Genomic DNA, 142079 nt, shown 5'->3' with positions numbered 1-142079 from the left:
CTGACACATGCAGTGCCAGGGGAAAGCTCTGTGATTCTGCCCTGAGACAGCTGTCTGTCATAACAAACAGCACCTCCTTCCCTTGCTCTGCCTGTCCTTCCAAATTAAATAGGAAGTGAATTACCTCACTCCCTCCCTTAAAAAAAGGCTTGGTCTTGTTCAAATAGAAACATGGGTTGCCTGGGCTGGGTTCAACACTAAATCGAATTAACAGAAGAACAGAGGTGAAATAAACACAGGAGAAGTTGTTTATTTTCTAAATAAGTCTAAATTTATTCATTACCCTAGTAAAAACAAAGTTTGGATTACAAGTGTCTGAACAGTATAAAAGTACAAAACAGGTTCCATAGATTTCTAATACATTAATACAAAGTGCATGACTACTCATTTTGCATTACTACCAGGAATGGAAGAGGTGGGAGGGAATAGGGGAAGCAGTTGGTGGTTGAAATCTAGCAATAAATAAATAAATACAGAAGAGATGATCCGTATCAGAGCACATCCTACCACCAACACTGCAGCCTTCTTAGGTGTACAGAATTACTGATGCTGAAAACACAAATTCACATGAAATAGGTGTCTGCAAACACAGCGAGGACTCTTGCTCAAGCCCTTATTAGACATGACCAACCTAGTTATGCCTTTATACAATCAAGTATCCATTATATCTACGACTGGACTCATTGGGCTTAGGTCTTTTCCAACCTGAAAGATTCTATTTGGTTGAGAATAAAAGCAAGGTAAGCAGCTTCGTCCTCCCTTAAGAACCTCAGAGTTTAGGAAAAGCAAAATGAGTCCAAGGAAAACTCTAAGCTGTAAGGCTGTGATAGGTCAAAGCCCTGTTTCCCCTGATTTTCTTTCTCTCCAGAGGTTGGCTGACCCAACAGGAGAGGAAAAAAGAAAGAAAAAAAAAGCTTTGAGGGTAGAGGCTCCTCTTAAAACTGCATATCTTTCCCTATCTATATTTTCATTTGCTAAGTATTCCCATTTCAGGAACTGAGACAATATGGAAATCCAGTCCTAAACCCTACCCACCACAGTATTATGCCAATGACTCTCACAAAAAAGGAAGGCTTAGAATCATAGAATACGCTGAGTTGAAGGCCCTACATAGGACACCCCAAGAATCACATCGTGTAGAAATCCATTGTAGGATATCCCAAAAGAGCAATAGTTTAAAAAAAAAAAAGTCCTCCCTCCCCCTAAAACCAGGAAAAAAACCCCAAAAACCAACCAAACAAAAAGCAGAATTCCCAACTCACACAAGTTAAACCTTCATAAAAGGAACATGAAGCAACTGGGAGCTAAAACTGCAGCACAATCTTCCAGGAAGCTGCTTCCACCCTACAGGCAAAGCAGGGTTTGAAGGAAGGTCACAATGATTTGCACATGAGTTTGCCTGGGAATCTGTGGAGAAAGTATTATCTTTTGATCACATATGCAAACAGAGCTGCTGCCTTGATTCAGCACAGCACCATTCTTAGTAGAACTTTTCAGATTCAGTATTCACAAAAGTGTTGATCTGGCAGTTGCTTAAACAAACAAATGAAAAAAAGAAAAAAACCAACAAAACCCAAACACTGAGAAGCAGTGCAGGGGAAGCGTTTCAAAACAGTTATTGTGAATCCAGACCCCAGGCTGCAACCAGATTATATCCCTGGACCAGAGCCTGATTTGCTTAGCAAGGGGTTTGGTTCTTTGTCAGGTCCAGAATCAGGAGTCGTCTTGTTTATGGTCACATTTCAGCTGCACTGGGCCAACAGAGAGCAGTGACTCAGTTCTGGCTGTCATCTACACCTGACTTGGGCATCAAGATGTTTCTTGGTCCATCTCTAACCACCAGGGGTTACTACACCAAGCCCAGGGTGCCTGCTGCTGGCTTAAAACAAAGTAACCTCCCATTTTGCTATGTTCAGTTCTTAGGTAAATCTTAGTCCTGAGCTAAGGTGGAGAGCTCTCCCACCCCTTCTCAAGAGCACTTTTATCCTGGAGGCCTTCTCAGATAGCTACCACTTGATGCAGAGATGTCTGCAGATTATCAGTCTGTGTCACATGGGAGAGATGAAATATTTGTCTTTTTTATGTCAGTAGTATAGGGTGAAATTGCCACACCTTTAAAAATATATATTTATATAACTAGAGAGGTGATCTGTAACATTTCTATGTATTAGTTAATCTTCATTCATTAGTTCATTTCATACATGTCTAAGAATGAAATATCTTCTTGGGAATTTAGGAAGTTTACCAACCAACTTTTAAAGAAAAAAAAAAAAAAAGAACAAAAGCCTTACAACCACTGCTTCTTTCAGTACAGAAACATGAACTACATATACTTTAATATACAAACCCCATCCTCATATTCACTTGGGAAGTGAGTGTGGGCAAAAATTAGACAACCTTGCAGCAGCATTCAGCTTTGCCAAGTGTTCCATAGCATCTTAAATATTATGTACAGTCTTTCTGAAAGGATACAAACTGGCTTCAGAGTTTGTGGAATTGTAGCAGTAAAACCCAAAACAGTTCTAGGGAATAGTCTTTTGGCAGCATAGCAGGTGTCCAAAGTGAACAGTCACTTTTCTAGTATTTTTCCAGAGAATAAGAGGATCTGTATAACCTTCTTCAGCTATCCAAGGAAGTCACCACTCCTCTTGGGTGGAGATTGCTGGAGACTGGGGTCCTTCTTGTTCTGGCTTTTCAGTGGCAGACTTTTTATTGCTACAACAAGGTTTGAAGAGATGAGTGTCTATGAGGACTTCTCCAAAACGCCCTTTGTAAATAATTCCACAGCAGACCTTTTGCCTGGAAGAAATGGCAGGGAGACGGATACTTTGTTTAGAATATACAGGATCTACAAACATGCAAAAAGTAAGTCTGACCCCAGACACTACTTTACTGAGCCTCCAGCCCACAGGACAGGGGCAAAAAGACTGCTCACAAACAGAAAACAAGTCTGTCAAAATCCACAACAGGTCTTTGGGGAAAAAAAATCCCAACCAACCAAACGAAAAAAAGACAAGAAAAACCCCAAACATGTCTATACAAAACCAAGTCTCCCACTTTGCTTCCCAGAGAAGTTTCAGACACAACCATCTGGGCTGAACTAACCTTGGCTACAATGCACTTGCAAACATTATTTGAGAGGAGGCAGCAAAGTCACAACAATTTCAATTGAGCAATTAGCTAAACAAGGGATTACTGTGTCACAACACGCAATAAAAGATAACAAGCTCGTCAGCTCCCAGAAAACCTTGTGGTTTTCCTCCCACTGCAGGAATTTATTTTTTTTTCCAAATGACTACCATCACAGGTCAACCAAATCAAATGCGTGTTTTGCTGGCAAGCTGAGAGCACTCTTGTATGCAGCAACACATCATATCTACAGGGCATAGTTTTAAGAAGAGATAATGACAGACAGCAATATAATCTGCTATTCCCCAAACCAGCAAAAATATTTCCCAGCAGCTGCCTTAGTATTTAGGGAACTGCATGGAGATAGGGGAAAACATCTTAAATACAAGGCATTTCTTTCCAAGCTTGGACAGACAGGTGTTGTATAATGCCCTGTGACTTAAATGATATCCTTATACCAAACAAAGATGAAGAGGCAGAATCGAGCAGCATGTATGCAAAGTGAGCTTGCTGCCTGCACAGAGCTCTGTTACTCTTTACCTTTTCCAGTATGTGAGATCTAGGAAGGAGAACACTGGTGTCCTGCTGGCCCCAGCGCTGAGCTCTGTGTCAGAGCCATCATCAGACTGGTTACTGTAACAGGGCGACTGAGCTGGGGAGGCACTCGAGGTCGTGCTGTGGGCATCAGAATCTGCACGGCAAAGAAGATATGCAAGGATCAGGACATGCATCCAGCAACTTACCCTCCTCCTGACTTGTGTAGAGGGGACAGACACAGATGTGTTTTAATTAACAAGAAAAACCTAACAATGACGACCCGTTTATTTCACTTGTTCCTGCCTGTTTCAATATAGAGTGTCAAGATTTATGAAACAGACTTCAGAAGTGGATGGAATTGTTGTACACGAGGGATTGGAAAGAAGTTCAGGATCTGGCTCTTAAACCCACAGAGCGTGAAATTTCATGCTCTGAAATCACTGGGAGATCCTTCAAGACAGAGGAAATCTGTGCTCCAGGCTTTCTCTCTCACTGTATATTTTCTTTCTCACCCTTTCAGGTAAAGTGCTGCAAAGTTCTTCCCAATAGTGCATTATATACATATACATATACATACATATATATATATATTTTTTTTTCCTCACTATGTGTTAGGTAGTATTGAGCTTTTGCTGGATCAAGACTAGGAACTACAGACTCAGTGCAGACACACACTTTAACGGTGTCTACTCTCCCACCTCTCAGCTGCCATCTCTAGCAGCTACAGTAACACAATTAGATTAACTACAGTGCCTTGAATGAGGAGATAAAAGCTCATAGGGTCAGGGCCTTTACTGATTCTTTGGAGAATTCTCCTCCTGACTAGGTAGGATAATTGAGAGAGACCAAGTCAGCAACACTTAAGAAGCTGGAAGGTTTGCTTTAGAAGAAAAGCCTTAAGTGCTGACACACATTTAGAGCATAACTGGCAGAAGGTTTTGTTGGAAAGCTATGAATCCAGATTTATTTGGAGAGTCCATGTACTACTACTGGAAAGAAATGACTGAGACTGGCAGAGGGAGGTATAAGGAAACATGGCAGGAATTTAAGGGAGGGGTGTAAATCTACGTTAAAAAAGTATGTATGGAAGAAAAAGACTGTCATGCTTTTTGGGAAAAGAGAGGTGAAAATGGCCATAGCACATTACTGAAAGCAGGAAGAAGCCCCTTCCATCTTTAGGTTCACTGAGATCTTTGCCCAAGATATTCTTTCTAGGGATATGTCATTTAAGTGTGGGACACAAGCTACAACTGCCTGCACCTTCCAGCCGGACTCCCCACGCCCCCTTGCCACTTCCCTACCTCTGTCTTGCAGCCCACGCTGCACACAAGCTCTTCCTTCTCATTCCAAACCTTCCCCAAGCTCTCAGAGGATGAGAGGTTGTGAAAACAGGGAGAGCCCAAATGTGTGAGTGCACAACCAAATCTAGAGGGTGATTCAGCTTGGCCAGTTAACAGTGAGCTGTGCTAGGGGAGGCTGAAGTTTATCTCCAAAATCTCTTTGGATCCACTTACTGTGCCGCTTAAATTCCTTTTGCAGTTTGCTGATTTGATTGCTCTTTATTCTGCTTCCAGACAGAGTTTTCATTTTCTTTGGTTTCAATGTTGTTTTAAGGCTGGGTCCAGCCCTGGCATCTACCACCTAGAACAGAGAAAATGCATGTCTGAATACTTGCGCATCATGACCTGATACTGCCCCAGTCAAGACACAGGTACTGACTCAGCTGAAGGGTGTTCAAAACCCCCTTAGTTAATCCAAGGCAGTTATGTGCACTCACACTCTTATATTTTATTTAAATCTGACTAAATCTTCCCATTTTTGATACATTCAGTTTAGAACCAAATAATTGTTTAAGCTAACAATACAGGTCCAGTTAAGAGTGTCTGCCAAACATTTGCCCTGGAGGGTTTTTTTTTGTTCTTTTTTAATCATAAATGTAACTTTTGAGTAAAGCTAGTGGTAGTAATAACCACAGTTCTGGCTCCCATTACTATCAAGGCATCCTGGATAAAGATTATTATATACACAAGGAATCCTGATCATCCTCCCAGCCCTAGGCCTGAATTGAATTAGACCTATCAAAACAGAATATATGAGTGAAAATAGCTGCAAGATATTAGTCATTGTAATTATCTGATTGAATGAGATTGATTTATGTATTGCTTGAGCAAATCACTTTGCTTGGGAAAAAAAAAGTAACCAATTTTGGATAAAGGCCAAACTTGAATTTTTTTTTTTTTTTGAATGTCATAAGAGACTTTTGGACAAAGTTATGAGCTTGTGAAAACAAGGAATTACAAGGTAAATCAGTCTGTGACTGCATCTCAGGCTTGCATAATCACCATTTGCACATAAGCAGGTAGGAGTCACATAGTAGTAAATACTCCAGGAAGGATTTAAAGGTGCTGAGTGTGGAAAGGGAGAGTGTGGGTGAAAGAGCAAACCCCAAACCCCTGCCAGCACCTCCGCTCTCTAGAAAGAGTTAGTTTTGGGGTGGAAGAGAAATGAATTACTAACGTGATTCCAGTTTTTTTTGGAACCTGCTGGTAATTTTTTCCATCTTTTCACCAGAAGAACACAGGCATTGCAAATATCTCCTGAGCGAGCCTCATGGAGCCTGGCAAAAACAAAAGCAAAGGTCACTTAACAGCAGCTAATAAAAGCACACCCCTACTTGTTAACAGCAAGAAGTGTAAAAATTGATAAGTAAGAAGGGTTCTGAAATTCTGCCTTTCTGGAATTACAATTCATCTGGGATGCTCAAACAGAGCCATTTAAAGACCAGGTCTCACTTTCAAAAAGCATTCTAACACACAGAAATAAAAGGTGTCGCACAATCTGCCTCCAGAGGGGCACTGAAAACAAAAGTCCCATCACCTGCAGGTGTTGGAAATTTTTTCCCTCAAAACCAAGACAATTGCAGTGGATTGGATAGTTTGGAGCAGGAGAAATAATCACGTTATTCAAACATACGCTTGGGAACAAACATCAAAAGCTTACTCAGGTCTTAACTTTCTCACAGAGCTTCAAGGATGAGTAACAAACATCACCTAACACACTCCCACACGAGCCCAGGATAAGGTTTCAGAAACAGCAGGCACTGGAATGACAGCACTACTTGCTCCCCCTAACAAGCTTTCTTCAGGAATCATCTCTACTGCTAATCCATGCTAAAAGAAATATAACAGGGAAACATTCTAGAATTTTTCTGCTATTTAAATAGGAAGACTTTGGATCATTTAAAGATGAATGAGGCAGGCTCAGGAAACCATTATTTGCCCAGTGTTTAGTCTGCATTTTTACCTTGGCAAACATATTTCAGACAGCGCAATAACAACAGTCCTGGTAAACTGCAAGCTGCTTTATTGCAGTTAAAAACAACCACCAAAAAAAAGGCAATGGATCTGCACACAGCCTTTGGCTGCCAAGGACAGTAGTCAAGAAATATGATAAGGAAAACTGTCACCACCAGACTTGTGTACAAAAAATCCAAGGTAAATACAAAGCACTCTAAAGTTCACTACATGAAAAGAGTGTTTCTGGAAAAAGTGGGGAAAATTTGTGAATTTTATACAAAATTTCAAAGCTCTTCAAAAGTATTCAAAAAATTGAAATATCACAAGAAATCTCTAGTATTTACAGTTTTATTTATCAATGCTTTTAAGTAATGCTACCTAACCGGAAAGCTAATCACTTTCCAAGAGAGTGGTTTTCTAATGAGAAATTTTAATAACATATTGCTATGTCCTATTTGAACAAAGACACCAATATTTTTAATAGGGTACTCTGCATGAAACCTGTGGAAACTGCTAAATATTTACTCATCAAGTTTTATCTAACATTCTGAAATCTTTAGAGCCACTGAAAGCACCCATGAATCTGTGGAGTTCATTATTTTATGTAGGTGTTTACACCTCTATGGAACCAGCAAAAAACGCACAGTCTGAGAGAAGTCTAAAATCCCTGCTCCTTTTTTTGTTACGAATTACCAGCTCTCCCCTGGCAGTGACAGCAGATTGAAAATCAAATGATACCACACACAGCAGCAGAGGCTCCAGTCCCTCCTGGTCTGCCCAGGAAAGCTTTGAGGAAGCTGAAGCATTTTCCCACCACTCCCCTCTGCTAACCTAATCTTTCAGGCTTTCAGAGCAAGCAGGACAGTACATCAGGTTTGCAGCTTAGAGATCAATGCAAGAACTGCTGACTAAAGTGGGAATCTTACCCAAAACAATTCTGGAAATCCTTTTCATAACGTTTGCTGTCAGTGAAACGAGAACTGGAAGATTTAGCTCTGCAAATACAGCAGCCCTCTATACTCCGGTACATCTTCGGTTTGTGAAAGCCAAACATCTTTTCCTCCCAGCTGTACCCTGTGAAAACAAACAGAAACTGGTGTTAATTATCACTGCTAGATAATGAAAGAAAAAACTGCTAGATTAGGGCATCGTTGTTTTATCCCACATTGCCTCAGAAGAACAAATGCACCTAGAATGCAGTTGTTAAAAATTATATAATAAATAGCTGGAATATTAAGCAATACCCAGCAGGTCACATAACAAGCTCATTTACTGCACAAATCTACTCCAAGGGCACATCTACAACAGCACAACCCAGATGTGTGAATGCAGCCAACCTGGCCAATGGAAGCCCTGTGCATGTGGCAAAACAGGCTGCAGGACAGGCCATGTGAACCTGCCCAAGCCCATGGATAAGGAGTTGGCAGCTGAACTCTGGGTCACTGAATTACTTCATCATCACCACCACCAGTGCTGGTTGGGAACACCCCTGGCAAACTTTGCTGAGAGTGAGTAGGAGTCATTTTAAATGAGCTGCAGTCATACCCTCAGGCTGTAGGGCAGACATACCTGAAAAGCTGCTCTAAAAACAGCAAGGTAGGGGAGTCCCACCCAGCCCTCAATGGCCCTGTCTGCACTGCAGGACCTGGGAGCACTTCTCTGTTCTCAGGGCCTGGGTGAGCATCCCAGCCTCATGTCAGCACATGCTCTGTTCTTGCCCTCCTGCCTTCCCCACCCTGCTTTCCATGGGAAGGAAACCTAGGCAGGAAAGAAAGGGCCAGGGAGCAGGACCCTGGGGCACAACTCAGCATGTGTCTACCACACACCCTCGCCGGTAAGGATGGAACTCCACTCACAGGGAAGTCGCTGCTTTGTAACCACCAGCTCTGCAAACCTGGCACCAGCCCACAAAGCCAATAACACCCTCCTGCTCTCAGAGATCTGCCTGTTCTCTTCAGTACACCAAGGCTGGGATTTGCTATCAGAGCAGGTATCATACAGCGGAGCCGTTTTCCAGGCAGAAACTTTCGAGTTAGTTACTGCAGCCACCATGACAAAGAGCCTTTCACCACACGCTGACCCCCCACCAAACCAGTTCTCCCCTAAGCTGGTTGTTCCCCAGTGCAGACTCCTGTTAGGCACAGTCTGAGACGCTGTCAGAGCAAACAGGGTTCCCACAGCACTTCAAAAACCCAAACCAACAACCGGGCAAAGCTGCTGCTGCTCTCCTGGCGCCGGGCCTGGACACACAGCAAGTCCTCACAGGCCACACAGCATCTAATAACACAGGCAGGGCTGTTCCAAGACGTTCTCTTTTGAACAGCCCCTGGTGCAAGGTTTGCCTCAACCACCTGCTGCAAGGAGCGAGCAGCCACCTCTGCTGCTCACCACACACCACGGGCTCAGAGAGGGGACAGACCTCTGGCTGCAGGAAGCTCCAGGAGAAGAGGGTCCCACTGCTTTAAAAAAAACCCTAAAATTGGATGGAGCCATGCAAATAACACAGCGTTTCCCTCTCCTTCCTTAACAAAGGCCAAGCTGCTGAATTCTGTAAGAAGTTAACAAAAAACTACTGAATGACCCAGCAGCTCAGGAAGGACTTTCAACAGAGGAGCAACTCCATCCCTTGTGGGGTAAGTGTGGTGAGGGGGAACTCTCAGTCGCTTCTCAGTCCCAAGTATTACCAGGTCTCAGTAATCCACCTCAGGTTACTGGTTAACGTTTGTGGCATTAGGTCCCCAGATCTTCCACCTTCAGAAAGGTAAGGGCTATAATCCTTTTACCCTCCAGTGGTACAGAGAAAAAAAAAATCTGAAATCTTTCATCTACACTGCCAGGACTTGCCACATCATTATGGCAATAAAATATTTTGAAAGGCAGGTTCAGGTGAGGTCAGAAACATGCTTCCACAAAACGACCATACCCAGAGTCACACTCACCTGACCGACAGGGAGATGATGTGCAACAGGAAAAGATCCCGCGCATTTCTGCGGGACCACAGCAAATGCTAGGGAACCATCCAAGTCCTGCCACAGTCCTACACAGAGGGGAAAATACATCCCCCCCACCCCAGGGGGGAAGATCAAGAGTACAGGAACATGGCAAAATAAACATGCAGTTTCCCAGGTTCCTGAGAACAAGAGAAAAGTAAAAAATTGTATCAAATACTGTTGGCTAAGACTCTGACACAAATTCCATCGAGGAACCAGTTTCCAGCTGAAAGTGTACATGTTTGCATTTCAGTCTAGCATATAGGAGACCACTTGGTGCCCACTGAGGTTGTGGCTCTTTGCAATTACTACTGAACCAACATTTAGGAAGACTCAACTCTCCATAAAGCTTGTCTTGACCTTGTAGAGCCTGTTGATGGCAAGGGATTGCTTAAGCTGAATCCTAAGGAGATCCTCCAGGCCCAGGAGAGAGATGGAGGGGATAAGTCTTTCCTTCCCACCAGTCCCAGCTCATACTGTGTTCCATAGTCTGGAAGTGCTGAATTCCTTTCTTCACATTTACAGCACAAGGAGGTCACCTAGGGCTATGTTCTCCCACGGCTAACTTGTGCAAATATCCAGCAAAGTCACCCCAAATGGTGCCAGGCTTTTTAGGAGACACACTGCTCCCTGTATTAGTACAGCATTGGCCTGAAGGCCAGGAGCAGATCTAGTAAGTAAAAAAAGGTATCCAAGCAGTGACCTGCTGAACAGGCTCATTGAGGGATGGTTACTCTGAACTACTCTCAGCCTCTGCTGGAGGTGTAGCAAATGAATGCACACCCAAAACAGGTAAATATTCCCGACCTGTCAAGAAAATAAACAACAGAGTATCTAGGCAAACACTCCGAGTATTTAGTTTCTTAGCACCCGATGTGCTCCTTCAAGAGATGCTCTTGGGGATATTGCTGGACAAGCCTCTGGAGATGCAACAGTGTGCTCACCTGGGAATTTTCAACTTCCAAGCAGCAATTTTAGATATTGTTTGACTACTCCAACGTTAAATCTGTGGTCTGGCACTTTTCTTAAAAAGTCTTTTCTCTAATTTCTTTAGAGATTCGAAGACTAATTGCAGACACAAAGTTCATCAGTGCTGCCAAACTTAAGCAGCAAGAAAATCTCGACTGCTATGTGGCAAGAAAGAACTATCAACAATGTAGTTTACTTTATAATATTTCTTCCAGCAATACAGACAATGATAAGATGATCTCTGTCACCAGCTGTTATTTGTACCACAGCAGAATAAGATGCATGTTTTACAATCGATGTTCTGGCAAAGACTGGAAAACACACATATTCTGAAAATATTTTGGCTTGCATCATGGCTGCCATTCTCACAGGAGCAGCTTTTCAACACCACCCTACAACAGAAGGGAAACTAGTGCCATCTGTTTCCCACTTGATGAATGGTCAGCAATGGTATTACCACACATCATGCCTGAATGGGGAAGAGTTAGTAGCAAAACCACAAGTTAAACAGATTTCTCTGACAACTGCATCCACGTGCAGTTATAAATGGAAGGCATCAGTCCAGTTACACATTTAATCCCAAACAGTTGTCATTTGACCATTATACACTAAATATTCTGTCAGCTGGAGGGCTTAATAGCTAATATGCACGTAGAAGTAAATATCACTGTGCCCTTTAAAAGGTTTAACTTGAAAGCTTTGCAATTTAGATCTCGAATTAGAACCAGGATGCCGGCTGCCCTAACACCTGAATCGTAGCTGTGGAACTTTAACCATGTGAAATTTGGGACAGAATAAAAAAGATGGGAAGTAGAAACTAAGTAACTTGTCTAAAAGTTAAAAAGCGTTACACAACATAACTCTGCCAAATCTAAGCGCGTTGTTAATGCTATTTAACTTTGTTATTATTTGCCAAATTTAAGCATGTTTTTAAAATGTATCAGCAGTTGCGATACATTTTCACAGAAGTGAAAGGGACAGATCTCCAAAAATAAAGAACCAGGAACCTTAGCAGAGTGTTATTTGTCGTTCTGCAGAAATGAAGATTTATCTGCACTAGTTAGAAAGCAGTATTCACCCAAGCCTGGGGAAAAGTGATCCTCCTCGCTCCCTGGTGCCCCTCTCCACAGCTTCTCCCTGCAGAAGTTGCTATTCCCTCAAGTTCTGCTTTATACAACTGCTTTAGCAACTTAAATGTACTCAGAAAAGTCTCCAGGAAAATGCTCTCGCCATTCTTCTGCCCTTTCACTTTTGAAAAAGCAGCATCAAAAACAGAAACTTGTCTTGCAAAAGAGAATGGTTAAGTCAGGAAGAGTCAGGAAGACAAAAGTAGTGAAAAAAAAAATCCCCACACCCTGCTTATTACCTTTGTGGAAGGCTGGTACAAAGAAGCATGTGTGTGAAAATGGTTTCATGTTTTTGTTACCTGCCAGGACTAGAATTTGGTGCTTAGTTTTCTTTGCAAAATTTAATTTGATGATCTAAATGAAAAGGAAGCACTGCTTCAGACGCTCATTAAGTTTTCAAGTTAGGGAAGACCTTCTGAACTCTTTCAGATCTTAAAGTAAGCTAAGCCACTTTCATTTGCTTTGCCAGATTCCTTTTGCATTCTTTCTGATCACCCAAGAAGAATGAAAACCTTTTATATTAGAAAGGGCAGAATTCCTAGAAGACAGGCATGTCTCCTTTGTAACACAATTACCAGGCCACTGGGAAGGAACATGCTCACCTGCTTCTTGCAAAGCTGAAAGAGAAACATTCCCTGGAGTTATGGGAGAGCAGAGGCATGCCAGTCCAAATACTCAGTATCCTCCTCTCCTCGCTCTGACTTGGGATCATTCACCCTTTGGGCAACCCAGAACTCCCAGTACCTTTGTCAGAGAGAACAACGATTTGATTCTCCTTTCTCTGTACACAACAGTCTTGGCACAGCCTCCCTGAAGCTGGGCTAAAGAAAAATACCATCTACCTACATATGTTGATGCAGCCGGTTCCTGTCAGTGAAAATCTCACAATTGTCATCCCTACAGCATTTCATTGGAACTTAGAAACACAGCCGAAATTTCCCCCCCCCCCCCCCCTTTTAAAGGGAAGAAAATGGATGCCTTAACATAGAAAGAACATAGGTGCTGTAGGCTTTTGCATCTGCAAGAGTATACACCCAGGCACATGCACACACATGAAAACTGCTTCCAGTGCCATCTACAGTGCCAGAAGCAGAGTTGCTTGTCTCACAATAAATTCTTGGGCCAATCCCCCTGCTGAAATAAACTGCAATAGCTCTACTGAAAATCAACTGTGAGACAGAGAATTGTACATCAACAGAGAGACTGATCTGTATCAGAGACTCAACATAAACATACCTCCCCTGAGTTTACAGGCTGTTGCAAAAAACCCTTGGAAGAGAAGTTAAAACTGGATTCCTCAAAAAGAGAACATTTGAACATGCACAGAGCCAGAATACTCCAAGGATGTTAAGAGACCAATCTAATTGGAGTTGTCTGAAAATGCAACTTCAGTATCTGCAAAATTATTTTTTTACCCTCATCTCTCCCTATAGTTTAAAACAGAGGTACTAATAACTAACCATAACCTTGCAATTGTGCATATTGTACACTGTACACTTCTGGTCCCCTGGATCCTCAGATTTTCCTTCCACTTTCCTTCCTCTCACCACCCAAAACAATTTTACTTGGAGGAAAGCTGTATTTGGCTATTACAGCCCAGGAACATCCGAATGTCACAGCATGCTGTGGAGCTGTCACTTGAGGAGTTGAGCTAAACAGAAAAAGGTGAAAACTACATCTTCAGGAATCTTTCCTCTGAGAAAATAAGTAACTCACTCTTTTGCTGAAGATGTCCACAGCTACTGTTGTGTGCTCAGTGCTCAAGTGAAATCTCAGCACAGCCAGTGCACCTAGCAGCAACTACTAAGCACTTATCAAAGATCAAACTGGACATTTCTTTCCCATGTTTGAGTCTCCATGGCATCCTGGCTGGAACAAGCTGCTCCTAGTTACATTTTCAGAAGCAGTCAAGTCATAAAGGAGCCCACTCACCTGTTGGATGTTCCCTGGGAAGGGAGTTCCTATCTCATTTAAGCTAGAGCTAAAAGGCTGTGCCACGTGGGTGTTCCTCTGAACTGCCATGTGGTTAGTGCTCCAGAAGGGATAGGCCAAAGCATGAAAACAATAATCAGTAAGATTTGCATAAGGGGAAAAAAAGTTCCAAACCTGTCCCACCTGCAGACATTCCATCTTGAAAGATGACTTCCCTGTGCCTGAAACTCTTATTGCATAACTAACACCACGCTCAGCCTGAGAATGAGCCCAGCAAGGAAAACTGAGATGTTCTCAAACATGTGCTCGAGTACAGTCTGCAATGCTTATCTGAGTGCAGTCACTACAGCTGTTGTGATGCTGTCTGCAAGTACCTGCTACTGAAAAAGCATCACAGCCACTTGAGACCGTGAGACACTGAAGTTTTGGGTTGTGTTTTCTCGCTGGGTTCTTTTATGTTGTTTTTAAAGAGGGTAACATACCTGGATGGGGACTCGAACAGGAGGAGCAGTAATTATTTGGCAGAACAGCCCAAGTGACTTCTTTAAAAAGGATACATTTCCATGTCCTTAGCCAGCATTACTGGTCATTTCACTTGGACTTTGGACCGAGCACATTCTACAGAAATGCAAAGGCTTAAGTTGTGAAATGGAGTCCTGCCCGGGCAATTTTCAAGTCCCAGCTCACCGGCTCCTTTGTGTTACAAAGCAAGTGCTACAGGGGGTGTAAGAATGAAGCTGATTGTCAAGTAAGACCCTGTGGATGTTGTTCATGTCATTATGAAAGAGGTACAAGGCATCAGGTGTTAAGAATCAATGCAGAGTTAGCTAACACAGAAAGAGTTGTTCAGCACAAGTGAGACAACAAACCGTCAGTTTTAACTTTATTTTTAGCCTCTGTGAATTTATCAGCTGTTTTAACATCTACAAAGAAGTCAGTGATATTTTCTTCTTAAAGGAAGACTGAATACATAGGCAATTAGCTCCTTTTAGAGAATGAAGTGAGAAGGAATTTTTCCCAGAGGCTCTGGCACTCAATTCCACCTACTTTCAGTGGGAGTTGGATGTTGCATGCCTGTGGGTGTGTTTGAAAATCCCGACTTGTTACTTGCTGCTTCTCTACCAGGAACCAGAGATCCCAAAAGAACAAAAGTTCACCTGTGTACCAAAGGAGCTGAGTGTCCAGTGGTACCAGCAGAAAGGTTTCCAGTTCACTGTCTGTCCCTATGATGCAGAATTTGTGCAATCCTTTACTTTAAAAAGCTGTAAACTACACAGCGGATCTGACTGCGTGCAGACTGCTAACAAGGGGGTGCACACGCCCTACACAGGGCTGCCAAAAACAGTCTCAGCTTTGGAAGCAAGCACACAACAGTAAAGGAGTTTGCTGAGGAACCATCACCCTCAGCGACTGCCTTGTCCGAAGAGTGCAACACTTGCGTGCACGGCTGTCAGCCTGCCACCTTCCTAAGCACAAAACCGAAACTCAAAGTAAAAAAGAGCACCGCAGGCTGTGCTCAGGCACAACCGCTGCTGTTGCAGTTGTGGGCTCAATGCAGGACGCTGGGCTTTCTCCAGCCACGAGGGGAGGATGGCAGGGCCCGGCCTCCAGCCCAGACACGTGTTCAGGGCACAGCGGCGGGCAGCATCCTGCATCAGCCGCCTGCATCGGCTGCCTGCACAGCCACAGCGCCGGGGGGCAGCTCCCGAGTTTTTTGCAACTGTAATATTCATTGAATAATTTAGGTCCGAAGGACGGGTCATCAGTCGGGGACAAGGCTCTCTGCAGGATGAACCGGGGCCGTTCCCGCCAGGAAAGCGCCGCTGGGGGGGCTCCGGGGCAGGCGGGATTCAGCCCTGCTCGCTGCGTGCGGGCCCGAATAAACAACAGGTTAGGCAGGTCCCTTTAAATCCCTTCGGCTACACGCATCCGGACAGGGGGGTACGGGAGGAGACGGCAACTTTTATCTCTCCAAAGTGAGAGCGCAACGGGGAGCACTTCCCTGGCTCAAGACTGCGACTTCAACACAAAACAAAAACCCTCCAAACCCTAAACAGCAGCGCTAACAAACGCCCAAAAAGGCAGAGCTCGGTCGCGCCGGTCCCGCCGGGCACCGCGTGGCCCCGGGCACGGCCCCGCTCCCCCCGTTACCGCCGGCGGCCGGGCGGGCGGCGGCGCCGGGAACAAAGACCCCCCCGGGGCACACGACCTACTTTCGCGGGCGGCCCCGCCGGTCAGGTGGAGCCGCGGGAGCGCACACGCGGGTGGCCGCAGCCCCCCCGCCCCGCGCGGGGCTGCCAAGCGCTCAACTCGCCGAAAGACGAGTAAAATTAAAAATAAATTACAAGAGCACAGGAAGGGGAAGGCGGCGCGCCAGGGAGGAAAGCCCCGAGCGCGGAGGTGGGCGCTGCGAGGCGGCCCCCGCGCTGCAAACGCCGCCCCACCACGCGGTCGCGGAGCAGCCGCCCCATCCGGCGCGGGGGGAAGCGGGGATGGAGCCGCGGCCGCACCGCCGAGGACCCGGACCCCCGTTCCGGCACGGTGACGGCCGTGCCCCGCCGTCCCCCTGATCTCCCCCCCCCGCCCCGCGCCGGTTCCTCATGGCTCGGCCCTGACGTAATTCAAACATGGCAACAGTTTCACTTCAAAGGGCTGTCGCAGACCTCCCGGCAACGCGGGCACGCGGCGGCGGGGGCGACCAGGGCCCCCAGACCCCGGGGCAGCCCCGGGGCGGCCGGCGGGGCCTGTCCCCCCGCCCGCCCCAGCGCCGTGCGCGCAGCGCGGTGCCGTGCGGAGCGCGCGTGCATCCAAAGTTTCACCACCCCTCCAAACTCCTCCAAAACCGGCAGGCAGCCCCTAAAAAACACCGTCCCGTGCACGACAAGTGTCACCCCACCGACACCCGCCACCCCGGGCCGAGCCCCCGCCGGACGCGGACGAGAGCTTTCCCCCGGCGCGCCGGGGAGCCGCGCCGCCCGCAGCACATGCGAGCCCTTTGTTTTCCCTGCAGCCGGGCGCTGCCTACGTGCCGCGCCAGGGGCACGCCGGCCGCCCCGCGCCGCACAGCCCTGCAGAGCCCCGAGTTAAAACTTGCTGGAGCCGGGCGCGGGCACACGCCAGCAGCAGGAACGGGAGATGCCCGCACTGGCGCCGAGCTACGGGAGCGGCAGGACGCCATCGCCGCCCGCCGCACCGTCCCCACGCCGGCAACGCCGCGCACCGGGCCGGGGGCAGGACGGGGAAGGCCCCACGCCGCGACCTGTGCGACCGAGGGCACGTGTCCGCCAGCCCACGGCCGCACGTTGTGTCCCTCTCCAGCGTGCGCGGCCTCGGACCCCCCCGCAATTACTGATGATAACTGGAAACAATAAGAACTGCCCTCACTCTCCCCACGTGAAACACGGGGAGCGAGAGATGGCGGGCACTAGCGGGTCCCCCCTTCCGTCCGCCACGCCGCTGGCACCAACTTGTGCGCGGGCGCTACAGGTGTGCGCAGCGGGGCGCGCCGGGGCCGCACCTGCGGCACCCGCTCCGCACCGGCGGGGCCACGCCGCCCGCGTGGCGAGCCAGGGCAGCCGCGGCCCGGGAAAGGCGCCCTGCAGCCCGTCATCGCCAAGCAGCCCAGTTTTCCAAACCCGCTCCGCACCTTGGGACTGCTCTCGGAGTTAAATTATCGGGAACTAGCTACTCTTTCCTCCTACAGAGTTGGAGATTTAACCGTACTTTGCAATGAGGGAGCAGAAGTCAGAGTTCTAGGGATGGGTCCGCAACAATGCGGGAGGCGTTCCTCTCCGCTCGCACATCCTTTAAAACTCTACCAATTGAAGAAAAAACCGGGGGGAACGCCGCTCACAGAAGCCACGCGCTTGTCAAAGTGTTTCAAGGCGGCAAAGTCTTTTTGCCGCTGCAAAACTGCGGACAAACTCCGGGGAGTAACTTGTGAACAGAAACCACCGGCTGCTGGCGAGGAAAAAAAAGTAAATCCCAGCACAACCAAAAAAAGGAAACCCGCCAAGAGCAAACAAAACAAAAACCAACCAAACAAACAAACCCCCCGAACAACAAGAAACAAGCAGCCACAAAACTCAGTGTGAGCCCGCCGCTCCCTCTCGCCTGTCCCTTCGCTCCCTCCCGCCCGGAGAAAGGGAAGGCATCACTCACCGCCGCTGCGCCCACCAACACCCGTGCGGTGCGCGGCGCTCCCGCCGCTGCGCGCGCTCCCCGGCTCCCCGCGCTCTGCCGCCGGCGCGGGCGGGCGCGCGAGCCCGCGGCCCCCCCCCAACGCCCCGCCCAGCCCCGCCCCTCGGCCGCTCTGCGCACGCGCCGTTCCCACGGCTCCGTTCTCTTCAATCGAGCCCGGCCGGCGGCGCGCGCCCCATTGTCCTTTTAAGGCAGAAAGGGCCGCGCGGGAAGCGCGGGAGGGGGCGGCGCCCGCCCCGCCGGCGGAGGTGACTTCACGCACGCGGCGCGCGCCCCCGCCCCGGCCCCCCGCACCTGCCTCGCGCCGCCCCGCCCCGCCCGGCGCCGGAACAGCCCCCGCGGGACCGCCCCGCAAACAGCGCCGCAAGCACCGCGACAGCCCCCGAACACCGCCACAAACACAGCAACAGCCCCCGAACACGACCCTAAACATCACCGCAAACACAGCAACAGCCCCCGAACACGACCCTAAACATCACCGCAAACACAGCAACAGCCCCCGAACACAGCACAGCCCCCAAACATCACCACGAACACAGCAACAGCCCCCGAACACGACCCTAAACATCACCGCAAACACAGCAACAGCCCCCGAACACAGCACAGCCCCCAAACATCGCTGCAAACACAGCCCCTAAACATCACCGCAAACACAGCAACAGCCCCCAAACACAGCAACAGCCCCCAAACATCGCTGCAAACACAGCCCCTAAACATCACCACGAACACAGCAACAGCCCCCAAACATCACCGCAAACACAGCCCCCAAACAAACACAGCCCAGCCCCGCAGCATCACTGCAAACTCAGCCCCGAAACACAGCCCAGCCCCGCAATCTCGCCGCAACACAGCCCCGCCACACGATCCTACAGCCCCCGGTGACACACCGTGACTCGCTGTCCCCCCTCCCAGCGCGGCGCGTCCCGTCCCCACCGCGTGTGACGGCGCTTGTGGCCATCGCCGACTCTCCGCACAGAACCCCGCGGGTGGAGCATCGCGGCCCCCGCGAGTAACAGGGAAAGGTTTTTTTTTCCGCTCCGGGTTAATTTTAAAGCTCGTTTTCTAAAACGCTTTAAAAGTCATCAGTGGCTTATGTAATTTTTCCTGCAGCGTCACAATGAATGAATTAAAAAGTCGCGTCATTGCAACCTTTGGGTTCACGCTCTTTTGTGCAATTTTGGAAGAGCTGCTTCACCGGCTGGCAGGTTATGTTGAAATATATTTCCTTTGAAAACTGTGTCAGACGGATTAGCATGTGATATACAAGGTAACACCTAAGGAGTTATGACTTAGCACCATTGCAGCTTGTGACTGCAATAAAGCTGCGAGGTACTCCCTCCCGGGCTGGCATTTAAAGTAAGTCCAAATATGGATTGCCTTCTTTTGAACTACTTAAAAGTTTAAAAGTTTCCCACAGAATCAACTGCAGCTCAAGCACCACATGCAGGTATTGTTGAATACTCTAAAACACTGAAATAATGCCAATGAATATTTCTCTAACATTTTTTTCCCCTTACAATGACCTTTTCAGTCTAATCCTGATTCAGGCACAGAATTAACAACGCACCAAGACTTTTGCTGAAATGGTCCTTTTGCTTCCATCAACAGCACTAGCTCAGCTCTGGGAATTTTCAGAGAGCAGGACAAGCTACTTTTCCTTACCTTAGTCTAAGAATCTTACATCTTCTCTACTAGCTTGTAAATCCCTGGTGATTCTACTCCATCTCCTTACGCAGTGCTGCCAAACCAGTCAGTTTGGGCACAAAGCACAGGAGAACACCTCCCAAGGAACCCTCCAGGTCATCATTGGAGTTTTGAGGGGTTCCTTTTGAATGATCATTGAGTGCTGCCTTTGCTACCTGGGCTTCCTTCCAGACATAGACAAACCAAATCACATTCAACCTGTGAGCCACAGGTGTATCAAATGCTGAATAATTTCTCAAAATATTTTTTATAACTTTACCGCTTTTAACTGGTCTAGGGAACTCTATCAGCACTTTTGGTAACTTTTGTTTCCATATAATGTGTCTGATTTCATCTGCCTCTTTCTTTTTGCTTGGAGGGAGTGGTTCTCCCGGATTTTCTCCCATTATTTCCCCATTTCTTTATTCTAGCACACTTCTCAAGGCCCCTTGGTGACATTCCTTTTAGTCCAGCACCACCTAGTATAGCATTTAAATCCCCAAGTGACAGTGAAATGGCATTTCCAAGGAGAATTCCCTTAGCTGTCAAGCAGAACCTAGTGGGAAAAAATGGATTTCTCGGTGCCCAGCAGTTGCTGCCCTCATCACCACCATGCTGAATGTTTACAGCCCATCTCAGGGTGGGTTTGACGGCAAACAAACCAGGGCCAGGACAACGTCTCTGGTATTTATGTCACAGCTTTGGGCCCTTCCACTCCAAATCTCATGAGGACAGGTGTTGCTGTAACCTGGGGAGGATTTGAGTTTCCAAATTCTGTGCTGCTCCAGCCTGTGAACAGCTCAGTCATTCCTGTCCTCTCAGAGGAAAAAAACTCTTCTATCCATTGAATTCCAAATGACAACACAGAAATGCAGAGCATGGTCAAACCTGCAACCTTCATTTCTGAAACATCTCTGGTTCCCTTGAAGCGTTTGCTGATGACCTTTCAGGGCTATGCTGAAACTCGATAGTGGTTTTTCATTTTTGGCTGATAGCCAGCTTGCAAATAAATAAAAGGCACTTAAACACCTAATGAGCTTTTATCAAGGTTCCCCTAGCCCATTCCCCTCGAGCAAGCCACATGTGCTCTCCACAGCATCAGAGGGACACCTTGTCTGGCCTCACTGTTTGGAAAGAGGGTGATAAAAAATAGCCCCCAACTTGGGACAAACCTGGGGAGTTTAATTTGGAAAATGCAGATATCTGAAGAAATGCATCCATCTTTACACGACAGGTAAAGCCTCATTTCACGAGGTTCTGTTTTAAAAAAATGAGCATCTTCCTTTCCACTCAGAGCTTGGTATAAAGGAGGAATATGGGATTTCACAGAGATCCCAGGTGACCTGGAATATGAGCTTTAGACCAGAGGATTTATCCTCATCCAGATCAGTTCTAAAAAACATTTACTTTAAGAATGTGTGTGGAAAACTAATTGGACTCTTGCTGTGTTCCAGTTAAACTATCTGTACTCTTGATTATTTTATCTGGGAAGCTAAATCATGTCAATGGTGTAAAAATAAAGTGAACCATGAGGGCTTTTTAAACATAAAATATGCATGTATCATCAGTGCTGAGGCAGAGGTGCTAACATAGAAGAAAAGTAGGGCATTTGCCAGCCAAGACATCTGATCCTATTGCGTTTTTTTTCAATATTAATGAATAAGTAAACACAAATAGGCTACTTGTTTTTAGGTGAAGAGCAGCTGTCAGGACAAAACCCAGGCAGCTGTTCCTGCTTTGAGACTTTACTATAAAATGCTTTTTTGTAACTTGAGTAATTTGAAAATTTACTTTCTTGGCTTAATGCTTGGCCAAAAGATTTTGAAAATATAACCAGGACTTCTTTCAGGAGAAAAAAAAAAAAAAAAAAAAAAAAAGAAAAAAAAAAAAAAGTGTTGATTGACTTAAACTGTAAATAAGGTTTTGCAAGGAGTACAATTTCAGAGTGAGATACCATCAACAAATCAGTTCTTTAGCTTCTGCTTGTACCAGTGGCTCATGTAAGTAGCAGCACGTTAATTTTTTGAAGGTGCAAATGCTCTGAAAACTGGTAGTTCTAAGCAAGGAGGCTAATAAAGAAATGTGATTTTCACCATTTTATGTTTTAGGCCAAATAACAGATGGCTACAAAAAATTACAGCAAAGTTTAATGATAATCAAAATCGACATTATGATATTCATGCTTCCAGAATGAAGTACTCAAGCTATGAGGCTCAGAGAGACTGGCTTACTCCTAGGAACAAGGCAGATCATTTATAGCCCAGCCTAAGAAATCCATTAGGGCTTAACAGAGAATAATAACCTTTCTGAAGCATTTTTAATTGACATTTCAAATTCCTTGAAAGGAAGTTAATTCTCTTAAATTCTTAAGATTTCTCAAATTCAATAGGAAAATGACCATTTTCTATAACTGGTTAAACACCTTTAATGCAGCTTCTCAAGCACTGCTAGTTTCTTTGCAGTGCTATTGCTTTCATACCTATTAAAGCCAGTAAGACTATTCTATGGGGATTTATATTAAGGCGATTTGAAGACACCATTAAGAAGATCAGCCCTCTCTGCCTGCCAGACTGTTTCCTGTCAATAAAGTTATCCCCCCTCACCCTGTCGTTTGGGGCAGTTCTGAAAACGGAGACCAAAAGAGATTTCTCCTCTGAACTGAGAGCCCCATCTTTCCCAAGAGCATGGGGAGCAGTTCCAGATTTTATAGTGGTGATTTCACAGTAATCTTTAGGGAAGAGGAAGTTGATAACTCCTTTGGAGAGTGTTGTGTAGGCTTGGTCTCAGGTGGGATCACTTAAGGGACAGAATTTGCTCTTTGAAATTTCTTACTGAACCTAAGACTTCTGACCAGGTACATCCATCTCCTTAATCCCATTTTCTACTGCGTGGCCCTCAACACAGACACAGCTGGCTGTGAGACAATGAAAAGCAAGGCTAGGTAGTTGGGAGAGCATCCATTGTGTCTAGGAAGCAATGCTTCAGTGTGACAGACTTTTAATCTTGACCTCCTTCTCAACAGGATCCAAGAAGGTAAATAGGAATGCCTGGGAATGGAAACACCTAGGGAAGCAAATTGGTTTTTGTCTGAAATGTCTGATGCCTGAAATCCTCTGCTGGGAGCAGCCAGCATGGGGGCAACAGGACCTGCCAGGAAGGGTTTTCTTACAGGTGTAAGGTACTCTGCTAAATAAAAACAAGAAACCTGAGGCAGTTTTTTCCCAGGTTAAAGCATCACCCATTCTTTCTTCAGAAAGGTTTGTCCTCAGCGACACTGCTTCTTAATCTACAGTACCAGTAGGCAGAATGAAAGGAAAATAGGCGCTTTGAGGAGGTGACAGAATTTCAGATTTCAGACTTTGACTGCAGAAAGCCAAAGCTATGGAAAAAATACGTCTCTGTGGGCAGTTTTCACTCAGCCAAAGCAGAGGATGGTGATACCTCTCCAGGTTCAGGTACAAATGACAAGTCTCATGAGGAGATAAAGCATTGCTGACCTTCTTGCCAAGCTGTCAAAGGCAGACGCCGTAATTGCAAGTCTTCTGGTGAGGAGGAAGAGCTGTGGGCAGACTTGGCTAACCAAGGAAAGGAGGCAGCAGGAGGAGCTGGTCCTTGCAGGAAATCTGCAGAATCTGCAGTCCGGATCACAAGCTTTGATGAAGCAGCCAAGAACCAAGTGGAAATCTACCGCCAAAATCTGGAGGGAGGAGCTGGAGGCAAAAATTTTTGCAAGGGTAGGAGGGAATGGAGTTGACTAATAAAGCCACCACATTACAGAGATAACTTCAGATAGCTTAATTGGATTGAATCAGTTAATAGGACTGCAACAAATCAACCAGATTTGACACTCAACATCCTCTGAAAAACAAGCCAAGGGCAGGTGGAGGAAAAGAGCGGGCAGGGAGAATGCAGCACAAAGGGAGGAGGCAGCCGGATACATCCCCCTTCCTCAGGGCAGAGGTAGTCCATTTGAAAATGAAAAGAAGATAAGAAAAGGTGAAAAGCTTTCCAGGAGGAAGTATTCACTCACAAAGCTACCTAGATAAGGGGAGGGCAGAAGCAGGATGGGCAAGCTTCAGGCAAAATCTGAGCAAAATTTGATCACGGGGATCCCCAAAAGCAAGTCGGGTCCCATAATGGATGTTCACAGTCAGAAGTGAACTCCACAGGGTGATGAAAGAGAAATAAACCCAAACCAGGATACACATGTGACCTTAGTGACGTCCCTCAGGTCTGACAGCCTGTTCATATTGCAATTTACGGCATGCAGAGAAGTCAAGGGACCCAGATGTTGCCTCCAGGGCAGCGGTGGCAGAGCCTGAGCCACAGAGCCTGTGTGCAGCGTGACCCCTGTGCTCCACAGGCACAGAGTGATCTGATAGACATCTCAGGGCCAGCGGGAAACTTCCTCTGTCTTCACTGCCCCCGTGACGCAGAGATCACCAAGGACACGAGGACCAGTGCTGTGTGGGTGTAGGAGAGACGGGATGCAAGAGGGTACTGCCCTGCAGGGACAGAGAGAGTATTTTGCAACATATTTCCACCTGCAGGAAAAATGTAAGAAGCCTCTCAGAAAGGAGAGGGCAGGTTTTGAATCAGGAGAGCTGAGGACTTCTATACTACATACCTTTTACCTGCCGAAGAAGTTTCTTTGGTTAAAGCTACAGCTGGAGTTTTCTGTCTCTTTCTCAGCCACTGGGTTTGCCTGGGAGGGTGATGGCTGATTAGGAGCTGTGGGAGAGGAAACACTCCAGCTTGAACTGAGCTCACCTGGGCACTGGGGGCTCAGGAAGCAGTGCCCTGAGGCACGGGAGGGTGGCTCCTTGAGCGGTGCATCCCCAGGACTGGCTGAGTAAGAGGAGCCTGCAGGGAGGACCAGGCTGTGAGGAGGTGCCCTGGGATGGCATTGTCCTCCGGCATGTTTAAGAGCAGCTAAACAAAGTGATTGCTGTTTACAGAGTAACAAACTGGCTCCTCAGAAACATTTCAAAAACTGGCCTTTCTAAAACCACCTAGCAGCGTGGTTTCTGAGATGCTATTTTCAGCATGCTGTCAAAACAAATCTCTATCCATAGCTGAACTGACTGACTCTTCTTGTCAGGATGACTACCCTTAGCAGTGGTTGAACCAGTCCTAACTCAAGATTTCAAAAGCAAGAGCAATATTTACTGGTTGATTTGCATTATCTGTAGGAGGAAAGTGGGAAAACTGGATAGCTTTGGAAGTGACCTCTTGTGCTTATCCTTCTTTGTCCTGCATATGTCAGGGCTCAGTACTCACACTCAGAGTAGATTGGGGAATCACAAACATCCAATTCACACCATGTAGAAAAAAAAAAAAAAAAAAAGAAAAGAAAAAAGAAAAGATTTGAACAGGGGCTAAAATCCCTCCTGCTTGGACCAACTGCTTCATGGTGAGCAAAACAGTTTCAGTTTGAGGTCCCAGGTAATTTCCTCTGTGCCATCTTGTATCAGCCACAGTCCCAGACAGACCCCAGGCTGCAGGTTTGGCCAGCGGGGTGTTCCCTCTACTTCTAGACCCTCAAGCTGTTCCAGAATAGAGAGACCTGACAATTCAGCCACACAAAAAAGGCAAGGAGGGACTCAGCTGCCACCCTCTGGAGCATGGGTGTCGGTGCCCATCCAACAGATGGGTGTGAGGTGGGAATGTCCAGATCCTTCCCACTTGTTCAAGTGTTCAGATGCTTCTCACTTACACACTTGGGCCAAACTTACCCTCTTATAAAACACATCCTGTGGTAAATCAGAATAAGCAGCCATTCATAGAAGGTCTGCAAAACAGGAGGAGTTTTGTTTGTGCCATTCTTTGAGGCAGCAGCAGCCCTTTAAAGCCTCTTTTATAAGCTGTGGTAAATGAGCTCCCAGCATGCTCCTTACACTGAGTCAGCGTGTAGATACTGACTGGGGCACTGGAAACAACATCTTTTAGGGTGTTCTGGGTGGCCTGGAGACAGATACCAATAGCTAAACTCTGAAGTCCTTTTCAAATCACTGCCACCTATTTGTCTATCCCTAGACAGACTAGGATGTCAGGGTGTGAACCTGGTGCAGGCAGAGTGTGCCAGACTCAGCTTCTCGGGGCCTGAGTGAAAGAGGTCAGTGCCACAGGCCCCTTTCCTTCAAACCCTCCTCACAGGTGTCCCTGTCCATAGCAACAGACCCCTGAGCTCTGCTGGTAAACACTGTGTGGGTTTGCAATCTCTGTGCTGTGACGGTCCCCTCCATGCCCCAGACTCCCAGTGCTCCTTGCCTTAAGGCTGGGATGCTCCTGTGCTGGCTTCTACATCCATCCCACCTTCTGGGGCACAGCAGGACGCAGTGATGCCTGCACAGCTGTTTCCTTCCAAGCACTTTGGTGTGCCTTCATGCTGGCCAGCTTCTGCTCTGCAACAGCACCCCTCCCTGCTAGCTTCATATAGTCTACCATCATCACTGCTTCCTGCTCCACTGTTTTTAATGCTTTAAATGCACAGAGGAAGACTCAGACTCCCCCCAACAGGTAGTTATGGTCATGTTTCAGGCAAGTTATTCTCTAAACGACCCAGGACCATTTAGAAGCAGCAGTTATGATAGCAGCTATTCATTTTCCATTCACCAAGTCTGTAATGGGTGGTAGACCATCTGCCTGTGTGAAATTCACATACAGCCCTTGCAAAAGCACCAAGAGTAGCTGGCTGTAGAATCTTAACTACATTTCTCAGAGAAATTTAGGCTGAGTTGCTGGAGTGCAATCTGTTGCTATCAATGGGGGAAGCCCTGCTAAGGAATTAGTCTGATATGGTGGGGTGACAGCAGCTTTAGACTTGAAAACATCCAAAAACCTCTTGAAGAAGCATGACATTCCCTTCAGTGCTAGTTCTCTGCTGGCACTAAGGGCTTATAAAACTCACCTGTTCTATGTGTAGTCCTGGCATTTCCCTCTACTTAAATAGGAAATGAGAGTAACTAATTTCTTGGAAGTAGTCAATGACCTGTTGCTGGAAAACTTGTGTTTCCCTCAGATAGGATCAATAATGCCCCTAACACCAGTCACAGGAAATTAGAAAGAGTACTCAGCATTAACCAGCTGCACAGTACATGTAGCATAAAATGATTTTACAACAAAGGACCATCCAAAGAGTTCATCAAGAGACATCATTCCACACAGCTTTCTCAAAAGAGACACAGGGCCACACATGGTGTGTGAAGCAGAGAGGAGTCTTCTATCCTGGGAAAATAAACTGCAGCAGCTAAGAAGTCAATCTAGTCTCTTACCAGAAAGCTGGGGCTGGCACAGAGACCATCCCTTGTTCTCAGGTTGTGAGGTGTCTCTGACCAGCATGACCACATCTAGAGGGCTAAAGGCAACAGAGATTAGCTTTTGGAAGGCAGAAGGGAGCAGTACCTGGGTGTGCAGACTGCTTCTTGTGCAGAGCCAGCCAAGCATACTCCAGTTATTCTCTGTGCAGGAATAGGAGACTGCTCTGACTGGATAAAAACCACCTGATCTAGATTGTATCAGAAGAACCTTAGAAAGAATGTCATAAAAAACTTGTCAGTTTTCATGTCTCATATCATTCACCAACACAGGATGCCCAGGGTGTGACATAAAGTGAGAGTGATAGAAAGAATAAGTCAAACTGGTAACTAGTACCTGATAATTTCTTCCAGTCTGTGCAGCTTGTAGGTTAAAGAGCAGCTTACTCTGTATGGACCCATGTAAGTTGTACAAACTCTGGGTTCTAGAAAAGGCTGGATTCTGACGTAAACCAACATCTCGGAACAAAGTTTTTCACTAGACACAGAGACAGGATCTTCTCCCAAAACTGAAACAAGAGAGGAACCCTGGTTTTTGATTTGACCAAAGCATACAATGATGTTTTTGATCCTAGTCTGCTTGCAAGATGGCAAAGTGACTCAGTGGGATATTTGTGCCTGTGGATCTGATTCTTTGAGACAAATAACTTAAACTGAGATTATAGAATGAGATGAACTCCTTGGCAATGCAAAGAAAATATGTTTTAAAGCATCTGTTCTCATCTGGAACTTTTACAAACCCTTGATGAATTGTTTCCAAAGCCCTGCCAACCATACTGTAACAGTGGTGGCAGGACCTTTCAGTGAATGGGAAAGGTTTTGTTTCTGCATTAAAGCAGAATCTCTTCTCCAAATATCTCCATATTTCAAGAAACAGGTATTTAGGATGGCTCATGTTGTCTGCTTCACAAGGCTACAATATGCACTTGGCTTTATGTTGCAATCCCAGAGTTCTTCATGTTGTTCTCTTTCGAGGTTTTATATATTCAGATTAGGGTTCTCAAAAGTTGGATCAAATTCTTTCAAGCTAGTCTGGCACTGCCACAGATGAAGAATTAAATCAGACCCATTCCATAGCATCTTTATCAGGTGCAACGAACAAGGAAGGAGTTTCACTCACTTTTGCACCAAGGGTTCCTTCTGTTGATATAAATGTGAATACACAGGAACTGTGTCCTAATATTTGACTTGACTTTATTCCTGGCTTCCCATTCATGGGTCTTTTACATTACATTCCCTTTATTTTACAATACAGCAGATCTGCTGTTGGACAGGCATTGTGCATTTAGCCAGAGATTCAAGAACACTCTACTGTCTCATCAAAACTTTTTTCTCCTGCTTTGATGTGTTTTATTTATTACCTTGCTACTTGTGCTAAGAACACAATGCCCTCAGAGAAATCTTGTTTCATTGCATATTCCACAGCCAGTATATCTGTGCTAACTCCAGAGATGGGCAAAGCACAATGCAAAGGTGTTCAGAGTGCTTTGGCCCCTGCCAGCTGCTTGCCCTTTGCATTTCAGGTATTTTTAGTTCTACACATTTTTGTTTGTCCCCAGCTTAATGCTTTCATGAAGAAAGCCTGGTATTCACTTGATTTGCAGCTTCTTCACAAGAAAAGTCCTGTTTCATAACAGCCCTTCTGTAACTTGGGTGCTGGTTATACCACAGAACAATGTTTTAATAAATGTTATTTACATTTTTCAGGGTAGCTAGAGGGGTTTTGGTTTTAATTAGGTGAGTAAGAGAGTCATGAGTTATTATACAGACACTAAAAGAGCTGCTACCATCATCTCCTTACCCATGGCTCCTGTGCCAACACAGGAAAAAACAGTACAGGTCCTTGCAGGCAAGTATTTTTTTGGAAAAAGGGGAAAGGAGAAATTGATTAAGGTGTTACAGTGTGTATTGAGCCTGGAGTCCTCAGGAGTTTTTCCTTACCTGATGAATTGCCTAAGCCAGAGGTAGAAAGTCACTTCAGCATTGGGAAGAGCAAAGGGAGTGCAAGCCCTCCTGCCATCCTCCCCCAAGCAGTGTTTTGCTGGGGGAAGTCAGAGAGGTGCAAACACTGCCTGCTGAGAACCACTTCAAATGAATTATGGACTCCCTCCTTCCCCCTCTTGCTGCTGCTTCCTTCTCCTTCCCTTCCTAACCCTTATCCTCAGCACAAAAGTCTCTCAGAACCCCCCTGCTTATGAAACCTGGAAGGAGCAAGGGACAGAGGGGCATCCCAGGAAGCTCTGTGAGGAGGACCTTGCTCAGCAGCTCAGCTTATGGTATTTCCAGGAACATGGCTAGCTTGGATGATGAACCAGACAAGGCATGAAGCTGGAGGCACTTGGGAAAATGCACTGGTAGCCCTGCATCAATTTTTGCATGAAAAGTTCCCAACACTTTGGGTGCTCACAGGAGCTGGTCCCATTGCAAACAGATTTAACTTAAAATGTCAAAGGAAAACTTACTTTGGTTACAAGCAAGGTGCAAGTGAAAGACGGATGTGTGCATCCTGCTGAAAAATGCTTCTGATAACGAGAGTCTGCAGTGGCTGTGGAGGGGACAAAAGGGACATGCCTGTACTGCTGTCCTCTGCTACCAGCTCCTGCTCTGCCTCGGGGAATGGGGGCTCAGATTTGCCCTCACTGGCTGAGGTGTGTCTACCCAGAACGTCCTGCACTTCCTGATAAGACAAACCATGCTGCTCACAGCTCTACCCAGAGACAACACCGGCAGCCTTCACAGTCAGTGTCCTGCTTGTCACACCCTGTGTCCTGCCACTTCTCTCTCCCAGGCTATCTTAACTGAAGAGATTAACACAAGGCTGTACAATATCTTCCCTAGCGCAAGCCTGGCCCTTCAGAGAGATAACTGTTTGTACTGAAAATGCTGAGATCGTCCAGAAGCCAACTCTCATGTGGAAGACTGGGACTGTCCTAATAAACATTGTGTGTTGAAAGCAGCAGCAACAACAGTTACTTCATTATTTTCCCAAAAGAGGGTCGCTTCTCTTCTGTGCACAAACTAACAGGTTTTGCAGACTACATTGTTCATGAATGCCTGTCTAAACTCATTAGTTTTAGGGACTTTCACTGACTTCAGCAAGCCATGGTGGATCAACTTGTATTTGCACTTCCCAGGACACACATTTGAGTTGAAGATCAGATCGTTCATTCCTCAGTTTTTGGCATTGTGCCAGTTAAACACAAATGACTAAGCTCAGAGCAGCTATCCCGTTTCTCACTGAACACAGCTACCCACACTACCCCTGTCTAGCACAAATTCCTGCTGATATCTGAAATTCTCTTCTAACAAAGTCCATGCCGAGGATGAATGAAATAGCTTCTCTGGTCTGCATGTTCTTTTCCTAGTTCTCCTGTGTTCCTGTTACCATGAATGGAAACTTTTTCCACAGCTTTAGGAACATGAAAGCTGGGCAGAGTCATAGGGTGATGTTTCCACTTACATTCCCTGAATGCAGTTTTTCTTTAAGTCATTTTATGGGCTGGGGGAGAATATCCTGTGCACCACACCCACTTCTAGCCAGCTTCACGCTATTTATAGAGGCAGGAACCACAAGCCATCCACAAGAAGTTCAGATCTCAGGCAAGCCAGTAGCCAAACTGATTCAGAGCTGGAGAGTTCGTATTGCACGGTCCAACTTACAGCACATTCTATTTATCTCATGGGGTAATGGCAGCTCAAAAGCTGCAGGTGAACTTAGGTGAGAGCTCGGTGCAGGAGAAACAGCCTAAGGAGACTTCATGGAAGAGTTTGCACTATGTCAAGTACAGAAGCACAGATCTGACTTCCCAGATCATTTGAAATTGAATCCATGCCTTTAAAAAAAACCCCACAACCAAACAACAGCACCGCAAAGATGGTTCTCAGTTGTACTGACCATTTCTGATTCCTACTGGAAATCTCCTGCTAGCACCTCACAGGCCTTCCACCATACATTTTCTGGTATGTGTGTGGTGGATCTGGTATGATCTATTCAGGCTTGCAATGAGCAGGGACAGGCTGTGGGGCAGAGAGAGGACAAGATTAACGAGATGTTAATGAATGTCTGTACCGCCTAGAAGAGCTATGGACTCAAGACGAAAAGCTGTGGAAAGGTGCTTTTGCAAAATACCTGCTTCCTCTTCCTCCCTTTTGGTGGGGAATCACTGCCATCCTCACACAATGGCCAAGAAAGGATTTTTATGCATTTCTGCAGAGCTCAATCACATGGCAGATAGTAGCCATAATTCCTGTATTGTAGCTAAGAGGAACTGCTCTTCTGTCTGGACAATTACAAAACTTTCCAACCACACACAGCTTGACAGACTTGCAAGCCCAGAACACCACAAATCAACAGGTTTCACCAATGCTTTTAAACTAGATTTAACCACAGATGAGACCTCAGGGCACTTCTGTCACAGCAGCACTGAAAAGCAGCTCTCAGTCACACACCAGTGGGTGCTGGAGGGGCAGTTGCTGACCCCAAGGCTAAACAATCTTCCTTGGTGGGGCAGAACTGGCTGCAGCAAAGTCCCCCCACTCTGTACATCAGCTCCCTACCTGCAAGATGGGATATGACAAAAGCAAATTGCTTAAAGCTCTTGGGGGAAGCCAGGGAGACTTAAATAGAGCCACATTTTCTAGTCTTTATTGCATGCCTCCGTAAGAAAAATAAGGAATTTGTCTTCATAACTAAATTATCAATATATTGTAAAAAAAATGACTGCCTGAGTCCATCACCTTGAGATTTTACTCTTGTAAACTGTTTATTTTTTTGATGTGTAAATATATCACAATATATCACTTGGGGGCCTTTGAAGGAATCGACTGTATGGGAGGACAGGGCTGGTGGAAATATTCATAAAGATCAATGCTTGCTTAGCCTCCAAGGACAAGCTGCTTCTGTTGGACTTCTTTAGGCATAATTAAAAGCAGCCAAGTGATCTTTCTCCTTGCAAGGGCTACTGAAGGAGCCCATCTCTTCCCAGTAGCTGCAGGGGCAGGGGAAGGGAAACAGCTTTCCTAGGCTAACACTAGCCTTTGTGGAAACCTCTTGTTGAAAGCAGGAGAATCCAAGGACTGCAAAGCACCAAATGCAACATCTGGCTGCCATTGAGTTTAATTCCATTTCAGTTTAGACTTGTGTAAGCTGGCCGAGGGAGCAGGGGAAAACCTGCCACTGAATGTCCTGTGTGAAGATGGGGACATCTCTTCCAGATTAGCCTATTACACTGAGACTGGTAGTGAACACCTGAGTCTCTCTTAAGCACACCACAACTATCTCACATTTATGGACCCCACTGAATCCATTACTGAATGGTAACAAGGATCTTGCACTCCTTTTCAGCACGAAAAATACGCTGTGGTTAAGGATCAGGGGCATTGGCTGTGTTTCCTCCTATGGCCTTTCCCTCCCTTCCCTCAGGACAAAGGTGGGCTTGGTTCAAGGTGAAAATAATTTGCCTGGTCACATTCTGACTGAGGAAGTTCTTTCAAAGGATCTGAGATGCCCTGTGAGGTCTGCAGGGAATGCAGATGGGCCCTGTGAAATGTCAAGCCTTGCTGCAGAATCACAGCTCCCCACCGACAAATCAGCTCTGCAGTGGCTTCAGCAGAGTTTACCATAACCAGCCACCAGATAGCAGACCCGTACAGGAATTTTCCCATTCCCTTCACACCCTGTGCTGGGCTCAAAACAGCTTATGATACACAGCTGATGGAATAGCAGGAGAGAAATTAGGAATGTCAGCAATGAAAGGCTCCCTGACTGCAGAGACAGGAGCCTCTGCCTCTGAGCTGACGGAGTGACAGCCAGGCAAGCAGTTTCACTCACCATTTCACTGAACACTTTTTTTTGTTTTTAAATGAATGAGCTTACCTGAAATGCTGGAAAAGAACAAACTAGATTGATGAGTTATTTCAACTCCTACCCATGCCAGTTTTCTCAGACAGTTTTCTTCTATTCCTCCTTTCCAGAAAACACTGCAGTGCTCTCAGACTGCATAAACAACAGCACAGTGGAGAGGAAGTTATTTGCACTTGCTCACCTGGACTAGAGCTTAGTTCTGCCCTACTCCAAGTACTGACTGCCTTTAAGATGTCAGACCTCACTACCTCTAATTTACACACATTTAGTAAGGAGGTGTAAAGGTACGGCCACTCCACCCACTGACATTTGACAATAAGCAGCTTCATGGATTTTATTCACATCTATAATGTTGATAAGCACCAGTATCATCACACAATGTATTTCAGGATTCCCACATACATGGTCCCAAGCTCTGAGACTTTCAGTCCTCGCCTGAGATTCTCTGCCTCTTCAAAACAGACAGTAAAAATGAATGAACTGACATGCCACACCTCACATACGCCATGCACACATATGTGCAGGGCTCTGCATTTCAAACTGTTAAAGTTTCCAAAAATTCTCCTATTTTTGCCAATTTCAGCAATATCTGAAGCTGGGAGGGGACATGGGGGAAATTTCTGAAAATCCAGTCCAACTTAGAAACGCGGGCATTTCACTATCTTTCCTTTCTTTTCTTTGCACCTTTTTTGTTGCAGGTGTCCACCTGTCTCTTGTCCATCAACCTTCCTTCTTCCACAACATGCTACCTGACAGACTGGAGAGCATGAGCTTCATTCCAGCATTTTAACCCTGACTTCAAATATCAGAGCAACTAATGTCACCAGAGGAAAGAGACCCTTTGCTCCAAGTTAATCCCATCCTCCTTCTCCCCACTCCTCCAGATCCTAAGGCAAAGCAATCCTGGTAGCCTAGTGAATGCCACCCTGGTAAGAGCTTCACTGTGATCCCATTTCTTCCCTGTAATCAGCCACGTTTCTCACCCAAGCTTTGGAATAAAGAGCTGCTTGGGCTCAGCACGGTCTCTGCCTCCCCTTTGTGTCAGGGGAGGCAGAAGAGCTGCTTTTGGGAACAGTCTCTCACACCCACTTCTCCCCCAGCTTTGCTCCAGCAACTTCCCAGTACCAGAGTCACCACCAACTGGACCATTTCTGTTCAGTTTGTTCCCTCCAGGCTCAGATCAGCTCCTCAGCTTGAGACCTGAATCTCTTGGTTCCTGTGCAAGGAGAAAGTGACACCAACCATTATTGTCACAGTTTTATTTGTAAAGGACATAGCATGAAAAGCTGTATTTCAATGTACTTCAAAACCTGAAAAAACCATGTCGGTTTGTGGTGTGTATGTTAAAGTGCTTGATATAACGATACTTTTACTAATGTTGTCTTGAAAATAATCCAGTTCTTATTCCGTTAGTAATAATGTAAGGACAAAATATACTTAATGGAGACATTTAGGGATCGTTTTAAGCTATACAGGGGACATTTGTACATTTCAAGTGTAACACACAATATTTCCCCTCACGACGCGCACCTTCATTTGATTGAAAGAAGGAATTTTCTCAAATATGCTGCCGCGCAACTACCCTAAAAACACATTTTTGAACAATGATAGCTAATCACACAAACCAACTTGGAATAAACATGAGCAGGTTTTTCACTAAACAGTACAATTTCATTTATTTCAGAGAATTATAAATACACATTTTGTACATAGTGAGGCATTTGATTCTCTGACTCCCTCAAGTTACCATGCTGGCTGTTAGTACAACTGGACTATGCAAACTCAGACATCTGCAGACAGGCATTGGATAGGAATTTTTTTGTTTTTTTAAAAAGCAGATACCAAAGAGCTTTGGTCTTTTCCAAGATTCCCTTTCTCAACCAAAGAAGGTGCTTTAACAGTGAAGTAAAAACTGTGTTAGAAGAATCCTGATGGGTTTCTCACCATTTTAGTGGGTAGAATGATTTCTGTAAACCTTACAGAAAAAACCTCACAGTTCCCAATCAACAAAAGTAGTCCACTAAAAAAAAAAAAACAAAACAACAAAACAAAACAAACCCCCCAAATCATACATGGTAGAATAAAAATTCACTATGAAGAACCGTTCTCCCAAGGTTGTCAAATGACTAGTCTAGGAATCTGAGGCACTCATCTGTGCCCTTTTCAACATATCTTGGGGTGGTTTATTGCCTACAAGGAAACATGAGACATACATAATTTTTACTGTATTATTATTAATATGATGTGAAATCTGACAAAACCAAACAAGTCAACACTTGCTGAAAAAGCTGAGGTGAAGTTGTGTTAAGTGCTAAAGGTTTCTTAATGTAATCTGAAATGGGGAAAGGCCCTGATTTGAATTTTAAAAATTCCCAGGTTTTGACTTCTTTTAACTTAAGAAAGACTTCATGCAATTATTGCCTTTTTTCTCTGTGTGTGGTTTATTCATTTAAATGAATGACCTTTAGGGTGCCTACACTTCTCCTTTATCCTGCGTGCACTTAACCCTCGTCATGTCAGATGAATGCTCCGACTGCTCCAGTCATACGTAGCCTTTGGAGAAGTCTGCAGCAGTGTACTTTGGGAAGCATCCAGCCCGCAAATGCAGATGATGCTGTGAAGAAATCCAAGGACTAAAGAAGCGGTTATTTCAGTAAAATGAAAGTCACTTAGACTGGGCTGGGCGTGAAAAAAAATCCTGTATAGCAGTCATTAGACGTGAAAGGCCTGAGTTGTAAGAGAAATCAAAACATCCTAAGCAGTCATTACCAAATAATGCTGCCACATGGTTTCTGGTGCTAAATGTATAATTCATTGATAGAGCTAAGTACAGGGACACATTTTCAATTGCGGCTGGAGGGTTGTCATGCATCGTCTGCTGACTTTAAGCAGACGTGCCCGGCCACACAGAAAATCCTAACACCCCAAATTTCACATTTCTGGAAATGTAAGAGAGATGTCACACAGCTGTGGGCTCTGGCTATTAACTCGAGACCATTCACAGCCTTTACATTAGCTATTCACACCCACAGCAGTGACATGGCAGTGCTGCCTGCAGTATTTGGGATGAGTTCAGTTAGTTTAAGGAAGCACAAGCTCAGGAGCAAAGAATGGTTATTGAAAGCTGGAACCCTCATTAAAGTGGAAGGCTCCTTGACAGTGTTATTTTACTTCTTTCTTATAAACAAAAAAACCTTCTGTAACATAAAACTCTCCAATGAAACAAAGTTACACTAAGAGTTTTCTTCTGGTTGGGAGTCTGACTGGAAACTTTGACACTGAAGTGAGTGCTGTTCTAAGAATGGGGCAGTCGAAGGACCACAGGAAAGTACAGAAGCTTGACAAAAGGCAGGTGAGAAAGAAAACCCTTATTTTCATCCTCTTTCCTTCTCCTTATCTCCCATCCCTCTTTCCACCATGTGCACACTATGCCAAGACCTGCCACTGTCCACTGTTGCCAAGCCCTTCCTAATGCCACTTGAGAGCATAGTGCAAGGCAACACACTGACAGTACCAGTCAGGGGGCCTTCCCAAGCCTCAGCTGACAGTCAGACATCCAAAGAATCCACTGACCAAATGCCCAAGATTGTAGGGAATAAACAAGTGAAAACAAAAACCTATATTTAAACTAAGTTTCAAAAATTAAAACCAGGTGAATCTGTGTTCTCAGACTCTTCCAACTCCCATCCACAAGAATGGAAAATATACTCTGTATTTGCTGCATGGTATTTACAAGGTGATTTTGATATAATCTCTTGTTCAATTTGTATCATAGAGCTGCTCCCAGTTCCTCATCAAGAGCCGTATCTCCATATATGCACTGTATTAGTAACACATTAACTGGAAAGAATGTTGGAGAGAAGCCTCAAAATACCAACGTGAGATTATTTTTTCCCCCCTTCTGCTTAATTACTTTTATTTTTGTAGCTGGCTAATTAAAAAAAAAAAAAAAAAAAAAAAAAAAAAGAAGAAAAAAAAAAAAAGGTAATCCAAGATCCTGTACTCCCCTAGGAACACTCATTCTGCAGGATAAAGGAAGACTCATAACCTGTCAGCATTTCAAAGCCAGCTGATACGGTTCGGTAGCACAGCAACAGCAGTGTTTGTGGCTCTACAGCAATGATTCTTCTCAAGTACAGCAAGAATTTGGTAAAAACCAAATTCCTCATCATGGGGAAAAAAAAAATGGTCATCCACAACACAAACTGGCTGAGGGTGAATCATGGGAACATTTAGACAGGGAAGGGACACACTGGCTGAGTCAAACAAGCCACCATTCCCCATCTCAGGCTGCAGCAGCAAGGCTTCAACAGGTACCTCAGGCTCTGAGGCTGACAGCAGTCCTTCTCTCCAGTGTTTAAGCATTCCAACACTTATTTCCCCTTTTGGAGATCAACAGGAGTGACACAAAAGACCTTACAGAAAAAAAAATGACGACTCACTACTTCCATGCGTGGGAAGGTGAGTCTCCGAACAAACAACAAACTAAGAGAGACCATGTACAGTAGGGTAAACCAGCATATGCTTACAGCATTTCCAAGAGTGACACGATCACAATGGCTACATAAGGATATTTGCTGTATTAATTTGCAATACCTGAAAAAAGCCCTGCTGAGTTTGCACTGTATTTACACGGTGATTGGCTTCTTCCTCACAAGCAAGTAGCGGCATCCCTTCCCTCCTTGGTCCTTCCCTCCCTCCCCCAAGTCCTTCCCCTGGGTTTTAAGCTACTCATAGTCAGAACAAGAACATTCAGTCTAAGAAAAATTTCTTAGAGTAATATAATTTCTTAAAGAAGATAGCATATTTACACACATCTAACACATGAAAATACTCTATTTTTTTGTACTAAATTTCTGTTTCAAATAAACTACAATACTGCATCTTAGCTTTCTGCAGCTTTAGAGGCCAGTCCCTATCGGGCACAAACTGGGCTTCCCAATCCTGCTTCCACCAGCAGCTTTGCCTTACAGTGGTGCACTACCATGGCATTCAAGTCCTGACAGGTCTCCAATTGTGGTTTGCTTGTTTGGGAAAGGAGTAATGAAGTTCTCAGCAAAGCCATGCTAAACATCCACTCCTTTAATGAGTGATCCTTCCAGGATGATGTTGAAATCTTGCAATGTCTGTAGGACTCGGATAAGGGAGTTGACAGTCATGCGGTCCCGGAGGAGAGCGTTCTCCTCGTACATCCTTGTGATGGGCGGGCACTCCGCCAGCAGCGGGATCCACTGAGGCAGCAGGTGGTCCCTGAAAAGGGCAGGACAGGAATTGGTTTAGCACCAAGTACAGCAGGTCTCACACTGCAATTTTCCTCCAAGAGCACAACCCTAAACATGCAGCCCCTTTTGGTGAGAGGTGGGCGTTGTTTGCACGTACAAGTTTGCCGTGTAATCGCAACCCTTGATTTGGTTAGTAAAATACTATTTACTGTAGAAATGAAAATTGAAAGGTGTTAGCAGAATTGGACATTTGTAAGAATTCAGGAACATCTTCAGATCAGGAACAGGGAAAGTAAAACTCAAGGAAAATCTGGCAGACTGTCCGCCAACCAGTTTTCCAAGTATCCAGACAGATAAGACAAAAATGGTACTTATTTCTAGGCATACCAACTTCTACCCTCCAAAATACAACTAAGTCCCATCTTCCTGCCCCTGCCCAAGTGCAAGACAGAAAGTGCCCTATTAGGAAAGAAAGGTTCACCTAGAACATTTCTGTCAAAGGTATAACAGGCATCTCATTTTCACAAGGAATTGAATGAAGATTTAGAAATTCACCAGCTCCTGAAAAGGAACTCTGCATTCCTGAAGTCAGTACTTCATCAAAAATAGCATTGAAAGACAGATTTCATACACATGATTGTCAAGCTAACAGTTATAAAAAAGCTCAAAACATTTTTAGCAGTTTAGACACTAGCCATGTATTATTAGTGAGTGCTTCTTTGCTCCAATTTTTGACGTAGTACTAAAGCTGCCTAAAATAGACACCGGATAATAGATAGGTGTGAGATGTCTTGAAATGGAAAACTAAAAGGTAACAACAAAGGTGGAAAAACATTCTTCTAGTCTAATGCCAGAGGACACATGTGAAGAGCAGTTCGGTACCTTGTCCCCAGGCAAACCAGGATTTGGAATTTGCCATCCTTTCCAATGTTCCTTGGAGCTGTATTGATGGCATTGACATAATGACAGAAGCTTTTGCATGAAGATCTCTGAAGCAAAAGGGCCTCCTCATTGTCTCCAATCTGATCACTGGTTTCAAAGTAAGCAACGGCTTTCTCTGTGGTAAAGAGAACATCAGAACCCAGTGAGAAGAAGCACTTCATTGTAACACAGAACACACAAGGGAATCCTTTAAAAGCCAACCTGCTGAGAGCTATTCCACAGTTTATCTGTGAATTCCTGACCCTGAAGACCATAGGTAGGTGGTCACCTCCACCTTTGCCATGGCATAGCACTGGTCAGTCTGGTTAATGCCTAACACCAAGGAGCAGCACCAGAGTACCCCTCAATGGTTTCACTGTAAGTGATGCCATCAGCATTGATTTTTCACTTTTTCTGAGTAACCACTTACCCTCAGGCCTGCAAGCCTGTCCTAAGGGAGGAAGTTAATCTTAAATTACCCCTACATAAGCCTACAGGTAAAGATCACCAGAAGACCAGTGCAATGATTAGGAGAGTTCTCATAAACCAGGAATCCAAACCTTTCACTCCCTGCCCTTTCCCAGCTCTCCCCCTAACACTGATTGCTGCTCTACCCCAAACTCCAGCCCACCTTCTTTCTCTCAGAAAAGCAGCTGTTTGAACTAGGAGCTCTTAAATTTCTGCACAGACTCACACTTTTCCCTTACACAGAGTTTAGTATTTCTCATCTGCCATTGGGTTTCTCATGGACTTTAAGCAACCAGGAGCAGGTGCCTGGCAGGAGAAATGGCACCCTAGCTGATGAGAATCCAAGGTCTGCGTGTGAGGAGTCATTCTGCCCTAAACCTTCTCCTCCAAGTCATACACCAGCCTACCTATGAAATCCCAGATGAAGACATTCTTATGAAAAATGCGAGCTGATTTGAATCCATGGTGAAAGACCTGCTCCAGTGCTGCAACCAGACCGTTTTCTCCACACAACAGAATGGTAAGGCTCCCTCTCTGTGGAAAAGGGAGAGTAGGTAAGTACAACTTGCCTTGCCTGGATGCCAGAAACTTCAGATCTAAAGGTAGTACATTTTCTGGCACTTCAGCATCATATCAGTGCCAGTGATTATAAAAATTTGCAGGCACGTAATGAAAAGTAGGAATTACCTCTTTCTCTGGCTTGTGGAAGTGTTTTACAATATTGTTCACGGCTTCCCCGATTCCCTCTTGGATCTGCCCTGCATTAGGCTCTGTGAAATGATGAAGAGCAGACTAGCTGAAGGTTAATTTTTTCTTGCTTGAGATTTCAGCACTCATGTCTTCGAATTTTACAGGAGCTGGACAGATGTACAAACAGGATCTACAGTGTCCCATCTCTGTGCTTTAGCAGAGAATGCCTCGTGTGACCCTCACAGTCCCGTGTCCCTCATAAAAGCTAATTTTAGGGATGTGAGGTTGATGTGCCCTAGGTCCCTGCAGAGATAAGCTCTGCCTGAAGGCAGCTCACAGCAGCCACGTCAAGCTCTGAGCTGCCCTCAGAGAGGCCTGTCTTCCCACAGACTGCAAAGGGAGCTGGGAGGCTGAACAGCATCAGCTCCTGCAAATTCTGCTGCCTCCTCCTCCCTCATCACATATCCCCGTGCTCCAAAGAAAGAGATTGTTATCTCTCAACAGTCAAAAGAGGACATTGAAAGAGGCAATGTGTACGTCACAGAGCAAACACCAACCAGGGAAGGCAGGAAAAGCTCCTCAGCTTGCAGCTGCTGCTCTGCACCAAGCCTTGCCTCAGGATGAACCCTCCTGTTCACAGAAGCTTTTTTTATCCCCAGCAGTTGGCAGCTGACCCTTTCTCCACGACCCAGGGGAGGAAGGCAAGGACTTACTGGTGTTCCTCCCTGTGAGGGAAGTGATGCTCAGCCGCCGAGTGACGGTGGGAGATTTCTGCTGGGGTGGGGTGCGGCACTGCTTTCCCAGCTCCTCGTCAGACGTGGAGGACACCAGCTCTCCGATGAGGATTCGCTCCAGACTGCCATCGTCAACGCCTTTTCCCAGCCACCGCCCACAGGGGAACCTGCAGCACGCCCAGCACAAGCACAGCTCAGCCACGCACACAGCACAGCCTGATCTCACAGCTGGGGCACAGCTGGCACCCAAACACTGCTAACAGGCAGGGAATGCTTTGCTCCCAGAAAATTATCACAAAGCAGAGAGAGCTCTGCAGGAGCAGTCCCTGCACCACAACTGATCATCCTTAGAAACAGGGAAATATGCAAAGCTTGGGTCACACACATATTTTATGGTCCACATCTTGTTTTCTGATAAACTATTCTGCACTTGCAGCCAGAATTGATATGCAACCTTTAAGAGTGTTGTGACGATTAACAACCAAATCCCCACAGAATTTCCACCCAGCTGAGGCTGTGACATCTCCTCATACTAAGACCTCATGTCACATTTTACTGCTGTACCTTTGCATCCCATACACAGCCCTAATGCATACCCCCAGTTATTTTATCCCATATCCTCCTACTTTCCCTATACACTGCGGCCAACTCAGAGATCTGGAGCTCACCCCTCTGAATTGCAGTTTTCCAAGTTCACATTATTTAAAAAATTGAGTCTGTTTAGCCACACTTTGTAAAACCAATGATGAATTAGGAGACCATTTTGACACAGAGGTATGTGCTCAATATAAGATTAAGAAATCATCAAAACCTTTTATTTTCTTAATATTTCCCCCAGAGTGTCTTTTCAGCTCTTGGGGTTTAAAGAGTTAATTTGCCCACAATTTTACCACACTGCTTTAACTCAAGAGATCTAAGTATTAGACACAAACTTAGGAATCACTTCAAAAGTATCCATACTGTCTGTCCTGTCTCAGAAAGAGGCAAAGAAAATCCTGCACTCAAATCCCATTTAATATTTATCAGATTATCTGACTTCAACTAGGGCTTCTGAAATAAGAGAACCAGGGGTGGGGGAGACCAACCCAACCCTATCAGGGACCCAAATCAGCCCAAATCAGAGTCAAGGAGAAGGTGAACGCCTTTTTGCTTTCTCTAAATTCAACAAGGATTTCAGACAAGGAAAATTACAACTTGTTGCTTACTTGTACGTGTGTCCTGTTATTTCATTCCTGACCATGACACAATCAACCAGCCACTTGGCCAGTAGCCCTGAGTTGTCATGGCCAATCTGAACGGTCGTCAGCTTCCCCAAGTTCTGGCACTGAAATGAGTAACAGTTTTTGCTTTATTTAAAAAACGAACAGACAACACACACCCCCACCACATGCAGGCATATGGTCTCAAGTGTAGGCTTTTATTCAGTTTTCTAGCTTTCTTTGATTTATAGAACAAGTATTTTCAACCAAACACACAGAGCATTTTCAAAAGCTGCATAATTATTTTAAGACAGGAGAAAAGAAATAAAACTGTTTAAAGCTTGTGGAGAGATTACATTCTTTGTTGGGAGCACTCACTCTGAATATTTCTGAGAAGTATTAATTACATATTTCTGAGTAAGGTGATAAAAAGGTGTGCTTTTGCAAAAGAAGTAGATCTTCAACACAAGCAGCTTTTCAAAAATCCATTTGGAGCATACTGACCTTCAGCTGACTCACTCCACACTATGCAGCAGTCTCTAGATCCTTTATTATTTTCAAAGATTGATTTGCTTATTGTTGGGCCAAACAAAAATCACTAACATGAGACTCAGCCTCACAAAGACACAGAAGGAAAACAGGCACTGTGAATTCCAGTGCAAGATGTAATTGTAGGTGAGGCTGGCAACAACATCTGTTAACGTCACCTAAACACTTCCCTTGAAAGACCTTGGTTTTCACTGCTTCTGATGCTGCCAAGCAAGCAGCTCGGGCTGACATTTTCTGTAAGTGGGTGGCTACCCAAGTTGATATTTTAGGAAAGTTTCAGCCAGAGGAATAATCCAGAACAGCATCAATATGATCCTTAGAAATATCTAAATATGTCATTTTGCCTATTAGAAGCCTGGAGATCTTTTCTACAAAATAGTAATATCTGAATGAGACGTGGGCAATTTATCTCAAAAATATCTTCTCTGTCAAAATCGACCTATATTTGGCAAGAGGCTTTTTTGCTATTGTTGCTGAAGATCAGTCTGCATATGCTCAGTGGATGCAACCTCAATTTCAGTAGCAGATTTTCCTGCAAAATCACTCTTTAATGGATATGGTACAGCCTGGAGCTAGAGGAGCTTGATGGGGCTTTCCCTGCAATTCCCGCTACCAGCTGCTTTGGCATGGCACCAGGCCAACCTGTAATTTCTGGGTGGGAAAGCAGAGGGGAAAGCAAAGAGAAAGCCCCAGCAAGCCTAGGGGAGAGAGCTCACTGGGGATGGCAGCACCCAGTGTGCCACAGACAGCACGTCTTAGGCTGGGATGTTGAAGAGCAATGCCAGACAAGGGGCTGAGAAGAAATTTGGGACTGGCCAGAGGTCGGAAGGGACCTGGGTGGTAGTTAGTGGAAGGACAGAGTGAAAGAAAAGAAACTTTGAAGGGAGAGAAGGACTTGGAAATGAGCACTGAAAGGGAAAAATCAGGCAAGGAGGTGTGGAAGGGAATGTGATGTGGAAATAGGTAGGCAAGGTGAGGAATTCTGGGATGGACTGGGGCAGCAGCAAGGCCTGTGGTTAAAAATGGTGTGTGCTCACAGGAAACCTTCATCTCACACAAGAGGGACAGGCTATTTTCCTGTACATATTTGAACCCACAGTGATGATGAGAATCAGGACAGAATCTGAAATGTCGTGCCCTTAAAAACGTCTTAACAAATTAATATTTCTTTGGAAGCATGTTTCAAATTGAAAGGAAACCGTGAAGAGCACATACTCACCTCAAACGTCATTTCTAGGTGGTTTTTAGGAATCTGCATGACACCACTATCTCCCAGTTCTCCTGACACACATATCCACGGGTTTGATGTGGTTATTGCATTGCTTAATTTTTTGATGGGAATTATCACTGACCTGTAAGGGATCACTGAGAACAGGCAGAGGGGGAAGTACGTTAGTCTTGATCTGTTGGGTTTGGGTTTTTTTTTCTCCTTACAATAAACACAATTTCTGGGGCAAACCCCGCCTTTCCCTTGAAGACAAGCTCTCGCTGCCTGTCTCGGAAGCGGAGCAGGAGACCCCTCCCGCTGCCGGCGGGGGTGCAGGGCAGCGGAGCCGCACGGTGGAGCTGCAGCCCCGCGGCACAGCCGGGACAGCGCAGCGGCGGCCCGGGGGCCGGGACGGACCCGCCCGCGGGAGGACGGCGCACACGGCAGCTCACCGGGGACAGGGGTGTCACAGCCATCAACAGTCTGCTTTGGAAGGGACCTTTAAGAGCCATGTAGTCCAACCCCCTGCAGTGAGCAGGGCCATCTTCAACCAGACCAGAATGCTCACAGCCCTGTCCAACCTGACCTTGAACGCTCCCAGGGATGGGGCGTCCACAACTTCTCTAGGCAACCTGTGCCAGGGTCTCACCAGCCAAAAGGTCAAAAACTTCTTCCTTATATCTATCCTAAATTGACCATCTTTAGTTTAAAACCATCACGGCTGCTCGCACCACAGCCAGACTCTCAGGTCTGGTGTGTCTCTGTGGACATCCCCCTTCTTATTCTTATTCTTATTCTTATTCTTATTCTTATTCTTATTCTTATTCTTATTCTTATTCTTATTCTTATTCTTATTCTTATTCTTATTCTTATTCTTATTCTTATTCTTATTCTTATTCTTATTCTTATTCTTATTCTTATTCTTTTACTCCTCTGCTATTAAATCTGTACCACTCATACATGCTTAAGACAAGGACTGCCACCCACCCCGATTTGGATTTGACCCTGACACTGCATCTCTAGCACTGCAAGACTCACTCTCCCCTTATGTTTCACAAGCTGTCTTTTTGACTGGGGAAGCTAAGCCAGCCCCTTTTACTTTTGTGTGCCAGCCAATCATACTGCACTCAAAAAAAAAATACCCTCAAATCCCAAGCACCTGTCCTACAGGAGAAAGCTGTGAAGCTGGATGCCCCACAGAAATAAGGTTATCAAGGATGAATAAATCTTTGTGCTGCGCTAGTTCTGATGGGATTTATTGCTTTAAGAGGAGGAAAAGTATAATGAGTGCCTGTTCTGACAGCCAAGTAAAACTTGCTTCACTTCACTCTGAACAGGCAGGAAAATTTAAAATAATGGCTGCCCAGGTGAATCCAAATAATTAGGTCATCTAATGGGATCTTGCTTTTTCTCCATTGTCCAGTTCTGGAGAGACAAAGATTAATTTCCAGATATCAATCCAATCTCTGCTCTCTTCTTTATGAGAGAGTGAGAAAGGGAATCTTTCTGGCATTTAAGAAGAGACAAAAAGAGATTTAAAATGTACAGAGGAGCACAAAGTATTTAATGCTCCCATCTTCCATGTTCCTCCTCAGTCTGGGGAGGGTGGACTGCTAGGATGTACACTTAATGAAGGCCAGAAAGAAGCATTAGGAGGTAGAGGGAGGGTCTGGGAGGGAAGCTGAAAGAAAACTATAACAGAGAGCAGCAGTCTCTGCTGATTACTCTCCTTTGTGCAATGCTCTTATCCAGAGCACTCCCACACAACCTTGGCTCTCCAGCTGGTTTCCCAGAGCAACGCCCAGCACCCAGGAGCCCCGCAGCAACAACCAAGGCTTCCAGGTAAGGGCTCAGCTACTCTGGCACCAGCAACATCATCTCTTACAAACCATGACAGCAACTAATTTTTAGTCAGGGGGAAAAAAATCGATTCTCCAACTCACTGATTGTAGTGAAGACGCTTGTGAAGCAGAAGTAATCCACAGCATTGAGTGAGAGCAGGTGATACAGAAACTGTTCCCGTTCCTCTTCACAGCGCAGGAAAGCGTAACGCTTGTAAAGTTTCCTGGGAGGAACAAGCACATGGCATTTTTGTTGTTGCTGTTGATAAAGCACCATGTACCTTAAAAGGTGTTTGAATCTCTAAACACCGAATGAAGAGTGGCTCTTAATGGAAGGTATGACTCCCCGATAATAGAAGCTGCTAGAAACCCACAGAGGGCATGTAAATGTGCTTCACGTGTTTTACAGAGCACTCTTGGCTCCACACTCCCACAGCAAGGCTACTGAGTTCATCTCTGTATGGAGTTTGCTGTAAAACACAGGTAAAAACTAACACAGCAGCAGATCTGAACCAACATACAGCAACCTCATTTCTTCCCCATATCTTCCCACTGTGGAATGGTCTCATCTAATAAGCTCATCTTCCTTCTCCTCCCTACTGCGACACAAAACTCTGCAGAATGCACCAGCAGCAGCTGGGGTCCTCCCACCACTCTGACAGTTCAAGGATCTGTAGGGCTGCGGCGTGGCTTGGATCAGTGCATGGATCTGACCAAGAACTAATGCCTCCTTCCTGAAATCTCTGATGTGGTTTCCATGCAGATGAGCAGACTTCTGCCCTGCTGGGTGGGCAGTACCAGCTCTCCCAGCTCCCCCTCTGCCCTTCAATCACTTCTAGCTGGAAACCACAGTATCCAAACAGGGTGCCTGGCTGTACCCCAAGCAGCAGCACCTTGAGACACCACTTTCACAACACGCAAGTGAAGGTTTGAGGAAATGAGCTCGCTTACTTTGCAAGTGCCTGGTTGGAAAGCAGCTGCTTCAGGTGCTGAGACAAAAGCTTCTTCTCCAGAGAAAGTCTAATCCAGGCACGGGCTCGCCCCACATCAGTCTTTATCTCACTCATGTTCTGAACGTGCCTGAAACGTGTGGGGAAGAAAATAAATAGATGAATCATAAAAATTCTGCATGCTTCAAATGGCAACATCCCGTGTGATGTTGCAGCAGGTGAACTGGAAAATGTCTTCTGACATAATTTCTGGAGAAATCTCCAGCAGGGTCCCCCAGAACTCTGCATGGTGGCAATGAGATCCCTGGCAGCCCCAGGCTGGCACGAGGACATGTGGCAGCTTTTCCTGGGCATGGCAGCCTGTAGGAGCTGCTCAGTGGGGTTGCCTGGCCAAGGTGAGGAGTGGTAAACCAGTCTACCGATGGTAGATGTTTACATGGACACTGCTAACACTTAAAGAAAGCAGGCACCTTGTGAGACCCAGTTATATCTCAGCTGCCACCTCCAGCTGCTGACTCAAGCAGGTGTGTCTGGGAGGGCAGAGGACAAACACATGTCCTGAGAGTTTCTCCAAACCACAGTTGCTCTGAAGGTTCTAACAAACCCCTTGAGGGGAGCAGCAGCAATGGCACATCTGAGAAAAGGAGGACTGCTGAGGCAAAAACAGCAACAGGAAGCTGCAAGCAGAATCACATTTTTAGGGATATAAGAGGCCTTCCTGTAAGTGATAATTTGAACAGCTCTCCATATGTTTCATCCGTAGGAAAGCAGAACTATTCCACAGGGGCTTTCTTCTATGGCTATGCTTTTCTTTTTTCATTTTAAACTTCTCACATTTCAGTTTGGAGAATGCCAGAAACCCTAGTTCTAGAGCACAGGGAGTTTTAGAAGAGGAAGAGAACTGCCATGGCAGGATAAAGTTGCTTACAAAAACTCCCCACTTGGCTAAAGAAAAAAGAAGAAAAATGAGTAACAGTTTTCAGCAGGGGAAAGAAAAGGCTGCAATTTCTTAATTTTCATGCAGTCTGCCTGTTAAGTGCACAGGCCCTTCAGCCTTCCAAATCTTCATGGCAGGCTCCAAGTACCATCAGCTGAAGTCTGAACAATTTACTGTCTAACAATTTACCCAGTTGCAATTTACTGTCTAACTCCTGCAACTTCCCTGACAGCCCTCCACGCATTGCTGAGTGTTGGGGAATGTGGCAATATTTACTCCAAAGGAAATCCAACAATGTGACTGATGCGTTTTACATTGACTACTGTAGTCTCACTGTCTCGTGCTTTCCCCCATCTGTTACACCCAAGTGTGTGCTTTGTGTTTGTCTTAGGTTGCCATGCAAGATGTAACCAGAAGTATGCATTCTAGACCCATTCTCCCTCAGGGGTATATCTTCTGTCATTGAGTCTCACTGGGTGACTGATAAAATTACATCATCCCATTGTGAGATGCTCCACTCAGGAGGAGGAGCCAAGCATTCCTATCTGGATAAAAACTGAGATTTGGAACACCACAGTCAACCTTTTCCCACTGGATTCCCAGAGGAAGACTAGACGCTTCTATATCACCACTGGACCTTCAGAGGAAAACTACACCCTTCTACAGGATCACTGCTTCAACAGAACTACATCTGTCACTCCTGGAAGTCTGCAGCCACGATTTAATCAGACTGCTACCAACACCTTTCCAACAGAGTGTCAGGTTGTATTCTGACTCTGTCAGTGTTTCTGTACTGCTGCATTTTATTTTAAATTTTCCTATTAAGTTGTAGTTCTTTTAAACTTGTTTTTATTTATACATACTAGTAAAAGAACTGTTATTCCCATTCTCACATCTTTGCCTGAGAGCCCCTTAATTTCGAAATTATAATAATTTGGAGGGAGGGGGTTTACATTTCCCATTCCAAGAGAAGCTCCTGCCTTCCTTAACAGACACCTGTCTTTCAAAACAGTGTTCTATTTAGTCCCTGCATTATTTGAGAACACGACTCTCTTGTTTATAGAGCCTCTAATGGAGCAGGCTCAGGACCTTTAGGGCAAATTTACAAAGAACAACTTGGAGCTGTCCAGAAATACGAGTTCTCCCTGCACAGATGAAGAGGATACACAGCCCAGCAGCACTGCTCTGTGCCAGGCTCACCTGCAAGGCTGAACTCTTGCTCCTGGCATGGGAAAACCCTTCCTGGCTCAGAGCATGGCAGCCAGCATTAGACCTTCCAGCAGAGAGCTGGACACGTGACCCGTAATCCTTGAGAAACAGGATGCGTGCTACACTCAGCTATATCATGTTGAGACACCCTCCTCAGACATTTCAAGCCTTTTGAGATGGGAAGATCAAAGCACAGACTATCATCTCCCTCCCCTTCCCTCCGAGTGCTCAGCTTGAATTACATCTAATATGAAACACTGAGCAGAATATGTTATTTCACTGCGAGAAGATTCAAATGCAGATGGACTCAACCTTATTCCATGCACGCCCTGCGCCTCTTCATTACCTGTGTCTGGTTCAGACTAGATTAGCATTAATTGTGCATTTGGGAAAAATAAATATCTGCAAGCATGCAGCTTGCCAGAGATATTAAAAAGATTCAGTAATCAGTCTTGGTGTCAGCAAAAGCAGAGTGTAACAGAACAGAGCATGCAGGAACCCAAATTTATTTCACTGTCAGTTGTGAGAGTCAGAACAGCTCTATTTTTATGGGTGACCTAAGTGTAAGCACCACATGCTCACCACTGCACCGCAAATTCTTCTTGTCAGAGCACTGAACAGCCATTTCAATGCAGCTCCCCTGGTTTGGACTTGCTTTTAATCCCATTAGTAATAAAGAAAAATCTATTTGCCCTGTCAAATGTAAGCCTGGGGTATGGGGAGACAAACCCTCTGCAAACAGCTGTTCTGACAGCAGAGGTTACAGCTGCTCAGCACTGCCATGCCCTGGGGATGCTGTGCACACTCCTATGCCAGCACAGTCAGGAAGGAGCCTATAGCTCATCCCAGGTAGGCAGCAGGTCTTTGCTCAGCCTTCTTTTTAAACACAGCAGGTTAAGCATCACTGCTGTGTGCCCAGTGGCCAGCTCACATCCTCCAGTGCAAGCTCCCTGTGGGAGGGAGGCATGACATGGGCATGAGAGCAAGTGCTGATAGCAAGGGAGAGCTTGCCCAAAGGGGAAGGATCAGAAACTTGACTCCAGCTGGATCAAAGGTTTTGGGGAGGCCTTGATGTTTATTGGTTCAGTTGGATGCTTAGCAATGCCTGAAGGGTAAGGCCATGCTGGAAGCAGGCTGTGGCTGGAACACGACTTGGAGAGATGAGACAGATCCGTGCCAGGGGAAAGGCTGGAGAGAGTAGCCCCGGGCTGGCTTGTGCCACTGAGATTCCATAAGCACCCTGAGCATCTTCCTGACCACATCTGTGCTGCCTGGCTTTAAGGGGGGGCAGAGGACACATTACAGTACCTGTAGCACATGGCACATTCAGAGCATGGCTGTGACTCAGCCGTGCTTTTAAATTGTTTACATAACCTTGCATGAGCCATCAGAAACAAGCCCTGCTTAAGGCAATGCTTAATCCTCCAGCCATTAGCTCAGTCAGCAGCACAAGCCCTGCAATTTAACAATTATCCATCCTTCAACTTCAGCCTGGGCCTGTGGGTGCAAACAAATATTAGGCAGCATTCCTTCCAAGCAGGAGAAGTATGTCTCGAGATTACAGATGACAAATTCAGCTCACCATCTGCCCAGCATTTTCTATGACCAAACATATTCGTGGACAATCACGAATACCCAAGACATTACAAAAGGTAATGTTTTGCTTCTGTACTTTTTCTCTGAAGAGCAGTAAGAAAGATTTTTGTGATTCAAACAAGAGAGCTCAGATCCATGCTGGATTTTCATTACTCCAGTGGAAGCTCGTGGAAGACAGAACCCGTGCACGCTGCAGTGAGCACACACAGCCTCCTCTGTCAGCAAACCCCTCCCAGCACAGGAGTTTCCGCTCCAGATCCTCCTTCATCCTCCCCTCACACTGACCCTCTACATGCCTGTCAGATTCCCAGGACTGAATTCAGGAGAGAGCTGCCACATCCCATGAGAGGGATGCTAAAATGGCAGACACATGTTCAAAATGACCTCTTGGCACTACACCCCTAATTACACTGTATGTATTCTCTCTCCCTCTTTTACAGGTTGTTTTAGCTGTGCGTAGCATGTCATGCTCTTAGAAATCAGAACAAAAGACTCAAACTACAAAGCATCAAGCTAAAAGGTTGCACACTGCAGGTGGGGAGTACAGTCATTTTTTTTTCATGAATAATCTGACTCCTCTATCAACATACATAGTAAAAAACGCATCACTGTGATCAGGGTTTTGTGAACTAACTACAATAAATCTTATTTTTACCCTAAGGTTCTTTTGCCATATTTTTAGGTGTCAGAAGGACGTGATGTTGCAAGAAACTGTACTCATGTTGTCTCACATATTAAATTACCAGCAATTGCTCTCAGCTCTTTACAGATGAGCATTATTGCATTACTCCTCCTCACTTTTCATGCCACGTTTAGCCCACTGAAATCCTTAGCCCTGGCAAGACAAGTGTCAAAACAGCGGTCTGACGTGGCAGTGGCTTGACCAAGCAGATGCCCTGAAGAACTTCTGCCTGCTGCTGTCACACCAGCCTTCACCTCTTCTGACTCTCTAATCCTTTTGGTTCCAAACAAACACTGCTTGAAAAGGTCTCCAGAGCCAGGCTGTGGTCCACTGGAAAGAACCTGCCTTAACTTCACATCCCAGCTTTAAACTCACCCAAATTCTAGGTCCGACTGAACTTCTAAACTTGTACATTTGTTACTATCTGCCATGAAATGCTAGTCAAAAAGAAAATATTTCTCAGGGATTGTGAGCAGGTTTTTACATCCCTTTGCTTTGCCTATCAACTGTACTTGCTGGGTCAGTAATTAAAAAATGAAGAAAAAGAAACAAACTGAAAATACCAAGGAATTGAAGATATCTGCTGTTATTTGTAGAAGCTGGCTTTATTACTGGAAGAACTCCCCAGGGAAAACAGAAATTGCAGTAATATATATGTGGTTTTCATTTTCTGTTTGCTAGAATAGATCAAGTAAACACACAAAGAAGTTTTTCAAAACAGAAAGGCAACACATGTGTACATGTGAAGGTGGGCTGAAGAGAAGGTTTAATTCTCCTTAGCCTTTGTAGACCCAAAGCCAGTGAGGATCTTTACCTTATGCTACACAATTAAACCCACAATTAATGCTTTAGGAACCAAATTGCATACCTCATATCTTGTATCAGGGAAACCCTCAATGTAGGCAGTGTAAGTCCTGTATCAGACTTTCGTCTTTCTGTTCCACCACCAACTACAGTGGAGAAAATACACACAGTTAATACAACACTACAGCAACAGTCTGCAATGCATCTGTTCTGCATACAACTGAAAACAAGTGGCTGTTAACTGCACTGTTTCTATGCATTGTCACTAAATCTACTCTGGAAATGTAGAAGTCGACCAAAAGAAAATTCTGAACATATTACTCATTTCTTCCTTAACCAGCACTGAACTTGGGAGATCTAGCTTCTTTTTGCTGTATGTGAAGTACCCTAACTTAAATATGTACAGCAATGAGTTTTATTAGTAAGAAGTTTCTATGGAAAGCTCACAACTGAGAACAACTCAAAATTAAGCTACAGTAACATATTCAAAGCAAAGAATGCCATACATTTCTGTGCTCTGCTCTGATCAAACCACTTTGTGGTGACACATTTTGCTCTCAGGAATTTGTGCCTGCCAGCCAGATTGTTTAGTGCATTACTCATTGAAGCTTATTAAAAAGTCCTTTCATGAGAGAGACTACTTTGTCCATAAATGCCTCTTTAGGACTGATCATACAAGTTCCCATCTGCAGGATCTGAATCGGAGAGTCCTTGCAAGATGATTCACTTGTGTAAGTTCAGAGACTTTTACTACAGTACCCCAGCCACTGGGCAGGGACGACACAAGGTTATCAGAAAACCTCTCTTTAAACACAGAGTAATTTAGTGATTGTAAGGGATCAAGCAAAAACATAAATTGAGCACCCAGACTGATGAACAGAGATTAATTACGCAATTTCTGAACTGCACCACCCACCAGTATAAAGATTTACTGAACATGGAGTTATTCATATTGGGATTTGAGAGACAGATTATGCTCACTGAAAGAAAAATGTCAGTTGTCTTATTCCCAGCTCCACACTTTCAGCTTCTTCAGAAATTATCTCTTGGATAAGGAGAATTAACTGCTTCTCACACCTCACTCAATGCTCATTAAAAGGGAATGAAGGCAGTGCACATAAATCAAGTAATTTTCCAGACAAGGATGGAAACTATGCTCCTTTGCCTCCAATGATTTCAATCCATTTTGTCCAGACATCAAGACATCCCCACAATGGTTATGAGAGGTCTCAAAATGTAAATGTGGTATTAGCAAGCAAATACACTGAAAATCCTGCACGGGTTTCATGTGGTTGCACTGTTCCTCCCATGGCTGAGTTCATTTTGCTGTGATGGACTTCTCATGGAGTCAACCTGCCAAGTACTCACCTGGAGACTCTGCACTGTGCTCTTGCTTCTCTTCTCTCTCCTGGTACTGAAGCAAATGGGACCACAATGCAGATTTCCCCTGAAAATGGAATAGGTATTATGTTGCTTTAAATAAACCAGGCAAAAAAAAAACCAAACCAATAATGGCCAGTAAGATGGCAGAAGAATGGAATGGCATTTGAATGGGTAAAACGTTCAGTAATGAAAACCAATCCTTCTCTCTCGACCATGAAATCTCAGGAAGAGAGGACCATCCCAGTGATCCAGCAGTCTCACCACCCACCTTGTTTCTTTATCCTCCCTCTGGGTCTCCTTTGTGAAGGTTGAAAGGGAATAAACCAAACACGTACTTGAAAACATCACCGCAAATTCCAGAGTGGAAAACCCCCAAAAAACCAAACACCCAAAACTCCTTGAACTTTTGCAAAATATGAACCAGGGACACTGATCCCAAAGACACCTCCTGCTTTATCCTGGAGTTACACCATTGAGTAGCAGCTTAGAAAGCAGAGATGACTGCTTTTTTTAAAATGCTCAGTATTTACCAACCTGCTTGACCTGCAGACCGTGGCTCCAGATTCTTTCTAGCAGATCACAGAGACTGGCAATCAGTGTATTTTCCTCCAGACCTGTTATGTTGGCTTCTCCATGTCCCAGCTCAACTGCTTCATGGCCCATCTTCTCTACCAACATGCGTTTAGTCTGTTAAAAAAAAAATCCCAAGAGTTTCTAAGCATGTTATCCAACAAGGGATAGAATTTACAGATGAGTTTACTTACACATGCTTAATCTAGAGACCATTGCTAACAGAGAGAAACTTCAAATCTATTTGCAGGGATTGTAAATTAACAAAAATAATTATATAAAAAAAGTTTGCTTGATTACTTCAAATCAGAGAGTACTCTGATTTGGAAAGGATCCAGAAAGATCAAGTCCAGCTCCTGCGGCTGCACAGGACAACCCAAGAGTCCCACCACACGTCTGAGAGCATTGTCCAAACATTTCTGGAACTCTGGCAGACTTGGTGCTGTGACCACTTCCCTGGGGAGCCTGCTCCAGCTGTCCTATTTCTATACCATTTATCTCTTGTCCTATTTCTATGATGGTGATTTATTACCAAGCAGAGCACAGAATACATGTTCAGCCTTACTTAGCTTCTGTTTTAATTCTTGTTACAGCCAATAAAGTTTAACACTCAGGTAAAGCAGTATACCACCAACAGACACAAAGAAGCTGTATGTCCATGGCTATAAAAAGCTTCTTTCATATCAGGAATTGTTATACTTCATTTGCTCTGCATAAATGATATGCACAAACCACATGAACTGAATTCTTCCCTTCTGACCTAGGGTCTCCAGGCTATTCTGTTTAGGCTACATGTCAATATGAACAATTAAAGGAAATCCTCCAGAAGATGTCTGGACATGCTGATTCTCCTTCCTGTCCTTTCTACTTCTTCCATCAACTTCAACAGCATAAACAGAAGAGCAACAACACGTTTCTTTCTCTGCTAGCTGTTGAAAAACCATCCTGCAATAACCAGGTATTCCAACAGAACAAAGCCATTCCAGCTGTGAGCCAGGAGAACATCTGCAGGTGCTATATGAGCTCACTGTAATCTGGGGAGAGCACACAAGGGGATGACCTACCTTCATGCGACATTCCTTCAGCAACCCTTCCACAAATTTCCAGTTGGTCTGTGCAATCACAGCTGGAGAGAGGTCTGACAGTTTGGGCTGCCTTAAATTTTTACCTAAACTCCTTGCCTCCTGCATGTATTTCTAAAAATAAAGAGAATAATTTTAGATATTACAGGTCAGAGGGACTCTCTTCATCCTAGGCAAGCAAGGTGGTGAAAACAAATGAGCTCATGTTAATCTAGAAACATAATCTTGATTTGTCTGGTGTTTAGGTGTCAGGCTGGAGAAGTGGAATGATCCCTTTTGACAACAGAAAAAGCAAGGTATTTTCCTGAGTGCTACAGAATCAGTCAGTATTAGCCAGTGAACTGTGCTGTTAGTCACTAGCATGAAGTTAGGCACAACAAGTGCACAAAGTGCAATTCAGCAATAAAGTCAAAACACTGAGAAAAGTTTCTTTCCACAGGTATTTCTCACTTAAATTTTTTTTTAAGAGTTGCCTAATATGTGACCAGACTATACATGAATAGAAAAAAATCCCTTAAAAATAAATTATAAGAAGCAGAAGTACACTAAGCAAATGAGAAAGATTTCATCCATTACTTTTCATCTAGATAGTTTATGCAGAAAAAATGAGACTTGATCTTATTCTCAATTAACTTCTTGATTACAAGAGAATCTCATTTTAAACAGAATTGACACTTGGGATCATTCATGTTCTTACTATGGTAATTGTTAAGCATGGACAAAAATCAGCATACTCTTTAAAAAAAGATCCAAGCTATAATTGAAAACTTCCAAACTTTCCTGCTTCACTGCCTTGTCATCAAGGGTAGGGTATTTTTTGCTTTGGTCTGTTTATTTGGGGTTTTTCTGTTAAGTCAAAATCCACAAACCAATCAGCAAGCGACCTCTGACCCCAGCATCAGTGAGAGAGCTACATGCTGAGCAAGGCTGAGAAGTTGGGCACAACTATCAAAATATTGTTCAAGCATTATTCATAACTTTTCCTTAAAAAGGGCAAGATAATAGAATGTTGCCAAATAAAAGTCTTGAGAAACAGTGCTCAAAGCCTGGTGCAGGAATGCTCTATTTCCCTAATGGGTTTTTGCCCAGTTAATGATGCCTCTCTGGGGGATGGTATGTGACAATGTCCAGTCCTTCCTGGAAGGAGCAGATCACATCCCTCCAGGGAATTCTTGTTGCTGCTTACTGAGTTTTCTGGGGAACTGAGAGGTCACTATGGCTTCTGCATCCTTGGAGCTTTCTGCCTGGGCAGAAAACTTGTTCCATAGAATCGTTTGGGTTGGAAGGGAACTTAAAGATCACATAGTTCCAAACTTTCTGCCGTGGACACCTTCCAGTAGATCAGGAAAAGCAAAAACAAAATCTGAACACACTGAAGTTAATTGACATAGCTCCCTCCCTTCCTTTTTTTTTAATGGGAGTGTAGTTTTTCTGATGGATTTTCTCAACACAAAAATTTGGACAAGAACCACTTAGCATCACCCTAACAGGTCAGACAAGAAGGTAGGGCTCTGCCGTGAAAAAGCTGTGTTCCACTGAAATTTTCATTTAGATAACTACAGTACTGTAAGGATTTTAAAATAGTACAAAAACTACAGGCAGGAATAAAAGAAAAAAGTTATAGACAGTGAAAATGTGTTGTTCAGCAAGCAACCTCACAGGTGACTTCCATCTCAGTGCAAAAATTAACAGTAAAACCAGTGAAAAAGTAATACAGGGAATATACAACTAGAAAAACTAATATTTCTTTTTAAATGGGAAGGGATAAAAAGTGTGGTTATAGTCTGAAGAGTACAAAACATAGCTAACCTTACTTTATGGACTGCATATCTTCTTATTAGATTAAAATTAAAAAAGCTCTAAGGTTCCAGAGAAGAATAAGGGTGGACTGAGAGAATGAGCTGATTAGCCTTTGCCTGTTCATCAGCATCCGTACACCACCAGCCTCTTGCACACTGGGATGCAATGAACCAGCAGCCAGAAAGTAATGCTTTTGGGATTTGACACCCTAAACTGAATTGCCAGGTGAGCAACATGGGGAAAAAAAATCCCAAAGCGAAACAAAATTCTTGTCTTTTAGCCTTGGAGCCACTGTGTTTTCCAGGGAGCTGGTGTGGAAGCTCCTTTCCAGGTACTTTTCTGATTATAACCACACTTCCAAGTGCTACAGGGACGTGCTCATACTCTACAAGAAAGGGGCAGGTTTGAGATGCAGCAAAGACAGAGGTTCCTCATGCTAACAACATCTCAAAAGCAGCTTTCAACAAGAAAAACTAAAACATACCAGGCAGCATTCAGAGAAGGATTTTTTAGGAGGCCGTGCAGGAGGGGGTGGTCCCTGATCCCACTCCCAGAAGGCCATTGAGTTCTGACGAAGCAAAAGCTCCTCCGATGGCTAAGAGGAGGCAGATGCCCCAATGGCAGAACAGCCAGAAAGAAAGAGGAGACAAAGCAAAAGAAGCATGCATATGATCCACAGCCAAAAAAAGAAGAAAGTAAATACATGACAAAGTACTGAAAAGGCTCTGCTGTGATACACACGCACGGGGCATCGTTCAAAATACACTTGCAAAGCCATGTTAGCAAAAATAGCAACAAACGTGTTCAAGAGCTGTTTTGCTGTGTTTCCATGAAACATTGTTCACAGCTATGGTTGAAGAATCCTCTCATCCACTCAGGTTCTTTTGGAGGGGAAACTCCAACACTGACCAACATTATTCAGTGAGTTTTACCACAAAACAGCATGAGTGTTATATTTTTGCTAGTGACATACAATAGAAGCATATGGACATCAATGGAAAAATGTGGCAGAAATTATTTAATGAAGGATGAGGAACTGAAAAGAGGGGAAAGAAACACATGTACGTGACTGACATTTACAAGATGCATGGGAGTTTCCAGGCTTTAGGTATAAAAAGGCCCCGAAGTCTTAACCTGTCATATAATTATACTCATGTCAGAAATCTATGTAAGAGAAAGGAAAAAAGTTCCTTTAAAAAAAAAAAAAAAAAGGTGGAATCCTGCCTCATTCGCTTCTACAGGGCTGACATTTATTCAAGAACTTCACTTTTCCAGAGACTTCCACCCTGGCCAGAGTTTAGCAGCTGCACTGCCAGGGCTCTGCTGTCTGCGTGCAGTAACATGGCCAGGGTCTAAATCAGCAAACAAGCCATTTTCCTGATGACAATGGGGCTGTCTTGTTCCAAAACAATAAAAGCACTTTATTTATGTTGTGTGCTTTGAAGTTGTACAGCATCTACGACAAGTGGAGCAGCATCCAAATGGCTACAGAGACCCAACCACACCACACAGTAGCCACAAAACTGCCCCAAGTAATAGGCACATTGTTGTCCAAACCTCCACCTCCTGGATCACAGCTCGCGCTGCCCTCAGATGAGGCCACCCACCTCCCTCATGTCGTTGTCCAGCCCGATGTGCTCCGAGTGCTGCCGCAGGCGGTCCTTCCTGCGCTGCGTGGTGCTGCTGCGGCTGGCCCAGCGGCTGGGAAAACACAGACACAACACACGTGTGAGCACAGGAAAAGCAGGAGGGAAAGCCTGGGTCAGGAGCTGAAGGACTTCCAATGGGTCTGCAGTAAAAGAAGGGAAAGCCCAAGCTTGGACCTTGCAGTAAACACGGGTATGAGCTGGTACCTGACCTCCCCATGGGAAACCACCAGCAAGGTGACAGACCAGCACTCACCCAAGGGACAAAAATCCTGGTGGAAACGTGCTCAGTTGCCTGCCAGGCTCTCCAGTGAGAGCCCCTGGTACCTGAAATACAGCTCCTGCCACAGCATTGATGCCATCACTAGGTAAGTCACTGAACTTCATTACCCTACACCCCTGCTGCATTTGATGAGGTTTGACAAGAACAGTGTCTTTAGCAAAAAACAAAACACAATGATTTGAGTAGCCACTCCTATGATTTTGCTCTTTTGTGAGAAGTGCTACTTTTACTTTGTCCATTTTCTGCGGTACCTCTAGGAATTATTTGAGATAAACGTCTCATTGCAGTTTTAACAACTGTTACCGGGTGCACCTGTGTCTAAAGGTTATAAACAATACTGATGTTCCTGGGATTAGTCATGTTGCTATTTTCACCTTATCTTTTTATTTTGCATTTGGTTTCTAAGTACCACAGAAAGCCCGGGGTTTTTTTCACCTGTTCATGTACATCCAGTTGAATTTTTCCTCTCTACACAGGTGGTATTGGTAAGGACAGGAGCCTCCAGATCCCAAACTCACGCATTTCTGTGTGCACCCCAAACAGAAGCATATACAAATAAAATTTGGGATCTAACTGTTCAGGCAAGAAGTTTCAGCTGGTGACAGAGGCAGATGAATGCCTGGGGAGGAAACACTTGCACAGAGCTAGACTTGGGTTCTGACATGTTGGGCAAAACACTGGGGATGTGCAGAGAGGGGAATCTGACCCAAGATTAGTGTAGGAATGTGACCCCTGGTGACCAAGAAAGGCCTCTGTTTCCAGAGAGGAGGACTTTGCAAACATGTACATAACTATCTTCATCAGTTCCATCAGAGAGTCAACCAAAATCTGAATTTTGGCTCACCACACAGATACAAAGAGAAAAAAAGCCACAGGAACTGTTGTTTTAAAAGTCAAACTGAAGTCCCATCATACCTCACAAATAACATCAAGAAAACAAGTACAAAGGAAGAAATCTAGGTCTGTATGTAATTATGGTTCATCAGCTCAGTATCCCATATGACAACACATTTATTTTTAAAGCAATTTTTTTTTTGGTGGCCTCAGGTCTCTGCTAACAAAATGAAACAGCTCAATAGGTGTCTGCACAGCAAATACTGATACCTTCTCAGAGGAACACATCACTGACGTAAGTGTCTTTGCACGTCCACGGAAGTCTTAAAAATGTACAGCCCCTGAGTTTAATAAGTCACCATTTAAAGTTTTTTTTTTCAGAAGCAACAGCCAAAGCCTCATTAGATGACTAAGAGGGGTAAAATAAACCCCTACATTTTAATAATCTCAACAAACAGAAACGTCACAGAAAAACACTTTGTTGAACAGAGGATAGCAGATATAATGTGCCTTTAGCCACTTGGCTCTGGAGACCTTCCATTTATTGCAAGCCAGGACCATGTTTATGTTTCACACAACAGAATGCCAATAACACATTGGAAATTTAAGTTACAGATCAAATATTACCCCGTATCATAGTTTTTCTGCTCCAATTTATATGGTTATTTTCTGAATTCTAGACAGAGCTTGGATCTATCTCCACCTGCATTTCTCCATTTACTGGAAGATGAAAGAATTGCTTTAAGTGTCCTTTGAGGGCAAACATCTCACCAAAGGTGAAAGCAGAACGAAAGCCACAGAATAATTACAAAATAATACACCACCATTAAGGCGTCTTCAGTTCATTCCAGAGCTGTACTTAATCTGGGAGATGGCACAGACCATTTTCCAGATTATTAGTCAGAACTATTTGAATGTTTTAATCATACAAAGGTGAAGATGGTAGGATGTTTATTAAAAAAAAGACTGCTGCTCATTAGCAGGAGCAATTACACACAGTGAGCTGCACATTCCCTCTTTTCCAAACTCTAAGTTAGGGAAGAGGAGTTAAGTCACTGGGTGAGGTCTGTGCATTCAGATGCTGCTCTGAATCTCTCTGGGAGGTTTTGTGAAGATCTAACAGCAGATAAACAGGATTAAGCAGCTAAATCTTTTAAAGCCTTTTCTTTTCTGGGCCACATAGAATTTTCCCAAAACAATGCTTCAGTATTACAATAACCACTCCCTCTCATCAGCAGTGACTGCATTTTAAATTGTTCTTCCTCTCCCTGTGATCACTTGAAGTGATTTTAAGGGGGATAAAAGCCCCAGTGGTTGCACCACCTCCCCATGGCTGCTGAAATCCCATGTGGGTATCTCTGCTGGCCCTGTCATCAGCTGCTGCTCTATTCACACCTCAGCCCAGGTGCTGCCAAAGCAGCAAGGAAAGCTGTTCTCCCTCCAGTAACCCTTGTGAGCCCTTAGACTTGGGTTTTTCAGATAACCACAGCTGCCTGTGTCCTTCCTCTCCTTATCCTGAGGCGATGAAGCCCTCCTGCTGCTCAGCCTGGATGCTGCCCAAGGACTCTCTGACCCCCAAAATGCCTTCTCCTCTTAAGTTTTTTGCTGGCAAGGCTGTGAGCACGGACTACTGGCATGTTTCATTTATTCCTCACAGTGGAGGCATTGCTACAAGCTTCAGGTCTCTGGGGATGGAGCAGGCACAGCTTGGGTGCAGTGTTGCAGGGAGCCCAGGGACAAGTGAGGAAAGGCTCATTTCAGTGTGTCTGTCTGTATCTAACTCCCATGTCCACAGATGAATGCTCCTCACCTCCAGGGACTGCAGAAAAGCAGTGATATTTCAGAGGAGGGACAAGGGAAGACTGTGCTCAGTTCAACATATGGAAACAAAGTAAGGCACCTCCAACTAAGACCTTTGCAACATAAAGGCAGTCAAGTCAGTATTGTTTAATATCAAATGAGACCCAACAAGCATGGGAATAAGTTTGCAGAGGTTGGAGGGAACGTAATGGTGACATTTCAAACACCCCATGTTAAGTATCATCTTTTACATTTCTATAATAGAAGAGGTAAGGTAGTCAGCAGCAAAGCTGCACTGTCAGAAGCAATCTAGCAAAACAGTACCTCACACTAGGGACTGGCCATGCTGTACCACAACCATGTGTTCATATCTTTTTCTTCCCCTACCTTCTCCCCATCCCCCTTTTTAAAGCTCTCTGGAGAAATGAAGAAACTATGTCTTCCCAAATCAGACATCGGTGTAGCAGGCAAGATTTATACTGCAAAACATGGACATGCTGCTAGAGAACTTTCTTTCTCAGATGGATTTAACCACTATTGCCATCACCATGAAAATTACTGTTGTAATTTACAGTCCCCTTATAATGATAATGGAGAGAAGAAAGGAGACAAATACACTTGTTTACAGGACAGAATCTAAATCTCCCCATATACACCATCCTGTGAGGCAGGCTGCTCTTTAGGTCTGCAAACCATGACAATACTCATTCTACCTATATATGTCCATCAAAGGAGTTATCTGAGCTTCTGCATTCACAAATTAGCACATAGCTGTACTGCAGCCTCCACCAAGCCCCCCTAAAGCATGCCCACACTAAACACACACAGACTGCACAAGCAAACTCCTTGAGCTCAGATGTAGTTTGTGTGGGACTACACAGAGATTCCAAGTCAAACACATGTCAGGCCAAACAAGAAAAGGAATGTTGAAACTGAGCTTCGCCTGGTCATGGATGGGCTGGCAGGGGAGGGGATCCACGGTGTGAATCTGCTCCACAAACACTGCTCCATGGTAAAGGGGATAAAGGCTTAGATGGACTTAGGCACCTTTTCCATCTCTGCTGTAGGGTGGAATAGGAAAGCTCTGAAACTGCTCATTGGGTGCACAAAATTAGTAAAATGCCTTAAGGCGAGTAGCCTTGCACTGACAGGCTCTTTCATCAGTTTATAGGGAAAAAAGTGATATTAAAGGGTGGCACACACAGCTGTCATCCTCTGCAAGGAAGAGCTGCAGTGAATTGCCAGCATCACCTCTGAAGCCCTGAGGAACCTCTGTCCTACGAGGTATTTAATTTGCAAGTCCCTTGAGACACTAGTACTGTTCAGGGGAGAGCAAATGGAATAGTGGATGCAAGGATTCTATGCCATTTTCCCCTGTCAGCTTTAATTCTGCACAGCTAGGTTAAAATGATATATTAACTCAAAGAAATTAATGGCACTTTTCCTGCCTTGCACCAGTTGGGCAGAGGACCAGCAGGCTCAGGAGAGTCACCCATCAGCTTCCAAGTCACCATAGCATGTATTTCCTATCTCAGAAACCATCTTTAAGTACAGATTGTCAGTCACACTTTATTCTTGAAAATGAATGTATTTGAGTACAACTGGTTCATATTTTTGTTGCACACATCAGTGGTTTGCTACATTAGGGTACCTGAAGTATATAGTAACTGTTAATTTCAGATTTTCTTACATAAAAGGTGAGCTTTTACTACTCACAAAATTTAAATAACCTCAGGGCTGTGTATGGATGGCTCACTGCTGACTCATTTCATGTTCACCTACATGCGCTGCAGAGATGCCACTCTATATTACTTGCAATTGTTTGGCTAGATTAAAAAAGAAGATATCTTCATTTAACACAGCCTTAAAACAGTACCCAACAGACAGGGGGGTAGTAAATGGCCATATAATCTAAAGCACTCATTGAAAGAGAAAGACCATTAGGCATACAAAAAATAATTTAGTTAAAACCAGAACAAATTCTGTCATCACACAGAGATACATCAACCCCTTTGCGTTATATATAGATCACATTTCCTTTAAAATCATGACCTGATGTTAAACGCTAGCAACAAACAAACAAGGGTCCTGTTTAGAAATAAGGAGAACCATAGTCCCAGGCAGATAAACCTTGTGCACTGCCCAACTTGAAGGAGGGAGCTACAGATGAAGGCCTCAGGACAGTGCCCGCACAAGTCATGTCATAAAATGGAGCACAAAAATGAACCAATTCCATACACTCCTAGTGCATGGGTTTTGTAAATGAATACTGACACAGTGGTAAGATCAGCAGAACACAGCTCGGGAACAAATGCCTGGAGAAAGCAAACAAATAACTTCTGAATTCTGCTTCATGGGTAAGAGCGACACATCACTCGGCAAAAGCCTGAGGTTAGAGGCCAGGAACAGTGGGATCTGTGCTTGAAGACTGGGACTGTGCCCTCCTTTGGGGACTGGGCAGGAAAGGTAGGACACAGAGGACAGACAAAAACACAAGGCTCCCAGGAAGCTTGGATACAAGTGAGAGGGCTCAGGTGATAGAAGTGGCCAGGGCAGGAAAGGGGAAACAGGCTGGGCAGGAAAGTAAGCAAGGAGAAAAGCAGGGCTCCGATGAAGAAGTGAGGGGAAAAGCAGGCCTAAACAGAGACGAAGGCAAAAAAAGGGTAATTAAAGCCATTTTGTAAATGTGTAACAAAGCAAACCGTTTAAAAACCAAAAGAAACAAGAAAAAAATCCATTCAGTTGTTCTTTGAAGGCATTCAATACAAATTGCCAGAATGCAAATATATTCCCATGCTTGGGAATCACTGTTTTCCTCCGCAATATTTAATCTCATTTATCAAGCTTCTTAGTACAAATTAAGTTACTAGGTAATCAATTAGATTGAAAACACAGCTTGTTTCATTGTTTTAATTTTGCACTGTAAGCATATTCCCCCTAATTTAACAATTAGCTAATCAAAAACCATGAAGTGTTTATGTAGCTTGGCTTTTTGTCATTCAAATTCCACTCCTGCAAACGCATCAGCCAGTGGAGTCCCAGCCACAATTTAAAAGCTTGGCAGAAAATGCACACAGGGAAGAAGGGAACACACAGAAACCACGGTATGGTGCTGGGGTTTGAGAAAGGAAATGAGGGCTCTGGAAACCTCAGCTCTTTTCCAGAATAACAGACAAATAACCTGAGGGACTGCTGCCTGTTTCCTCCTGGGATGCTTTCTAGGAGGACTTCTGCAGAAGCCACTGCTTTACATGGTCAGAGCAGCGTGGAGGGGATGCTTTTGTACCCAGAGGAAGCCTGCAGCTGCTCCCTGTAGATTGAGAAGGTTTTTCCCGTGATGTGGGGGGTGTATCAAAGGCAAGGAGCACAGAGGGAGTCCCTCAAGTGGGACACTGCTGCCTGATGGGAAGGAGAACAGAACTGGGTAGGGTGTTTTGGTTTGGGTTTAGTTTAAATTGTTTAAATCACATATGGGATCTAGAACTGAAATTTGAAGTGTTTGTTGTCTGCATTATATTTGTGATGTAGGTGTAACACATTAGACATGTACCAGCCCAGTAACTGACAGAGGTATCTTCAGTGCTCCTCCTGCTTACAGGAAGGGAATAGTTAGATAACATTATGACTCGGGTTGTATACTTGTTAGTTTATCAGCCCAGAAAGGGAAGCAATAAATCCCTGATTGCTGGCCACTGAGGACATGTTTTCATTAAAACAGCATTGAATTGGTTTATTTGCTACTGTCCAGAAACAATTGACCACAACATGGGAATAATTCCCCATTTCCCACAAATACACTTCCATACAAAATCAGGGCAATTTGCTATGTAAAACTGAAGCCTGCAAAAATAATTCTTATCTACACAGCAATATTCTTTGCATTAATTTTATAATATAAACACACAATAGCTACACCTGAAGAGTCTGGAAATGTAGCTAGAATGTTCTCTTACCCTATACCCATATGCAAAGCTCCAGTCCTGTAAGTAAAACATCTTCAAGAATCATACACTGGGAAATTCAAATTAATGGAAGGCTCTACTTCAATTGATTTTGTGGTCAGAGGAGTCACGCTGTATTTGCAGAAAGCATGGAAAAGCTGTTCTATACATGGGTGTAAAATCAGCAGAATTACATGTCCTAAATGGGAGAGAAAGAGTCTTCTCAGCTGCTCTCATGAAAACCAGGAAGGAGGAAGATAAAAACAGATGGTCTTGAGATTTTCCAATTACAAGCCTTTTTGGCAACATACAACTGGAGGAATTCCAAACATTTGTCACTTTGACATCGTTTTGTGGTAAGTAATGGGATTTTGGTACTTACAAATTCTGAAACATGCTGCAATCTAAATCAAAATTATTACTCAAGGAGTTAAAGTCATTTTAGAACAAGTACCAATCTAACAGAAGCAAATCTTAAAGGGCATAAGGAAAACTATTTTTAAGTGATGCTTAATCATAGATTCACTAAGATTTTGCAATAGAGACAGAAGATTTAAGCAATTTTAAGCAGGCTGGGCACACACACTGTTGCTGACACTGTGAAACTGAAATGCACCCATAAGAATAAGAGGCAGACTGCTAAATACAGCATCTCACAAGATGAAGAAATCCTCCATTCCTCAAAGGACCATTACCCATACAATTCTGTCTCCATTTGCAGGAAGACTGAAAGCAAAGGAACTTTGAAATATGTGTTCCTCCTTTTTGGTTGGTCCCGGAGATTTTAAATTTTTTTAAAGAACTCAATTTCTTTAAACAGTCAGTGCTGAAGGATATCTTATCATTTGCAATTCTTATTCCTAGCAGGTTATTAAAAAGGGCTTAGCTAGCACTGGTATGCACAAAAGGTGTATAAATAGAACTGAGTGGGCACCTCATGCAGAAACTCAGAGCAGCGTGTGTACATGCACATGTCTAAAACAAGAGGTAGCTTTAACATTTGGACAATTGTAGCCCTTGAAGCTCTTGGATTTACATGTGCTCCCACATTTTGCCGTCCAGAAACTGAAATTGAGGGCTTCAGCTGATAATTAGTTTGTAATCAACTATGCACAAATATTTCATTTTTGAAGAGGGAGAAACCCCTCGTTCATGGGTTTTGAAGGAAGAAAGATTAAAAATAAAGGAACTTACAGCACTTACTTTGTATTACAACTATACAGATGTAAAGTGTATCAGTGCTCCAGGTTCCCATTTTACATCAGGTAAATGAACCATGTAATGGTGTGCTCAATTCCACAGCTATAGGTACCCCTACCCTCTTATCAAGGTAAACCACAGAGCCTTATCAGACTCAAAAAAGAAACCCAGGTACAGAATCACATACTTTCCACCCCCACCAAGTTATTCTTCCAGGGAACGCCAGTGTGGCAACTGTAAGAGAGCTATAAAAATCTCTGGGTCATGTAATAACAGCTGAAGAAAAGAAAGGAAGAGAGTGGACATTAATTTCATTCCATATGATGGTGTGAAGGTTTCAACACCAAAATTTCTTTCAGAATCTGAATTTTGGCTCAAGTTCCTAAATTACTGTATTCAATGCAAAACAGGCAAACAATTCATTTGAAACTCATAAGACCAGTTACAAAACAAAAACTATGTATGAGAAGACAGAGTAGTTACTCAACAGAAAACAGCAGTGAGGAATCTTCCTCAAAACAGAGTTAACGCTTCCTGACATAACCCAAACTATGCTTATATTTTCAAAAGTTGTAGCCCAGGCAAACCAGAAATGGAAACCACTGTTGGGTTCATGAGACTGCCTATATGCCATCCAAAATTAGGACTTCTGTTCAATGATGTGAATTATTTGCACGAGAAACCTGCTTTTAAATCCAGAAAATAAAAACTGTGCTTACTTGTTATTGGTGGGTCCCGTTGCCAAGACATCTGACTGCAGCTTTGGGAAAAATCCTTGCTCATATTTCCCCTGGCCAATCTTCATATCGAGCAGGTGAGGGTGGATGGCCGTGTGGTCAATCTTCATCAGGCGCTGCTCGATGGACTGGGCTGCAGGTGACAGTCACAGGTGAACAACTGTGCCACCACCCACCTCCGGGCATGCGCTGTCCCCATGGCAGTGGTCATGCTCAGACCCGTGAAAACCCACCAGGAAGTTAAACAGTGACCTCAGACAGAGAAATCTGCCACTCAAGAGGTGAGGAGACATTTGTGCTGTAGGTTTTTCAATTTTGTCTTTAGTTTCTTTACCCAACACAACGAGCACTGGTGCAAGCAAGTTAGCTGTTAAGCAAGCAGGTATTTACAGGAGCCTACGAGATGCATTAGAAACTGGCAGGAGCAGTGCAAATTTCCCCTGAAATTCCTTGTTTGATTTTAATGTTTCTTCAGCAGAACAGAGACCTCCAAGGCCAGCTGCAACCCCTGTGGGACTGGACACCTTACTTAGCCCCAGACAATTCCCTGGGCAGATGCACGGCAGGGAGACACCTGAGTTTTGCAAACATCTGGGACTACAATGATCCTCCTCCTGAAATTAGATCTGCCTTTACTGGATGACATGCCTTCAAAAAGCATAGCTAACTGTAGCAAGACTTGAGCAGCATCAAGAGGATGAGCAGATTCTAGGAAACAGGAAAGGCCATGATAAGGTGGGAGAGGACTCCCCGGGAATCTCAACTCCACTGAGACTAAAGCAGTTCAATCCTCTGCTTCAAGGACTTGAGGGTTTCAATCTCAAACCTCGAGCAGAATGAAAATAAAACCTGTCACCCTCTTAACTTGTGAAGAACTTGGGAAAGGAGGTGTTTGGGCAAATTCAGCATTTAATTAGCAACTTTAATATTCAACTCTTTCTAGCCCATCCATTAACGGGCAGGCCTGTTCTTTCAGCGTATCACAGCTAGTGAATATATTTTCAAAATGTGGAAGCTAAATCTGCTTTCCATTTGTTAAGAACAACATAGAACTCATTTCCTATTTTATAAAACTGTGATGGGAAAGAAGCTGTCACAAGACTTACATACATTATCATTAGAAACTCAGCAAGTTTTTTTTTTCCCCTCTAAAAAAAATCACTTTGTATGGCTCCATTTTGGAGAAAAGGAGTGGGTGGTGTGGGGTCAGAGGATTTGAAGGGTTCCAAAAATAGTTAAACAAACAGGTGCTGGATCAGTGCTGGGGTCACATATACTGTGAATGGTAAATATGAAGGAAAATCGGTATTACTATCAGTTTGCTGCTTTTCACAAGACAGAAAATGAGGTTCTGGTGCCACAATATCTGCCAAAACTAGACGCTGAATAGACAGCTGACCTGCAAATTAGAATTGGGTTTAGACATAAAAAGTTAACAGACACAGATTTCTATTTCTGACATGTTTATAACAAGTAAAACACTGAAGGAGTTAAACAAAAAAAAAAAACCCATGAGAACTGTGTTTGCCCTAGCTTACTCATACGTGTCCCAACAAATTTAGGAGTATAATTTCCCTGTATTACTTAGAAATTAAATACATACTTGCACAAGCATTAAGTAAGAAATTCAAGTATTATTTGAAAAGGCATCCTGTGACAGTAATGGAAAAAAATTCCAAGCCTTCACTACGGAGTATTTTTCATTAACACTGAACATCTATTGCTGGAGGTACTAAATATGCCACACAGGATTACGTCCCCGGCATCCCCTGCTGCTCTAACCAAATGGTGTGAGGCAAAACAACGCCTTTTTATGGGAAGGGGGAGACAAGGCCAGTGGAGCAGACACCAGGGCTCAACTCCTCAGTGTGGCTGGCACTGGTCCCACCACCAGCGTGAAGGAAAGCTCTCCTGGCAAGGGAACAGGAGCTGCCTGAAATGAGAAACTGTGAGCCAGTTCCATTTGGGTTTGGCTTGATATTATTAAAGGCACCAGCCCAGGAGAGCTCAAAGGGAAGGTAAAGGCTCCTGCCGTTCCTGCTGTTTAACAGCACGCTAAAGTTTTTGCTTAGATGAGATGAGGAGACTGCTGAATCCTCCTCAGGTAGCTCTAGGACTTTCTCATCAACTGCAACACTCAGATGACTGAGGACTTATATTTCTTGGTGGCTGACATTGTACTTTTGAATATTTTACCAGGCTGTCTGAACATACCTGCTTCTTTCAAAGTGCTGCATTTCTGGTAGTTGGATGTCCGCAGTGCAGGGGCCCTGACATTATATAGCCTTATTTTCTCGATTCGGGAGTCAAAAACTCTTAGAAAAGGGTCCTTCTCTTCCCACTGGGACATTATCTTATTGTCTATGAAGGTTGCAAACATCTGTGTTTCGATGAAGTGTGAAAGGAATGGGAGGTAAGGTTCGGGTTGGTCCGAAAGGAAGGAAGCCTGAAATACAGAACAGCTCATTAGTGCCATGTTCCCGCCCAGCACTGAGGTGCCCAGCCATCCCTCAGCAGAGAATTGAACCAGCAGCCAGCAAGAAGGCTTGGACAAGGCTTCCCCCACCGTGAAAATACCTCTCAGAGAGCTGTGAATCCATCTACAAAGGGCTTTGGTTCACAACTGTAAGAAATAAGCAGTCAGGGAGGCTTTGTGACAGCTGGAACAAAGGGAACGTGGAGCTACTGAAGTAGTGCTCATGCTGCCTGCTTTCTCAAAGTAACCCAGCAGCTATCACCTCCAGGAATAAACCCTGTGAAATGTATGGCAGACCATCACAAGTGCCCCCTTGGGACCTCTGCTCTGGGCCTGGTTGCCTGGGACCATATCACTTATTAAGGCGCCACACATATCAAGGGTCGTACAGTGCTCTTCAGCTGATGCTCTTCTGCGATGTCACACAGGGCAATTAGACATGAATTTCCAATTAGAATGGACTGTGTCTAAGTCTCTAACTGAGCTTTGAAAACCCTAAACTTAACAGCCCATTTTATTGCAGAAGCACTAGCAGAGATTGCCTAAACAACCCCATCCTTTTGAATGGTGCACTGTTTAATGCCAGAAAACAAACAAACAAACCATTAAAAGGCATGGCAGCAATTCTTTTAAATCAAAAACTGACTCAGATCAGTATTTAGTCTGTTCCTCACTGTTCATCCTTTTAACCTTTTCTTTAGTGAAGGACTTGTATCTAGAAAAGACAATGGCTATGAACATGATGTTTTCGTATGGTCACACAGCAGCTATGCAAGCTTCCCAACATTTCCCGTTCCTTTGCTATCCTCCCATCTCTTCACATCCCCATTTCTAATCTCAAGGGATTCCTTTTCCCTCTTGTGCATACACTGCAATGGAATCACAACAATACTCTTCAAGTGATAACCTTCTTCAAAACTACATTACCCATTACAAAAAAACTCAACTGTGAGATTAGGAAACATGTAAAGCTAGATTTGTTTTTTGTCTCAAGTGTGCACCTCTCCTCTCAAAAAACAAAAGAAGAAAATAAGACAGAAAAAGAAGTCACTTTGCATTGCTACCCTTCCACCAAGCCCACAGGAGCAGCCCCATGAGCAGGCAGAAGCCTGCCAGCTTGGTTTGTACAAGCCAGGATGGCTCTGAACAGCTCAGTGGATGTGCTCCGATTTACTCTGGCAGGAGATCTGGCCCTGTGTAATGGAAATGGACAAATCTTGCAGTGAGGCAGATGAGGAACGGCAGATTAAAGAGTACCTAGGCTATATATACAAACACAGCTATCCTCCCTCCCCCTTTTAGATGGAGACACAAATACGGGGCTATCTTTACTTTGTCAAAGTTTTGCATTTGTTCCCTGTTTGTCAGCCACGACTCCATGTCGGGGGCAGCCTGGATGACGAAAGCCTCGTAGTCTGCAAACATCTGCGTGAAGCGGTTGGCGAAAACCTCTCGGAGCTGCACGTTCAGTTTGTAGTCCCTCAGCTCCAGCTCCTCACACGACAACTTCCCATCCTTCTCCTCTGTGAGGGGGCTGGTGATGGTCATCTTCTCCATGGTCACGCCCGTTCTCTTGGCCAGGGCTTGCAGGCGGGCGATCGTCTCGTTGCCTTTCAGCAGCTCGTACATGTTGAGAGCGTTGCTGGGGATGTTCCCGTTCCTCTTGTCGTTCACCAGGTCACTAAGAACCAAGTTCTTGAGCTTGGTGGCGCTGTCGCTGCAATGCAGGTTCCCTTCTGGAGGGATCCCAAACTGCAGGAGAACCTCGGAGATTTCCTGGATAAACTCCAGCTTGTTGGGGAACTGCGGGAACTCCTCTGGCAGTTCGATGAAATGGTTATCAATGTCTACAAAGCACAAGTTTGCCTGAAATACAAACAGAAGTTTCAAAATGGACCCTCAGCACTGAACTGGTTCCTCTGTGATGGAGTCTTTTCTCCCAGGGTGCTTCCAGACAGAAGGGTAAGTGCACACGTAAGCAGGACACTTTAGCTGTGTTGTCTAGCCTGTGACATTTCAGACTTCAGCAAAGCTGAAGGTCAAATGGACGACAAATAAAGGCTCTTGGCCCTCTCCTGTTCCCCCAGGACATGCAGACCCCAAACTTCCCACTACAAAGATTTCATATGCCCTCCCAGAGCAGCCAAGGACACACCACCAAGCAGGAAGTGCAGCACCACTTCTCAGTCCATGTAAATACCATTTGTATGAATTACTGCATCTCACAGGCACATTTATTTTACCAGGATCCAACTGCAAGAAGCCTCTGCAGCTGTGCTACCAAGAAATAAGATGTCGAGTGAGAAAGATGTTGCTGCTTCAAGGAGAACCACAAAAGAGGGTCCCATGGAAATCCTTTGGGATTAGGTCTGAGTACAGCTAGAGGCCAAGTCTTATTTCCCTACTTCCCTGACCCCTGTTTCCATGGAGGCCTTTAATACTGGCAATTCCTCTGCCTGAGATTTAAAGAGAGTGCTCTTAGCTTTGCTATGAATGGAGATGGATCTCAGCCTGTAAGATTAAAGCTAAGTGAAGACATTAATCTAGCAGAGCAGATACTTTTACTAGGAAAGTGTCGATGGAGGGATAGAAGAACCCCACATAAAAATTAATTACATTGCACATGCACCCTCAGGAATAATAGCAGAATAAAAAACAGTAATTGATCTTCTGAACAGCAGCTTCCATCTGAAATTCACTGTCTGAGTGTACTGAGTAAAATCTTAAACCAGGTCAGATTCCCAAGGTGCTGAGCTCTGATGTATTTTATCCTGGCATAAAACTGCAGAACAAGAGATGCAGAAAACCCAAAGGGCAGCAGCAGATCTTTGTTAGCCTGACTTGGCCATTAGCACAGCACCCAGGCCTCCACTTTCTCCCAGGCACTTTTAGTGTTCTTTACCTCTCACCAAACACCCTAGACTAATCCTCAGATTATGTGAAGATAAATGATTTCTTTTCCTTCATTTTTGAAAAGGTTAATTTTAAGCAGGACAATATGTAGCACAGCAAACATGTTTATAATATATTGGATATTTCAGGGACATGCTTATTAACATTAATCACCTTTCATACAAATACTTTAAAGTGTATTAGGATTCCCCTGGCAAAGCAGAAGTGTCCCTTCAGCTTTTTCATATTAAATTTAGTCTGTACAAAGGAAACCATTTCTTCAGACAAAATGATTTGCTTTATTTAACTGTGTAGCTATTACACAGTTGTGGTATGTGTCAGTACAGTTCTTTAGCTCAGGGACTGCCTTCTTATCTATCAATATTTCATTTCAAAGGCTTTTTAATTTCAGCTCTGCATATCATTTACAAAATTTGAAAAATGAGATTTGGATTCAGAAAACCCTTGGGGAATTGGTCTCACTTCTCTCTTCAAAAACATCTGATGATTAAAATTAATGCAGGGAGATTAGTAACCTTAAGACAGCATGATGGCCAGTTGTTAGCATTTTTATCTCTAACAAACAAATGGTTTATATTTAGAGCAAGAGCTTGAAAAGCTAGCCCCTGGTCTGAACAATAAAGGAATGCTGATGTGAACAGTGCTTCACCACTGCTCGCATGCTGAGGCATTTTTTTATTTTTTATTGTCTAGGGGAATTTGAGATTCAAGATCTTCCCTGTTCAATATGTTTTTTTTCTTTCCCTCTATCACAGTTACTAGACCTGTGGTATTCATAAATGCTGGTATTTTTCACTCATTTGTTAAACATCATGGAGGGGGTAGATTCCACCCCACTCTTCTCTCCCTGGTGATATTTGTTATTCCAATGATACTGCAATATTAAATACTGTCACATTAAAGCTTTAATTTAAGGAAAATGACAGCTTAATCTGCTAACCAAAAGCACGTGACTAATAATTTTTAAAATTGCAGTAATTATGTAATACTAGCATGGTTTTACTGAGGAGCATAGCTAGATAGCAGCTTCGCTTCCACACCAGGGCAGATTTCATGTGCTTCAGTCACTGTATCCGTGAGGTAAAACTTGATTTGCAGTTCCACGTCACCAAGGCTGACTTAGTCACCTTCATGCAATATGTAAAATGGACCTTTATTAAAAACTGTATAACTCCTGCCTTGCGTTTATCCCTCCACTCCACACAAAAACTGCCACTCCTGCATATTCCCCTCTGCTGCTGCTCCCATCTGCCTTCTCTGTCAGAGCAGGTATTTGGAAGGCTTAAGAACTCTGCCCCCAGGACTGTCCCCTCAGCACAGCCATTGGCAGGAGATGTTACTGCTGTTCCCACCGATTTTAAGAAGAAACCTAAGTTTAAAAGCACATGGCATGCTCTGGGGTTCCCGTCACCATCTGGAATGCAGACAGGTGAGCCATATCCCAAAGACTTTGCCATATGGCCAGGTTAAAAATGTGAAGCAGTTTTAATCACCTTCATCAAATTTTGAGGAGAAAAATCTCTATTTCACTCTCCACCACCACCACCAAGGATTTAAGCCTGAGATGAAGAGGATGACCTCTCCCTCCTTTTTTTCTCTCCAAGTGGTTCATAGGCACAGTATTAATGCAAACCTAGCTTGTTTAAGGCCAGGATGCTGATCTAGTAATAGGCCAGGAACAAACACATGGGCTCAGCCACAGATGGGATGGGGCTGCCAGGACCAGGCATGCTCCTCAGCAGCAGGGGGACAAGGACAGGTTTACACCATCTAGCTACTGCACCTTAGATCCAGACCCATCAAGATCCTCCCCAAATGAAATGCTCTTTACCCCTCTGTCAGTAGGACTGTGACACTGATGGAGTAACAAAACCTGGTGAAGCATGTGATGTAGGGAAAGCCGACAAACTTTCAGCTTTGTCAAAACAAACAGCAGGAGAAGAATTTAGAAATCAAAACAGTAACTCACTAAATTCAGAAATGGACCAAGAAGGGCTGTAGAGACTCCCCCACACTATCGCACTCCTGCTGGCAACCAGTCTCCACAGAGCCAGAGAAGCCTCCAAACACCAGGCATTATTTTCCAGCAGTAATTCACACAAATGTTAACAAGGCATTCCAGGATAGAGACCCCAAAGGCAGACACTGACCTCCTGAGGCAGCTCCAGCTTGGAGCGGTCGGTTCCCTCCTTAGACTGCAGCCCCATCAGGTAGGGAACAGGAGCATCCAGAAAATGCAGAAGAGAGGCAGGAAGGATGGGGACATACACATGCTGCCACTGAAATGGGAACAGCAGTGTGGTGATTCCCTCTGCCACTGTCATCAGACGCTGATAATCTAGACATGGGAGAGAGAAAGACAGATATTCAATTATTTCCCTGTGTCCTGTTCTTGAAATCTGTTTGGCAAGGACATTAGTGACAAAACAAGACAGAAACCATGTTTATATGATAAGATGTTGTTTGGAAAATAAGACAGTACTTAAAAACTTTAAACATTATTTAATCCAGTGAAACTCATTGCTCTCATAAAGAAACTGCTGAGCACAGATATTTATATATTATCTAGATCTATTCTGTCATGATATTAATTTATTAAAGAGATACCAAAAGTTCTGTCTCTTGTACAGGATAATAGTACTCTAATTCCATAATAAGCAGGCATTTTTACATGGGAAGAAGAGGAGAAAGAAGTGAACTTCAAGCCAACATTGTGGTTTCTTGCTTGCTCCTGCCTGCCTGCTTCTGCTTCACTTGCTACTATTTCCAAAGCTGAGTGTACTTTCCAGAAGACTTGTCTTGGCCACATACCAGCAGAAGTTTACAGGCCCTAAGTGTATAAAAGCAGTGCTTTTAAGTTAAATCCAAACAGAAGCCTAATATAAATTTAGTTCTCAAATATATTCTGTGTAGCTAGTATATTTATATTAGATTACTTTCCCAAATTTGTATTTAATCCACTAGTTCATTGCTTGGCAATATTTTGATTTTAGTAAGTTCATTGTGCATTCCTTCTTAAATTAAAATTTATTTCAGTCCAGCTGAGCTGGATGTTTCAGAATTTGGATAAGAGCAAATTATTTATCAAATATGGGGCTCGCATGACACAACGCCACAAGCTATTTATTAATATAAATGAGGGGATAGGTTGAGAACAAATTTTTAAAATAAATAAATAAATTGCACACTCGTCTTAAAGAGATGGTAATCCTTACAGCAAATCTCAAACTGCAGACAATCCATCTGGAAACAGGTAAAGATTCCTGTGTTTGTAAGCCCCATGGCTGTGTCCAAACCCAAGCCTCACCAGTGCCAGGCGAGTCTCACAAGCTCTGGCTTGAGCAACCAAAAGATTTTCCCTCTCACGGAGGCCAGACCCAGATCCTGGGGAACACTTGGGCTGTTGTCCATCTCTCCTCGTTCTCTCTGCTCCACTCCAGGAAATGAAAGACACACGTATGAACACCCTGGTTCTGAGTCAGGTGAGAAGGCTTTTCCCTACAGCACCATCGACTGCTTCTGCCTGGAGAGGAGCCCAGCTTGACCCTTTCATTTCCTGAACATCCCAGCCTGAGACCTTGGCAGACACCAACAATAGCAAAAGCACTGTCATCTGACATTGCTCAGCTATTAGGAGGTCACTGGGAAGATGTTCTTGAATAAATATGCAAATTACAACAACAAACTGTATAACCCATTCTCCTTGCTAGCACCTCTCTGTGGAAAAACCAGCCACGATCTGCAGAAGGTCAGTTGGCAGGGAAAAACGTTTTTCATCTTGTCTCACTAATAGCTATTCAGTCAGTCTTCAAAATTATTTTCATGCATCCAAGTCAGTCTCAAGGTTACACCTCCAAAACACTCCCAGCTACAGATCAATTGCTTATGAATCTCTGCCCATGCAATGGTCTATAATTATACATGTGCATTCCCTGTCTTGTTGAGGAGCACTTACACAAACTCAAGTTATAATACTTACTGGAGAAGCTTACGAGTCTCATAACATTTCAAAACTCTGAAAGCTTTAAAGATTAAAAAAAGAAATCAAATTGAGAAAGAAGCATGTCTTAGTATGTGAAACACCTTTAAAGACTGTTCTGGTCTACACAGCCACATGAAGAAACAGGGCTTGGCAGAGAAGCTGCAAGGATTTTTTTGGATAAGGGCATTCAACTCTGGAAATGCACGCTAACTTTTCTCTGGTGTTACTGATAATATTTAACATGGTCAGTAGCATAAATTTGGTTATCAATTTAGAGAATTGATTGAGAAAATGAGAATGATTTCTCATTTTCTCAATTGAGAAAAGCTGTTCTAAAAAAGATGTAACACCTAGTGATGACTAAATTATTAGGCTGTTACCATCTAGCAATGCTTGTCAGTGATTAGCAGATAAAAAACGTTTATGTACCCAGAAGTTTTGACTGAAGAGAGGGAAGTTCCAGTTTTTTCCAGAAAAATAATATTCAAAAATCTGTAAATATTTTTTTTAATCTGTTTAAAGAAGTCAGAAACTCTAGTTACTTTTTACGTACTTTCAAGCCTGTACAAGGTTAGACACTTATCACATAAAACCTGAAATAATTTTTGATGGAGACATTCTTGTACCTATCATCCTTTGAGGGAAGCTTACATGGTTACTGAGGACAACCTGGAAACAGGGGATTGAGGAAATGGTCTCAAGTTGTGCCTGGGGAGGTTTAGACTGGATATTAGGAAAAATTTATTCACTGAAAGGGTTACTGAGCATTGCAACAGGCTGTCCAGAGAAGGGATTGAGTCACCATCCCTGGAGGCATCTAAAAGACATGTAAATATGGCAATTAAAAACATGATTTAGTGGTGGGCTTGGCAGTGTTAGGTTTACAGCTGGGGTTGACGATCTTCAAGGTCTTTTCTAACCAAAATTATTCTATGACTTTTCATGCTCAAAGCTCCATCTCTAATGTGTTCACAGATCATTTTCCAAGAGAAACTTGGAAAGGAGGTAACCCCAGGGCAAAGTAGTCCCTGGGGCTTCTACTGCAACCACTGCCTCGTAATAGCTGGCTTTGGTGCAGTGCTGTGTCTCACACAACCTTTTCACTAAGTGAAGGAGAGGGCAACAGAGTCAAGTTCAAAGACTCTGGACTCACCTTCCTTTTCTGGCACCATCTGCTGGGAGCCCTTGGCCAAGTATCTCACTTCCCTGTGCAGGACATGCAGTGGCTGCAGGGACCTGCTCCACTGCAGCCTGGCAGCTCTGCTGCCCAAGCACCATGTTCAGCCACACTTCACCCAGGTCTGGGAACATCCATGTGGCTCACAAGGTACAGTGCTTAAAATGCATACCCTGAGATACTCCTCTAGAATTACCAATCACTGTTTTCTGCTGGAGATGGAAATGGTTTCAGCACTTGAACACCAATTCCCTATAAATGTTTTTCTGAAAGAGGACAAAACTGGACTATTTTTTGTCTTGATGTTGGTTCTCCATAACACAATAACAGGACAATAATCAATAAGAAATATCTATCCCAAAGATCTTAAAGTTCAAACACAGGCAGTGACTAAAAAAACCAAACAAACAAAATCTTTTTTTCATTCTACGTACTTGGGAAAGAAGCACTGAGATGTTAAGCAATTCACAGAGCTCAACATAAAAATTACTTTTTCTGCCACAAAGGAGTCTGATATCTCAAAATCCCTCCCATGCTGCAGCAAAGCAAAACCAAGATCCTTTGAGAAGGCAAAAAGACATCAGTGTTATCCCTGCCCCAAAGAGCTAAGACCGCATTCAGGTTCTACCCCCAAAACAGATTCAAATCTTTGGTCATAATCAAACAGAAGAGAATTTCACCTGGGACCTTCTCAGCAAATTAATTCCCAGTCACAGGAATTTTGTGTAAAAGGCATGTGTAAGAGCACACACGCTCATCTTCCCCAGAGAGGCGTTCCTGCTGGGAACAGTGTACTGCTACTCCAGTTTCAACACCCCCAGCCTTCCCAAAGTAAGCACAACTCAGCCATTTTCCAAGTCTCTGTTCCAGTAACCTACCAAAGGTAGGGCAGAAAGCCTACCACAGAGCTGGAGTCACAGCCTGCATCCTCTAAACCCAGTCCAAGGCTTTAAAAATAGACAGGGCTTCTTTATTTTCCTTTCAAAGTCTCACTTTACATACAATTTGAGAGCACTTGAAAGCATTTGAAAAGATGAGTTACCTGGACACCGCTTCCTTTCCTCTACTGCTTTCAGAGCACACATAAAAGATAACTGCAGCTTTGCAAAGCCACATATTTAAAAAGGTATCCTGAAAGATGATAATTGGATGGTATTTCTAAAGAGTACCTTATCAATATGCACAAAACAATTGTCTTTAAACAAAATAAACCAAACCAACAACAGAGAAAAAAAAATCTATGAACCTGAATGAATAAAAGCTAATTCTTTAGAGGGAAACACCTGAACAGACTTTCAAACATTCTTGTGACCAGTAGTTTTTCCACATGCTACCTCTTCAGTCCAAGTATTGTAAGCAATTGTTATTAAACTGCCTTTTTTTTCTTTTTATTTTTTTTGGTAACAAGATACGAATTAGGTGAGCCAGGTATACTGGAAAAACTGGAAAATAAAATTATTTTGCTTTGAGCTCTGAGTATGAGTCAAGAACAGCTCATAACCAGACCTCTCTTGGGTCTGGGTACCTTCAGATCTGTAATGTTTATATATAGCACACTGTAGATGAAAAATAAAATCTGAAATTCACATCGGAGACAAAAATTGTTTATGAAAGCAAAGGTTTTCGAATCAGATCCCAACAGCTCCCCAGAAGCAGCACACACAAGTGCTGCAGACATCAAAGTGCCCTGGAAGCTTCTGCCTTTCATCTGGTTTGTGTGCTGGCAGCTGTGACAACTGACAAACCAGTCCTGGTGACTTTCAAGAGATGTTCAGATAGAACACACAAAAATGATGCAGGAAATGTTTATTCACTACAGATATCACCTTGCAGCAGTGCTGCATTCAGGGAACCTGGACAGGTGCCATGACATGGGGTTGTAACCAGCAGCCTGTCCTGAGGAAATGACCCCTGGCATCTCAATGCCCTTCCATTCCCAAAGGGGGGGTGAATTTGCCAGTAAGTGACTTAGCACATCAGCTATATGATAAAAGCAGTGTGACTATTTATGCAAATATGAAAATACAAATTTTCTTAAACAGCAGGGTCAAGACAAGCCTGCATCCAATTGCCCGAAGAATTAGCCTCTCAAACTGGGGGTCAGCTCTGCCCCACGGGAAACATCCCAAGGCCAATATTCACCGAGGCCAATTCTTACCCTTCTTCCTTGTTGGCCAATGCTTAATATAAAAAGCTTCTGCTTCAATACATTTCCATTTATATAATTTAACTATGTCCCAGCCTGCCGTCAGTGGTTCAGCACAAATTAATTTATGATTAAGACCCGCCTCAAGAATTAGCTCCCATTACCAGTATGGTGAAGTCTCTGAGAAGAGCGCAAAAGTCTGTGACAAGGCTGACAAGGTGCCAGCAGGACACATGAAGGTGCTCCTGAAGACACAGGGAGCCCCTTCCTCTCTTCTGTGGCTGCTGGGGCAGAACAGGCTCCCCAGGCAGCAGCAAGATGGGGAGGACACAAGAGTCCAGCAGGGAACAACTTTGCTCAAGATCACTTCAGACTGCCGTGTTATTTATCTGGTATTCATCATAACTGCAATGTGGAGGCCAAATTTAACTTTCTTCCCCTCATTCTGAAAAGGTAAAGATGTTTCATCATGGAAAAAAATGAGATCAAAGTTAAAAAAAAAAAAGTGTAGACGTGGTATGTGTGTGCAGAGTGTTAAAAGCAGTGGCCCTATCTCCCTTTACAGCTCACTGTGAACACCAACAGGAGTGGGGCTGTGGCACAGACCTAAACCAGCTGCTCCTTTCTTCCAGATGCTTTAAAACCTTCACTTTTCAGGTTATATTGAATTTAGCTAACAAAATTGAGTAACTTCTAGTTAAAAAGCAATTTTCACCTAACCTAAAAATGAAGGCTGTATGTCATTCTCTGATTTTTCTACCCAAGTACTTGTCTTTTTTTTTCCAGGGAAACACACACTGCAGCCTCTGAGTTCTACTGAGGCCCTAAACCCAGGTCTCTTCCACAACACACACAGATTTTGTCCCCATGTAATTTGTTCTCTGCAATAACTTTCCACAGATCTGGATGGAAATTAGTGTGGAGGGCAACTACTTAAATAACGAGTGGAAGAGCAAAGGTTTTCTATGTAACTATTTGGTATAAAAATGCCTTAAAAGGCAAATACATTATGCATGTATTAGTTTTTAAAAATCTACCCCAAAACAGACTACATAAGAAAGATCTTTCAGACACAAGGTTTTCTAGGCAATGACTTTATATATGCATAGTCATTTGTATAATAATTTCTAAGATCAAAAAAAAAATTGCAAAGAATATTTCAGTCTTGGAGGAGCAATTACTCAAGTGCTTGGAAAAACAACTTGGAAAACGCTCAAAATTATAATGAGTAGAAACAGCCTAAGCTCTAAGAAGTTTATCTCTGTCTCATCCACACGTTCCCTCTCATGCTTAAATCCCTCGAAAGGCAGACATTCAAAATGGATTGCTGAGGTTTCCACAGAGCTCACGGTTTAATTCATCTCTTTCCAGCAGGAATCTCACACCAGCGGTGTTTTGTTACTTATCCTTTAGAAATTGAAGAGTGGACATAAACAAGACCTTACATCTGCACAGTTGCACGGGAGAGCTGTGCTCTGAATAAAGGGCACTTACAAGAGCACCACAAAGACTGCACCCTGAAGAATTGCAGGGAAAACATATCTAATCCCTCCCCTTGGTTTTCAAAGCCCAAATGTTGAAAACTTGCCCTATTTAATCTTAAAAATATTCTCTATATGCAGAAGGATGCAACCTGAAGCTGCAGGAATTAATGTACAGTGAAAGTGATTTCAGGTACAGATTTCCATACCACTTTTGCAGATCAAAGTTGGCACTTCCCACCAGCAGTGGTTGAGATTAACTCCCTAGAAGTCCACACAGTCTCCAGGAACAGTCAGGGCTGATCTTTTCATTCTTGCCACTGAGCTGCAAGCACAGGTCTCTGTCAGTTACCCAGCTATGCAGTCCAAAATGTATGAGAACAAAGCAGCTTAAAAAATGAGCTCATCATTCTTTGCTGCCAGTCTCTTCAGCCCTCTGCTTCACCAACACAACTGTTAAAGTGAAGCTACAATCCACTACAATCCCTGCATTTTCCCAAGTGGTGGGGTACCACTCGCCCCTAAGACACCATCAACAGTGCAACCGGGCACCCAAAGATGACTGTAGCAGCCATGGTACAAACTGCCACTCATGGGTCCTGTCCCCAAGGCAGAGCTGTGCCAGACGCTCTCCTATCACACTGGGAACACATCCAGGGCAAGCTGGGTAAAGTCACCCAACACCCCTACCTCTTCATTGACTTAGATGCCTTTGTTCAGGCTGCTGGAAACATTATGCCCCAGTTACAGGGTTAAAAATAAACTTTTTCATCCTCAACTTCTAGTTCCCTTGAGAAAAACCACTCCAGAAAAGCCAGTACAGTCTCTGTGCAATCTTCCTGCCAGCCTTTCACTGCTGTTACTACCAACTGTATGGTAGGGGTTGTGCAACAATTTATATTTTCACTCCACTTTCCAAAAGAAGCCTTTATTCTACAGAAGAAGAACTAAATTTTTGGCAAGCTTAAATGAAAAGCTTCCTTCCAACAGGTCTGGGAGAACCACAAAAAAGTCAGCTTGCATTTCCCATACATGTTAAGAGCAGCTTTCACTGAAATAGTTCAGTGAACTGAAGTAGGTTTTGGTCCAGCTCTGACTTCTTGAGTATTACAGGATTATGTCAGTAAATTGTGATTTTGTGTAAATAATGCTGTCTTGCTTGAAATTGCAACCAGAGGATCTTCTACTAATTTCTTGCTGAGTTTGGAAAGGTTGCAGCAAGGCCAGGCCTCTGGGAACACAGTCCAATGAGTCCAGCCTCTTTAAAGCAGGAAGGCAAAGAAGGGCAAACTTGCAGAATGTCTCTGCCATTTGTTATTCAAGAGATATGTCAGCCAAAGCCTTTTCATCTTTTGCCTTGAAAGAACTTGGGAGTTTAAAAAGTGTTTCTCCCTGATGGATCTCAAAGCTTAAGAGAGAAGATTTAAGTACCTTCTAGACTGGTTATATCTCGAATTGGAAAATAGCGGCTGTTTTCTTTTTCAGGAATTGCAAGAACTGACATTTAAAAGAAGCCTCAGCACACAATTAGCTAAGCACTCAGCTATCAGGGTTTGCCAAAACTGAGGCTTTGCACTTGCCCTCCACTCCACATTTCTCACCTCTGGGAAATAGCAGCATTACACTGCTATTTACATAATCACAGAATTTCCCTAATACAGCTATATACTTTCCCTCCATGCACCATCAAATTGTGTCTATATTAGATAGGCAAATAAAAGTCATGTCAAGGACATCCCTAGATTCACAAATAGAAGAGAAAAAAAATCTGGAATTGGAAGGGTGGAAAGGATTAGTTCTCACTATCTCACTTTTCTTTTAAAAAACCCTACACAATGAAACCGAACCAACCAAGCAAACCCTTAAATTATAACCAGTCACTGGAAGAACAACATTTATCTAACTGCTGGTGGACATGAAGGCTGAGTCAAAATGACTTAGTAGATATTTTGTGTGTCTCAAAGACTATTACAAAAGTAATGCATATATAGGTTGCACTCCACATGCACAAAATATTATTGTTACCTGACAAGCACATTTTTCCTAATGCTACTATCTCTCAGTGAGAAAGAAAAAAGAAAAAAAAAAAAAAGCTCAGTTCTTAGTGAGCCCCTAAGCAGGGACCAGGGTGGGACTGATGAGCAGGGATGGGTGAGAGGCATTTCAGTGGTGCTGCTGTTAAATAGCAAATCCCAGCACAGAGTGGCAAAGGCAGCACGATTCCAGCCAAGGAAGAAAGGGGATAAGTGCACACACACAGAAGCAGGAAGGAGGGGAAAAGCAGCCTAATCAAAACTAACAGCAGGATTTCTGCTCACACTTCAAACCGAGAGAAGATAAAACCTTTCATTTTCAGTTCTTGAAAGCAAACCCCTGGAGTCTGTGTGGAGAAGAGCTGAGCAAAGAACTATCAATCCTTTGAATTCAGTCATTTGCAGTAGAACTACCCTTTTTCCACCTCCCTGAACATTTTCCCCCATTCTCAGTCATTTAGTTATTAGCATTACCATTACACACTTCCTGACCTTTACTTTTATAGGACAAACCCAAGCAATCCCTTCTGGAGCCTGGAGGTTCATTATCCATACTCATTTCAGATGATTTCCAATCCTCTCTCCCTCCTCCATTTCAAGCTGTCTGCTGCTCGAACCACTTCTCTTGAAAAGCCAAAGGTATTCAGCACCTTTTCCTCTTTTCGCTGCAAGGCATGTGTACCTCCTGGTTCCGGGTTTTACATTCTCCTCTGATAAAACCACTCCCCCCACCCCCCAAAATTTTTCCCTGACGCACATTTTCCTAATTTATTGTCAGAATCACAGATGCCATTTGGGAACCCAAATTACATGGACAGGCTTCCAGTGAGACTTAGAGGAACACCCAAAAAGTCTGAACATCCCCTTGAAAATCAGCAGGAAAACTTGAACTTGACACGTTGGGCACCCGAATACCACCAGAGCCAGACTCGCAGGAACCAACATCCTAGAGGAAGCAGTAACAGGGGTGTAAAATCCCAAAGCATGCCCAGTACTAGTACAAGTTTGGGGAACCTTGCAGCAGAGTGTTGCACTATTACAGAAACACACAACAATAAGAGAAAAGGTTTTCAAAACCAGATTTTCCAAAGCTTGCTGGCACACTTCAACATGCAACGTGAATGGGCTCTGTGCATGTTGGCATGTTTGTCAGCGTTTGGCCAACTGCAACCTTAGTGTCTCAAAAAGGACCAGCATCCTTGTCAGCAACGTTCCTAAATACCTCAAGCAGGACTAAAGAGGAATGACATGTAGCTCCACAGTTTCAAGCCACCATTAAATCTTTAGCCTCCAAGTGCTGGAACACTCTCAGTGTTTCAACAAGAACATATCCATCATATGGGAGGCAGAAAATTACACCAGACTTCATATGCTGCTGAAATTTGAAAAACAAAGTGGTAGCAAAAGTGTCTTCTGCAAGATGTATTACTTTCTGCTGGTATTTTTGAGGAAGATAGGATTAATTTCATGCTGTCTTGCATGATCAAGGGCATTGTGAGGATAATAATCAAATGTATTCTATTGCTAGCTGCCACAAGTGATAAATACAATGCATAATTAAACAAGCAGCACCTAGACTGCCTGGAGGAAACAATTATTTATTGCTTTCATTAGGACACACTCATTTCTCTCGTTTTTTTCAGTGCATTCTCACATTTCAAATATCAACCTTAGCTCCATATAACATGAAATTCTGTGAGCTCCTGCAGCTGCCCAGGATCTGCCCGCTGCAAACAGACATTTTGCTGGATGAGTGCCCACCTTGTGAGTACAGAAGGATCTGCATCTCCAGAAGAACACAGGTGAAGACCTGGACCAGGTTCTCCAGGCCCAGCAGCTCAAAGACCTCCCTCAGAGGGTAGTCAGAGAGCGGCAGCTCGTTGGGCCCAGGTCTCTGGCAGATGATGGGCTCATAAACCCCATAAAATTTGAGCGACCTCCCTGGGGGTGGCAGCGGCACCTCGTAGAGGATGTTGTGGATGTAGCTCTCCAGGGGCAGAGGTGGTGGCTGCTGGGAGGTCACTGCCTTGTAGAGCTGGATCAGGAACTTCTTGCAGGCCTGCATGAAGGGCAGAGGGGTGATGAGGCATATGCACTTGGAGACGTAGAGCGTGTCCCGGCTGATGTCATACGAGTTGTAGCGCTGGAGCTTGGCCAGGGATGTGGCGTCACCCTCGTCGATGCTGCTGGCCAGGGAGTCCATGCTGCAGGAGGAGGAGGCACAGACACTGCTGTACTGCTCTGCATTGTGCATCTGGTACAGCGTCTGCATGGCTGTGCAGATCTGCTTGCTGGTGACCTCCTCGTAGAAAGTGAGCACAAAGCCGTAGGTGCGGGAGCCATCCTCCCTGGTGATGATGAACGAGTGCAGCTGTGGGTCCCTGTTATCCGCCTGCGTCCTGAAGGACAGCCCCTTGGGCATACACAGCTAAGGAAGGAGAGAAGAAATAAACAGAGAGTTACCTAAGACACAATTTTGGTTTGCTGTTTTTGCTGCACAGGCACATTCTTTTTATCTGCTGCATCACAACAAGCCATTTACCTTTAGACATAAAAAGTATCCAAGAACAAACAGCCTGAAACTGATGCTACTTAAGAGAGAGACATGGCTGAAGAAAGGAAAGCACCCTTCAAAATAATCCATCCATTAAGTCATTACAATTCATTTTCATTACTTGCTGAAACTGTTTTCACTACTGAACAGTCTTTGTGTCATTTACTTAAGCATCATATAAAAACATCCAGTTTTGCTCTCATCTGCATAGATCATGCCCACAGTACTCTAAAATCAGAGAGCCAAGGACGCATCTTATACCACTGAATTTAAATTACACAGACTTTTTGGAATTCTTTGATCTTCCCTAATTTTCTGGGGGAAAAAAACAACTAACAAACTAAACCCCAACTGACTGGCAGCTATTACATTTACTTTCTTCTCTAAGTGCTATCAAATAGCTTAGACTGGAAAAAAGGAGGGGCAGGGAGGGAAACACCCCAGATCTATGAAAGCCTCATTTTTGATTTACCACACAGCAAAATCCCTTGCAGTGATTCTACTACACTGGGTGTTTCTCTGAAGTATGGCCCTAGTGATAAATCAAGGCATTTTTCCAGACATTCTTTGAGAATGCTATCAACCATCTAATACAAAATAACAAACATCCAGCAAGACTTGTTTGAATTGCACATCAGCAGGAAACTCCTCATGTTCTAGCTAAATAAGTATGCTTATAAACAAAGGACTATAGTTTTATTTGTACCATCAGAAGAAATAAAAGGAAAGAAGAAAAGGAGAACCTTCGAAGTGTTCCTTTTCAAAAAAGGCAACAGTAGAAGCCAACTTTACCACGGTATGTGAACCTAGGCACAACTGAGTGTATCTCCCAATGTCTCACCTTGACCAGGAGTAAATTCCTCTGATGCTGGAAGAGGTCAGGAGAAATAATTATGTATTTTCCAGCACATCCTACCCTGAACTTCAGCAGTGCACCTTGCAGAGACCATTCAACAACAGCCTGGTATAGCTGGGAATTAGGCAAGTGGTCCAGACTCCACAACAGGCTATCAGGCCCCTAAATTATCTAGGACAGCTCTTATGTATTGCTCAAAAAGGTAATGTGTAGGGAAATAAGTAGCCTGGAGTTGGCAGAAGAATTTAATTCAATTGATGGGCTTTGCTGACACAAACCATGAAATTGCAGCTTGAACTATTTCTGAAGAGCAGCCACATTTTTATTCAAGAGCTTTATAATTTTTATTGAGACATTAACAGCAGTGCCATGGTTAAGGCTTCTCCAATAAAGAAGTAGTAAAAAATCCTTGTTTCACACTTTATTTAAATTTATTCTCCACAATAAATATATCTTTTAACCTCATTTTTGGCTTGCTTAATAAAGAATTATTTCTAGAATGTGGGCATTCAAGTGGTGGCTATAAGCCTTATCAAAGCCAACCAGGCTGAAATCATAGGCTTAAATCTCAATGCTATCAGAGATTAATTTTTCTTCACTTTACAGAAAAATACCTGGACAAGCAAATTAGATATACTATTACAATCAGACCCAGACAGGCATCAGGGAAATTCAGATCAGCTGAGACAGTTTCAGAAGGCTGTTTAAATAAATTTCCTCCAAGCCTTAATTATTATTCCTCATCCTTTATATACTGGGTAAACACACACAAAGGGATGCCCGTCTATTAAGTTTCAGCCACAACTTCACACATGCAGAATATTGACCTTTTAAGACTCAGGCTGCAAACTTTGGCCCAGAGACACTGCTGTTGTTAGACCTATAAGAGGATACAGGAAAAAAAAAAAAAGAGGGGAAAAAAAAAAGATAGGAAGAACTGAGGCAGGAGGAATGACCAGGAGTCACTTAAGAAGCTAAGATCAAAAGGAAGAGCCTGTAATCATTTTCCAGCAATAGAGAAAGCTTTGAATTTGTGGTTAATGCATGAAAACTTTCATCTTAGGGCCTCGGACATCAATCACTTCCCATCTCATCTGTGTCACACATGACACGGGAGAGTTGGAGAGCCACATGGGACGTGCTAAGGGGAGTGAAATTTTAGCCTGCTGGTGTGAATCTGGCTCATTAATGCTGAGAACACAGTCGCCTGCATTGCATCTTTGTACAAACACTGAAAACTATCTGAAATTACTGATCAAAGGACAGGATTTTGGTTTCCTGAGCACTTGTCTATTTAGATTTAAAGGCATCCATCAGCAGAAAACCGTGGAATTGCATCATATTTGCAATAAAGCTTATAACCAAGGTGGTTTGTAAAAACAAGAGGAAGCTGCACCAGGATAGATAAAATGTTTCAACTAACCCATAACCCATCTCTGGATGTCCTAAGTAGGAGATGCCCTTTCCCCAAGCACAGAGGCAGGACACACACACACCCCATAATCCCTACCTCCATCTTCTCCCAGCCATCATCATTTGCAGGTATTTCTGAACCAAAGGTCCCCTCTGGACCACCTCTACTCCACTAGATTCTTCATTTCACTTTTTAAGCCTCTACAAATTTCTCATGTTCACAACATGCTGTGGCAGCAAGCTCCTTACCCAAATTGCACTGTGGGTGAGGGGGTGGAGAGAAAGATGCTTTTATTTGTGTGTTAAAGCCTGCTCCTTCAAATTCCACCAGGGAACCTTTAATTCTTTTATTTCAGTACATGAGACATTAAACAGATAATGCTTCCTTGAACTTCAGAAATACAGGCAAAGATTTATATACCTTGATGAATCAGAGAGCTAAAATAGGAAGCTCATATTCTAAAAATTTCTGCATCTCTCTACTGAGAACTTCAGTTTGATACAACACTTACGTGCAGAATGGCCACAGAAGATAGTATGTGAGGTTAGGCAGGGATAATCACAAAAAACAGCAGGGGGGAAGACAATTCCCTGTTAAAGAGAACTCTGTACTTTGACACATACTTTGAAACAGAGAGAAAACACGACTCTTTGGCAGCCTGATTGCTTGGGACTTCAGGGGGCTATTTTTAAAGCAACAGGATGGTTCCAGAAGGCAACTGAAATTCCTCAGGCATCCAGCAAAGCCAGAGTTCTCACAAGTTAACCTTCAAGGATTTATGCATTTTCTTCTCTGAGGAAAATTGCTTCTAGAAACTCACATAAAGCAAACACAGGCAGAACTAATGCAGCAAGGCAAGATCAGAAAGGCCAATAATTACCTCAAGGGATTCTGTGGAGGTGGGTATTACTTTAAGTGATGTTTCAGATCAAAACAATAAAGTTTTACAAAAGATAATTTAAAAGATCATTAAATACTGCTGCTGATAGTAGATGCTTTTTTTTCCTCCAAGACACATTGCAAATGAAAGATGTGTTCAATGCAGCTCAGTTCAATTATTTTAATAGGTCTCTTGCTGGTTTCAGTATTCCATTTTTGTCTGATACTGCGATCACACTTTATGAATATTAGACATTCTCCACTGTAACATGAGAGACAAATAACACAGCAATTCCAACTGCTTTATTCCCGCTGCACACCCCTCATCACTTCATACTGGAACACCCTAAAATGCAAAGGCAGAACTAAAAGGCATACATAGCCTTGGCAGTTGAGCTATTACCATCTCAACTGCTGACAAAGCATTGCTCAGAGTCCTTCATGCCTTCTGTATAAGCAAAGTGATGTGGAGACCAGCCCAAATACCACCCCAACTCCAGCAGTGTACATTTGGAAGCACAAGACAGAAATCCCCAGCTGTTAGCAGGCAGAGGGAGGGACTGGGCTCATCTCTGCCTTTCTAGGCAAGTGCAGGGCCACAGTATCAGCTCTCTGTGTCACTGCTACTTCCAGCTCCTTCTGTGTTAAACGTTTGGCAGAACGCTAAAAATAAAATTCGGCGGAAATTGAGATGAACTCCAGATTTCTACACCTTCATGACTGCAGGGAAGTTCCAAATGCATTTTTGCATTTGCAAAAGCCAACTTAATGTGGGTTTTATATATTCCCCACCTCTATCTGCTGGGTGAGGGCCGGGAGAGTCTCCTGACTTCCCACTTGCATCATACAATGAGGTCAGTTGTTTTGAAGCAGGTAGTGTGCTGTCCTGCCTTCCTCAAATACAGAACTCATCTAACCTAGACTGGGGGAAGGGCCTCTCTAATTTTCCAACACTGAATTAGACCCAATATACATTTTGGAAAACAGCTAGAAGGGATAATATTGTTCAGTGTAACTGTTACAACAATCAGTTACTTCCGTTACTTTTAAATTAAGGAACAAATGGCATTTTCTGTACAGGAAGCTCAAATACCAGTAATCTGTTGTCTTTGTCAGATCATGTTCTTAACGAGTGCTTTGGTGATTTTGGAATCATCCTTTAATTACCAGCTCTTCAGAAAAACTCCCAGTGGATCATCAGTCTTTCAGTTGTCACTGCCCCCACTCCAGGAACTGTTTTTGCCTCCCTTCCCAGTCCACGGTACTCAGTCCCACAGATGCTCACACCAAATGTAACTGAGCAGAAAAAGATGTACGGGAGATGGATTGGTGTAGAGGTGCCCATTAAAAGTGATGACCCAGCAAAAGCTGTAGTTTAGATAAGTTCCAGCTTCTGCATAAAGATTCCTCTTTCCCTTGTCGGCAGAATCAAGGTGTTTTGTATTCAAAAACTTCACATTGATATCAGTACCTTAAGAATCCCTTGGTTTGCCTCCTTCCTACCTGTGGAAAGGTATCTTGGGTGACCACACCCCTTCTCACCCAGTCCCTGGGCTGCTGCTTAGACTTGTTCCATCACGCAGCACACTTAGAACCAATGGGGGAAACGCAGCACTTTGCTTTTGTTGTGCCTGAAAGTATTCTGTGTTTTCACAACGTCTCTTCCTCTACAGCTTTTCACGTAGCTTGCCCAGTGAGTGCTCTCAGTCCCAGCAGAAGCACCACAACCACGAGATCACGAGAGCATCACGAGGGCTGGCTGTAAACCACCCAGGAACCTCTTGAGAGCTGATGCTGTCAGGTAACAATCTGAGAAGAGTTTTTCTCTACCTACCATGTTGACGGCATCCTGGTCAAAGGGGTTCCACTCGATGTTCTGAGGATAATGGGCCAAAACTTTGGACTTGAAGGTTCTTCTTATGGGACTCTGGTCGAAATTCTCTCCTGCAACAAATGAAGAAATAATGACTCGAAACAGCAGTGAGGCTTCAGAGAGAGCTGGCTTGGGTTGTCTTTTTCTTTTCTTTTTTTGTGAAATCTGATAGACATTTTGACTCTCAACAAAGATACTACTTCTAAAGGAGAAACAGAAAAGATTCCCATTCAGTCTGACCTTACCCTCCTTTCCACAAAATCTTACTGTAGTTGCAACACAGCTGCCAGTTTAGTATTAACAGAATGGAAATATATTGTCAAGAGAAAAGTCACTGCTGAAATTTTACAGAAAAAGACCTTGCAATCAACTGGATTCTTGGCCTTCCCCTATAGCTTGAGTATCTAGAGATGACTCTACTCAGTCTCTGAAAGAGCACTTTCCCTCAAGTTTGTTAGAAGCTGTCTTTAAGGTCAATAAAAAATATGAGTACCTCTTGGCTATTATAAATTATTAAAGGATTCATTAGAGATCATCTTTTTTGTATTACAAATCCTGTGTGAAAATTAAACATCTATTTTTTCTACATCAAATTTCAAGGACAGACTTTTTCCACACAAAGAATCCAGCAAGTGCAAAGAGGAAAAGTGAAATTAGACTTCAAGCAGAAATGCATCCAGTTATCAGCATGTTAATACTGTATTTCACAGTGATATTTTTAATGGAATTCCCCCCACTGGATTGTCTACAGCATGCAAAACAGTAATCAAAACAAGGCGTTTTTAAAATCTATTAATTAAATGACCATCTATTGCACTATCACACTAAACCAGTTCTTCCAACAGCACTCACATGCAAGTACATCCTGAGAAGGGCTTTAAAACCTTTTCCTTCCAAAGTAATCTCTAAGATTTTAGAGATATTGTTATTTCTATACAATACTTATTTTGAACACAGGATTTAGACGCATCACAGCATCACGGTGATCAAATCACCATCCTTGGATGTGTTCAAAGTGAATGTGGCATTTGGGGGTATGTTTTAATAGTAAAAAGGCAGTGCCAGGTTTAATGGTTGGATTGATAATCTATTAAGATCCTCCTCATGCTCAGATACAAGCTCAGACAAGTACACCAAAAACAGACACCATTTCTCTATTTCAGAACATGACAGTAGAATAACCTTTTATTTTAGTCCAAAAGTTCTTTACAGATCCATTAAAGACACAGTGTCATCCACCAATTCCCAAAATTTCACAAAATAAAGATCCCAGCAAGCAAAGCCAGCAAAAATTTTCTCTCCGGGTATGTACTTAGACATACTCAGCAGCATTTTTAGCTCTTAGAATCAAACAGTAATTAAAATGCTCGCATAATCAAACAAATATGCATGAAGTGATTTCCCAATTAGATCTTCAATCATTCTCACATCTGACAGAGTTTACCTTAAACTGTGACTTGGCAGAAAGGCAGGTATTTGATACTAAATTTATTTGGTTGCTTCTACCAAAAGTTAGAAGAGAATATCTGGATGACTTCATCAAGTTCTCCACCGCTAACAGTAAGTGACTGCGGAAGTTTAAATTTCTTTAAAGGTTTCCTTTCTCATGACAAAAAAATTAAAAAAAGGTTTTATCATCAAGTATAAGCTTTGCTTTAAGAAATCCAGCTGCCCAAAACCAGCAGTTTACAATGTCCCTGTAGGCTGACAACATGGATTCATTTTATCCAGGAAAGTAAATGGCACAAACAACTTACCTTTGTAGAGTCTCTGCAGTGCTTGCAGTTTACCACTCCGGTGGTTTAAGAAAAATATAAACTTAAGGTAAAACACACATAGAGAAAATACAATTCTCTCAATCAGCGATCATGAGGGAAAAGAGAAGAGCCAAGACACCACACTGGAGTAAATCAACCTGGCATTACCTTGAAAGGACATGACATTGCACCCTCCATACAAAGCTGCCTCATGAAAAGACAAGCTGAGCAAACTTTTAGAGGAGATACATAAATTAGGAAAAAAACAGCACAAGGATGTGACAGGAGCAGCCTGTGTGTGAGGGTGAAATGTCATCATTAGCTCAAACTAGCAGGAAACATCCCAACTCTCACCAAAACCAGATGAGAGGTATGGACCACGACAGTCAGCTCCACACTGACAAGCAGCTGGAAGAGAACCACAGGGAGCAGAATCTTCTTGGCAAACGTGAGGGAAGGGATCTGGACTGAAGGGTACCTGATGCTCTGAACTGCTGAGTCACATGTGGCAGAGAGAATTTACTTAGCTGTTATTCCAAATGAACAGTGAATTTTCATTAAACCACCCACGTGCTTTTAAGTGCTTCTTTGCTAACTTTCCAAACAGGATTAGCAAAGCACATTTAAAGTGAACCAAATATTCAATTACAAATTTAAACCGTTTGCTAAAATACTAACGGCCAGATAACAGTACTGGGAATATGGACAGGAATATTGTATTTGATCCGTGCTGCCCATGCGAACAGCACAACTTACAGAGACAGCAGCCTCTCAGAGGCAAATTAAAAAATTGGGTTTGAATTGAACCCTTTTGCTTCCAGGATATTTTAAAAAAATTCAAGTACTTTCAAAAATTGCGTAAAATGTGTCAGATTCAGTTTCCATTTCATTTGGATACTACATCCTGTTAATGGTAGTCTTAAACAACTTGTGCCTTCCTTTAAGGAGCTGGCTTTTAAAGAGATATTTAAATTTCAAGTTAAAAGCAAATGGTGAAACGATGGGTGCTAGATCAAGAAAAAACTGTGCTTATTTCGTTCCAAAACAAAAAGATTGCTCAAAATAATAAAACAAGCTTGATCCATGTTTTGGATGAAAGATATAATTACTAGGGAAATGCAGCTACAGCCATGAAGTTGTTAATCATGATGACTTTCATAAGTGATCCTACATAAAAATTTAGCGATCTTCAGGTTCAAACAGATCCATTTCAATTAATTGTCACAGTGACAGAGGCACACAAAGCCTTGTACCAAATAGGCACAGGCATCTTCCACCCACACCCTCTGGTCCAGGGAATGTGAGCTATCTGTCACTCCTTCCAAGCTCTGGAATGTAGACAGGAATGCTTGTGACTACAGGGGCAAAAATATCTTTTGTTCCTTTAGAGCGACATACTGGGAGCACAGCTATGCACAGTGCTCGTGGTGACCACCTCTGTGACAGCTACCTCTAATTAAAAGTGCTCAGCACACCCAGCCATGTCCTCTCGCTGCAGATGGAATTCTGTTAAGCTTATTAAATAACAGGGTGACCCTGCACGAGAAGCAAATAATACACAACGTGTGAGTGAGAAAACAATGTGGGCACAGGAACAACAGTGCTTGGCTGGGGAGCAAGCAAGCTGTTAATTGTCAGGCTCAGGGACTGGTTAGTTTAAGCAGTGCAGAAACTGCTCTGCTGCTTTTCTTCCATGCCTCCCCAGGATGCCAAGGGGGCAGTGAGAGGCTGAGCAGAGTTCAAGGACATTAACTCAAACTTCTTATTTCTGACCTCACGTTCTCATAATCTCACAGCAGAGGATGGTGATGATATGAAAGGGAGGACTGGGACAAGGCAGACAAAACAGTTTTCATTTCAAAGTTTTAAAATCTGAGTTGCCTGTAAGATGGCAATGGATTTTGGGGGGCTGAGGAGGAGGGCAGTGTCTAACCTGCTTTTTGTCTGCCAATATGTAAAGGAATGAATGGATCATATTAAAGCAGGAAACTACAGGGGGATGTGTATCCTATCAATACATCTAATTTTTTGAAATTTTTGGGGCGGTGTGCTATGTGAACCTCACCAGTATTGTTATTTAAAACTAGACTACAAAATAAGCTTCCTTGAAGTGTCAGGAGACTTTGTGTCTCTGTAGCAGAAATTGGTGGAGCTGAACCTTTCAGTCCTCTCTGGAAGGGGGAAATCTAAGCCTTATTAGATTTCTGGATAAGTATCCTCTAAAATGGCCTCATACAAGATTGTTCAGTGTATTAAGCACAGAGATCTAGCACAGTCTCCTCTCCACCAATATATTGACATGACTAGTGGGATTTTGCTGGAGAACCACATCTGCCAAGAGAGCTTCAAGAAACAGAACAAATTTTTCCAAATATTGATTTAAATTAGGTAAAAGAATGAAAAAGTAGAGAGCTTTGGTTTTGATTTTGATCTGTGATCTTTAATTTGATTCAAGAGGAGTTATAAGACTGAAAATAAAGAAATAGAGAGGTCCTGATCATTGTTTTATCCTTAACCCCTCTTTACCTGAGGTTTTGTCTGCAGTGTCTGAGCTCTTGCCATGGAGATCTGCTTGCAGATATTGGTACAAGACTACACAACATAACAAACAGAAATAAAAAAAAAAGCAAGTATGAATGCTTGATGAAAGATACACAATGTACTGGGGAAGGGAAAAAAATATGAAGCAGACCTTAAATATTCCCCCTCGCAATCTCCCTTCTCCCCGCTACTGGCAAAGTAATCCAAAGGGTAAATCCACACGATAAATAAAACTTTCCAGGGCTGGATTACTATAGAGGTGTTGAATGCAATGACAGACATGGTAGAAATACTTGTCAAAATTAGTAACAAGATTAAATTCTCAGTACTTCAAACAACATGCTGCTTTACAGCTTCCCTATTATGAAAGACATCTCTGTTCACATATTGAGCCCTTCCAGAGCCTGAGAAATTCAGGGGAAAAAACACCTCAGTCCTTCAGCTAGTGTTGAACTAAACTCAAGAAGTTTTATTTAGTATAATGCTGTTAGCTATGTTGTTACACCTTCAATCCTGTACTGCACGCCATTTGCAGGACTTACTCAAGTTACCTAACAGCTTTATTCATCATTTCTATCTCATAACTGGGTGTTTTTAGACTAAAATGTGAATAAATAAGCTATGTTTAGAACCTGGATGAACATTTTTGATGTCTTACAGCAACAGCTACCACTTCCAAAGGCAGAGCTTCCTGCTAGCATGTCTAACTGAGGCTTCTTCCAACTGGTTTGCTCATCTCCTGCAGACAAACAAAAATGTTTTCACAGATGCCTTGGCATTTCTTCATCAAAAAAAGTCGCATTCACACACTACACAAAGGCATTACACAATCCTCCTCAAGCTAAATCTCTTTTTATAGAGCTGGCTCCTAAGTTAAAGCTGCAATACCAGTGACCTCTCTGGTGATTCACTCTCTAGGTGTAAAGTCAGAGTAGTTCCGCTACAACCTCCTACTCGAGCTGTTAATCCAGACATCAGTGTAGGGGACACAGAGAGTTCTGCCAGGGCCAGATTTTTTGGAAGGGTAACCCTCCGCAGAGAGCACAGGAGTTCTTTCAACAGAGATTTTTAGATGTGAATTTTTACTTTAGGATAATTTTCTCTTTTCTTTGGGAGGCACCTGAAGATAGCCCACATTCAGATCTGCAGGATGATGTTTTTCCACCCCATGTGTCTTAAGTTATTTCATTCTAATTTTGAGCTGTTTGAACTAAAAAGTTGCATAAGTGTTATAATAAAGGAAACAAAATGATTGTCAAAACTCGAGATGCCTCTTGCTAATGGCCCATATCCACACTACCTTCACAAGTCTCTCTGCCAGGCTGTCCTTTCAGCTCTCCCCTAGAGATTTTACTTCAAAGGGAATTTGGCACTGAGCTTCCACAGAGGTAGCCACCACCTCTGCAATAGAAAGAATGAAAAGGAGCAACCCATGAAACAACGTACAATCAGATGATCTAGGACACGTTCTGGTTTGATGCCCATTTCAGTATTTGACCATTTATTATCATCAATCACATGGCTAAACAGTCACAGAAGTTTTGTAAAAACTCCTGCACAGGAAGTCAAATTGACAACAGTAATACAAATACAGAGCTACGGACACTCCCCTGTGTTGTACAGCCTAATTCTTTACACAAACACAATGTAATGAAAAACTATTATTGCCACAAATTAATTACACTTGGAAAAGATGCAGTATTTTTAAAATTCTACTAAAAAGGAGCTTTCTTACCCCGAATTCGCACTGCCAAGAGATCACAGACATGTGACTACATTAGCGAGTAAGTATGAATTACACCATCCCTTTTACATCAAAATTGCATTATAATCTTGTCAAATGCAACAAATTAAATTATGTCAGTTTGGGTGATTTTTTGCAGTGGAGCAGGCAGAGTTTAATAAACAGGTACTCTAGGCATGGTGCTCCTACACAATTACCTTGGAGTCTGTCTCCAAAGGCTGAAGGCATTAGCAGGCAACAGTGAAGCAGGTCTAAAACCAGACTTATAAATGCAGGGAATTATTTATACTTTGGGCCTTTATTTTCTGTAGAAATCAAGATGTGGAATGCACTCATACTATTCATACTGCCTTTACAGACAGTATGGGCTCCCAATCTAGGGAAAACATGCCCCAGAGATCCTTGGCCTATACTGTTCACATACAAGTGGCATATATTCTGTTGCATGTTTACATCCAAATCTGCTGTATTTTTTGAATACTTGATATGGAACGAATGAGCATTTTTACTAATAGAGAAAACAATCTGAGCGACAATGAAAAGTTCATTTAAACTCAAGTTTCATATGCCATTATTCTTAAACTGCCTGCTAAGTTTTTTTTTGGTTACAAAGGACATGAGCAATGTACCTAACCCACAAGAAATTGAAGAGTTTGAAATGCAGCTCTCAGTTCCCAAAAGAACATTAATGATGGCAGAGTGACAAATGTTCAAGCAGGAATAAGACACTGGCTCAGGTCCTTAAACACAGCAGGATGCTAAAGCCAGTCCAGCGAGGGGATCCCTGGCTTTGGAGGCACCTGACTACTGCAGTCTTGGGCTGAACAGTGAAGAAAATGAAGGTATTTTAGATGCCATCACATTCCCTGTGAAGTCTGAACAGTTTCCTACCCACTGCAATGTCAGTTTCCCACTCCTTGTTTCACGTGTTCACCTCCCTCCATGGACAGAATCCAGGATGAGGTGCCCAGTCAGGGTTTTTGCACAGCACATCTTTCATGCTTGTGCTTTCTACTTATTTACAGGGACGGGTTCAAGTTCAAATGCATCCAATTTCTGTGGTAGAATATGATGTTGCATTCTCAGACTGGTTTTTTGGAAACAGTCTCACCAATATAACTTCTGACTCCAAAATTAAACAGGTTTTGTTCCTTGCCGCATTGTGACAGAGGTAGCACCAGAGTCTTGTCTCAAGATCTGCTTTGTTATAGTTGGTATTTCTGGAGAAAAGGAAAGGAAAAACCCCACCAAAACCCACAACCAAGTTGAACTTGTCATCCTAAAAATCCCTGTACTGCTACTCTTTATGTTTGTGTGCAACAATGTGGGAAACAAAGGGGAGTTTTTCAGTAAATTTTGCTTTGGGGCTTTTTAAAGACAGGAAGAAACTGCTTTATTTTTACAATTCCAGTCTATTCAGTTACTTTTAAACTGGGCTGTATTGAGTTTTTTTTGAACCGCTCTGCAATGCACATACTATCATGCAGCCATATCAGTCTCCACTCATCAGGATGGCAAGTTTCAGGTGTTTTGTTACTTGAAGTCAGAAGCAGTTTCACCGAAGCTGCATTTATATAACATCTCCTGCCATCCTAATTAAGCTCACCTTGCAAATCAGTACAATTTGGCCTGTACCATTTTCAGTACTAAACAAATTTGATATCAACAGAGCATGAAGATGTCCACACTGCAGCTTGAATATCCAGCTAAGCAACCCACGGGGTTAGCTTTCTTTTTATCCACCTCACACAAGCTTGAGATCTCAGTTCCCTGGACTCAGCAATGTTACACTGGGATTTCTCCAGATAAAGGAAGCCCTTCCTCGCTGATGTCACCAAGAACAACCCCTTGATGTGCTGAGGCACACAGAGGATACAAGGAACTTATGGTTGGTTTTTACTCAGCACTGCCCACATGCTGTTGGCACCAGAAGGAAGCTATCCCCAGTTTCTGAGGAAGATTCTTCTTCCAACAGCACAGTCCTTAACCCAACGCTGGCACTCAAGATGGATACTTAAAACACCCTGAGAAGGGAGAGCCTCTTTGCAGCCCTTCAAAGAGCTGGCCCACACCTGTGAGATTTACACAGCTGGTTTCCTTAGTGGGGCAAAAGTAGGATTTAGAAAGGGTGGGCCCAGAAGTGGCTCCCCACTGTAGTGAGTTATGTCTTTTGCACACCCTTTACAAGCAAAGGGTTACAAGAAGGCAACTGTCACCTGTCAAAGGCTGCAGCTGCTAAGCTTTATGAAAACTTAGTTAATATGTGGTCTTGATGAGAAGGGTCAGGCAAAGAAAGAGCTTTGCTTCCTGCAGCCAACAGAGCTCTTTCACTGGCATAAAGTAGAAAGCACTCCCTTGTGGAGTGCAAACTTAGTCCAGGGAGTTTTGAGCAACTGCTGCATAAGTTGCTGCCAATAAGGAATTGTCCTTATGACAGTCTCCAAGAGCCAGTCTTCTGCCAGTTTTCAACAAATAGATCCTTTTAGAAGAAAAGACAAAAAACCTTCTGCACGCTGAAAAGTCACAAGAGCCCTCAGGCAAGGCTTGAAGTTACCAGAGCTTCCGGCTGGAGATGGGTGGCAAGCAGGAATGGAGCTGCAGAGAGGCAAGGATGCGCTGGCCACACAGCCATATTCATCCTTAAAAGCTGGTACTTCCACCTAAGAGCTACCTGAAAACCATTTCAATCTGCAGATTGCTCTCAGCTGCACCACAGAAACTGGAGATCAGCATATTGCTGCAAACACTTCGAAAGAGGGCGAAGCTGTCATCAAAGGACCAAGGCATTTATACACCATGCTGCATGATGCAGTTATTGTTAGCTTTGGGGGGGAAAATGGAGTTTTGTCAACTAGAAGTGTTAGAACATTGTTAAATGGAAAAAAATACCATCTTGAAGAAAGATCAGTTGTAACTACTCCACAAACATCTCTATAGGTGTTAGACAACACCAGCTTTGTTTACAATCTGAAGAATGCCAGTGAGTTTACAGAAGGGATTATTAAGTGCATCAGTGCACAGCAACTGTGCATGTAAGCCACATGAGGAATATTCTTTATGCTTGTGTAAACCTTAAGTAAATCTCTACCAGTTAGGTTAGTTAGATACAGCTTTAAGTTTTATTCATTGCAGCAGAGCCCTATTTCAGACAAAACATAAACCCCCAGATTTATGCTTTACCACTCCTGCCAATTTGCTGGCCAGTTTCCAGGTTTACTGAAAATACAAAAAGCTGACACCAGGAGCCAATCACCACGTCACTGTAAAGTTTCAGGATTCAAATGCAAAGGCTCGGACAAACATTAATTTCTGGATCCAAACTAGATTCCAGGTGGAAAACTCAAAGCACAGCATCATTTCTACCATGCTTCTAGATATAGTTCAGATCCCTACAAAGACTGCCAGAAACAAAATCCTCTGCCTTCCCTTAAGGCCTTGGGGAGTTTCAGGTGCCAAAGCACCTGTGGAAAGCAGGATCTCACTCAAAAAGGCCATAAAAGTAATTGTCTCTGGGTGCAGCTCACAAATGCCCCTCAGATCCTTCCTTCCCTTGTCCCACTGGTCCCCACAGACATCTGGAAATAAAGGCCATTCTGCAAGTGCAGTCCTGACCCCTGTGCCTCAAAAACACTGCTTCAAGGCTTCTACCAGATTTTCTCTCAGGTGTGTTTTGGGGTTGCTTGGTCTCCCAACAACCCAGCTTTAAACCCTGGGATACACTTTCCACCGCCATCAACAAGACCTCTTAAAGAACACAGAGAATGCAAAAGGCTCTATACCTTACAAGTCTCCCCTTTACCAAAGCTCAGCAATGAAAACCAGTGTCTCACCCTTTCTCCCCTCACATTTCTACTGCCACTCCAGCAAATCCCTCTATCAGTAGATATCCATTTAAGAATGGCATATGTTTCAGGAATGTTTTTAGACACGAAAGGTAAAAAGACCCAAGAGAGCCACAGAAGGGAACAGGGAGCAATTCCTGGCCTGAAATCAAGCTGAAGAGAGCCAATGGGACTCTGAAAGAGGAGAGATGCACAGAAAAAAAGAGTAAGAAATTGAAGTCCACCTTCAAACAAAGTGCATGTCTTACCTATTATTCAGTGCCCTGTTAGTAGAGATGAAAGCAGCAGAGAACAGAGATCTAAATAAACCTAAAATTACTTGGCATTTAAACAAATGTTACTTCTTCACCACTAATCCACTAATCTTTGGGTGCCTGGATCCCAGGTTGATTGGCATGCCAAAAAAACATAGGTAGAAGGCACGTAATTGCTGCTCCAATTTTTATATAAGCATGAGCTGTCACCAACTACAGATCTACTTGAAAACCAAGGCTTTAGAGGTACCTCAAACAGATACCAGAACTTTCCTGGCCATTGCACACAACTCCTGTTATTTCCACGTGACATATGTTATAGTAGTATTTTACACCTTCCTTTGGCATGAAGTGGAATTTTATGGAGTTAAATAAAATGCTTCACCTAATGAGGCAAACCATTCCATGCTGTTTAGGAGCCTCGGTAGCTGTTTCAACATTACACATTAGAAACGGAGCATTTCACACTGAGCACATCAAGGCTGCATTAGGCACGGACCATAGCTGAACGCACTTCAGTACCTATGCTTTCTGTGAGTGCACAAAGGTCTGGAAGGTCTAATAAATGCAAGGAAGTACCTGCAAAAAAGAAAGAGAATAACACAATGTACAGGTGTGGCTGCACAACTGAAAGTAGTGGTGTCTTTGTGTGATCATCCTGTTGCAAAAAAACAAGAGCATTGTCGTTTTGTTATGAAAAAGCTGTTATTCCTTCAAATCAAGGCAGAAGAGAGTAATTTTGGGTGCTTAAGGATGGGTTTCACTCAACATTCAACATTCCCTATAAAACATAAACACACCAACTCAAGATCATCATTCTGTGTAAGAAAGAGCACACGTGCAGGGTATTCACAACCACACACATGTGCACGTGCTCCCTCTCCCCCAAAGAGAGGGGACTGGCAGGAGCACTCTGCTCCAGGATAAAAGCTGCCCCCTGCACATGGGGCTCTTCCACAAAATGGCCTGAGCAACAATAGAGATAGTCCTCAAACCTGGACACCAGCTGGCTCCTAATTCTGCACAGCGATGCAGCAGCATCAGGAGTTCCTGCATTGCTCCTGTGGGATTAAAATTCCCATCTCAAATCAGGCAGGATACACACATGTCAGATTAAAGAGACGCAGGCATTTGCATACCTCTTCAGGGTTTGACAGGTTTGCAGTGATTTATTCTGCAACCTGCAGAATACACCAGGAGCCTCCCTGATGGATGCCTCCTCAATGCAAAGGTGAACAGGTCTGTGTGCATTGCATTAAATATTTACATTTAGGAAGCAATTTTTTTTTAAATATTCAAATGGGCAGCACAAACAAGAAAAAAAACCCAAGCTAAAAAAAAAATTTGTGACAACAAATGATACAGATCTCAGCAGTTACACAGATGCTAGCAATAAGCTAAGCATGGGATACCTGAGCACGAGTATTACAGGATATTTGCTAAAATAAACTCTGTAGTTTTACTATCAGGATGAAAAAATACTTTCTTGTTAAGGACTATAAGATGACTCACTATTATTAGATTAGCAGACTATAATGAGTATTTCAAGGGCTTCACTTGTATAGAGGCAATCAGTCCAACGGAGCTGGTCTCCGAGTTGTCACAAGAACAGGAGGTGCATGTGGGGAACAGAATTCCCCTTTGAAATCAAAACCACTATGTATGTATGAGATTAAAGGAATCTGAGCATTCATATACATCCTACAGCTGCAAATTCAAGGGTCATGAAAGAACTTCAAAACATTCAAACTTCTAGCTCAACTTATTTATGAGCCAAAACAACAAAGCTTCCAAAACATGCTGCTTCTGCCTCTGAAAAAGGCTGCTTGCTAAAGTAGGACTTCACCCCAGGCTTTGAATTCAGCAAGGTTTATTCTCTGTTTATACTGATATGACAGCCTTAATGTGACTTATTTTAATGCAGAAATATGAAACTTCAACCTGAATCTGTATTTTGTAGCATCAGAGTATCCATTTATAAACAGCCTGAGGAACTGTGTATACTGGTGGTGCTTCTGGTTAACCCCTTCCCAAATTACTGCCTCCCTAAAGAAACATCCTTCTGCCACCCATCCCAGAGATGTAAACTGTTTGGTGTGTTTATCTAGAGATCTTCCTCACCTTTCCTGCTTTCTTTCTTACACTGCTGCTTCCCAACAAAGCTGCTTCAGGCTGCAGGTTAAGCCAGTGAACCCTGTTTCATTCAGGTCAGGAACTCGGATTTCACAGTGAAGGGGGAAGATGTAACAATCCTGCATTAAAGGCACTAATCCACATCACCTTCCCACCTCCCCACCGCTTTCTCCCTGCCTAAAGAGTTGATGGACTTTGATGCAGCCCACAGGAGGAGATCTTGAGCAGGTGACTTAATGGCAGCAAAACCTGAGCCCCACACAGGTAGAGCTCCCTTTCCAGGTTAGATCAAAGTGCAATTGCCTTACCCAAACGATAACATGCAGACTCACATGACCCCACAATAGTCATGCAAGTGGACTCTGACAGAAGTTTGCACTTTCTTAGACAAACAACACTGCTGTATCTCCCTGAACTATCAGGGTATGTCAAAGAAGCCATAAAGTCAATATTGTCTAAAATAACTGATGTTTCCTACGTCTTTATTTTCTGCTTTGAAAAGGTATTTAATTGCAACCGTTTGTTAACCTGTAGAAGCAAAAGCACTGACTTCTATTCTGGCCCGAAGTCAGTTTTTCCCTCTTACTAACCTTTCTTTTACTTAATAATTTGGAAATTGTGCTCTTATAAGAAAGATTGTAGCTCAGGAAGTAAGCACAGTACTGTGCATTCCAAACAAAAAGTAACACAAAGCTTTGCAAAGATCCTCAACAGAAAACAGAACTCCAAAGTCAGATCATGAACTTGGAAACTGCTGCACCTCCAGACATTTCAAGTCCAAGCTGTCCCTTTCTTCAAGCCCCTGGGCTATGCAAACTTGGCACATACAAAACTTGAAACCACACGTGGTCTTTAAGATGGAGAAAGGAGCTGCACCAGCTCAAATTTACTGTGAGGGTGGTGAGACACCGGAACAGGTTGCCCACAGAAGCTGGGGATGCCCTATTCCTGGAAGTGTTCAAGGCCAGGTTGAATAGAGCTCCGAGCAACCTGTTCTAGTGAAAGGTGTCCCTGTCCATGGCAGGGGAGTTGGAATCAGGTGATCTTTAAGGCTCCTTCCAAACCATTCTATCATTCTATGAATTTTCCTGAAGGGTCCTTCTAGCTGAAGATGAAGAATTAATTCCCTGACAAGAAGAACAACTCTGCACTTCTCACAGGATGCCCCGAGGCAGAAGAGGCAGAAAGCACAACACTGAAATCTGGACAGGAGGGGAGCCCTGGACGTAATGATCAATCAGGAGAGTGTAAGTAAGCAAGCAGGACCTCTGACCTCAGCACTGACCATCACAGGGAGAGCATCAAATCCCTTCCACATTTGTCAGAGACACGGGTTAAGTTCAAACAGATTTACAGAGTCTTGCCACTCTCTCCCGAAACCCGGTTTGTCATCACCAAGGTAGGAGTAAAATCGTTCCAGCATCCCTTTAGCTGCCATCTGTGCTCCCACAGGGAGGGGGCCCAAACTTGTCAAACGCCCCAAATTAATAAAAAAAACCCACCTCTTGCATTAGAAATGGCAAGAGATGGCAATTCCAGGATAACAGCCTGAAGACACTAGCCATCAGCAGAGCACACTGCCTATAATTAGGCATGAAAAATAGGTCCCTGCAGAATCCAAGCGTAACAACTGCATTGGGGAAAGCAATTTTTGAATATCCATAGACTAACAGAAAGACTCTGAAACTCAAAGTGGTAAGTTGTTTAGGAAAAAAAATACCAGTATTCAAGGACAGTAGATAAAAGGTGCTTTGGGTTACAGCAAATCTAGTTTCTGTTACTGGCCCTACCTCATTTAAACAGCCCAGCCCTCATGCAAGTCAGGATGTTCTCAGTCAGGACTAGCAAAAAAACTAACAACAACAAAAAACCAAACCAACCAAACAAACAAACAAAAAAAAAACAAAAAACCCCAAACGAAAACAAAAACCACAACCAAAAAACTGAACACTACTAGAATTGGAGAGGTTCATAGATATTTTCCATCCATTTCAGTGACTGCTTGAGGATGTGCATTGGAGGCTCCTTTCAAAGCCCATCCAGTTCTGTTAGTACCCAGCTGGATGTCAAGTTTTCAGAAAACTGATGATCTTTTTGTTTAGCTGGGGGTTTTTTTCAACCTTTTACTTCTGCTTAAGAGTATGCCCCAAACCATTTCACCTTCCTCTAGGAAAATGGTGTTCCAGAAGGCACTGCTGGTAGCTAATATTCTTCTGCCTAAGGAATAATCTCACACCCACTAAATTTTTCAGGCCATCAGACACTGCCAAGGGAGACCATATCATGTATCAGTAAGCACAAAGCAAGGCTGGGCCTTTGATTCCTTTTTCTTCACTGAGACCTGAAGGAGTTTTTTTCTGTGATGAAAGCATTCAGAAAGCAGCTCTGTTCCTGTGTCTCAGTTCACTCATCTCAGACAGGTTTGCTGCTAAAGACTTTTCCCTAGGAAGGAGGATTTCTTATGTTGTATAGCTTATAATTAATTGGGACACCCCAGACCAGAAGGTCTGCTCGCTCCCCCTAAATGAGCTTCCGAAACAACAAAAACACACTTAGCATGTGGCAGGGATGTGGTTCAAAAGTTCATTTGGGCTTAGCTTTGTACAAGAAAACAGTTTTGACATGCAAATTTAGGCAGACTCATATTTAGCAGAGGTTTAGGAGGCCTAGAAGGCATTCAGAGCAAGGCTGTGCCTGCTGTGGATAATACATGAGCCCATTTCAGGTTGTTCCCAAAGAACTCTTATAGCTGCAGTCAGAGATGGGATAACTAATGTTGAGCACATACACAGACAATCACAGAGGAAGATGAAGAATTTCAGCTGTAGAATCATTCAAAATATGTCCCTGTAAAAGCAGGGGGTTCAGGACTGAGTGTATTAGAATAACCAGATCAGAAAGGACCTCTGGAGGTTATCTGGTCCATGCCCCTGTTTAAAGCAGGGCTGACTTCAAAGCCAAATCATGGTGCTCAGGAGCAAGACAAAATTAATTTTTGAGATGAAAAACTACAAGGACAATTCAATAGCTGTAAGGAGGGGAGAGCAAAGTAAGACATCAATATTTCAGCATCTTTGGAGCAAACAGTATAAGGCAGGTTCTCTGACTTAATGCTTGCAGTGCAAACCAGGAGGCACTTGTGAACCTGCAAGGTAAATGCCAGGCAGGAAAACAGAGTCTGTGAGGAACCTGAGCTATGAATCAGCCCTTGCAAAGCCTCTGGTCTTCACTTCAAAATATTTCCACCTCCTAATCTTCAGGTCGTTTAGTACTAACACATCTATTATGGTATAACACAACAATAGCAGCAGCGTCACTAACATCATCTCTTGGCTGGAGACCACACACTGAACTCATTTCACTGTCTGCCGCCTTGCCTCTCCAGGAGAGGAAAGCCCAGCATGCTCAAAGGCATCATTTGTATCTCCTGGATACTACAGCTCTGTGGACACTGCACCTTCTCCTGGCTTTTTTATCTATGGTCACATACAGTAAATCATGCTGATTTCTCACCGGGAAGCCAGTTTTTTTGGCAGTTCGCTGCTTGTTGTGAAAGCCCAAGAAAAAATACTCTGCACAGCTTCAGTGCCTTTCCTATCACAGCTGCATCCCAAGCAGGACTTAGGCTAATCCCTCCCAAACAGCCCTGTTGCTCCTGCCTTGCCACAGAGCAGCCTGCTGCAGCCCCTCTGACATTGGTTTAATGCTGATTAGACCCGACAAAATTCTGGTTCAGGCTTCCTGCCAGGCGAGGGAATGAACAAAATTGGTTTGTGCACAGACCAGACGACAGCTGCAGTCACTCCAGCTCAAATCTGTTGAATAAGGACCCTTTTCTTGTTTACCAAGATGAGGCTAAATTAGCCCAGCATGAGACAGAAGGACAGAGCAAATCCTAAAAGCCAGTGATGCCAACCTGGCTCTGAAGGTGTGAGATGAAACTTGGTCAGGCCCCATCACTTGGGCTCAAGGAAGCCACAGGGGAAGTGTATGCTTTGTGTTAAGCAAACCCCCTACCCAGGGCAGAGCTGGAGTTTTAAAAAGAAAGTATTTTGGGGGGAAGATTACAAGCAGAATGCCACCAGATTTTTTTCAGAGCCAGAGAGACAGTCAGTGTATTCTTTCATGGAGCATATTTTTCCCCATCTCTTTTTCCTCCAGCCCTAAGAGAAAAGCCTCCAGCCTTCATATAGACCCTGGTTTCCTCACACTGCCCTTGTTTCTAAAATGCAGAGGGGTATCCTGTTAGGAAGGCTTCCTGCTCAGGAGCGATCTATTGATTTGATCTCGGATATCACCTGTTTGCAGAACTCCACACACGTCTCTTGACATGAATTACAGAACCCAGCATCTTCCTGGAGGCAGCTCATGCATGGAGCCAAAAGCCGCATGTGAACTGTTTGCACAAACTTATTGTCAGCAAGGCTGGTATTACTCAGGCTTTCACAAAATTGATTAAATGGAAAAGTAACACTGCTGAGCTTTCTGGTCTTTGAAAAGTCTTTAAACCCATATCCAAAACTGGACACAGCACCGTAGGATTTTCCTTCTATATTTAAGAAAAGCCTGGGTTTTGGCACTTGCAGGGTTGGCTGCTCACTGATTGAGGGTTTATGGATTTCTTAAGTAACTCCTCCTTTGGCCTGGGCACCTCAGTTCTGCAGGATGCTCCTTCCCATCACATTTCCTCCCTCAGCCACCAGAAACAAGGCTCCTGCCCCTATCACCTACAGCAGAGGCCCCACTTTCCCTGCTTTCCAGTCCCTGCATAGCCTGATCCGGCAAGCAAAAAAGCTTCAAGTGTTTTACAAGCATCCTCACAAAATGCAGCTACAGCTTTGTGATGGTTTTGGCTGGGGTAGAGTTAATTTTCCTCACAGTAGTGAGCTGTGAGGCTTGGATCTGTCTTCCCAAGTCTCCGCTAGGCATGCTGGAGCCCTGCTGTCTTGGGGAAGGCTGAACACCTGCCTGCCCATGGGAAGCAGCGAATGAATTCCCTTTTTTTTTGGCTTTGCTTGCACAGGCTGTTTTTAGTTTACCCATTAAACTGTCTATCTCAACCCTCATTTTCTCATTTCTACTCTTCCAATTTTCTCCCCCATCCCACCAGGGGAAAGTGAGCGAGCAGCTGCGTGGGGCTCAGTTGCTGGCTGGGGCTAAACCATGACAAACTCCTTTCTAAAGAGCTGCTCTAACACCAAATAAGAGGTAGAACACATGCCTTCAGGCATGAAAAATGTGTTCAATTTTCTGCTTGCTAGAGTATGGAGAGACTGCACCTAAATTTCCCTCTCCCGCTTTCCAAAAGAGGTGATATCAACAAAAAATGGCTTGCTGCACAGCAAAAGAAATGCACCATTAGTACATTGCAAGCAGACATGCAAGAAGAATCCCAGCCATTACCCAGCTGTATTTTCAGTCAGTCCATGAATACACTTGGGGTCTGCTCCCTGCCCAGCTTCACATGCACTGGGATCCTCCTAACCAGCCCTCATTTAACAGAAGGCTCTGTGTGGTATCTCTCAAGTGATGTGTCTAGTCATCAAAGGAGATCCCAGCAACTAAAGTCATCTAAAGAGAGATATTTCTCATTTTAGGTTTACTTCTATGTCACCTACAACACTCCAAAAAAAGCAATAGGCCATCTTTTGTTAAAAAAAAAAATCCAATACAAAATAACAAATAAAGTGGTGGAGACCAAAGGAACTTTGCATTTAAAGTAATTTGGGGAACTGTGTAGAAGGACCTGGCCATGCAGAAAGCAGCCTCAGGTCACAATCTAAACACCTTTCTTTCCTTATCAGTTGATCAATAGCTTTTACACAGAGGGAAAAGCAAAAGCCAGTCCTACTGACAACGATAAAAGAAAAAAAAAAGGAATTTTTATCCTAAAAGATAAAAATGGACACACAAAAGGGGAGGGGAGGTACAAAGTGAACTTTTATATGTCTATATATCGACAAGACAGAAGTGTTACTAATTTTAAATTCAGAATTTATCCATGCAGTTAACAGTCCTTCTGAAGTTCCCCATTTTACCTCCAAGACTTGCTGTGTCTGCATAAATATAACCATATCAAAGACTGAAGAAGATTTTAAGCATCTGAAGATGAGCACCAATAAACCACCAGTTTCTGGAACAGTAGTTTCACTTCCCTGAAAGCAGCAGACAGGGCAGAAAGGTCTCTTAGCAGTCAGCAACCGTCAATAAACAGTTCAGTAAATTCACCATGGCAGAGTTATTTACTGCACCGGTGCTGGGAAGTCATTACTGCTAAAACATTGTTACAGATGAAGCTTAGCAGAAGCCTCAGATCCAGCACAGGACAAGCAGAGCATCCATCGACCCATCACCCCTCAGACAAGAGGCACTGGAGTGAGCCTGTGGTAATCCCTTTGCTACACTGCTCCCCGTGACCAAGTTGCACAAGTTACCTTTAAATGGACCATCACTTCGGGTGACTGATTAGAGCCTTTGCTGGTCTTGAGTGAAACCTCAAAGCATGCAAGGTGGATTGATCACTGTTACATCTCATCTAGGTTTAGAAGATTTGATATGGAAAGCTCTAGTGATTTGCCATCAGTCCTTTAGGACACAAGGCTTAGCCAGGTACCAGAGCAGCACACAGCTGGCTGATTCTTGGGGAGATGGGTTAGAGGGATAACAAGGATCTACAAAGCAGGGAGGTATAGTCAGCTCTTGGCTAAGCAGAAGGTGTCCAACAGAGCTCAGCTCTGCTTTTCTTTTCATCCCCGTTCACCTGCTTTTCTCAACTTTGCAACTGTATTGTCTGCATTTCAACCTCGTGATTTATTTAATAAAATAAATTTAAAACAAAATGCCTTTGACATTGACCTCAAGTCTCTTCTCATTAGAAAAGGTTTCAGGTCAAGGGCTGGACATAAGATACTGTCTTTCTTTGGGGTGGCTATCCCAGAAATGACAGCACCAGAGCACCACCACTATATGAAACTGTTTATCCTCTGGATATTGTGGAGAAGCCAGCACCAGTCCCCAGGCAGTGCAAGGCAGGACACAGCCAGGCTGGCTCCCTGGCAGCCACAGGGCAGGAGGTGAGAGAACCCCAACCCTGGTGCCAGGGAATAACACAGGACAGAGCCAAGGCTGACTCAGAGAGCAGAGTCCACAACCAAAGCAATCAATGCATCACAAGGTCTGATCACCACACAGGGGTGTATTGCTACAGTCTGTTGCACTGCTGCACTCCCTCCCAACACCCCAACAGCTTGTTGCTGTTCCTGACCCCACGGCTCCAGGTGTTCCTGACACATTGCCATTGATACAGAAGCATGGATTGCCTCGGTAGGCACCATACCATGACACAGCTTGAAATTATTCAGAACAGGAATCAGAACCCCAATCCCCAATTTGTAGTCCTGCTGCTTCCCCTTCAGTCCCTCATAAACAATCTCCATATTTCTTTACTCACACATGACCTGAGTCACAAACAGCATTAAAGAGAGCAGGAAAGCTTGCATTATGTGATCATAATCAGATTTTTCTGCTCCTTGTTTGCAATGATCTTCTATCCACCTTTTGCAATAACCTAAAAAGCAAGGCAAACTCGGGCACCCAGCGAGAATCTGGAATAAACATCGTTCTGTTTCAACGTGTCCTCAACTGCTATTTATACGAATGTCTAATTACTCTGGGTTTTTTGCAATACAAAAGCTGACTTGGCCTGCACTCATGCCACAGGCTTGGGGATGTTTTCACAAGGGTAATGCTTTTGAACAGGAAGTGAAACCGGGGAGACCACTCTGCCGCAGCCCAAAGGTGGCTGTAGGGTGGGAACGAGAGAGGGAGGAGGATACCACAGCTCCCACCAGCCGTGCCGTGTGTGCTTTCCCCCGGGAGATGCGACACAAGGGAAACCCCACAAAATGCCCCAGCTCTGAGGAAATGCTTGTGCCCGTTCTCAGATGGCAAAAATCAATCACGCACAAGGCAAATCCACAGGAGACCTGGGCTTCATTTGTTCCAGCACTCAAGGAACTGATGGCTGTTTGCTTTAAATATGTATTATTTATACACAATAGCAGTTTACATACCACTTATTACTCCCAGCATCTGATAGGAAGGTGCACATTGATGCTGGCTCACACTTCCCATGCAAGTCACCTACCCATAGCACAGGACCTGTCTCTCAGAACCGCACACAGAGTGCTTTGCGATTTAAGTTAACTGGTAAAGGGGGAAAATATAAACCCCCTTGCAAGCAGAACAAAAACCTCTTTCCAAGGGGTGTGTCTCCATCATCTTCTAGTTTTCCAACACCACCAGTCACTAATCCTCACAAAGATACACTTCCACTTTAAAAGAAAATACTGCACAGAAAATGAAATAAGTTGGAAATTATAAACTTGCAATAATGACAGCAACTGCTACTAGATTTTTGTCTGCCCTTCTGGCTCTTATTTAGCAGGTTTCTGTTCCAGTGTAACCATGGGAACAGCAGTGAAGAGTCTCATTTGCAAGCCTTCACTTCAGCTGGTAGGTTAAGTTATGAGAGTGCAGTGGGCTTGAATATTAAAAACATTCAAACGGCTCTAAAAAAAGCTCAATTTCTATTGCAGGAGACAGACATCTGTGTTGTAAACAGACGCAGTGCCCCACCAATAAATAGAACAAACCAACCCTACCGATGGAGGTTACTAAAAATCAGGCTCAATAAACAGGTTAAGAATACAAATCATGAATTAACACACTACAACTGACACCATATGTTTCCTGTAGCTGGTTTTTTGTGTAACAAACCATAGCAAGACAACTGGACAAACAATGACAGTCCTCAGTAACACAACAACTTCACTGCCACATTCACCCAGACATGTGAATTTAATATTCTAAATTTTACTTAATCTTTCAAAGTAAAAAATGACACAGTTCTGGCACATCATCTTTCCTTTGCAAAATATGAAGAAAACAGAAGTCAGCTATCTTAAAAGCAAGCCACAGGAACCAAGCCAACCAAATGCATAGCCCAAGGACACAGGGATGTTAAATGGAACACAAATAAGGGAACACAGGTAAAATAAATAAATTATGAACCGAAAAGATCTACCTTGGTGCCTGGTATCTGTGCACTTTTTCCTAAAGAACTTTAGATAGCCACTATCCTGAAGCATCTGTTACTTTTCACACATTAGCAGTAAGACTCATTTGAAAACAGAGTTGGAGACACGTTCAATTATTCAGCAACAGCTGTTTAAAACACTGCATCACAATAAACAACTGAACAAAAAAAACAGATGGGAACATGCTCGTGTTGTATTCACTACAAGGCACAGGCCTGTAGATTCTGGTAAAGCATAAAGTCCATTTTTCAGATATTAGTGAATACAGTACCTTTAAAATTATTATTATGTCCAGAATCTAAATAAAAAGTAACCAACCTTTTGGTCCTTATCTGTTTAATTTGCTGCCTCAATTCAGAAAGAGTATCACCATTTTTCAAGCAGTTACAGGATCTCTGTGAGACCACATGAGAGATGAAACAGAATATAAAATGTATGTAGATGGTTACCGAAGCTTCCTTTGAGGCAACAGGATTTGCTGTCCTTAAAGTGGCTGCAATAGTCCGCTTAATTTCTTATCCCTGCTCCTGCTCCACAGGCTCTGGCTGGGGAAGAGGCAGGAAGAAATGAATATTCTGTTCTCAGGGCTGTCTTAGCATCTCTTGTCAAGTATTTAGCAAAGATCAGACACATCCAGATACTTTTTCCTTATAACTTTACTCATTATCATTTCACTGGCTTATTTACAATTTTCTATCTATTGCTCCTGCTCAAACACACTCTTCAGTCTGTCTTGCACATACACATTCACTTTTAGCTAATGCTGAGACTTTGTTCCCACAGGCCACTCTCTGCTTTGCCTAGAGCAATCGAATTTTCAGAAGTGTTTGGAATCCCATGGATCCCTGCAAAAGTACAACTGATGTGGTAAATAACGTGGGAAACTTCCAGTATTTTTATGCTCTCTTGTATAACCATTGGCCATCTCTAATCAGGACTTCAGAGCTATGATTTTTGTAGCATTAGAGAAACCAAATAAAACATAGGCCCATGCCACCTGAAACTCTTCACATGTAACCCAGAACCAGCAGCCTTTACTGGTTGGATTGCTGTCAGAAGACTACAGGTGTTCTATCAAGAAGGTTTGTACTGGCTATAAATAGGAATAGAAACCACAAGCTGTGTTTATGGCTTTATTTTATAGTTCCTTTTGGCTTTATTTTAAGAGAGAAATCAAAGTTTTCTATTTACTGTGTCCTTACTCTAAACACCTGTCAAGCTGAGTCAATTCACTTTGTTACAAGTGCCACAAAAACATCTTGGACATCCCTGTTGCAGGTTTTCACTTTTTTTTTTTTTTTTTTTTTTTTTTTGTTATGAACAAGTCTCATTGTTACTGCAAAGCCCTGTCCCTGCTTTGTTTACAGGTGGTAAATTATACTGTGTTCAGATCCACAGATAAAATTTTTATGTTAAACATCTGCACATTAATTACAATATAAAAATCTCCACAAGCTCCAGTGGGTTCCATGGGAGGCTGTGATGCCTTGGAGGTGTTTCCAGCCTCTTTTAAAAGAGGTGTTAAAAAGACACCTGGAGGATGGGGAGGATGTGAAGAAAAGAAAGCAAGTAATACCAGCTTTAAACAGTTCAGGGAAACTGTATCTGGTTTTGAAGGCAAAAAAAAGTTTTCAATTTCTCAAGCATGGAAATGTGTTTAAAGGAAAAAGGATTTCAATACGCATTGGTTCAAAAAATGGAAACAAAAGACAGACGTGCTCTCTAGAACTTGTGGTCCCAAACGTCCAAAAGAAAACTGCTCAGACACCGAAGAAAGGAAGGTAAGAATGAAATAAGTGAAAACCAACCTGAAATGTGGAATGATGAAAAATACTAGTTTTGAAAAAACGTTCCTGTAGCTCTCTTACCAAAAGCTGGCTAATGAAGGAGGTGGGGTTTTCCAAATGCGTGGCCAGCAGCTCCCTCTTAGGAGGATACTGCTCATTTCTCCTCTCTCTCCCACACACTGCAGGGCAGTCCAGTCATATGCTGCTGTTGGACATAATTGCTTTTATAATTTATACCAAGGCAACTACTACAGTGAGGGAAACCTGCACCTGAAGAGCCTGAGGCTCTTCACTGCTTTAGAACAGCCATCCCTGTGACAACTAGGGACATTTTCTTGTTTTTTAAAAAAATTACTCATTATTGAATAATTGCTGCAACCAAGAACAAAAGGCCCTCTTGGAGATGTATGAACGGTGCTTGAGTTCCCCATATGGATCACCCAACTGCAAATGGGGTGCTCCAAAGCATTGCCAAGACAATCACTACTCACAGTCCTTCATTAAGGAGTGCTTCAAATTATGCCAGGCCTTTGACAAGATTTTAGTAAAGGAAAAACATCATGCCTGGCTAAGCCAGAAAGCCTGTAAAATGGCCACAGACAAGACCTGTAAGGTGACTGCACCTCCACAGTTCCCCGGTGACAACACTCATCTCACTGGGATGAGCTCAATATTGTCAGGTGAAATACCTGGCCCAGTCCTCAGCTGGGTAAAATCCTGGGAGTGTAGACAGGGACTTCAATCTCATGTTGAACCTGTAACTGCATGACAGAATTAAGGTGCCTCTCGAGCTCTGCAGCTTTCCTTAGGTCACACAGATTTATGAGCCCCATTAAAAAGGTGATGAACAATTCTTCTTATTCCTGGGGGCAAGCTTTTTTCTAGATATGAACCTAGTGAATTAAACCCATGTATGTTGCTGTAACTGGCACTGCTGATGTCACACTTTACTTTCTGATGCTTCCTCCCTACTATTCTGAAGAGAAAGGGCAGGGGAAATCCTGTTCACATGTATATTTTAGGCTGATCTTTGCCTGCTTGAACTCACACACTGAGACATCAAGCTCTAACATTTTAATGTGGTGGCTCCGCCGTGTTTGTTGTAATTAAAGTTTAACAAGTTTTTAAAGCAAGATTTTAAGTTCTACATCAATATTTCACAATGTGCTGCATTACCTTGTGCCAAGCCCTACCAAATACTTTATGCAACCTGCAAAAGCCCTTTATTAAGACAGACACTGCAGTTCTCCAAGACACAGCAAAGCAGTGACCTGTCCTGCCCTAGGAGAATGGACTCCTCCACATAGTCCCTTAGAGCCACTACTGGCCTTACATTACAAGGACAAACCTTTCGGTTGTAAACTGAAGCCTTGGAAAACAAACTACAGGATGACGTTGAGAAGATACATCAACTTATGTTTTACACTGTAAGGATATCTAATTTTTTTGCCAGTGACAACTGGGCCCGGAGCTGCTACTCAGAAATCATACACAGCACCCAGACCCAACCATGCCATGTGCTCACACAACTTCCAAAGAGATTTCCCACCTACCTTCTTTCCTTCCACAAGAGACTCGCTGTAGACAACCATCACAGACAGTGGGACCTTAAACTTTTCGTAAACAGCCAAATAACTTCATATCCCCTTTGTGAGGAGAGTTTTGGCATGAGGACTTTCTGCTTCCTCAATCCCACAGATACTGCACACCAATTCTGATGAGAAGGCAGTGTTTTAACACCACTACTCCTCTTGAGGAGCAGCTCAGGAATGCTGCCTAGAAAGCAGAAGGGCAGGGAAGAGCACACACAGCCTGGGAACAGGACTCTGGAGGGGAACCCTGCCAAACCTTTGTCAGCCTGGTGCTTAGAGGTGAAGATCTGCTGAACCCTCAGCCAGCCATGATACAAACCCTCCAGTTAAAATGGGATCTAGAGGCTCATTTGCTCCTCCTAGAAGGATTCTGGGGACCCTATGAGGAACTTTCTATAGGCAAGCCCAAACTGGAGGTCTATAAAAAAACCACATGTGTACTTCATTGGCAGACCTGCAAAAAACCACGCATAAAAACTAAGCTTTGCCATACCAGGTTGCTTCCTGTAAAGGACAGACTGCTGGGAAAAGCTGCATAACAAATGAACTGGATGAAATGAATCCATTGAAGATCAACGTTTTGATGGAATCATTTGGAAATGAATTAAATCCATACTGATGAGGCCATTACTTCGTTTCAGCTGGCTTTGTGGAGGAGGGCAGTTTTGATTACCGCAATGATTGCAATGGACTTCAATCTGCTTAATATTTTATTTCTTTGTATTCTTGTCTCTGTTTGAAGGACCATGGCTTGTTAACCATGAGTAATCGTGCACTGAGAGACTGCTGTACCACTTGAGACAGGTTTCCAAGAGGGCAAGGGTTCACCAACTCCCTTTTGAGGCAATGCACACACTGCTGCTGCTGTTTATGACTACTGGAGAGGTCCAGCATCTTCCTGAGCTGGAACAGTTTCCTAACATAGGGTAAAAGAGCACTAGGCATTTTTCTTCAAAAATGCCAGATCTGCCTGCATTGGGAGTCTTCAGAAAGTGAATCTGGCAGCCTCATGGAAGCAACCCAAATAACTACATTCTCCTCTCCCTCAGTTCTAAAAATATCATCACAAGCTCTGTTGCTTCCCTCTCCCTCTACACTGACTAAACCACTTTCTAAAATAAGGGTACAAGTTGCAATAGAGAGGATACACACTGATGGGGATAAATACCATCCATCAAACAAACTGAACAAAGTTATACAGCCATCAGCTGAATTATCTCACACACTGGAGATGGTCATGAAGAGAAGAACTCCGAGTGCACAGAGGACAGCAAAACAAAACCTCGCTTTGATATCAGTAGAGAATGAAAAGCCATTGCCCATGTCTGCCACCACAGCCTACTGAGCTCAGCAGAAGAATGCATGTCCACACACGCACAAACTCCCTACCATTTCAGTATGGAAATAAACCTTTCCAATGGGTTACCATTAAGATGTATTCCCTGCAGGGGAGTTATTTCATAACACTGTCCATGAATCACACTCCACAGCCACAGCATATCCCAGCTGTTAGACAAGATGGACAATGCACGTGACCAGGCCAGAAATTCCCACATAAGAGTTTTAACCACCATCAGGGGATAACAGAAAGCACTCTGAACCATCTCTGGCATTAGGCTGACTCTTTAGCAATCTACACAGACATTGATATGTATCTGCAGCTCAAGCTACTTAATAAACAAGTGGGATTGCTTGAGTGAGACATCTTAGTTTTTAATTCAGCCTTCCAACAGAATTTAACACAGTAATACAACACATGGCCACAACTACTATTAGTTGTCTTCCAGTAAATTGATATGTTTCAAAAAGGAAACTACTCTTCTTCAGAGATGTAGCAAGGTAAAAGAGAAAGCAAAGAGAGTGGTAAGACCTTTCTTGGTCAAGGATTGTGAAGATGAATTTCACACGGAAGTTCTCTTCTGAAAGGTATCTCCTCTCAGAGCAAGTCCTTGGAAGCCTCTTCCACCACACCTCTCCTTGCAAAACAGGCTTAGAATCCCAAGATGAACTCCTCCTTTTTGTTAATACTCTTGAAACTTTGAAAATCCTTTTGAAATTTGTTTTTGAAGGAAAGAATTTCAGACATCAGTGAATGGACATAAAGATTTTGAAAATCGTCAAAATCTGTTCCATGCTCCCCATGTGATTTTCAGCACGATAGTTTGGCTATGTCTTTTTGTGCAGTTAAGTGTCACCAGACAGGACAGTCACAATCCCTAGAATTTGTCATGAACAGTTGCAACTCTCCTGTTCCTGCAGCCAGTGCTTTGTCAATGCTGCAGTAACCACCACCACTGCCCCAAAATAGCCAACTCGGTCCTCACTCACTGCTCCAACAGCAGGACAGCTTGTGCAGCCTGTTTCAGAAGCCACCCATCACCTCGCAGAACTGTGTGGTATCTTAAATGTAAAGACAAAGATGATGCAGCCCTGAAAACCATCACCTTGGCTGACAACACAGTACCTGCTTGAAAGCTTTAAAGAGAAAGGAAAAGGGACTGCTGTCAGCCATGAGTTGCTTCTAATTTTACTGAATGTTTTACTGAACTTGGATGTAACTGAGCTCATGCTTCCACAGCTTTCTGAATAAGCTTGGGGAAGTGACTCTACATCAGGGCCATATCACAAGAAAAATGTAAATGCTGTGCCCATTTAAGAAATACTGCGATTTTGTCTGTCAGAGGTTTAACATTAGTTCCTCTTGTAGTACATATATATATACATGAGGTAATCCCTATATGTCATCTATCTCAACAAATCCTCTTAGAAATATTTATCGAAAGCACTCCCCGTTTATGTCTTTTTACTTCTTACCTCATAGATTTTGAAATATGGATTTCATATTCAGAGCCTTGAGAAAGTTAAGAACATTATCTTGACTTATCATGAACATACGCAGACACACACAAAAAGACTGATTTCTTTTTTCACATTTCCACAACTTTATCTTAGTGAACAGAGGGACAGAGCGAGGGAATGAGATGTCAAAATTTCTCGTGTTCGCATAAGTGAAAAGTTTGGAGAGATTTAGAAGATCACTCCTGGCTGAACATTAGGACCTGTGGAATAATGAGGGTCTTCAACAAGCATTAGAATTGTTTGTCATCTGGCAAAAAAAAAAAAAAAAAAGGGCGCCACTCCATATTCTTCTTCTACAAGAACCCTGGCACCAAATGAAGCAGGCTCCTTCCCTCAGATCACTGACTGGACACCTTATGCAGAAGATTACTACAATTCTCTGATCTGGTGCAGAAAAAGTGGACACAAGAAGCCATCAGGTTTCCAGGATTCTTCCTGAATCTGTCCCTGTTGACCATTGAGGACATTGTCTCTCATTTAGGACAGTCCGAAATTTCCAGTGAATTGCCATCAAGTGAGTGGAAAAAGGTCTCAGAGAGCTGTGAGCCTGCAAAACTCCCTTTTCTAACAAACCAGATTACCTCTGGTTCTTCTGTGATGGGAAAGAGTAACTTGATCTGCAGATGCATCTGTACACACACACACAGAACTCCCTGTGATCTGGAGAAAGAACAGGCACCACCACCCTCAGCTTCCCAGGCATTGTGCATCTTTGCTTTGACTTTCAGCATCCCTAACTCATCACTTCTGTTTGATAATCTTTCTTGCCTTGTAAACTAAAGAAGCTATCAGGTCTCTTACTGGTTTTGCTTATTTCTTAGGCTACAGACTTCTCGCTCTCTACAAATTTCTGCCATTTAGTTTTTCCAACCAGTAGTCTGTATTCCAGCCTTCGTGTGCGTTTTAACCTCAAGCTTTGTATCTGGGCTATTTCAGTGCAGTGCATCAAATAAAAGTGAAACTTACCTCAAGTTACAAAAAGACTTCTGCTCATTGTGTTCTATTCTTCACACACACACCCCCAACACTATTCAATGCACTTGAAAGTCATTTCCTCTGGGTCCAACAGAAGCACACACCGTCACCCTTAATCCAGGGCAGGAATCTCACACACCCACAGGGGCACACCCACAACCACAGATAAGATACATCACTCTTCCTCCTACATCACTCTTCCTCTTACTGCATTAAATTCCTCCTTTTTGTCAGGGCATCTTACTGATCAGCATTTTGGATAGCACAAACAGAAAGCTCTCATTCCAGGACTGGGAAAACAAACCCAGCAGAGAGTCTGCCTGTTTTCTCAAGGAAGTGACACAGTCTTCTGTCTTGTTTGGTTGGTTGAAACTGAGCTTGCTTTTCAGAGGCACCTCCAATGTATTCAAATATATTCAAATATACCTGAAAAACTGAGATCTCTCCCTTTTTTACCTTAAGAACTTTGAAGAATTGGCATTTATCCTGAACCAGAGCAACAAGCATTTGACAAGGTTATTAAAACAACCTTCCTGCTCAGGCTTGAGCCTGTGCCCTCCAATTTCCTTCTCCACCTCAATTTATCTTCCTCCAATTGAAATCACTGTTACAGCAGACGAGATTTATCAAGTTTATCAAAGAAAAACAGCAGCTCCTACATCCAAATGAACTCAAATGGAAGGCATTCATTTGCACACCACTCCTCTCCTTCCCGATGCACGTAACAATGAATCTGGTAGGATGTTAGCTCCCCACTATCTCACTAGGCAGGCTGGAACTACTCATCACTGAACTGGTTCAGAACCATCCAGTTGTATGTGCAAATGACTGCAGCTTTCATAGCCAATGCTTTCATTGCCTATAAAAATAACACTTTTTTCCAGCAGACAGCAAGAATGACAGAACACAAAGCTCCTCAGGGCCTACAGCAATGCCACATCGGGACTTAAATTCAGGATTTAGGTCCCTCCACTATAACTCTTATCTTCCAGACAAAAGTAATGCTCCTGTGTAAAGATATGTAAAAACTCCTGCTTTCCTCTTGCAGCTCCCAACTAATCTGAGTTTTCCTCCTCCGTGGAGCCTTGATCAGATCAGCTGCATTCTCCAGAGCACAGCTTGTCCTGCACAGGCACCCGCCCGGACGGCACTGCGCACACACACAGACCTCTGCAGGGAAGAGAATCCCCGTGGAACACAATTCATTTTTGTGTGTTGGACATGTGCCAAATGGCCCAAATTGACTCAGAAGGAGGAAATAACCATCACCACCAGGTCAAGAAGGCATTTCAGTGCTGACTTTCCAGTTCACACAGCATTTGCTCAGCATTTTTCATCACTTCTCTGCAGCTCTGAATGCTGCTGACTAGCAAAGGCAGGGGTTGAAACTGCTATGCCAGGGCTTGTTCCAGCTTGGCAAATTCAATTAAGTACAGCAGAAAAAGTTCTTTTCTGATAGAGCCAAAGATTCTTTGGCTAAACTGACTAAATCAACTGCTGTTTCTACAAATGACAATCCCACCATTTTTGTCCTCACTCTTCAGAAGCTTATTCCCTGCAACTCCCTCCTTTTTATCTTTTTTTTTTTTTAAGGTGAGGAAAATACAAAGACTACACAAAAAAGATACTGAGGGTCATACACCTACCACTTCAATAAATTTGATAGCTCCAAAGCTGCAGTATATACACGTTGTCAAAAAGCTGGAGTACACAAATGGACCATAAAGAACATGTTGGATTCTCAAACTCAATACTCATTTTAGATATAATGATAACCCAGCTACCCAGCTACCTGCAAGTACTTGATGCAAATTTTTTTTTAAACAAAACCCTTTCAATTTTTACCTGATCCTCTTTAGCCAGTGACTGCACTTCTGCGAAGCTTGTTGTGTCACCCTGTATTTTAGTGAAAGAGAGTCTAGAAAGTCTCAGCTTTGGAGATTTAAAATTAACTGCAAGAAAATTATGGGCTTCCTCAAGCCTATTTGCAAGGGTTCCATGTAGGTGTTAGGACTTGACACCATGGCACCCCTGCACCTAAAAGGAAACAGAAGTTTTTCTACTGCTTGGAAGGGGTTTAGAGGTAGCTGAATGGGCTCACTCCTGGGACATTTATTTGATGATGGAACCATCATCATGTTTCTCCAAAGAAAATCATCAGCATCAGCTATCCAAAGCTGTTTAGATTATGTGGCTGGACCTGACAAGCCCTTCCTTGGCAAACTATACAAATTCCACAAAATAGCCAGGTAGAGGACTAGGAGCCTGGACCAGTAGAAGCAGCCTGTATTTAGACTGCCTACTACGGATCAGCTCTCTTTGTCATATAAGAGCTGGGTACCCCCTCATTTAAATTAATCCTATTGACCAGGAATGCCACTTTTCTGGGCCTCAGGTCTTTGTCAGTAGCATTTTCCACCTTTCAGAGGAAAATCTGGCAGAGGGACAGGCTATCAGCTCCTGCAGCAGAAAGCTCGGTACAGAACCAGGCCACCACATCAAAGACAGTCATTTTCCTCCTTTAATTCCCTCAAAAAAAAAAAAAAATCCTCTTTTCAGTGCTGGCTCAGTCACAGTGCTGTGAGGAAAGCCAGGGCAGGGAACCAGAGCTGGTCATGCTGCTCACCAGCTGATGGCTGTGTTTCCTTCTGCCCAGCAGGGAAGGGCAGCCAGCAAGCCCCCTCTCCCATGCCAGCCCCCAGCACCAAGCTACTTGCCAGGGCTGGGAGCAAGTTTGGAGAACAGGTTAATTCCACGAACAGCCAGAAACATAGCACTTTGGCACGTGTCCCAGTGCAGCCTGCCAGCTTTCTGCCGGTTTGCAGGAGAGTGACAAGATGCCCAGGATGTCTGCGGAGGCACGCCTTGGGCTGCTGTGTTTGGGGCGCAAAGGGAAGGTGCCAGTTTCCTTCGGCTGCCACCACAGTCTTAATATGACATTCAGCAGCAGCATATTAACTCATTTGTCACAACATGGCACTTTCAGCCCCATTTTTAGTGATGCTCCTGTGTATCTGCAGCAGCCACACCAGTCACTCCCCTTAATAAAAAAGAAAAATGTACGGTAAGAGTGTTAGGAAGGACTGCACCAGGAGAGTAATGGGCTAAACAAATGGGCAGGACCAGAACCCAGAATCTTTTTATAGTGCTGCAGATCCTGTTCATCTCCAGCTGTAAACAAGAAAACTGCAGAAGCTATACTTGTTATATTTGCTAAGTTCTGCCCTCCAGACCTGGATTGTGCAGCTCTGTGTTTCCTCCAGTAGTTATACATAGAAATAATCCATTAACAGTCAGGTTAACACACAGCACATAAATAGACCGTATTTGTCAGCATGTCTAAGCCCTACAGGTCAGCTGGCCACTTTATTTAAGATATTCTGCAGCAGACCCACTGCAGGAAAGCAGGAATTTCCACTCTGGATTATAGGGGTAGAATATTATCAACTGTTTTTCTGTTGTTTTTAAGGGAGCACATGACAAAACTTCGGCAAAAGTGAAAAATCAAATGAACGTTATTTCTTCTCCAATCTGTGTTTTATATGCTTATGTAGCAGAATAAAGGCAAACAACCTGAATGTAGCCAGATGTTGCATTTCAGAGTTTGGGTGGGGGCTGCAGAAAATAATGGAACCCACTCTAGGGATCAGTGCGTGCATTCTAAAATACAAATATTTTAGAAGATGTCAGCATATCACTGATGTTATTTGGATGTTCAGCTTGCCTGAGGGAGGGCAAAAAGGAGTCCTGCAATTAACAAATTGTGTTTAGTTTTGAAATTAAAAGCTAATTTTATTAGCTTTATTTTAGGGCACAGCAGTCCTCAAGAAAAAGACTCCGACTTTTTCAGCATGCAAGCTGCATCACTTCTCCACAAAAACTTGCTTTTAGAAACAGATGGCAGCCTGCAAGACCTACAAATCCTTTGTCTGGAGTGGCAAACTAGGCCCTATTGCCCATCAAAGTCAACCGTCACATTGTGAAGCACTGACCCTAACAAATCCATTATGTTTCTTTCTACCACAACGCTAAACCAGACAAAATGAGTCAGACTTAATAGAAAAGGGTGAGGGATTTTAAATCCCTTTCCCCACCATCCCCACAAAAATAAAGACAAAGGGGAGAGCCTGCATTGACCCTCCACTGAAGAGCCCTGCCGCGAGGGCTGCCCCCTTGGGCCAGGCTGCCCGAAGGAGGATGGATTTGGGGTTGGAGCATTTATATGGCACAGTGCAATGGCTTTGGAATCGGCACGCTGTCACTCAAACTACCCGCACAGGCAAAAGTGAATATCCCAAGCAGGAAAGAAAGGCCCTTATGCTGGCTGAATAATTAGGTCTGATGTGCTTTGTAGTTTCTCAGCCCTCCCTTTCCAGCTCTGCTGAAGTGCTGAGCAGATACACAGCATAGAAGTGGGGAAAGCTCTTCACAGGTACTGCAGGGAAGAGAATAAAATGTTTTTTCTTGTCTGCCTGCTGAATCCAGGCAATGTGAAGAAATAGGAGCTCATATCAAAGAACTGCTGCCTTCAGTCAAGGGAGAAAACAACAGAGAAGCCTGCTGAGGTGGTGATGGACAAGGCGATGATGTGGAAAGGATCGAAAAGCCTTTTCCTTGCTATGGCTATCTGGTGCATCTTGACACACACAGAAGAAAACACCCATCACTGGTATTCTCAGCAGACACCTCCCAGCAAGGAATACTTTTATCAGAGAAAAGACCTCTCGCAATAGCAGTGCATCCAGTTTACGAACAATTCTAATCACTTTCATCTCACATATCTAAAAACAAGAGACAACAAGAAAGTCAGCGTCCTCAGAGCAACAGTTTGGTTGGATTCTTCACACCCTCATAAAAATTTCTCCCCATCCCCCTCCTTCACTGGTTTTCTTCAGCATAAAACAATCTCTCAAGGACATGGCAACAACGACACTGAAATTCAAAGCATTGAGATCAAACACGTGAAGCTGACGCTCATTACGGCTAAATTATGTCACCTATCCAAAGGCTCAAGCTTATTATTTAAGACAATACAACAGTCATTAATCACAGCCATTGTGCACTGCTTGAAAGGCGTCTAGAAAGCTAAAGAGTACAACGGAGATTTATTATACTACAGTGCCAGATTTAATTACATGGTTTTCTCCTCAGCCTCTCACCACTTGTAGTTCACCACCTGTTTGCACCAGAGGACCTGAAATAAAGACGTGCTGGCCCTTGAGGTCGGGCACGCACGAGAGGCTTGCGCTGTGCTCTTCTGTGGCAGAACAGACCAGCCTGGGGGACGCTGGCAGCCACGTCACTTGCGCAGAGCTATTGTTTTCCTTTTGGAGTTTTTAACTTCCAATTCCTTTTCATATATGGTGACTCACAGAAAAAGCACACCCTTGAGTCCACGAGCAAGGAGAAACAGGTCGCTGTCTTCTTCCTAAAGCTGCAGCGCAAACATTCATGCCCTTGCCACCACAACAATGTATTTAAGCAGTACGTCTGTCTGCTGGCAGCCCTCTGAGTTTGCATTTTCTTCTATAAATATTTAATGTAGAAGAACTGTTCATGTTACCCACTTTGACCGAACTGTTTTGACAGCCATGCTCACCACATGACAATGATGCTCTATTTAACACTGCAGCTGCAGACAGGAGGATTTAGTTTCAGTTTTATACAGTATTGTGAAACTGATGACCTCCTACAAATCAACCAGTTAATACATTTTTAAGGAGCAGAATTTAAATGCATTAGAAAGACAATTGTCAGTAAGCCACTACAAGAAAGAAAACCAGAAATTTAAGTCCTGAATGCAAAAGCCTGCTCAAACTTAACTGCAATTCCTTTCTTATTAAACCTATTCAGATGGTGAAAATTAAAGATAATCAAGCCTGCAAAAGATAAGTAGCCTCCTGAAACTTTTTCTCTTAAAGCTAGAATAATTTCCAAACTTTCCAGACCATATATTGTCATCAGCCCTCAGAGGCATCTACACACTTTTACCAGCCAGTTAATTTAATACACACGAAAGATGACGACTAAACAGTGGATCACTTGGCTGGTCCCAAGAGAGAGGTTTGATCCCAGCCTCTCTTTAACATACAAAGACTCAGCATGGTCTAGCAGCAACTATCCAAGAGTCTGTCCTTCAAATTTGAAGATTATAACATTTTTTCAGGTAAAGAAAGGTCAGGGAAACAAAAAGGCCTTAAGTAATCCAGCCAGTCAAACCCACACAAATAGCTCTGTTACTGTTAGTTATGCAGAAAGGCACTTTAATACTCTCACTTTAACATGGAACCACTTGAGCACAGTTTGGAAAAAATACATAATATAAGAAAGAGAAACTGAGTCAGCAACGTTTATCCTTCCCCACATCCCCTGGCCCCCGAGCGTCATCTCGGTTACCCAGGGGCTCATTAATGCATTCATCTATTACAAGCTTGCTGGAAGCATGGAGCAATGCCACTTTGGTGTGAGCATATTAATCAAGCACAGATTGCTAGCCTTCCACTGCAAGGCAATGCCATCTCCTTCCAGGCTATTTCAGCGGGCAGATTCAGCTGGATATTGTCATTTACTTCCAAGATAACTCATAAATGTGAAGTGATTAGCCATCCCTTGCAGCGCCTTTTACTGGAGTTACTCAAAATCTAATGCACTTAATACAGTTTTATGACTCCTAATGCATCATTAGCACTTCAATACATCAGACTACAGATTTTTGTTCTTAACAATATCATCAGAAAGGTCAGAATAGCATTTTAGAACAATAAAGCATGAGGATGAGCTGGTTTGTTCTTGAATGTAGGAAGGGAGAAGATAAGGAAAGAAAAAGACAGTAAAAAACTGTATTACCCAGCATATTCTGCTTCTGTATCTCCCATTCAGTGCATTTTGGAAAATTACAGAAGTGTTTTTCCATAGACACATTATCTGGATGCAACAGCACCAACATAGCCAAGCTCCTATATCCTTTCATTGAGCTTGAGGGAGGACTTGGACCCTGCAAACAACCATCTGAGAACTGCTATTTATTGCCAAACATAGCTTTGTTCCCACTGCCTGTTATCACACTGCAGCTGCTGAGACTGAGCAAGAAAGACTAAGAATGATGGCTTTAGCACAGCTGCAGGGTTTCACAGGTATGGGTGAATAGCACCAGGAATTATGCAAGGGGATGCCAGGACAGAACTCATGGTGCTCCCATCTGCAGCTCCTTTTGCTCACACAGGCCTGCTAGCTCCGATATTCCCTTCTTCCTTCCCCCTCAGTACCAGGAGTTACCTTCACTGCCCACGCCACCCCACCCGATGGGCAGGAGGCAAGGCATGCTCTGCCCAGATCCCAGCTCTGGGGCTGCCAACTAGCCTGCCAGGATACCCATGTGCAGGGGCCTCCCCTGCTTTAGAAATTGCTGCTGTTTTTCCTGCAGCCTTTGTACTATCGGAAGGTTAATTAGGATCTCTGCTCTAGCTGCAGGGACTTCACCAAAAAAAATTCCCTTTCTTTTCCATTCCATCTCTGACAAAATTAAATTGACCCGTGTGCTCAGAAGTTGGTAGGTAAGGATAAAATTGGGGGGAGGATAAGATTGGTTTGGGGGGGGGTTGGTATTTTGACTTTTTTTTTTATAAAAAGGAAACAAGCCTAGCGTGATCATGTTATCAATCACTCAAGCTGAGTTTTGAGTGTGATAACACTGCACTATTAACAACACAGATGGTCTCCTGCTTAGTTAGCATCAGCTTCCCTTTTGAGTTATTTAGTGCATCACAAGCAATACTGGGACACCATCAGAAGTCATTGTCGCAAAGTGCTGACAAAATATTAACCAATAACTGAAACCCAACACCAATTTTGAATTGCAAATAGCTTTCAGATCATTATCACCATCATATACGACCTGTATCTTGGACACACCACTGCAATGGCTGCTCTGAGCCATTCACTCCCAGCTCCGCGACAGATCTAAATCTGTGCCTTTTCTCCCTGGTTCCTGGACAAATGGCTCTTCCAGCGCTAGCACGGACCTGAAGGCGAGGAGCATGAATACATCCAGGCCCCCAGACAAGATGTTTTGTCATTCTTATTCCCGCCGAAAGCACAAGAGCTGAACTAATCGCGGCCCCGAGCTCCTGGGTCACAGCCAGGGCACCCGCGCCAGGGACCTCGGCTCTTTCTCACCTGCTGACAGGGACAAAGCAGGGCTGAGGGGTCTGAGCTCATTAAGGCACAGCTTTCATGGGAAGTTCAGCCCACATTAGGCTGGAGGGGGTTTTTTCTTTTTTTTTTTTTTTAAACAGTGTGTTAGGCTGAGCAAATTTCAACAGGGCTCTTTCTTTCCCCACTCAACTCACCACTCCGTGGGCAGCTCCAAATAGAGAGAAAACAAAGACACGGGAATAGAAATGACAGTAAGTTATTACCCAGAACTGCTATTGTGAAAGTTAACATCTCCCATTCCCCTTTTGCTAAGTGCAACAGCAGACTACAGCTGCCTCATCCTATGCATTCGTTCATATTTATACAGGAAAAAATATGATTACTTAATAGCATTCCCTACACCAGGATTCTTTAATTCTTAGTCATTCCCCAATTTGAGACACAAACACTAGACGACACATCCCTGCTTGAATTAAGAGAGTCAAACAACATCTGCTATCACACTCACTAAAGCCAGAAAGAGTCAACATATTTGCAAATATGTTGTAAGAGAAACCTATCTTGAACAGCATCATCTTGGGAAAAGGCTAAACACCTAATCCGTCCATGCTGAATAGCTGTTATCTTGATTTCCAGAGATAAATGTGCTCCCTTAATAGATTAATAGCAATAGTAGTCACAGACAAAGGCTGACAACCCCAAAAGGGATGCATTAAAGACACTATAATACCATTCTTCCCAGCCTTGATATTCCTGCAGTGCTTACAAGGCATTCATATACAGCAAAATACACCCTTCACAGCTTTGCACACACCTACCATCAGTCATTTTTATAAAGCACCTGGCAGTTTTCAAGCCATGTGAGTCATGACCAACATTTAATCTTCACATCCTCACAAAATTTTAGGGGGTTGGGTGTTTCCAGTTTTTCTGTTGGCTTTGTTTGGATTCTTTGGTTTGGGGTTTTTTTTAAAGAAGAAGTGGGAATTCTTCCTCAAATACTTGGTGCTGTGTATTTTCATATAGTATACTGAAAGAATAAACAAAGTGAGAAAGCACAAAATCTACATCACAAAAAAGTTCCATTCCAGAAAGAGTGCAGCAGCCCTTTATCTCTTCCACACCAGCCAGCATCACAGCTGAGAGAAAGTCTGGGTTAAAAGAGCTGGTGTCTTGTTTTTAAGCATAAAATTATTCTTCATTTTAAATTCACGTCAGAGTATTGCACAGCATAAAACAAACAAAAAAACCAAGTGGGAATGCTGATGGAAAAATAGTATTGTGTGAATAGCTAACTCATCAGCAAATCCTCCCCTCCCTCAACAATGAAAAGCCAAATATTTATTCAATTGCATATTGCATTCTTTGCTCAAATACTTCATAATTTGAATTTAAAACAACAAAACTCAATTCTCTTTCCTGAGCATCTCAGGGGAGACCAGAGGGCCCAGCAGAAGGTATTTACACCATCTGACTGGATTAAACTTGGCAGCAATCTGGAGAAAAAGCAGGAGAGGGGGGCTCTTAGACAAGTGATTTGGACCCTCCAGGCAGGCCCCAAGTCAGGGAGAAAACGGATTGCAGAACCTGTCAGACACCTGAAGTCAGCGTAAGCAGCACCTATTTGGACCACGACAGCAGCACCCTCTCCCAGAAGGCTCCAGCTGCATTCCAAATGCTGACCAGTCCAAAGCAGGCTGCTTGGCCCATCTGATCAATATTTCATTGAGGAACTACCAGATAAGTGAGTTCTGCGTTTCATCATTCCATTACTAAGAGCTCAGCCCTCTTGGGTTTCAGTCACAAGGGACTCAAAGCACCTCTGACACCTGGGCAGCCTCGTGTAAGGAGCAAACGTGGCGATACTTGATTTTCCCTCATAGGTCCAGTTCGTGCTCCCACATGTGACATGGCATCACATCGCGTGCCACCGCATGCCAATATGCTTGTACGTGAAAATAGCTCTGCATGGAAATCAGCAGAGGTTTATAGAGATGCTGAGGGGAAAATGCAAATTTATACAAATAATTTCAGTCATCCGTGAAAAGCAGCAGCCACTACACACCCATGACAGTTTCGCTTGGCTTTTTTTTCCTTTTTTTTTTTTAATCCTGTCATTGTTTACACAGAATGGTGTTTCAGATTAAGCCCCCTTACCCTTCCACATGTTAGTCTTTAACATGACAAGAGAATACCAAGAAGGGGGTGGACAGAGGATACTTCTGGCTTTCATGCTGTGCAACTTACCACTCACACAGATTCAAAGCATAATTTGACTTCATACCAAGCTTGATATAAAGCATGCTTGGTTTTTTTTGAGTGCTACTAGATCCCAGAATTATTACTGCATTTTGATGATTAAAGTGACTGTAAAGCAAAGTCAAATTCATGCTCCAGGGTGAGAGGGGTGCTCACTCTATAAGACTGACATATTTAAACATTGCCTCTGAACACAAACCAAGAACAGCTGACATGTTTGTATGAAATTGTGAAGGTTGTTCTCCAGTGAGAGAACCAGTTTTCTTTACAGATCCACCAAAACCAGACCACTCACTCCAATATTATGTTCAACCAAGAGTTTTTATACTATCACTTGAAGCAGGTCACTGAGATCTGCCAAAGTCCTTCAAACCACAGAGTATATATTAGCATGGGAATACTCTTCCCATTTCACTCTTTAAGCATTTGCTTGGACATTTTGATGTCATTTTTCATGGCTTGGGTAGGTATGGAGGTAGAAGGAAAACCCCAGACCTCAAAGGAGAATGGCTTCATATTTTCGGCCAGGCACCCCTAACAAGCCCAGGACATCCCAATGAAAGAAGCTTCAGCTAAGATACAATGAACAGACAGCTGATTAAAAATTATTTTTGACTCCAAGCAAGAAGCACAAATGGAGTTGTTTATGTATTTTCATACTGGTAATGTAACAGACATTTCTTCCAGCCATGCCTGTATCTGACACCTCAGCAGTCTGTCACACATTAGTCATCTCTCCAGTATGTTTCTTTTACTATGATGACCCATCACTATTTCTTCCATAATTACCTTTGGGATTACCAATATGGCTATTGTGATCAAAACACCACAGTGAAGGCTTACTGTTTCCTGACCAAATTTGGTTTTCCTCAATGCAATTTTTCCTAGTGTATATATTTTTGCTACTTGCTGGTTAAGAGGTAGACAATGAAAAAAAAAAAAAAAAGAAAAAGAAGAGAAGGAAAAAATTTGTAGGCTTTTTACACTCATGAACTGCATAGAGATTCACATACTCCACACAGTTCCTCTCCCTGCACACCAGAGGTGGCTGAACAAGCTACTTGTAATGTTCTTTCCACACAGGTAAGTGGTCCTACATGACCTCAAACAGCACCAGCCAAAGACCACAGCATTAACTGCATCCAAGTGCATGCACTGTTTGTTTGTTCCCCCTTCATTCACATTTCTCCTTGACTCCAGCCCTCATTGCAACAGACCAGAACTGCAGCAGGAGCAGTGTGCCAGCCACGTATCCAGCGCCAGCCCACGCAGAGGCTTTGCGGGCTGTACACTTGCCAGCATGTTTTAGGGACGAGCTGGCATTAAGGACAACTTGATTAGTCCATGACAAGTGGGCGAAGGAAGGCAGGCAAGAGAGCCCTGACACCCTTGCTCTGCTGGCTTACGTGCAGCTCAGCCTCTCCTGAAGCAGCTCGTTTTGGAGTTATTCCTACGTGGAGCTCTGCACTGGCACGGGCGAGCTGTGGGAAGGGCGTCAGGGCACTGGCACAACTCCTGCGGCACTGGGAAATGGCTCTGGCGAGAACACGGGAAAACAGCTGAGCAGAGAAATCAATACTACAGTCACGCACTGCCCTGAGCAATTCTGACATATTTATAGTTACGGCTCTCCCGTTTGCAGAGCGGCGGGCATCGCCTTCCCCCAGGTGCCACCACCCTCCAGCAGCCCGAGGGCACCAACACGGGAGCCTCTCCCTTGGCAGCAGGGACCCCCAGGCTCACACCCACCACGTCCATACCTCCCCACGGACACAGGGCCGTGCCGAGCCGAGCCGAGCCGGGCCCGGCCCTGCCGCGCTCCCCGGGACGGGGCACGCCTGTCTTTGGGAGCTCCGCGCCCCGGGAGCCCGGCCCCGCACGGCCGCCGCGCCGCTAAGCCGCCGGGATGGGGCCAGCAGCGACTTCAGGCTGATGCGCAGGAACAAGATTAGGGCTGGATTTAGGTCGTTCTTATAAAGGACAGCAGCTCAGCCATTCTGCCTGGCACTGCTTTGACTACTACTGCGCTTACGGTGTGTGAGGGAAAAGGGCTGTCTCCTGCAATATTAATGGCAGGGGCAGTTCCTAGGACCGTCGCTGAAAGAGCCCCCCTCACGTACACTGTCACACCTTCGTCTCTGCTACCGCGACAGCCACCGGCAGCCAAGCAGCCTCCGGGCGCGCAAGAGGCTTTAGTCTTTCTAAGTGGAAATCAAAACAGCAGCTTATCTGGCAAGCAAAGTACAAGAAATTCTCTTTGGTTTAGCATTAATGGGTTAGTGCTATTGATAGGAATAATGATGTTTTTCCAACCCAATCAGTACCTTGCTTTCAAAGGAATACAGTGTTAAAAACTCAGATGAAGGCAAATGTGTAACAGAATAATCACACCAGGGCTGGGCGAGCATTTAAATCCATCCAGCGTTTCTCTGGCATGTATACAGATAGAGAACGAAAGTGCTATTGCTAAAACACAGCAATATGTCACAGCCATCAGCAATTTCACAAATGGTCTGTTATCCAAACAAGCAAGAGAGTTTCTCCTTATTAAAGGTTATTGTAACTGGAGATCATACTTGTCAATAATAATGACAGTTCTTTATAAAAAGCATTGTTTCCTTTGGCTGCAGAAATCCTCCTATAGGAACTAAGTCTTTAATGCATAATTCAGGGTTGTTGGCTTTTTTTAATAAAACTAAAATCTTTGTTGTATTACAATGGACTTCTGGTTACCTCTAATAGAAAAAAAAAAAAAAAAAAAAAAGGTGAAGAATGAACCATTACAGCAACTAACCATGCCACCACCTTTAAAGATGTAGCAGAGAGCAGAAACATTATTTCTGTTCCAGCATCCAATTTTGGCTTCCCAAAAGCAGGGATTATCTCCATACTCCCTTAACTAGAAAAGCAACACTTCATCTATGCACAATAAGATTTAGTTTCACATGAACAAAATATTAACCCAGCTTAGATTTTTATCAAACAGGTTTCCTAAACGAATACACAGTATTTCCCTATCATTATGACAGTGCACAAAAAAATGACAGTTACTTCAATAAGCCGGCTAGTCCATCCAATCCCTAATCCATGAGACTTGGTTTTTTCCAGCTATAATGTCAGAAGATTTAGTGCAGCATTTGAGCATCACTTCTTAAGGGAGGCTGGAGAAACGCTTGAATTGCATCCCTCCCACAAGCCCTGCAAAAATGACAAATCCTAAGCAATCGACCTCAACTGCTTCTGAGGAGCAAGTTAAGTTTTGTTAACCTGAACAGCATATGCCATCTCTGCCTCTACTTGCACCATTCTCGTACACATCCAGGTTACTTAATCTGGACAATCCCTCCCAAAATGCTTTGTGCAAATCTGGACTGTAGTTAACAACGAAAGGCAAAACTTCTGTAGCCTGCTTTGCATTTGCGTCACTTGCGTAAGTCACAAACAGGAGTCGCAACTGATCAGATACTCCTTGGAAAAGGGAAACTTAGTCTATTTCCAGCAAACTAGGAAAAAATCCAATTGCCTATTTTCAGAGAAGCCATGCACAGGAGAAGTTGTATCACTGTAGTAATGCCATCAAGTTTTCTGGCAGCGCACTTGGCGCACAGACTTGGCACGGAGGAAGCGCGAAGGAGAACGGCGCGGGCGGCGGGGAGGCTCCGCAAGGCGTGAGCACACAGGTGCCAACCACACACAAGGACGAAAAAGTCTTCTGGCTTTCTAAAAATAAGAGCCTACTAGATAAGAAGCACAGTTAGCCAGACTGCAGCATGCCCTGTTTGGATTTCAACATTTCATTGAAGGGAAATTAATTACCAATATGTGGGTATTTGTAGGGAAACAGCATGAGGTAGAAGAAATGTGCATTTTCCCCAAGATATTCGGTAATTTCAGTGAGCATGACCAGTATCCACTCTCTGCTTTGCTGGCCATTAAAATAGAGAATTTGATCTTAAAAGCAGAGCAATGAAGCTCTCTACAGTTTTCAAGTATACACTGAATGGGACAGTAAGACATTGAATCTTTACACAATGGCCAAAACTAGACAGTGCAGGGTAACATTTACAGTTCATATCTGGAAAAAAAACCCTATTAAAATCTTATAAATCTTCTCACACGGCCAAGCAGGCTACCATAACTCCACCAATATTCACGTCCTAAGACAGACGGCACCATCCAACATGGGTTCAAGTCCCATGTTCCCCTGCTGGTTTATTGCACCTTCTCTTCCTCCAAACTGCACCCTCAATGGAGACCAGTCCTTCCACTTCAGAACAAAACACCCATCCCTAATTCTCTATCTACTTTCTTCCAGAGCACTAAATTACTTCCCCAACAACGTGTATTTCATCTTCTTTTTAATTGAGTCACGTGAATTCTGGATTTTTCTAAACTGTAGTCCGTGACACTCAAACACGGTACTACAGAAGTTAGCATGTTCCCCAAGCAAATGGTAAAAGCTGCTACAGCCAGAAAACCTTGTGCCCTGTACATATAGCTCACTAAATACGAACATGAAGTTCATATAATATGACAAAACATACGATAGAAACAATTTAATGAACAATTAGGTCTTTTTGTTAAATGCAATGTTAAATATTTACTATAAAAATTCGTTTGAGTACATGCAATTCCAAGGCTGATAGCCTCAAAATGGCTTTACCTGAAAGAAGCGGGCATGAAGAGGAAAGTGAAATGAAATTTATTTTCTATCAGCCCTAAACATGATAGAAAAGCTCCCTTCACCCTACTTTAGTGGAGTTCAACAGGGCACTGAAACCAATACTGAAATTTTCATGCTTTTCAAGACATTTCACATCAAATACCCTGCTTTTCTTTTATGACCTTTCCAACTATTAAACACCAAGAAATCCTTAGATAGTTTCCTCCCTCAAATCTCTGGAAGGAGCCTGGAAGAGTCCCTGGGGAAGGAAAAAAAAAAAAAAAAAAAAAAAAAGGTGTTTTTTATTTTCCCTCCATCCTTGAGTGAGAGCTTTGTGATAAGGGCCACAAGTGTTTTGACAACACCATAATCTACTCACAATTTTGTTGTGTGCCTGGATACACTACCAAGTTGAGCAATAGGTAAACAGCATTTATCTGTTCAAAATTAGTTCATTTAAAAACCCCAAATCAGCCATCTGAAGAGCCAGCTGTGGAGCAGCGCACTTAAAAAAAAAAATCTGTACCAGAAAACATCATACATGCAAAAGACAAAAAAATAATCTAAGCAAAATGAACCATTTGCTTGGTGGAAAATTCTCATCTACCAAGCTTATTTTAAGCCCTAAGCGTCCATTCAGTGGAAAAAGAACTATAAAACAAAATACTCTTCCCTAAAAGCATGTCAAAATGTTTTAAAACCATAAATGTTGATTTTATTTCATTTTCTGAACAGACCTATCAACACTACAAAAATTAGAAAAGCAGTTATTTGCCCTGCTTTCACAAGTAACACTGCAACATTCACTTCATGCCTGATGCAGTAGATGAGGATTTTTTGGTGCTTTGTTTTTAATAGAAGAGAGTTTTTCTGGAAAGAGATTTTTGGGCTCAAGGCAAGGAAAGCCTCCACACAAGGGAGAGTCCCAGGCTGTCCCTTGCAAAGGCAGGGCATAGGTCAGGGAGCTCCAGATGACGCCAGAGCTGACTCACAGGCAGCTCTTTAGCACATCATGCACCAAGGTGAGCTGCCTGGATATCAGCAGATCACCACCAAATCCATCTCACATCCTCAAGGATTTTCTAACTCCTGCTTCTCTCTTCCCAGGAGAGGCCCTGGGGCCTCAAGAGCAGCAGCAGAGCTCCTCTTGTCCCTTCTCCCGCTCCTTTGCTCAGCCCCAAGGTAGCTCCATCAGTCAGACCAGGGGCGAGCAGGGCGCTTTGTGAACACTGCCTGCCAAGGGATTCACGGGTTTGGAGATAAGCAGGTTCTTGATTACTTTTTTTTTGCTAAACTGGGGATGATCTGTGCAGCAGCTTAAGTCACAGCAACTTTTCATTGATGCCTTGTGACTTACCTCAACAAGCTCTTTAAGCACCATGAGAACAGCAAGATGTAGTTATCACAGCTACATAATACTGAAAGAACTGAAAGGGTCATTTACTTCTACAAAGAATTTTAAGAACAGTTTTAGAAAGAATAGCCATTTGTGGGTTTCCTGTGATAGAAGAGACTATCTGTTCCCCCAAGCATCTTTCTCCCCACCATTACAGCAGTGAATCCGATCATCATAGTACTTTGGTTTCTGAAACCTGTAACACAGGTTTCTAGATGGGCTCTCACTACTGCATGCCTACATTAGTACTCTCCAAGTTTTAACAGAAATGTTTTCTCAGCTACATCTCAAACCAGAGTTAATTTTTCCATGGCTGCATTATATTTGCGGCTCACAGCACTCCCTGTTCCTCCCCAGCATTTCCCTCTGCTGAGCTCCCAGCTGATAGCAGAAAGCTCCTGTCACAAGTCCCTAAAAATATAACATTGCTCAGTGGCAATATTAAGTCCCATCATATTTCTGTTACTCCATTTCCACATCCCAACCCTCCTAGGGTTAAGAATGCCCCCAAACTGGAATTACCAAAAGTGTTTGTATGTCCAAACCCTATTGCTGGACTTTGCCTAGTTTAAACTAGTTACAAAGACATTGCTTCAAAAATTACTACTTTTGTTAATTTCTCTTTGAAATTATTCACAGCTGCACTGTATTTTATAAACGGGTATATCCTAGATGTGCCAAAATTACTTTCTTTCACTGAAAAATAAAGAGGGAGATTACTTTAGCTTTGAAATCTGCTTAGTGTTGCTGGAGCATTTGAGTCAAACCTACTGAATGACCATGGAAGAGGAGCCCTGTAGTCGAGGCACTACATTTGCACAAACCCACCACTCAGGCTGTCCTTGAGCAGTGCTCTCCAAGAACATACCTGTGCACCTCCCTGGGAAATGCAGGGAGTGCAAAAATCAGCAAAAGACAACTTAGAAAGTCTGGATACTTTCGGGAAGGCACAACCCACCAGCCAACACAGCTTTAAAAATAGTTTCTTTTCAGATAGATGACTCAAAGTTAAGACAGCTGAAACCCCAGTAGGTCATATCATGCAAATCAAACCCTGTACACCATCAGCTGGGAGGTGGTTCACAAGTCAGGAGTTTTCTACTAAAAGCAGCAAAACTGAAAACACACAGCTGTGGTCGCAAGTACACGTGAAAAAAACAAAGAGATGGAAGTACATTAAGCGAATGCTTCAACTTGGAGACCCCGAGGCTACCTCCAGTGTGGGCTCACCGCCAAGGTAGAGACTTAGTTACCCTGCTTTAAGATAAGGTTCCTTGGGACGTCATTCCTTGGAAACATACGTGCATCCACCCCTTTTACAGGTGACAAGAACATGAACTTCAACCAGTGTACATTGATCAGTGATACAGCTCATCATGTCTTTCTCTTACACAACCAGAAAGCAAGGTACTTCCTGATGCAATAGCTGCAGAGAGCTCATCAGGATCCCATCCTCAGGATCCCACTGCCAGGCAGAGGGGCTCGCTGTGACAGCTACAGCTGCCTCCAACTTCAGCCTCGCACAAGCTCCTCTGCCTGCAGTGTAAACGCACGGGAATGGGCAAACACTGGCACTGAAAAACTTCCAAGCTCGTCAGTCCGTGAGGAAACGCTTAGCTTCTATGCAATTAAGCCCTGTTACTAAGCCTGAAGTTGATCAAATTTTATACGTGAAAACCCGACTTAAATAGTTTATTTTGCATAAACAAAAATGACATTGAGGAAGAACTGCTGCCTTATGCCAACGTAACCAGCTCATATCCAGTCAGAAACCCACCAAAAAATAAACATTTTAGAAAATGCGTTAGAGCCTACAGCAATAGTTTTGTTCCTTTTTTTTCTGTAACATTTTTGGGGAGGAGGGGGAAAGAAGGATGCAGGAAGACTTATGCCCGAACAGGCGTAAGATGTGAATAAACATAATAAAGACGCGATTCCATTAATTTATTCAGACCTTCCCAGATCCCTCCCCCTCCTTTCCAGTGCAGATACTGAAGAAAATGCATCTGCCCCGGCAGAAAGCTCGGTCATTCGGCTCCCTCCAATTCCGTAACGCTGGGTTCCCTTCTCCTGCCAGTGGCACCCCGCTGGCCGCAGCGCTCCCCCTCCGGGGGCTGCCTGTCCCCGCCACCACCAGGGACCCGGGCCAGCGGCGGGTCAGCGGAGCCCGGCCTGCGGGGGACGGCGCATCCCGGCGGCCAAACGCTCCCCGCCGCCCGGCGGGAGCTGCCCTCGGGGGGATGCTCCACCAGCCCCTCCGGAGGATGCTTCATCCTCCAAAGTCGCCCCCTCCCCGCGGCTCCCACCGGCGCGGCGACCCCTCCTCCCCTCCTCAGGGGGGAGCAGACATTTTGAGGCAGCGCATCCCAAACGCCCGGCGAGCCGCAGCCGTGCGGGCGAGGCCTCTCGGCGGCGCCGCTCACCTGCCAGCTCGTCGGGCTCCAGCCCGCTCTCCGCGTCAATGCCGCACAGCACGAAGTAGTGGGCGAAGCGGCAGGGCGCCGCGCCGGGCCCGGGGTTGCCGCTCCCGCTCATCCCGCCGGCGGCTCCCGGCGGCGGCTCCGTGCGGCAGCAGCGCGGTTCGGGCGCGCCCGCGGGCCGGTCACGGCGCGCCGCCCCCCATCCCCGGCGGGGCCGCGCAGGCGGGCACCGAGCGGCGGCTCCGGCGGGCGGCAGCGCCGGGCCCGCTGTCAGCTGAGCGGGGCGGGGACGGGCGGGACGAACCGCGCCGCCGGACCGCCCCCGCGGGGCATTTAAACCCTGCGCGGCCGCCCCCGCCCCGCGCCCCGCTCCGGCGTTCCCGGCGTGTCGGGAGAGCCGCGGGCGCCTTTGTCACCCGCTGTATCCGCAATCCTCGGCATACGCGATTAAAGCTCCCCCGCGTGTGAGCAGGAGAGGTCTGCGTTATTTAAATAAAGCAGGAGACGGTGCCGCTTCCTATCGGGAATGTCTCTTCCTCCCCCCCCCGCCCCAGGAGAGAGCTCCCGGAGCCCCGCTGCCAGGACGGGCCGAGCCCCGCCCGGCGCCCGGGCTGCGCTGAGCGCTTCCTGCGGGAATCCCGCCGGGGGAAACGGCTTCTTCTCCTCCCCACCCCAACGTCGAAGCAACAGCCACCACCCGCGGGGGATGGCTTTTGTGCGGTCTCCATCCCCGCCCCGTGATGGATGGCACCCGTTCCACGTTACGGCAGAGCTATTTCTTGGCTACCCGCACTCCGTTTCAAAGCAAAAACCTAAAATGTTGCTTTGTTCCTAGTTTATTTAAGATTTACTAGCCATTCTGCCGCGTCTAGAAAGAAATCAGCGTTATTTTACCCCCGCTGCTAGAATCCTTCTCGTTAGGATCATGCGATGCCAAAATACTGGCAGCTCCGGGAGCACTGCCTACCTTTAAAGGGTCAGAGATAATTCTTTTGAAGTTCTAATTTTTTCTTCTCCAAAGTGATGAGATCTCCCCATATGTCGACAATTCTGACATCTGGATATCATAAAATTGTTGGCAGAATTCAGTATTTTCACTTTTACCCTTTTGTGTTTCGTCTGTTTACTAGTCTTGGTCCATGCCGTCTGTAATAATTACAGTCTCGTCATTTTCTTACTGTGAACTCCTATGACCCCTTTATTTTACCTCTTAGCAGTTTAAATCACATTTTTTCTTTTTATGGTTTACATTTGTCCTGGTTCAACAAGTGCCTTTGATAAGAAAATGCCTACAAGGAAACTGATACTTCATCCAGCATGTGTCATTTTATGGAGGTACATGGAGTAACTGTCTGACCTGGAAGCCACCTAGGTCAGCATCTCTCTCTCTCTCTCCATCCCATCAAATTAACAAATTTTATGCCCTTTTATTTCTTAGCTTCCTGTAGTGTTCTAGTGAAAGCAGACAAGAGCCAGACTAATTTTTTTTCCTTCCCAAGAACCCAAATCTCCAATAAAAAAAATTAAAATATGAATCCTCTCTCACAATCCCCAATTCGTCCCATCAAATTAACTAATTTTATGCCCTTTTATTTCTTAGCTTCCTGTAGTGTTCTAGTGAAAGGAGACAGGAGCTAGACTATTTTTTTTTCTTCCCAATAACACAATCTCCAATAAAAATGGAAAAAAAAAAAAAGTTCTCTCACAATCCCCAATTCTTGTAGTTGCAGCACTCAGTAGCAACCTGAACCTTGCTGGAGCTGCAGAGAAATTTTCCGTGAGACCAGTAGTTTTCTCGACTTTGCACCAGAGCTAGGTTGTTTTATTTAGTTTGGTTTGTTTATTAACTTGTATGTATTTGCTTATTCAGCTTTAGGTCAGATGGTAAGAGCTTGACAAGTCAGTCTCTGCCTCTCATTCAAAACCAAGTGCTCATATTGTAGGTGTCTCTGGTTTTTGAGGCCCAATGGCATGGATGTCTCCAAAAAGTCCAAGGCAGAGGCTTCATCAGCCTCTCTAAAGGATGTATGAGCTAAAAATGCTTTTAAAAATAACCCAAAAATTAACACAATAGTTGTGACTTTTTTGCCTTAAGTAAAAAAACCAGCTGCTAGCTGGTTCTAGATTGCTTTGGTGTAGCTGTCTTCTGTACAGGGCAACATTTTTTGCTTGAATAAAGTTCAGTTCACAGACACCTCAATCTCAATAAAATCAGTAGTGCGTATAGCATTAAAGAAGAGGAAAAAGCACAACACTTGGGATTGGAGGCGTAAAATTAATGAACTTGCTCTTCCTGGGTTAGCTGTGAGGTTGAGCTCCCATTTCTACACATCTAGCTCCCACAGACACTTTTTTGTGGGGGAATTTTGTGGGGGCACTGATTTCTTCTCCTAAGACAACTGATCTTCTGGGCACAAAAGTCATCCTAATGAGGCCACTCAGATCTTTTGCCAAGCAGTGCCAGCAGACCCAGCTTGCCTGGGCTCTGGTAAGCCATGTTATGTCCCTGGGCCTGGATTTTCTCCCCTAAACCCCCCCATCTAAGCTGTTCTAGTCTTTCCCTCCAAGCTGATCTAGCTTTAGATACTGCACACTGCCTTTGGGTAACTTTTCTTCACTCTCATGGGGTTTTTCCCCCCTGCATCCTGGCTCTCACCTCAAGGAATCTGTAATTTTTACAACGTTTTAGCAGAATCTAGGCATTTTGGTTGTCTTTCCACCATCCAAACCCACCCTGCACTGATCACCACTGCCTCCTAAAAAAGACCGCCCTGCTTTCAATGCTTCTGCTCTACTTGCAACATCAAGTGCTTAAATTTTACAGAAGTCACAGTAAGTCCACGAAGGTGCTGTGGAGCTTCTTGCAAGAGTGAGAGAAAAAAAAAGATGGGGCCTAAAAGCATCACAAAGTGCTGCACATACTAATTGGCCAAATGCCATGAAAAAAACATTTGTGCAGCCTGGGAAGCAGCAGTGTCTGATAGGATAGTGCCATGAGACACATATAGGATGATCAGAGATAACTGGGTGGAATTATGAGTATTTTTTCCTTTCACCAACAAAAAGTGTTAAAGTTCCACAAGGGATTTGAATAGGATGGGTGTCCTCTATTCAAATCATATGAACAATAACCCCAGGGAGATAAGGTTTGTCCCTGGCACAGCAGAGCACAAAGCAGTATCAGAACTTCTTACATGTTCCTCCAAGGAACAGGGATAAGGTAGGATTGAAAATTTCAGACTGGGACAAGCACAAAAAAACTTACTGGCATAGACCAGATCTTTCACTTTGATCTGCTCTCCTGTGACAGCAGCTTTGTTCTTTCATCAGCTGGATTGCCACTGGTACAACAAAGCAAGAGAAGGTTTTTGGCTTGGCAGATTTGTTCTTCTTCCTTAGGTACTTATATCTCTAGTTGCCATGAATATTTCTCTCAATGTCAATTTGGTTCAGGTTTCCCTCTCTGTAACCTTTCAGTGAATCTTTGTTCCTCA

At 43.7% G+C, this 142079-nt stretch overlaps 2 protein-coding genes across 7 annotated transcripts; both read right to left on the bottom strand.

Annotated features, from left to right (window-relative positions):
- Positions 1-251: 251 nt before the first annotated feature.
- SINHCAF (SIN3-HDAC complex associated factor) lies at positions 252-19908 on the bottom strand. Of its 3 annotated transcripts, none has more exons than XM_066183877.1 (6): positions 19843-19908; positions 7889-8036; positions 6184-6283; positions 5181-5307; positions 3670-3820; positions 252-2799 (listed from the first exon to the last, which is right to left on the bottom strand). In XM_066183877.1, the coding sequence occupies exons 2-6, from the start codon at positions 8014-8016 to the stop codon at positions 2637-2639; spliced, it is 669 nt and encodes a 222-aa protein (XP_066039974.1). In that variant the 5' UTR covers positions 8017-8036; positions 19843-19908; the 3' UTR covers positions 252-2636. The 3 variants fall into 3 exon arrangements, with proteins under 3 accessions (XP_066039974.1, XP_066039976.1, XP_066039975.1); XM_066183879.1 differs by lacking the exon at positions 19843-19908 and adding an exon at positions 18142-18248; XM_066183878.1 differs by lacking the exon at positions 19843-19908 and adding an exon at positions 8207-8217.
- Positions 19909-34286: 14378 nt separating this feature from the next.
- Positions 34287-138779, bottom strand: DENND5B (DENN domain containing 5B). 4 transcript variants are annotated; one of them, XM_066183872.1, is made up of 23 exons: positions 138589-138779; positions 95395-95460; positions 91073-91182; positions 85297-85963; positions 74867-75054; positions 71136-71669; positions 69542-69773; positions 68640-68726; positions 67310-67460; positions 58494-58587; positions 55069-55200; positions 53969-54121; positions 53420-53498; positions 52116-52197; positions 46825-46953; positions 45976-46097; positions 44045-44190; positions 42283-42401; positions 41057-41244; positions 40341-40423; positions 40061-40187; positions 39147-39321; positions 34287-38292 (listed from the first exon to the last, which is right to left on the bottom strand). In XM_066183872.1, exons 1-23 carry the CDS (start codon positions 138698-138700, stop codon positions 38109-38111), a joined length of 3960 nt encoding a protein of 1319 aa, XP_066039969.1. In that variant the 5' UTR covers positions 138701-138779; the 3' UTR covers positions 34287-38108. The 4 variants fall into 4 exon arrangements, with proteins under 4 accessions (XP_066039969.1, XP_066039971.1, XP_066039970.1 ...); XM_066183874.1 differs by lacking the exon at positions 68640-68726; XM_066183873.1 differs by lacking the exon at positions 95395-95460.
- Positions 138780-142079: the final 3300 nt, after the last annotated feature.

Source organism: Chamaea fasciata, unplaced genomic scaffold, assembly GCF_029207755.1.
Source record: "Chamaea fasciata isolate MVZ Bird 193981 ecotype frontalis unplaced genomic scaffold, bChaFas1.0.hap1 SCAF_5, whole genome shotgun sequence".
NCBI classification, from domain to species: Eukaryota; Metazoa; Chordata; class Aves; order Passeriformes; family Sylviidae; genus Chamaea; species Chamaea fasciata.
Note: the sequence above shows the minus strand (reverse complement) of the source record. Positions and strands in the feature narration are given on the sequence as shown.

Excerpts from the sequence above, each read along its gene's own strand:
- SINHCAF (XM_066183877.1), bottom strand. The coding sequence starts at position 8,016 with ATGTTTGGCTTTCACAAACCGAAGATGTACCGGAGTATAGAGGGCTGC. Across the intron at positions 6,284-7,888 it reads GATTTCCAGAATTGTTTTGG|GCTCCATGAGGCTCGCTCAG; the intron begins GTAAGATTCCCA and ends TGTTTTTGCCAG. Across the intron at positions 3,821-5,180 it reads AAAGGAATTTAAGCGGCACA|ATTCTGATGCCCACAGCACG; the intron begins GTAAGTGGATCC and ends TTTGCCGTGCAG.
- DENND5B (XM_066183872.1), bottom strand. The coding sequence starts at position 138,700 with ATGAGCGGGAGCGGCAACCCCGGGCCCGGCGCGGCGCCCTGCCGCTTC. Across the intron at positions 46,098-46,824 it reads TCCAACCAGGCACTTGCAAA|GAAACTTTACAAGCGTTACG; the intron begins GTAAGCGAGCTC and ends TGTTCCTCCCAG. Across the intron at positions 39,322-40,060 it reads CTTCATCTGGGATTTCATAG|AGAAAGCCGTTGCTTACTTT; the intron begins GTAGGCTGGTGT and ends TCTTTACCACAG.